The sequence below is a fragment of the Tasmannia lanceolata genome, unplaced genomic scaffold (assembly GCF_043159265.1).
Source record: "Tasmannia lanceolata isolate RefF3 unplaced genomic scaffold, GAP_Taslan_0.1 ptg000035l, whole genome shotgun sequence".
Lineage (NCBI taxonomy): Eukaryota > Viridiplantae > Streptophyta > Magnoliopsida > Canellales > Winteraceae > Tasmannia > Tasmannia lanceolata.
Genome location: NW_027518712.1, coordinates 1,901,640 through 2,045,818, shown reverse-complemented (window position 1 = coordinate 2,045,818; position 144,179 = coordinate 1,901,640). Strand labels below are relative to the sequence as shown.

General features: G+C 39.0%; 3 protein-coding genes across 6 annotated transcripts; 1 reads left to right on the top strand and 2 right to left on the bottom strand.

Moving 5' to 3' along the window:
- Positions 1–30,427: 30,427 nt before the first annotated feature.
- Positions 30,428–33,635, bottom strand: LOC143859614 (uncharacterized). Its single transcript, XM_077370273.1, has 5 exons — positions 33,327–33,635; positions 31,917–33,161; positions 31,407–31,799; positions 30,654–31,055; positions 30,428–30,436 (listed from the first exon to the last, which is right to left on the bottom strand). The coding sequence occupies exons 1-5, from the start codon at positions 33,633–33,635 to the stop codon at positions 30,428–30,430; spliced, it is 2,358 nt and encodes a 785-aa protein (XP_077226388.1).
- A 30,739-nt stretch (positions 33,636–64,374) lies between these two features.
- LOC143859625 (protein DETOXIFICATION 20-like) lies at positions 64,375–77,530 on the top strand. The gene is made up of 8 exons (XM_077370284.1): positions 64,375–64,754; positions 69,128–69,669; positions 75,452–75,538; positions 75,634–75,690; positions 75,975–76,213; positions 76,415–76,533; positions 76,627–76,713; positions 77,202–77,530. Exons 1-8 carry the CDS (start codon positions 64,503–64,505, stop codon positions 77,283–77,285), a joined length of 1,467 nt encoding a protein of 488 aa, XP_077226399.1. The 5' UTR covers positions 64,375–64,502; the 3' UTR covers positions 77,286–77,530.
- FBX2 (F-box protein 2) lies at positions 66,384–109,811 on the bottom strand. Of its 4 annotated transcripts, none has more exons than XM_077370283.1 (2): positions 107,727–109,811; positions 66,384–67,452 (listed from the first exon to the last, which is right to left on the bottom strand). In XM_077370283.1, exon 1 carries the CDS (start codon positions 109,410–109,412, stop codon positions 107,754–107,756), a length of 1,659 nt encoding a protein of 552 aa, XP_077226398.1. In that variant the 5' UTR covers positions 109,413–109,811; the 3' UTR covers positions 66,384–67,452; positions 107,727–107,753. The 4 variants fall into 4 exon arrangements, with proteins under 4 accessions (XP_077226398.1, XP_077226395.1, XP_077226397.1 ...); XM_077370280.1 differs by lacking the exon at positions 66,384–67,452 and adding an exon at positions 74,378–74,714; XM_077370282.1 differs by lacking the exon at positions 66,384–67,452 and adding an exon at positions 74,378–74,714 and having other exon boundaries at positions 107,731–109,811.
- Between the last annotated feature and the right edge of the window lie 34,368 nt (positions 109,812–144,179).

The window sequence follows — 144,179 nt, the reverse complement described above, 5'->3', positions numbered from 1 at the left end:
TTTCCATAAAATCAGCATGCTTATAATTAGTATCATGTAGAAAAGATGTTCCTTTAAAATCAAATTTATATGTATATGATCTAAATATAATAGAAGCTTTGGTTTTTCACAAATTTCATCATGTGCATGATCTGTATATATATATACTAAAGAATTGCTTCCTAGATATCAAAGCATGTGTGTGATTTGAATATGAAATAGCAACTGTTTTTCTTCCAAACAGTGTGATTTATTTGATGTAAAAAAACAATGTCCTTGAAAAATCAGCCCATAGGTGATATGCTTGATAAATCATATAATTATCTTTATTTCGGAGAAAGACCAAGTGTTTGTATAAATTGTTCGTACTTGTCTTTTTGTTAAAAACAACCCCTAACATGATTTTTACCCAAGTACATATATACATACATATATATATATATATATGATGCAAATAATTAAGAATCTGATCAGTATATGAATCACGCATAGGTATTAATACCCATGAGTATATCTTTTGGTTGTATGACACTGAAATCTTTGGGAATATAATTTAAAGAACAAAACGTAAAAAGTTATGACACTCCAACTAACCTAGGGTCAGAGTTAAAGTAAAATTTAACGGAGAACTTAGTGTGTGTGGTCTCTTACTTTCAGGTTAATCATCATCCTCCACTCATTTAGAAATTTGCAGACTCTCTCACAAAGTTAGCTTTGAATTCAAGGTAGGTGACGGTGCCCTAAACTTGTACCCTTCAGCAATGATTGATTTATATGCATGCAATGAAAATTCTTAGTAGACATAGAATTGTTTATGCTAATGAGGTAGTTAAGATGATTGTTTCTTATTAATATGCATCTTGCTCTCATGTTTGGTTATATTAATAGCATGCAAATATTGAAAAATGATGCTATGCCAGTAGCTTACAAAAGATGAATGTTATGATTCCTTATTAAAGGAAAAAAAAATGTGGGAAGCAAGAAAATTGCTCAAAATATCTTTAGGATATTGAAAAAAAAAGATATAGATGATATGCCAGTAAAACTGATAAGAAACAAAGGCATTTGGAAAATAATTTGGTGGATTGGGCGGAGGTATGAGTCGTCCGGGAATAATGAAATTCTAAGCCGGCCTTGGGTTTTAGAGCACCCATTTGGCGGTAAATGCATCCTCCTAGACCATGATGCCAAGAGGCGGAGTGGCTATTAAGCACATCGTAAAAAGTCCATGCCCACTACCTATAGATGAGGGTAGTGGAACGTATTGGAGGCAAGGTAACAAGCTATGAGGAGCTGGATTGCCTTGGGGAGTCGTCTCATGCATTAAATTAATAATAAATATAAACCTCTTAAAGGTAAAATGTTGTATGTTTTATGAGATCAGTAGATTCACACTTAATGGATATTATGGCTTGTTCTTTTATTAATATTTCATGTTTTAATTTGAAATAATTGTTATCACATGTTTACTATTGAATTAATTTGTATGCTTTTAAATTCAAGAGTTTTTTAATTGTATTTGTTTAGGTACCGAATGAATCTACATAGTTCTTTGAACTAACACCAAAAATCCCTCACAGGTTTTGCTACAATTGATGACATTGAGACGAATGCTAATGAAGAAATCAAGAATAAAAAGGGGTGTGCAAGAGCGAGGACAGAGTAATTGGTGTGGCTGTGTGGCCTTGGTGGCTATTCGTCTTATTCTTAGTTTGTTTATGTCTTTGGTAATTATGTCAAATACTCTTTAGTAAGCTTTTAAATGAGTTCGTAAAAAAAAAAATTGTTGTCTTTTGTTAACAGTCCGGGTTTAGAATTCTCTGAAAATCTGGGTCGTTACATTATCCGTGGCATCCACATTCTTATTATTGGCAAGTCTCCTTGGAAAAGGATCCTTTGGCACATATTCTTTCTTAGGTAGTGAAACTACTTGCTCTTCACTTACCTTTTCGGATTCCACAGTTGAACTTGTGTGAGGAGAACCTTTACTTACCTCTTCGGTTGTCTCTTGATGATCTTTAGAGGGTTCAAATCTGACCTCCTTCTTTTGATATCCTCGACAACTCTTTAAAGCATATACCACATTGCATTGGTTGGAGGGCTCTAGAGGCGACGAAATTGGTTGAATGGCATTCAACAGATTTGACGGTACCTGTGGATTCACATTCACATTCACATTCCTTGGATTAGGAACAGGTTGACTTGGCCTCTTCCCCTTTTCCCTTTCATGAAAAGCCATGGCGAGTTGAGAAATTTATTTATCCATGTTGTCTTGGCTTGTCATGAAAGTACTCATTAGAAGTTCAATGTTCTTTTCTAAATAAGCTATTCGGGTCGATTCCCCTTGTTTTTGAAAATCCGGTGGTTGCTGATTTGAAACATTATTTAAAAATGGGTTTTGAAAATATGGGGGTGGTGCTAGGGGTGGCCGAACGTAAGTGGGAGGGAAGGTGGGCCTAGGTTGGCCGAATTGGCCTTGGCTTGGAAATTTGATGGCCCACCTTGGTAGCTCCCTTGGCTCCAAGACAAATTTGGATGATTTCTCCATCTTGGATTGTAAGTGCTACTATATGGGTTATTTGAAAACAAAGCACTTGCATTTTCAGTAGAATTACCAAACTTTGAAAAATTTGGGCACTCTTCCATGACATGGTCAGGAGCTTGGCACCAATTGCACATTGGGACACTTTTGGGTGATTTGATTGACTTGTGCGGCTCCCTTTACAACAATCGCCTCAAGCTTTTTGATAAGACTATCCAATTGGGCCTCCTTGGCTATAGTACCCTCAATAAAGAATCCCTTACTTGATGTGGCTCTATCGCTTTCTTGAGTGGATTCCCACTCACGGGTCTTTTCGGCCAAATCAAGCAAGAATTTCCAAGCTTCATCCTCATCCATATAGGATGTGAATCTTGTAGGGCACATGGACTCTAAAAGTTGTTTGGTTTGAAAATCAATGCCCTCGTATATGATTTGGCACAAGTGCCACGAATCTAAGCCGTGGTGAGGGCATTCTTGGAGTAGATCTTTGAACATCTCCATAAATTTTGAAAAAGACTCATGAGGTTTTTGCCTAAATTGAAGAATATCATTTCTTAATTTGTTAGTTTTATGTGAAGGAAAGAACTTTTTAAGAAATGCTATTGTAAACTGATCCCAAGTGGTGATGGAGTTTGTGGGCAAACCATAAAGCCATTTTTTGGCTCCCTCCTTGAGTGAGAAGGTAATGAACCTCAATTTTACCGTATCATCCGTGCGTTGTTGTAATTTAATTAAAGCACATACTTCTTCAAACTCTCATAAAAATAAATAGGCATCTTCATAAGGAAGCCAGCGAAAGTGAGGGAGCATGGTAATAAATTACAATTTTAACTCAAAATTATTACCCTAAGCTGCTGGCAATCGAATACAAGAAGGTTGTGCTGCTCGGGCAGGGTAAAAGTGATCACGAAGGGTTTTGGGAACTTCCTCTTCTGCCATGGCAATTGGAATTAGTTGAATGTCCGTCTGTGTTTCTGATCGAATTACTCTCTCCAAACAGTTGACGGAGTTGCGCACCCAACCTACACTCATACACATAAAATAGCCAAGTTAGAAAACGAAGTAGCCAAAAACTAAAGTAAACAAACAACTAATTGAAACTAAAAGAAAAATAAAAATCACTTCGAATAATATAAGAATTAAAGTAATTGCACTCTTCCCCGGCAGCGGTGCCAAAAACTTGATTGTGATATTAAATAACTACAAGTGCACGGATCGTGTAAAGACGGGTCGAACTCAGGGAAGAGCTTATTATAATTTCTACTCTTATACTACTTAAAAAATAAACTTATGATATATTGTTGCCTGGAATGGACTCAGGATTTCCGTGGACTACAACCCCGGATCCAACAATATATTTAAATTTATAAACTAAATTGACAATGATCGAAAACAATAAAGAAATGATTACAACTTTAATTCTTATATTTAAGCAAAGTGCACCAATATGCAAAGGAATTCTATTAATTACCTATGTAATCTAATTAGACAACCAAAATCTAAAAGTCTAAATTGATTGAAAAATTGGTTGGAAAAACTACTCTAAAGTGAATTGGAAATTAATTGCAAAAGTGATTGGAAATTTAATTGAAACTTTTATTTGATTAAAAGATTACTTAGGGTTAGAATCCACCATGGGCTTGGATTGGATAAGTAATTATACCATTTTTGTATTGAATTGTATATTTGATAATTAGTCTATGGGAAATAAGATCAATGGATGTCATTGCCCATGAGTAATTGATCAAATACATGATCCAATTTTGAAAGTTATATAAGTTTTTATGTTTATTCATCAACAATTATGCATGCGAAAGGATAAAATCCAATGGCATGAATAATTGGTAATCCACAAATATAAACCCCTATATATGATTGTTATTTTATACCATTGGTTTTAATTAATCATCTTTCTCCTTCCCCATGGCTTCATCTAAACCCTAAGTAGATGGGTTTAGTTGTGGAGAAAGGGAAAGAAACAAACACAAAGAAAAATATTGCCATCTAGGACTTAGAAAAGGGAAAAGAGACAAAAATAACTTCTTCTCTAGTCTTGAATTATCAAAAAGTACATTGAATTGTAATTGTAAGAAGGAACAAAATAAGAGAAAACTTAGTCTTTTTCTTCTCCTTGCAATGGCCGAATCTTCCTCTTCCTTGATGTCACCTTGGGTTGGAGCTTGGGTGGTTGGCTCTTGAAAGGGATGAAAAAGAATGATAGAATTGAGAGTTGAGAGAGAGATCACAAGTAAAAGCATACAGAGAGAGAATTGTATGTTCTCTATATATGAGAGAGAGAGAGAGAGCTACATATGTGTTGCTAACCATAAAAAAAAATTGCACGTCATCAACTCCAAAGAAATTGCCAACTTCTCACGTATGAATAATAGAAGGGTTGTATTTACTTGCCAATAGGGGTGTCAATGGATCCACTTCGGGTCGGATCCACCTATGTCACAGTCACGATCCATTCAAATTCCTTATCGGTCGGGTCGGAGTCAGATTTTTCTTCGGATCCTACTTTCCACGTCATGATTACGATCCATTTTAATTCGGACCGTCCATCGGAGTGTCCTATAATGTCCCACTAAGCTAAGTAAACAATTAATTTTTTTAAGAGGAGATAGAATGGCACTCCACTATTAGTGTGTCTCTATCCATTTTCTTCAACTAAATTAAAAATTTATCTATGTTTAATCTAGGTGTATAATAATGCTTGTAAACAATAAAACTAATCAAAATTACAAACACAAATATAATGTATAACTATTATCAAAGAATATGATGCATAAAGAACAAAACCCCTCTCTCTTTACCTTCGTGCAAGTATGAAATGAAACAACTGAAATGAGGGAAATCGCATTCCCATCCGATTCATTAAGTGATAAGAGAGGTTTTGACCAAAATACCCTTCATAGAACGGTTAGCATTAACAAAATTTGGAGGGTATTTTTGTAAACCATTTCGGATCGTGACTATCCAATGGGCATCTGAGGCGTGCCCATACACAATCCAAAAATTTTTGGATCCCAGATTTGATGATCCGAAATATGCCCATTGATCCTATTCTTATGTTTAGATCCCGTTCATTAACGTTTGGATTCGGACGATCCATTGGACCGTCTGGATCCATTGACACCCCTACTTGCCAAGATATAGAGAATGAAGCCAAAATAGGGATAGTGACAATTGGATACAATCCAAAACATAATCCTTCTTTCCAAAAAAAAAAGACCGAACTTCTTTCTTCCTTTTTCTTCTCCATTGCATAAAATAATGCAAATAAAGATAAAGAAAAGTCTGCCAATGCCAATAAGGAAGTTCCCATTATAAGCTTCTTTCCATAAAGACAACTCAATCAATTGCCGAATATGTTCTTCCATCTTTGTATCCAAAACATCCAAGATGTGATCTCATGTTAGTAATAATAGCATGCCACATGTCTAGAGCTCAACGTTGCTAATTTGATCACCTTGCTAGAGCTAGAAGGAAAATCCCAAATGGGTGCCATTCTCAAGTTTCAGCCGAACTCCACTTTGTATAAAGGTCTTTTAATTTTCGAGAAATACACACAATGGACCCCACGTTTGTTTCTATAAAGCACAAACCTTCATCCAAGCCATACATGGCTTGCATTGCTTTCCAAAAGAAAATGCAGTACATGACATCATCCCATCTTTAATATAGAAAGAAGCTGCTGTTTTGGTTTTTCTTACTCCCATGTTCTCACAAGAAAAATAGCAAGTGGCTATATAAATATTAGAAACAAGCAATGTTGCTATTTTAGTGTGCATGCATGTCATCCATCCAATGCAAGGCAACGTATACAGACATTGGATTTTGTTACTATCAATAAGAATGCCCATAATGGCTGGAAGATAATTCATTTTTAACATGAGAGAGTTGGCACCTTGGTGTAATCCAAACCATCCATTCAAGTAAGCCACTATATCGATTAACTTGTACCCCCTAATAAGTCCCTTTAGGGTCATCCAAGCCGTCCATCCAAATGAGAATTTTGATAAAATTATTAGTGAACAAAACCACTTTATGAGACCCACTTAATCAAAACTGTTCACTTGATTGGGTCACATAAGTTGCATCACAATATATCATTTCCATTGATGGGGCCTACAATACAACTTGCCTTCCCTCTAATTTACCTCCATAGAAAGATCTAGCAAATGCCAAAATTGTCCTAAATAGAGTTCAAGAATGAAAGAAATGAACTTGAAGGAACAATTTGAACTCAAAGGCAAAAATGATGGTTAATTTTCATGGAAGCACACACATGGCTTTCACATTTGAATTTTCTATTGTGGATTTTCTTGTGGATATTAAGCGCACAAGTGAAGTGATTTGCACTTAGATAGGCTTAATCAAGAAAGATATTCAATAAAGCACAAAAAATAAAAAAAAATATGATCATTTAAGCACAATGACCAAAGATACAAACTATTAAGAACATGTACAATGATGAGTATCTATGCTCAAAATTAAAAAGATATACCATTAAGCTCAAGAAAACTAGATACAAAAAATATTCAATGAATTAAAGTATCTAGTGAGAATGTGAATGATAAAATAATTTAACCTAACCCCTAAACTAACTCATTCACTAATTAGATTAGAGGGACTCTTTTGGAACCCGAATCCCTTTGGTTCCATCCAAGTTAGTTTGTGGGAATACATTTTCTTATCCAAACAAACTTGTTAGATTTCACAATTCCGAGCTTACACTCAGAATTGTGATGCTCAACTCTACCACAATAATCATGATTAGATGAGGAGCAATTAGAATTACAAGACTTAGAAGTGTGTTTATCTTTTTCTTCTTGAGGTCTTTGATTCTTAATAGAGACTTCTTCATTCATTTGTTCTTCATTTTCACAAACATGTTTATATTTTTCAACAAATTCAATGTTTGTGATTTCAATGCGTTTAATTTCTTTCTCAAAGGCATTGCATCTTTGAAATAAGTCAACATTTTTATTTATCAAAAATATGCTCAATTGACGTAATTTTTCATTTCTTTTCAAACATTCATTGATTCCCAATTTCAAATTTTTAATTTGAATTTTTAAATCAGAAATTAAATATTTGAAAGAAGAAACTTCATTTGCAAAAGATTTTTCTGAAATATCTTTTTCTCTAGAAATTGTATCATTTGAAAAGAGAAAAATATTTTTCACAAAAGTGTTTTCTAATGAAGTCCAAATATCTTTTGCATTAATGCAATTTGAAATATTGTTAAAAATGTTTCGAGTTAAACCACAACACAATAAAATCATAGCCTTTGAGTTTAAGAAAAACAATTTCATATCACCTTCAGTGTATTTCCTTGAAAAACAAATTCCCTCTTTAATGACATAAAAAATGTCATGATCTATAGATTTGAGATAGGCTAGCATTTATGCTATCCAAGCTCTATAATTCTTTCCATCAAAGAATGGAGGAATTAGGGTGGATCAGCCTTTTTCAAAATCCATAAGGATTGTCACAGATCTTTTCTCTTGTAGATTTTTAAGATTTAAAAATCTCTTTAAGAGCCTAAGCTCTGATACCAAATGAAATATAGGTGTGGCAATCAATGAGGGGGGTGAATTGGTCAATTATAAATTTTAGGCTTTAATTAAGGGAGATAAAAAATTAATCCATTTAATTAAGCACTAATTAGTCTAACCTTTGTTCAAATAGGTATATCAATAAAATCTAGGGTTTAAACTTTCTAATCATGCACATTTAGCTAACCCTTGCCCAAATAGATATTATAATGCAATTTAGGGTTTAGACATTTAACTTAAGTGCATTCACTAACCCTTGTTCAATTAAAGCATAAACATAAGTAACGTTAGAGATTACCAATCACCACACGTGCAAGAGAAGAAAAGGAAGAGAGCGAGAGACAATGCACACCACAATGAGGACACCAAGATTTATAGTGGTTCGGTCACAACTTGACCTACTCCACTCTTCCAAGTTTGGCTCCTTGGGTACTCCACTATGGTGAGATTTCAAGCCTAATCTCGAAGCTCTTACAATAAGCTTTTCCATTCCTAAGGGCCAAAGCAAAGCCCATCTGCACGAAGCCTTCGGCGAGGGAACAAACCCTCATATGTCGTCTTCACCTTTCTTGGGCCAAAGAGGAGACCCTTGTCTTCATCTTTGTTCACGGGCCAAAGAGAAGACCCTCTTCTTCATAATTCTATTCGGGCTGAAGAGAAGACCCTCAATGAAGAACAAAAATAATAAAAACTCTAAATGCCTCTTAATAGGCGGATTACAACTTTGTAAGCTCACATTCACTCCAAGAAAATACAAATGTAAAGCCCTATGGAGTGCCTCTTGAAAGAATGTGAAAATACATGTTCAAAGAGGTTTTTGCTTTTGAAATAAAACTTGAAGGTCAAAGAGAAATGGGATTTGATCTTTCTCAAATGTTCAAAAGCTTGTAGAGATAGGTTTTAATGATGTATATATAGTGTATTTGAAAATATGACCGTTTGGGGTAAAACTGTAAATAAATGACTTGAAAAAGTCAGGCAGAAAACGCCCCAACGGCTAGTTTGCTCGACCGCGGCGGTCGCCCGTCCCTATCAGGCACCCTATTCTATTTTTAAATTTCTTACCGTCGCGGTCGACCGGCCACATGGCAGTCACCCGGCGAGGGCTAACTGTTTGCTCAAAATTTTGGCTCATAAAACTTATCCCGGTCGACCGACCCACGGCGGTCACCCGCCCTAGACCAAATTGGATTGTTCTGTTTGAAACAGAAGCGCATCTGCGGTCGCCCGGCTTAACCCGGCCGACCGGCCCTATAAAATTCGAGATGGCCTGGATTTCCAAGTTCCATCCCACGGTCGTCCGGATACCTCGGTCGACTGGCCCTGAGTGAAATTCCATTTTGACTTTAAAATCCAGTGGCTTTTGGGCAATGGTCTTTGGGCTTAAGTCCACGGTTTTCAAACACATTTTTGGGTGTGTTGATGGTCTTCAAAGATGTAAAATGTTAAATATAAAAACCATTTGAAAACCTTTTGAAAGTGCATTTAAACATAAAATCAAGAGGACTCCAAATACATTCTAAAAATAAGAACCTTGAGTCTTCTTGGAATGTCTTGGCTCCTTTGCACTTTCTTGGACTTCTTCAGCTTGGGTGAACATCTTGTCCATGTCTTGGCTCTTGTGACTTGTCCGCCAATCTTCAATGCAAGTTGAGGTACATGAGGTGTCACCATGGCATGTTCAACTCCAAGCTCCTTCTTAACACTTGCTTAGGAACTTGTGGGATCTTTATATTGAGCTACTTTACTTGAGCATCTTCAAATGAGGATGACTCCAATGTAGGTGCAGGCTCTTGGTTCCTTTGATCCTTGATCCACAAGCTATGTGTTGTGAAGAGTTGTGTAATGGCGATTATGGCATGAAAATCTTGTATACAATACAACACCTCAAAGCAACACATCAGTCTATAAATGCTAATCAATTTAGTTTGCTAGCATCAAAACAAGAAGGTAAGGTGAATGATTAACCCCGGAAAACCCTTGGGCTTACAGCTTCCCCTTGCAGCATGAATGTGACATCATTCATCTTTTCCAACACTGAGAACCCCAAGAAACTGAAGGTCTTCTCCCGACCCTTCAACCATGAATCTATTGCTAGAGGATCAATGGTCCCATTGAATGGCATCGCCATCCTCTAAAATTTTGAAAGACGATTTCCCTTCCTTGCTGGATTTGCTCTTCGTGATGGGTAACTACCCACACGAGAGTCCTTCTCATCTGACCCAAGCTAGGAGACCCTAGATGTTCCTACTGGGGATCCTGGTGAGCTCCCTTTGCAATAGGAGGAACGTTTGGCACGGGATCGCCACTCCTAACATCACAGGGCTCCTCGCGGAATGGCTCTCTATGGGGGTGGAGGGGCTGTATGGACCTAGGGTTAGCAATAAGATTCGCCACATCACCTGTATCCTCCTGGAGCCATTTCAAGATATGATCATCAATATTAATAAAACTGATAAGATTTTGCAAGGCAAATCCAAAAATCATGATGCTATATAACATCTCCATGGAGCTCATAACTGTTTGTTCATTTATACCAACATCGCTCAATCACAAGTCCAATCAGGCGTCCCCATTGCAAGTGAGTTCATCATGTGGTTCCGTTATGACACAACTTAATCATGTGCTAACCAGCTATCCCCGATGCACAAGAGTCTATCGTGTCAATCGTAGGTGATTGTAAGGAAAGCTTTAGTGTTGGATTGGTCTGTGGTAGATTGGGTAGTTTGGATATATTTGGCAACTAAGCTAGAGTTAGAAGTTAGTGTTAAAATAGAATTACAAAGTAATTATATGCGGAAGCGTACCTCCGGTCATGGTAATTTGATCACCGCTGAAAACTCTAGTGATCCGTCTTGGTGAATCTGTCGTCAATCTCCACACGTCCTCGAAGAAGAAAGAATGAGTGTTCTTATAATCTTTAAAAGACCTTAGGGCTCAATCGATGGAATCGCCGGCACAATTTTCCTCTCAGATTAGGGACACTCTTTATGGTGGAACTTTAATTATAACGTATGAGTGTTGTTCCCATCAAACGCAACACATACTTATAGATTTCAGCACATACATGTATTTGTGTCCTTCCACACCTCTAACACTCACGTGTTTTAGAGTTGTAAAACACTTGGGACCTATCCCTAAGACTACCTTTGTGAAGACAACACAAAGTGAATAGGAAAGCCAACATTTTATCTTAAAGTGGGTCCCAACAATGTGGCCCACACCATAAAACGCCAACATTCTCCCACATGGTCCACATTGGTATATCCACAAAGTAAATTAGAGTCTTAAGATAGTTTAATGTAAGTCCAAGGGTACATCCTACTAATGTTTTGATGATCAACAAACCCAAATTGATGGTAGTTGGCTAATGGCTTCTCTAGTGTTGTAATTTAGATAAGATACATCAATATCAACACTTGAAGCGAGAAGAACAAGGGCTCATCCTAGAGAAAGTCAAGACTTTGCGGTCCTCCTACAACTCTTAAAGTCCATCAAAGAATCAAGGGAACCACAAGAGCAAGAGCAAGATTGAAGACTATCTCAAGACAAGGAACGGCTCTTGCAAGCACCCAAGAAGATTAAAGTTCAAGAAGACTCAAGGTTCCTTATGTTATAGAATGCATTAGAGTCCTCATGACAATTAGTATTTGCATGATTTCATGTTTTCAAAACTCCTTGAAAATCATTTTGATAAACCCTAAAAAGTTTTTAAAAACATAAGTCTAAAGCCCAAAGACCATGGCCCAAAGCGCTATGAACAAAAGTTTTAAAATCAAGATTACAAAGCAGGGCCGGTCGACCGGGGTCACCCAGGCGACCGCGGGATGCTTGCTGGAATCCCAGCATCCACCCAACAAAAGCGGGCCGGTCAACTGAGGCTACCCGGTGTAAGCCCAATGGTTCCCACCTTGGCATTCCCATCTTATTTTGATGATTCCAATACACAAGTGATTTATATCACTAATGTGTTTGTTTGTCTAAGTTGTAGATCATGTTTGTTTAAAGACAAGATTGCTTGGATTGAGGCCAAGAAGCACTCATTTGACCACATTCGGAAGGCCAAAGTCGTCGGAAATCCAAGACTCTAGAAGACTTGAACCATTGCAAGTGAAGACCATTTTAAGTCTTTTTAGATTGTATTGATCCAATCCTAGCTTAAGTTTAAGAGGCATAAATTAAGTAAATAAACACACACCCTAAATATTTAAGTGATTGTCCTTGTGGTGTTCCAACACTTTGGAACCCTCATAACAATCCCAACTTGGTGTAAAGTTGGAAGCCAAATCAAATAAGAAACAGAATTGAAAATCTTCCTGGAAATAGGCTTCTCGGAACTCCGAGAGAATTCTCGGAGCTCCAAGCTCGGAACTCCGAGAGATTCCTCGGAGCTCCGAGATTTGGTCCAGTAGCTTTTTCCAACTTCTGTTTGTATTCCCGGAACTCCGAGATAAATTCTCGGAACTCCGAGGAATTTCTCGGAACTCCGAGAATTCTCTCGGAACTCTGAGAACACTAGAATTACGACTATGCCCCTCAAACGGTCATATTTGGTTTTTCTATATATATGGGTATTCTCTACTTCCCAATCATCAATCCTAACACTCTAAAACTCTATTTGAATGTCCCAAGAGTGAATCAAATTTGTTTATGCCTCTCATCCTCTAGAATTAGGATTTGGATCATTAGGCTCAAATTTGTAGATCTTCTTCAAAGTTTGTTGTGAACCCTTGTGAGGGATTTTTTGTTTCCTTCTTTCTTTATTCAAGACGTTTGTATTAGGCGAGTGTTCGAAGAAGCGGAGCCCACTCTCCGTGGTGAAGATTGCCACCAAGGTTAAAGGCGATTGGAATTGTAATCGGCATTGATCTTCGCCGAAGTTAAGAAGATCAAATAGTGAAGCCATCAACTGGTTTGGTTGGTGGAGTGGAGTAGGCCTCGCGTTTTGAGGACCGAACCACTTTAAATCTCGGGTGCACTCTCTCTTATCTCTTGCTCTATATTTGCATTGCACTTAGGATTTAAATTGTGTGCTTAAATTTCATTCTTGATCTCTTAATCTTCAAAATTGGGTTAGAAGTTTTCAAAAGATTAAAACTTGTTAGCAACCTAATTTTACCTCCTCATAAGTTGCCATTAGAGTAAGTACTCGGGCCTACCCTTGGAATTTCACTTGGTATCAAAGCCTATGCTCTTAAAAGATTTTCTTTTCTTAAAATCTTTTGTAAATTTTTTTAAAAATTTTAACAAGGAAAATATCATAAGATCTTTGGCAACTTTCTAATTGTGAAATGGCAAACATAAATGGAACCGGACTTCCGGAAGGCCATTCCACAACTAGACCTCCTTTCTTTGATGGGTCCAACTATGGACATTGGAAGACAAGGATGCGCATCTATCTTCTTTCGATAGATGTGGAGCTTTGGCATATTGTGGAAAATAGATACACTTTGCCTTCCAAACCATTTGAAGAATGGAATGTTGTAGAGAAAATGCATGCAAATTTAAATTACAAAGCTATAAACTCTTTGTTTTGCGCCTTATCTACGGAGGAGTTTAATAGAGTAGCTCTTTTTTATTCCGCCAAGGTTATTTGGGATACACTTGCCGTTACCCATGAGGGAACATCACAAGTTAAGAATTCCCAAATAAACTTGTTAAAGAGCAAATATGAAATGTTTAGAATGGGTCAAAATGAAAGTATTTCCGAAATGTATACCCGATTTTCTAAAATTTCAAATGAATTAGCTAATCTTGGTAAATCTTATCCTACTGATGAGCTTGTGAGTAAGTTGCTTAGGTCACTTCCTCCACATTGGGATCCAAAAGTCACCGCCAAACAAGAATCAAAGGATCTCAAGGCGCTAACTATAGAGGAGCTTGTAGGATCTCTTATCACTCATGAGATGCTCCTCACTAGCCATCAAGAAGAGAAGAAGCCAAAAGAGAAAGAAAAAGAAAGTCGATCTCTAGCTCTAAAGGCCTCCAAGACGGACTCATCATCCTCAAATGAAGCGGATAGTGATGAGGAAGAAGCGTTAAGAAAATTTAAAAGGTTATGGAGAAAGAAACATAAAAAGGATAAAAAGAAGAAGAAAGAAGAAAGTGAAGTAGAAGGAGGATTAAGGTGTTACAATTGCAAGAAGATTGGACACAAAAGACCGGAGTGTCCTCTTCTCAAGTCATCTTTCTCGAAGTACAAGGGAAAGAAGAAGGATTGGAAGAAGAACAAGGGTCTTGTAGCCGCTTGGGATGCTTTTAGCACCTCGGGAAAGAGTTCAAGCGAAGGGGAAGCTAATAAGGATGATCTTTGCTTCATGGCACTCACCCATGAAGATGAGGTAAATTCTAACCCCTCCTGTAATTCATCAAGTAGTGATAGTGGAAACATATCTTATGATGAATTGTGCATTACCTTGCATTCTCAAATTTCAAAAAATAATGTTCAAAAGAAATCTATTTCAAAATTAGAAAATGAACTTGATGTTTTGGTAAATGAATCTTCTTCTTTCAAATCTCAAGCTAAAGTACAAATTGAAAATTTTAAACTTGAGATTGAAACTCTTAAGGGTTGTTTGGATGAGAAATCTTGCCAAATTGCTAAACTCCAAAATGTGGCAAGCTCTTCCAAATCTTATGAAGATGACACTATTGATTTTCTAAATCAAATAACTCATCTTCATAATGAAAATGAAAGGTTAAGATTATGTCTCCATGGATTCCTAAATGGTGATAAAATTATTGACATAATCTTAAGGAAGGCTAATCATAGACCTAATCATGCATTTTATGATAGGACTAGTCTATCAAACCCTCATGTTAGATGCCATTATTGTGGAATCAATGGTCATTACCAATTCCAATGCGCATCTAAAATTAGGGATTGTGGTGGAACCAAGAAAGCTTGGGTTCCCAAAGCCCCCATATGATTCTCTTCATATGTGTTTAGATTAGGGGCTTGCACTTAAGAATATCTTTGTATAGTCTTTTAAAATATCCCCTTTTGTGTTGAATAAAAACTCTAAATAGGGGGAGTTTTATGTTTGTCTTTTTCCTTGAAAAAATGGGAGCTTAAAATTGTAAAATTCATCCCTTTGATTTTCTTTTACCCCAATCTTTTTTATTGATGCCAAAGGGGGAGAGAAATCTAGTGTAAGGAAATATATGTGTGCTTTTATTGGAAAATCTCTTGTGCTTGTCATCATCAAAAAGGGGGAGATTGTAAGCCCAATGGTTCCCACCTTGGCATTCCCATCTTATTTTGATGATTCCAATACACAAGTGATTTATATCACTAATGTGTTTCTTTGTCTAAGTTGTAGATCATGTTTGTTTAAAGACTAGATTGCTTGGATTGAGGCCAAGAAGCACTCATTTGACCACATTCGGAAGGCCAAAGTCGTCGGAAATCCAAGACTCTAGAAGACTTGAACCATTGCAAGTGAAGACCATTTTAAGTCTTTTTAGATTGTATTGATCCAATCCTAGCTTAAGTTTAAGAGGCATAAATTAAGTAAATAAACACACACCCTAAATGTTTAAGTGATTGTCCTTGTGGTGTTCCAACACTTTGGAACCCTCATAACAATCCCAACTTGGTGTAAAGTTGGAAGCCAAATCAAATAAGAAACAGAATTGAAAATCTGCCTGGAAATAGGCTTCTCGGAACTCCGAGAGAATTCTCGGAGCTCTGAGCTCGGAACTCCGAGAGATTCCTTGGAGCTCCGAGATTTGGTCCAGTAGCTTTTTTCCAACGTTTGTTTGTATTCCCGGAACTCCGAGATAAATTCTCGAAACTCCGAGGAATTTCTCGGAACTCCGAGAACACTATAACGGGAAGAAATTTGTGACCGTTGGGAACTTTGCCAGAATTACGACTATGCCCCTCAAAAGGTCATATTTGGTTTTTCTATATATATATGGGTATTCTCTACTTCCCAATCATCAATCCTAACACTCTAAAACTCTATTTGAATATCCCAAGAGTTAATCAAATTTGTTTATGCCTCTCATCCTCTAGAATTAGGATTTGGATCATTAGGCTCAAATTTGTAGATCTTCTTCAAAGTTTGTTGTGAATCCTTGTGAGGGATTTTTTATTTCCATCTTTCTTTATCCAAGATGTTTGTATTGGGCGAGTGCTCGGAGAAGCGGAGCCCACTCTCCGTGGTGAAGATTTCCACCAAGGTTAAAGGCGATTGGAATTGTAATCGGCATTGATCTTCGCCGAAGTTAAGAAGATCAAATAGTGAAGCCATCAACGGGTTTGGTTGGTGGAGTGGAGTAGGCCTCGCGTTTTGAGGACCGAACCACTTTAAATCTCGGGTGCACTCTCTCTTATCTCTTGCTCTATATTTGCATTGCACTTAGGATTTAACTTTTGTGCTTAAATTTCATTCTTGATCTCTTAATCTTCAAAATTGGGTTAGAAGTTCTCAAAAGATTAAAACTTGTTAGCAACCTAATTTTACCTCCTCATAAGTTACCATTAGAGTAAGTACTCGGGCCTACCCTTGGAATTTCACCCGGTCTACCGCGGATAGGCTTCTGGAAATCCAGAAGTCATCCAGGAAGGTCTTGGTGGGCGAACGCGGATGCCCCGGTCGACCGTGCATATTTTTTTAGCAAAACATTTAATCAAATAGAAAGCCCTCAGCGGGTGATCACAGCTACCCCGGTCAACCGTGGCTATTCAAATTTTGAAAAAAAAAAGCGCCCGATAAGGGCGGGCAACCGCCATACCCTGGTCAACCACCCCCGTCTAGGACTATAGTCGTTTGGGCCTGCGCTACTTACATTCTTTTGACCCATTTATTACGGTTTTGCCCCCAAATGGTCTTAAACTTACTTGGGCTATATATACCTCATAAAAGACCTTCTTTACAACCTTTTGAGACATCATTTATGAAACCCTAGAGCCATTAATCTTCAAAATCAAACTGCTTGCTATCCATTATTTCATATAATTGCTGTCTATTATTGCATATAGCAGCTACCCATTATTACCTAGTTGTTGTTCTCAGTCTCTACATTTCGTAATAGTGATTTTGTATATGTCTAAAAATACTTAACTCATAGTATAAAGCACCAATACTTTAGTTCCAAGATTTTTTTTTTAAGCAACTCAATTCCCACATTCAGACGTACCCTAGGTGAGGCAATGATAGCGCTAGCTGGAGCCTATCCATAGGGAGACATGTGTTATCTCAATAGAAAAATCAAATACTTAGGGAAATAAGCTCTGTCTCATTAGTGAGTCACACATTAGGAGACTATCCGAGTCTCACAAGTAGTTGTTGTGGACCCCGATCCGAGAGAGTCGGTGAGGGACGCGAGCCCCACGCTACAGTCTCAGGATCATCCACGTGAATGGAGAGCTCTACCAAGGAACTCTCGAAAGAAGAATGCCTCTCACAGCATGAGTGGCGATATAAAAGGTGAGATACCTCTCGATTCGGGGACTAGCCCAGATTCGAGGCGTACCTTAAACAAAGAAGAGTCGCCATCCAAGGAAAAAAAGCAAATGGGCCCTGGATCCCATACTATGCTCTGTTGCAACAGATAACCAAAGATATAAAATAAGGTTCGTGCCTGGTTACGAATTCGGAAGGTCTAAAGAGCACCTCATCCGCCCAAGTGCAAACACCTGGTCTCTTATGCCATTTACTTAATAATTTTGAAGAGTTTTGGGCAAAAATCATATGAAATGGGAACAGAAATCTTCGAGAAGACGTCTATCTAATCATGCATGTCTCGGAGGAATAATAAACACACATAAAATAAATAAAAGTGTCACCTGAGAATAACTAGGTTATGAATGTCAAACCTAAATTGGTGTCTAAGTTCTGGTGTGCAAACACATGCATGCTACAGCTAAAAGCATAAGGTCTGCGCAATAAAGTAAGAAAACACTGCAAAACATAGAAAATGACTCGATACCATACAACCCTAAGACTCTAATCTATACCTAGGCCCGAGTCTTTAGATGATCTGATGTTCATCCAAAGAAGCCTACGTATCCCCGCCTCCACGAGAATCAAGGCAATGTAGTTCTTCGCACCTATTCTAAGCTATGATGCCTAAGACATCTAGTCCTCTATCCTAGACTCGATCTAAAAGACCGGACTAGTTCTTAAAGCTTCTTGTGTGATTATTTAAATTCCAATGGATTGTAGATTTTAGGACACCCTATATGCCCTAACTAAATGCAGGTTAGCCCTAAGCTAATGCAGGTGGTTCCTATAATCTATGTGTAGCTAGGCTGTATATCCTAAGAAAAACAGTAGGATCTATCGCATCTTAGACCTAGTCATCAATTGGCGATGTGGATCGCCAACTGACCGGACGGAGGCGTAAAACTCCTAGCTAGGACTCACTCCTAACTCTAACACAAACAAATAAAACACACAACAAACAAACAACGAACGAGGGAGCAACTCCCGACTCAAAAACTCTCTAACTAAGACAACCTCCTAACTCTAGAGGAAGATCCTTTCGAAAAAAAAATATTTTGAAAGATTTTTGTAATTTTGAAAGATTTAAAATGCTTATTTTTAAAGGTTTGGCTGGACTTGGGATGTTGATCCCAAGCTGCACTACGTACCCTGTTGAAAGGGATCAAGCCAACGTAGTTCGGAGAAGAAATCCTAACTACTTTCCTAATGACTCAAGATTTTTTTGAGATTTTTGGTTTTCAGATGTTTTTGTTGTTTTTAAGTGTTTTTGACTCAAGGGGGACAAATCCTATCATCATAAGGGGAGGACAGACTCCTGAATATCCCGCAAAGGTTGGACAGCATCTTATGCTTTGCGAGGGAAAAGAACAGAAACACAGCTCTGCAACGGTTGGACAGCATCCTATACCTTGCAGGAGCGGATAGAAAAACACATGATTTGATGAGAGGTAGGATAGAATCCTAACCCCTATGATGATAGAATTTGATTCCTGAACAAAAGGATTGACTCTCTAGACTAAGGACGGATTCCTATGCTAGTGGACTATCAAACTAAGATAAAGCTCAACAAGTAATAAGGAAAAAGAGACCTTGTGCATATTTGGCAAAGGTAAAACACCCAGCCGGGCCGGACAGCTACCTAGCCCTAGGGTGCAACAAATGTGCAACCCAATACCCATAAGGGTAGGGGTATGATGCCAAGCCGAGTAGGGTGTTCTCCCAAAACCAAAAGACGCACCAAAGAGGAGGTTTAGCAAGAAAATGAGACTAGGTAAGTCTCTTAGACACAGAGGTAGGATAGAGAAAAATGCTAACAAGGAAAAAGAGACCTTGTGCATATTTGGCAAAGGTAAAACACCCAGCCGGGCCGGACAACTACCTAGCCCTAGGGTGCAACAAATGTGCAACCCAATACCCATAAGGGTAGGGGTATGATGCCAAGCCGAGTAGGGTGTTCTCCCAAAACCAAAAGACGCACAAAGAGAAGGTTTAGCAAGAAAATGAGACTAGGTAAGTCTCTTAGACATAGAGGTAGGATAGAGAAAAATGCTAACAAGACTAGGTAAGTCTCCTAGGATGTGCTTGGGCTATCACCTTCATCGCCCTACAAGAAAAGGGGATTCTAGTATCTAAAGAAAATTAACAGCAATCTATAAGACTGTGTTAGTCTATCAAATAGAGAAGAAAAGGCTACCAAATAATCGCAAATTCCACTATATTCTTATAAAAATAAATCAAGTGCTAAGCAAAGAAGAATTTTCAATAAAAAAAAATACAATCTATAGCAATCGTAAAATAATAAGCAACATTAATTAGTCCAGACCAGCCGCTGGATAGCCTAATAAAGTGAAAGAAAGCAATATCAAACACTTCTATGCCCAACCACAAACACCACCCCAATATGGGGATGAAATCAGATGATGCTAAAGTAATCATCTGATATCATAATACACATGATAATATTTCTAATCCCGCCTTGAGATCAGACAGTACTCATGTCGATAATATCGAATAGAGTAGTCATCTGATCTCCTTCTTCCTATTAACAATTTATTTAAATAAAAAGGAATGAGTATAATAAGCTTCGATATAATCTCACCTGAACAATCCATTTATCTTCAGAATCTAACTCAAAACTAAAGATAAAAGAAAAGTAATAAATTCTCAATATTTTATACAAACTTTTCCAATGATATTTCTAATCTATGCAAAGTATAAATTAAAAGAGGCATTCATTTAATATATGTAAGCAGCGAAGTATAACTAAATCTAAAAATATGATATTTGCTATTGTCAGGGTGAAATAAGGCTGTTAATATCAAAATATAAATGGCTACCACTATTAAGGTGTGAGAGGGAAAATTCTAAGACTTACTAAAGGCTGAATAAGCCTAAAAATGAAAAGGGGAGCGCTATTCAGATTATGTAAGTCCTCCAATAATGGGCTTAGGATAACTCCTTCATCGCCCTTGAAATGAGAAGGACTTTATAATGACTAAGAGCTGTCTAAAAGATTAGGAAAGTCTTCTAAAATAGAAGAGGGGAGAAATTCTAAATGAAACAGTCAACACTCAAATTTTTCATAATTTTCTAAACAAAAAGACAAGTCTAAAATTTACCTTTGCTTTCGTTATTCTGATGCTACAAGGGATTTCAAATTACGAAGAGTAATGAGGATAAATACATCAAACACTATATGCAAAATTCTTTCAAAATTTTTATAACTTTTTACAAATAATATGCATTCTTTTTATCATAATATAAACTAATTGGTTTAATAAAATTACTAGAACCCAGTGAGACATTATCATAAAGAATCAAAGCTTATGCTATAATCACATCGCAATTATACTAGCAAAATAGTTCAGTTCAATGCATTAACAGAATCGAATATTGCAATCAAAAGTATGATAATCTAATCAAACTTCACAATTATTATTGTTTGATATCAAATGACTATTTCAAAATCAGGACTAAAATCAAATGCAGTGTGACCAATAATTCTTACTCTTTATTATACTTAACCAGGTTTGTTGTTCATCATTAGAGAAATAGCACTATTAAATTTATTATCATTATGGCATAAATATCTATATAAGTAATTCTAATAACTTTTGCATCTTGTAAGAAATAAATCTTACACTACTAGTGAAATCACATTAAACAGATATTCAAACAGAACTACTCAAACACATCTGATGTCATTTCTAATATAGCATGTTATAAATATTAACTGGGTTAACTTGTCTTGCACCTTTCAGAACCGCATTATTAATATTTGTCAACAAAATCGTTAGATATGATATCTTCATCTGAACACAAATGGTATTGACCAAAATAACATTTGTAAATTATACTGGAATTGATCCTTATGCAATGTGAGAAACAATAATATTGGCAGATGAAGAAACAAAATGACAAGGCTTGCATAATTACTGAACATAACTATTCTGGTAATTTTTCTAAATATGAGTATTTCATGACTTTAGAGAGTTGAGTCTTTTTATTCTAATGAAAGCAATATCCACATAACTCCATAATAAAATTCAAATAATATATCAGAAACTCTTTGTTTGTAAAAGCTTCTTAGATCCACATCATTTAGAAAAATTCAAGTAAAATACTTTCATCGAAACCAAATAATGTATATTTCAGTCATTTCTAACCTTAACTGTTTTGTACAATCTACATAATTATTAAATCAGGGTCTGGAATTTTTCAAAAAATAAAAAAAATAAAAAAATAAAAATCATGATGGAAGAAAGAATACCCTAGATAGAATAAGCTAATAGAATCCACCATTTCAACTAGAGTCAACATGTAGGAATTTCAATGAACAAGAATAACATTGGTTTAACTAGCACACAAATATGATGCATACAAATATGATTGAGAATGTATTTAGCACACAAATAACCTACTCAATCATTAACCCTAGAGTTATAATAATTCTCACTAGGCAATCCAATTCCATTCACACACAAAAATATATTTAAGGTAAATCACTAAAAAAATACTTTGGACAGACTTTTATATTGTTTTTATGAATAGTTGAGTCTACTTCACTCCTTTGTTTAATCCATGTAATCATACAAGAAAATCATTCATCAAATACACCCTGATTTTTTTTTAATTATTTTACAGAGTAAAGTTCAAAATCTTACAAGAGAGGTACTTAAAAATGATTTCGTATATATACTAATATAAGACAGTATTCTTGCTAATAACATAAGGAAGGGCTGTTATGGACATCAAGAGTATAAGGACTGACCATAATCATAAGGGTGAGGGGCTGCAAATATAAAAAATGAAATGAGGGCTATCATGATCAAGAAAATGTGTGAGGCTATTTAAATATGATAATACAATAAAACAAATTTTATACAATTCCCTGAACCTGATAGGATAACAAAATAAGTTTTATGCTGTTACTAAAGCTACATGAAGTGCCCAGACCATGTCATCATATCTTCCTGAACGTACACATGTGAGAATAATTTATGCAAATATCCAGACCTTGTCATTATGGGTTGAAGACAAAAGAAGACCAATACTATTAGGAATATCAAAGAAGGATATCAAGTCATAAAAATCCTTAAGGTGTAAATCAGTGATTAAATGAATAAGACTCATGCCCAGATTTAAGTGTAAAAGAAAAGAAACAGAAATGAAACACCAAAAACTGCAGATCATTAGTGAAAGAAACACAAAAAAAAAAAAACTAAAAAATGCTCGAATGCTTATTATATAACCTGACATTAAACTCTTAAGCATTAAACTCAAAATTAATCAATTTTAATTAAATTAATAAGTAATACAACCTTGATCCATGAAATAGCCTTTATTAGATAACAAAATAACTATCAAATCAGCTATGTAATCCATATCTATAAGATGACATTCATCGGATGAAAAAGGACAATCATCAAATCAGCAATATAACACAAATTAATATCACAATGATCAAAAAATAAATAAATTAATTAATTAAAAAAATAATAATAATAATCACATTTCACAACAGAGTAGCAGGCAGATCATGCTAAATGACTTCCATTAAGAACTATTTATGACTTAATTAAAGAGATACAAGGCTAAATCTAGAAATAAAATAAATCAATGTAAAAATAAATACCTAATGTGAACAATTTCCCTCCTTCTCTTATCCTTCCTTTGTCTGAAGAAAGATAACTGGAAATCCTCTTCTTCTTCTTTTTTTTTTTTACTCTTCTTTCAATCTTTCTATCTTCAAATTTCGATCGGCAAAGGAGAAATGTTTGCAAGATCCGGTATAGAACGATGAGGCCACAAAGAAATCAAGCTTTGCCGGAAATTGACCGGAATCCGACCAGATCCGCTCGGAGAAGAAGGCTTTGAGGATGAAACTAAGGTTTGAATAAAGGTAGAAATGAACAGATCTAATGTCTAGTAAGAAGAAAAATGTGAATTTCGAGGAGAATCACAACAAATCGGAACTCAGGTAAGCTCACCGGAGTTAGGGTTTCATGCAATAGATTTTCCCCATTTTGAAGCTTTGCTAGGGTTTGTCATGGCTGAGAATGGAACAAGCTTGAAAAAGAAGGAAATCAGCAGAAAAAATGCTCGAAGATTGCTAATGGCCGACCGAAAAACTTTTTCCGATGAAAGAAATGTAGCCGGAGAAGATGAAGATGGATTGAGATCCGTTTTCTCTCTCTAGAAAACGCAGAGCTTCTCCCTCTAGAAAATGAATTCTTCTCTTTTTCTTTTTTCTTTTTTAAAATGAGATAACATGGTTATTTATAAGGGAAAGTAAGTGTTGATATTGCCACTCCACTTTGATGAAGCGCGCGGTTGCGCGAATTTTGATGGGCGCACGATGAATTTGTGTCCTATTCGGCTAATGCACGCACCATTCCAAGATAAATTCGCCCCCCTTTTTGGATTACACTACGATCTTCTCTCGGCTCATTCGCTAGGCAAACGTGCACGGATTGCGATGAAATTTTGCGGGGAGCTAGATGGGACCCTAAGCTAGCTCGGGGTGAAATTTGGGACCCTAGTTCAAAGATTTGATGGGGTTTTTGCACAAAATTGGATGGTTTAGGGCACGGTCAAAATGGGGTGTCTACAGATGCCCCTCTTTGGCAGAGCGTGCTTGTCACGCGAATGTCAAAGCTGAACAGACAACACATTTTGACTGGCCCAAGATTAGAGGGTTTAAAATTTTGGATTTTTGATTTTTTGAAAATGATACTCACAAAGTAGATGGGTGAAATAGCTTTTCACCGAACTCGAACTCTGTAAATGCTGGTGAGATAGTCTCTCTCCAACTCTTAACTCAGTACATATTGACGAGATATCCTCTCTTGTAAAACATTAAAGGATAGATTTGATTGTAAATGATCTTGAAATTTAGAGAGAAAATGGATTTGAATGCCGTGTAGATACGGACTTGAATGCCGTGTGAAAATGGACTTGGAATGATTTGAATGCCGTGTGAAAACGGACTTAGAATGCCATGTGAAAATGGACTTAGAATGCCATGTGAAAATGGACTTTTGAATGCCGTGTGAAAACGGACTTGAATGACTTGAATGCCGTGTGAAAACGGACTTGAATGCATGTAAAAATGGACTTTTGAATGCCTTGAATGCCGTGTGAAAACAGACTTGAATGCCATGTGAAAATGGACTTGAATGACTTGAATGCCGTGTGAAAACGGACTTGAATGCCATGTGAAAATGGACTTAGAATGACTTGAATGCCGTGTGAAAACGGACTTGAATGCCATGTGAAAATGGACTTGAATGCCGTGTGAAAACGGACTTTGAGTGCCATGTGAAAATGGACTTGAATGCCATATGAAAATGGACTTGAAATGACTTGAATGCCGTGTGAAAACGGACTTGAATGCCATGAAAGGCGAAATGAGGACGGATGCTGTAGAAAGCAAAGGTTGAATGATTAAAGAAACCAAATTGGATTCAAAATCAGAAAATGATTTTGACTGACTTAATTGGGGATTGATTGATCATCTCTTGCCGAGAGAAATAAAGAATTCGCGTTCTGTGTTGAGAACAAAATTTGAAAGACTTGAAAGGATTTTGAGTAAACCCTCCTCCATTTTCAAAAATAGAACTGCAAATTAAAGGTTATTTTGAAAATTGTTTTGAAGAAAACTAATTTTCGCAAGTGTTGACTTTACTGAAAAGCATTTGACTGAGAAACCGGATTCAAAGAATGCTCAAGCTCCTCTTGTCTTTATTTGATGAGAATAGCCATCTCAATCATCGCTATTTAATCAATGTCTTTTATGACCTGATTGCTCAGGGCATAAAAGATGCTCCTAGTATAATTTTACTTCCATGACAGATTCATAAGAGAGTAAAACACAGGGAAATGGTCAAAATTTTTCATTTCATTAAATACTTGAAGTTACAAAGCTTTCAGGTTTACAAAAGACTGTATCTGCCTAACAACTGCCTTTCATTTCTGATGATCTCTGCCATTTCATATGGGCTTGAAAGTCTACCATACGGACTTGAGAATCTACCATCTTTAGAACTTCGCTCTGCTGTGTATTACCTTTGAGGAGACACACCCTTATCATTTCTTTATCATCCCAGCCTTGGGAGGGATACTAACCACACAGGACTCTGGAGCTTAGCCTCAACTTGGCAGAGAAAAGACTCGGACTACCGACACATGAAGACTTTGATGGACACAATGACCTAAACTCGAAGAAAGACTGAATCTGCTTCTTAGTCTGATAAGTATTTTAAGACGGTATAGTCTACCACTCTTAGAATCTTTTGAAAACCGTATTTAAAGGTGTTTTATTCCTCTTTCCGGTATTTCCATCATGATTATTATTCCCTTGGATTGCTTAGTCTTAATCCCCTTAGCCTTGAGAGTGTCAGAAGAATTTCTGCTGGCGCTTACTCGGACTTTGGAGTAATGCCTCAGAAGAAATGAAAGTCCTGCTGGCTTTCAGAGGTTTTGCCCTTTATGAAGTCACTGCCATGACCAAATCGCCTTTTCAGGTTTTCGATTTGGCGGACCGCATGCCTTAATTTTTGCCTGGACTGTCTGCCCTTGCAGATTTTCCATCCAGCAGGTTCAGCACCCTAATTTTTGCCTAAGCCGCCCTTTCGGGTTTTCAGCTTAGCGGGCGAAATGACCCTAACTTTTACCTAGACCGCCCTTGCAGGTTTTCAGTCTAGCGGCTCTAAGACTCCATCATTTTTTTCTTTTTCTTTCTGTTTTTCTACAAACCTGGGTCTAAGTACACCAGAAGGACTTTTAGGTAGGTTTGGGTTCAAACAGGTTACACATTGCTAAGTATTCATGTATTTGACCGAATCTGGCCCTCCAGACTGCCTACGTATCCCCAAAGAAATGGGAATCAAGTCCGCGTAGTTCGCCCATTTGGGTTTCAAAAATTGTTTATTTTGTTCTTTCTTTCCTTCTTTTTTTTTAATGATTTGAAAGGTTTGAAGGATTTGACCGAACCCGAATTAATCAGGCTACCTACGTACCCTGTAGAGAGGGATCAAGTCATGACGTAGTTCAGGCTAAATATCTTTTATGACGCAAGTCATAAAAGATGCCCCTGGTTTAAGTTTATCAAAGAAAGAATATTTTTGTTTTTAGGCTCAAAAGGTTTGTAAATGATTTTTGACTTTGAGGTTGTTGGCTTTTAAGCTCTGATCGATCAAAGACGGCCTCCTGGTGTATTTAAGCGTAATACTTCTTTAGCTGGTTCAGGTTTGTAGGTTCTGTTAATTTTTCTCCATTTTCATTGAGAAGTCTAACGGCTTTTCCAGGCAGGACTTCATCAACAATGTAAGGACCTGACCAATTTGGCCTGAACTTCCCTCTGGGATCAAACACTGGTGCCCGGTAAGACTTTAAGACGAGATCTCCTGGCTTCAGCTCTCGGACCTTGACTTTCTTGTTGAATGCCCTTTCGATTCTTCTCTGATACCCTTGGATGTGATACAAGGCTCTCAACCTCTTTTCATCAATCATCTGTAATTCTTGATGTCTGGCTCTTGCCCACTCAGACTCTGACAGATTCGCTTCCATCATAACTCTTAGGGACGGGATTCTCACTTCAACAGGGAGGACTGCTTCCATTCCATACACTAGAGAGTATGGAGTTACACCTGTAGAGGATCTGATCGATGTCCTGTAAGCCCATAATGGAAAAGGAAGCTTGTTCGACCAGTCCTTATAAGTCTCGGTCATCTTACTAATTATGACCTTGATATTCTTATTCGCTGCCTCTACAGCCCCGTTGGTCTGCGGTCTGTAAGGAGATGACTTATGATGCTTGATTTTAAACTCTTCGCACAGGTGCACTACTTCTTTCTTGAAATGAGATCCATTGTCAGAAATCAGTTCATGAGGTATTCCATATCTGCAAATGATATTCGCACGAATGAACTTTGCAACTGTATTGGAAGTTATGGAAGCATATGAAGCAGCTTCTATCCATTTTGTGAAATAGTCAATGGCCACCAAGATGTACTCGTGTCCACTTGATGATTTAGGATAGACTTTTCCGATGATATCAATCCCCCATACTGAGAATGGCCATGGCGAGGTCATAGAATGCAGCTCTGACGGAGGCACATGAATAAGATTCGCATAGACTTGGCATTTATGACATTTCTTCACAAATGCGAAACAATCTGTTTCCATTGAGGGCCAATAGAAACCAAGTCTAAGGATTTTCCTTGATAGCATTTTAACATTCATGTGAGGACCACAAACACCTTCATGTGTTTGCTCTATGAGCTCTGCAGCCTGATCTTCATCAACACACAGAAGCTGAATACCGTCAAATGACCTTCTGTACAACTCTTCACCACAAATGATGAAGTTGGCAGCGAACTTCTGAAGAGTTTTCCTCTCTTTGCTGGAAGCTTCAGGCGGATGCCCCTTGCCTGAAATGAAATTTCTGATATCTGTATACCATGGCTTTCCGTCTGGACACCTGGCGGATATTTCAATGGCATTCACATGTGCTGGAGCCCATTGCAATCTTACAGCTAAAGGTTGAACCTCCATTGTCGCAGAAATGTCCAACATTGATGCTAGGGTAGCCAGAGCGTCAGCAAAATGATTCCTTGTTCTCGACAGATGAGTAAAGGTAACATTCTTGAACTTCTCGACCAGAGATGCAAGATAAGTGTGATATGAGATCAACCTCGCCTCCTTTGTCTTCCAATCCCCATTTATTTGACAAATGATCAGGATTGAATCTCCAAATACATCGATGTCTTGAATTCACAAAGCTAATGCTGCCTCAAGTCCTGCGATGCATGCTTCATATTCTGCCATATTGTTGGTACATTCGAATTGCAACTTGATGGATATCGGGATATATTCCTTCTTTGGAGATACCAAAACTGCCCCTATTCCTTGACCATGATTATTGACAGCTCCGTCAAAGTACATAAGCCATTTGGAACTCGGAATCTCTTCTTCAATGTCCATAATCTCTTCATCAGGAAAATCAGCCTTCAGAAAAGCATTCTCTTCAACAGGAGCATCAGCCAGCTGTTCAGCAATTACCCGTCCCTTAATTGATTTCTGAGTGACATAAGTGATGTCAAACTCAGACAACAATAGCAACCATCTAGCTGTTCTTCCTGTAAGAGCGGGTTTCTCGAACAAATATTTCAGCGGATCCATCCGTGAGAGTAAAAATATCTTGTTCGACAGAAGATAATGTCTAAGCCTTTGAGTTGCCCAAACCAATGCTAAACATGTCTTTTCCAAAACAGTATATTTGATTTCATATTCTAGCATTTTCTTACTGATATAGTAGATGGGCTTTTCTTTCTTAGACCCTGCCTCCTGCTGAGCAAGCATACAACCCATTGCTGTATCTGTGATGGACAAATACATCAACAATGGTTGACCAGGAATGACTGGGGATAGAACAAGCGGCAAAGATAAGCATTGCTTGACCTTTTCAAATGCTTCCTGACATTCTTCATTCCATTTCTTGGAAGAATTCTTTTTTAATAACTTGAAGATGGGTTCACACGTCATAGTTAAATGAGATATGAATCTTCTCAAATATTGTACTTTGCCCAGGAATCCATGAATCTGCTTTTCTGTCTTTGGTGGTTGCATTTCTTGGATAGCCTTGATCTTCTGAGGATCCACTTCAATTCCTCTCTCGCTGACCATGAATCCGAGCAACTTTCCTGATGTGACCCCAAATACACATTTATTTGGGTTCAAGCGAAGTTGAAACTTCCGGATTCGCTCGAAGAACTTTCTCAAAGCGATTGTATGCTCTGGCCGAGTCTTGCCCTTGACAATCATGTCATCTACATAGACCTCGACTTCCTTATGAATCATGTCATGAAGAAGAGTAGTCGCGGCCCTCTGATAGGTGGCACCAGCATTCTTGAGACTGAACGGCATCACTCTGTAGCAATATGTCCCCCACTGAGTAATGAATGCCGTCTTCATCATATCCTCAGGCGCCATTTTAATTTGGTTGTACCCTGAGAATCCATCCATAAAGGATAAAAGTGCATGTCCAGCGGTATTGTCAACCAGGATATCAATATTCGGAAGCGGAAAATCATCTTTTGGACTTGCCTTGTTCAGATCTCTGAAATCGACACACATCCTGACTTTTCCATCTTTCTTGGGTACCGGTACAATATTTGCAAGCCATTCAGGGTATTCGACTACTTCGATGAATTTCACTTCGAGTAGTTTCTTAACCTCATCATGAACTTTCAACTCCCATTCTGTTTTAAGTTTCCGGAGTTTTTGCTTCTTCGGCTTGATGCCAGGGATTAGAGGTAATCTGTGTTGGACAATGTCCTCGCTCAATCCCGGCATGTCGTCGTAAGACCAAGCAAAAACCTCCTTAAACTCTTTTAGCAAGGTGATTAATTCTTCGCGCTCCTCAGGAGATAAAATTTTGCCAATTCGTATTTCCCGAATTAAGGTTTCATCACCTATATTTACGGTTTCAATTTCCTCTTCAAGTGGTTTAGCTCGGTGACTCTCCTCTTGTTGAATCATATGTTTGATTTCAAGGGGAGTATCATCGGCTTCCTCTTTAGAGGGGGAGTCTTGATTGTTATTATTAGTTACTTGATCAAGTTCAGAAGCAGAATCAGCAGAAGAGACAAGTACAGGAATATAAGCAAAAGAGTCTTTTATTTCATCAGAATCAATGATTACATCAGATGACTTGCCCACATCAGGCGTTACAGACTCTAAAACAGGATGAAAAAATAAGTCGACATCAGTATCGACACAACTAGAAACATGTACAGCCAAAGAATCAATGAATACGCCCTCAGACTCGGACTCAACGCCACCAAGGATAGACTCATCACCCACTCCAGAGGTAGACACGACCTCTACAGTACCTGCATCAAAAGAAAAGTTAGAAATGACAGACTCTGGGACGGACTCAGAAACTGACACATACTTTGAAACAACTGACTCTTTTGAAGGGACTGGAATATACTGAAGGACTACATGGGGTATAACCTGTGACGTCCAGTTATCCAGAGGTCCCTCGGCTGGGGTGATATAGTCCTCTGGGTTCAGAAAAGGTGCATCTCTTCCAATCATAGCAATGACTGGTGCCTCGGTCTGAAACAAAGAATTCAAGAGTTCCGGTTCGAAGTTCTCAACCCAGTCTAAGTCTGATTCCTCTGTCACAACTGACTCTGCAATCTGCTTACTGTAAAATTCTGCTGGTAGTTCATCTGCGAAGAAGATCTCAAGACCTGGCAGCTTTACCCCATTCTCATCGTACCATGGCTCTGAAAAACCGTGATAAGGGCAATCAGCTCCCTCTTTCCGGAATCTTCCATTCATGATCATACTGAACGGTCCCATTGGAAACTCTAAACCCTTGCGGCGGCATTCAGCCCATTTGAACATATAAGATCTCATTTCTTGCACCTCTTTGCGAGTTGGCTTGTATCCCAACCCAAACAACCCGTCAGATGCTTTTAACTCTGGCCGCTCAGTCAGACCCTGCATATTCTTTCCCAAACCTGCCCCTGGGAGATATCCAAATCGGCGCATCATCTTGACTACCCGAGTATTGGTGCTAGAGAGAAACATAATTTCGTCACTCATAGCCTCTTTCATAGTGATAGCTGAAACTTCCACTGAAAATCCTGTCAGACTGATATCTCTTGTGTTTTCAGTAACAAGCTCTTGAGATATTTGTCCGACTTCTGGCTCGGGATCTCCCTTGACTGTGATCACCCGATTGTTTCGAATGAATTTTAGTTTTTGATGAAGTGTGGAAGGGATAACTCCAACCTTATGCAACCAAGGTCGACCAAGCAAGAGACAAAAGGAAGTCTTGATATCCAATACTTGGAATTCAATGTCAAAGGTTTCTCCTCCGATGACAATCTCAGTAGCCAATGTTCCAATTACATCCCTTCGGGTTCCATCATATGCTAGTATACCCTGCTCAGACGGAATGAAGTCTTCAGGCCCAAACCCCAGAGTAGTGGCAGTACTCAAAGGACATACATTCAGAGCCGACCCATTGTCTACTAACACCTCTGATACTTTCTTTCTGTTGCACAATATGGTGATTTTGAGAGGACGAGTATGGTCCTTTCCTTCTGACGGCAAATCCTCGTCTGAGAAAGACAAGGCTTTTGAAGCTTTGGTCATGGCTACCAGACCGACCAACTCATCTGGAGTAATTTCAACAGATACTTGGGACGAGTTCAGCTCACGAAGTACAACCTGTCTATGCTTCGGCGATGCCATCAGTAAACCCCAGATAGAAACATTAGCTTGGGTTTTCTTAAGCTGATTCAGCAGGTTATCTTCCTCTTCATCAAGTCTTTGCTTCTGCTTCTGACTGCCAACCCCTCTTGCAACTTCAGCGGGATTTTCAACTCTGAGCTCAGCTGGTTTGAAGACTCGTCCACCACGTGTGACGTGGCGGAGCTCATCGCATTGATCGTTCAAGAGCAACAGATCTTCATCATCTATCTTAAGGATGTATGGGGTTTGTATCTCTTTTTCCTCATCATCACTCACCCTTAAGACGTACAGAGATTCGGATTCTTTCTCTTCATCCTCACACTGGAAAACATATGACTGGTTTGATGGCCCAGCCACATCAGGCTCGTTCCAGGATAATACATATGGCCTTTCGGATTCTGCCCACTGATCTTCTTCTTCAAATTTCCAGACATAGGTCTCTTCAGATTCAATAGCGAATATGAAGGAAGCAGGATCAATGACAGACTCTTCAGCGCAAATGACATTGACTGAAGGCGGAGGCGGCATTGCATGCGTAGGAAGGGGGTTTCTGGTTACATTTGGTAACTCTATTGACAGCTCCTTCCTATCAATCATGTTCTGTATTTGGTGTTTCAAAGCTAAACACCTATCAGTAATATGGCCAGTGTTACGATGATAATCACAGAACTGATCCTCTCTCCAGGATCTCGGCAACGGGTTGGGAGGAGGCTTAATGTCAGGCAGCTTGATCTTCCTGTCTTTTAACAACTTCTTCAAAGCCACAGATAAAGAATATGGAAGGGGATCAAAATGACGAGGAGGCTTCTGCTCCATCGGCGGCCTTCTCACTTCAGTGATTACCCTGGGTGGGGGCCTGACATAATTGACATTATGTACTTCCTTCGGCGCCATCACAGGTCGCTTCCCCTCTCTGACATCAGACGATACTCTAGATCTCAGGCCTTTAGCCAATGCATCTTCTATCTGAGTCCCAGTCTTAATGAGATGATTGAAATCGAGGAAATACTGAATAGCCATATGATGATAATATTGCGGCGACAAATTTTTCACCACAATCTTGATTTGATCCTCATCTGACAGACGATGAGTCATTTGTGCTGCTTTCCTTCTCCATCTGCGGATGAAGGAAGTAAAAGTTTCATTGTGACCTTGCTTCAGCGCTTTGAGATCTCTTTTGGTCACATCGATCCCCTCCTCCATGGAGAATTGTTCGACAAACCTATTTGCAATATTCTCTAAAGTTCTGATCTCTTCAGACTTTAAACTCAAGAACCACTTTTTAGCCACTCCGACCAAAGATCGGGGAAATAAGAGAGCAACTTGCTCCGGAGATAGACCATGCTGCTGTTAAAGCGGAAGAACCGACATTAGATGGCTTCGAGGACACCCGGTCCCATCGTATTTATCCATGTCCGGAACTTTGAATCTAGGAGGCAATGTGACTCCTGGATACAACATAAAATCGGCCATGTTCAACTTTTTCGGGCCTTGAAATTTTATGTTTTCCACCTCTCGGGCCAACATATCCATTCTGTCCGCCATCGCTGTGCCCTCATTGGCTCTATCCAGATTAGGATGGCAATTCTCTTCTGCATACTGCTCATCATCAATATCGTCTTCGACATTTAAAACAGCAGGCCGGGCCATTGCAGGAGGGGGAGGAGGTAAAACAGAAGGGTGCTGAGCCACATGCTCTTTGGAGGTAGATTCTCTATCATTTTTCAGACGGGCTATCTCCTCATTCATGTTATTCATTTGCTGGAGCATAACCTTCATTATCTCACTCATCTCAGCTATAGTGTTTGCAGATTCAACCATCTGTTCAGGAGTAAATTGGACGGACGAAGGGATTTCCTGGAGATTGGAGAAAGGTAATGCAGGGGAGGTAAAAGAAATTGGTGAGGAAGAAAAACGACTCAGCCTGGAATCAGCGGACTGACGGGACCAGGTTGATTTTGAAACAAGGATTTTCTTAGGAGCAATGACTGCTCAATCAAGAATCCTGTAATGGAAATATGAACACTAGATTAAAAATTTGATAATTGAGATAAACTATTCTCATCAAATAATGACAAGAGAAACAGAAAACACACTTTCATTGATAAGAAATTTGGGATTACAATTGATGAAAACATCAGTCTTTGATTTCAATTAGATAAACAAATGGTAATTGAAGAAATCAATACGACAAAAATATGATAAGGTCTTCAAGGTCTTTCGATACGGGCTCTCTTTCCCTCGGGTTCTTCTGAAAAATCATTCCGCTCGATCTTAGACGATAGAGCAAATCTCTGACTAATAACTTTGTTTCTCCAGGCAGTTACAATAGACTGGATGAGATCAGGAGTAAGCTTCTCGCAAAGGGGAGGGGTTACGATTCTGGGAGGATATGGCTTTCCCGTAATCTGGTAAAGCAAACGCATGGGTGCGTAGAAGGTTGATTTTTCCAAACCCATAAGATATACAAAGGAATATGGGTAAGTACTAGTAATGACCTGAAGGCATGAATGACTCACCATGTGAAGTTGGTCATGGTCTACATGCTGCAACCAATGGTGCCATTCGTCAATGGATTGGGGTTGGTTGGCCATTGATTGCCATGACGAATGATCCTTAAGGGTATACTTAATGGAATTTTGTGGCTTAAGAATAGTAAGCTTTTCACAAAGCCACAAATAAAGCAGTTTAGCACACCCATAGAAACTATTTTGGACTTTTGAAGGATCAATACGATCTAGTCCTAAGATAGTTTCTGCTAACATAGTAGGAATAGGATTTCTTCCTTTGTTAATCTGGTCTACTATACCCAGCAAAGCCAATGGGGCAACACGGGGGTCGCCACGAATGACATGGCGAGCAAAAACTCCAAAGATTAAGGCACTACGCCGACAGCTTTGGAAACGGGAGTTAGTAGGGTCAGTGTTTTTAGAAAAAATTTCAATAAGGATATGGACCTCTACATGCGTGCCTTTGAAGCAAGGTAAGGCATCAACGATATCATTTTTGAATAACCCGCAAAAGAGGGAATTAGAAGAGTTTATGTTTGCAGGTTGAATCCAGAGTCCTTCAGATGTGATCTCTAGCAAGGCGCACCAATCTTCAAAGATTGGGCAAAGTTCAAAGGAACCGAATCGAAACACATGAAGAATGGGATCCCAAAGCTTTGCAACTTCCTGAAGAAATTTCCAATTTATACCAGATACGCTCAAGTAATTGAACGTGCTTATGAATCGATCGATCATGCTTCGCTCATGCTCACGCGGAAGGGTTCTGATGACTTCATTTATCCAAATCTTCAACATATTATTCGACATGATTGAACCTGACATTCAGATAAGATAGAGATTATGAAGGAACAAGAAGGACCTTGCAAATGATAAGAATAATTTGCCAATCATTTATATAGGAAGGATACGATTGGTGACAATGGATTTTTCATCTATGATCAGAATGATCAACAGATCAGAAAATAGAACACAGTCATGGAATGACAGAAGTAGGTCATAGGCTGGATCTAAGTCTGGCGATGAATACTAACTTTACGATCAAGGAGATCAAAATGATAGATCATGGTCATGAGGATAGCAAAGAAGCCATCGGCCAGATCTCAAAACGAAACAGGTAGACAACAAATATATGCACAAATTGAATCTAGGATACAACACAGGAATGGTTATCCTCCAAAAAAGATAACAAAATAGATTATGACCAACAATGACATGTATGGGTCACTGACGAAAAAACGTGAACGCAATTGATCAAATCAGAGATTCCCATTAAGAGTGAACTTTTAAGCTAACTGATACTGAAAATGGGAATCGAAACAATGCAAACTGACTCTAAAGACTAGCAGTCATGTTCAAAATGATTTGGATAAAATCCGGCAGCATAACGGCTATACAGGGAGGTCAGGGTAAAGTAAACTCATGAGGCAATGATAAGATAGGCTCATGGTTATCTAACTCTATCCACAAAAGGTTCTAGGTAAAATTTGACAGCATGACAGTGCTACAAAAGGGTATATGGGTAAAAAGAAATAGTAATGTAGCACTCTGAACAAGAATACTAATCATCTCAAAATGACAGTGTTATGAGAAGAAGGTAATTGGATAAAACTTGACCAAAGTTGAGTCTATGTGACACAGGGTCTAATCCAATAGCTGAAAGATCGAATGACAGATCATGACTATGGTAAGGCAAGTAAGAGTCATAGATTAGATCTGAAACTGGATAATGAGTGGATGTAACCCACTGAATTGAATAAGGAACTCTAATTAAAGAGAGAAAGGGAGAACCCTAATCTAAAAAACTCAATACATATATATATATATATATAGATATATATACATATATATCCTAACCAGGGGCACCAGCCCTAAATATATCCAAACAGAGTCAAGATACTTGACTCAAGACATAAGGTGAGTTACAATAATCTATACACAGGATAAGGTTCCTAAATCTAGGTTCCAACATGTGTAAGTAACACATGTTCGCTCCTATATGAATAAAATACATATATAAGTACAAGCAAGTCCTAATTGGGTTTTTACTAGGTTAGCAAATATACTCATGTACATAATATATGTAAAAGGAAAGTAGAGCTCCGGACTCAATCAGGTACTATGCATATGATCCATACTTAGTATGTATAACACAAGTGCACCGAGTGCTATACATAGTATGCTTCATTGCTCATCGGCTGCTGTAAACACAAGTGCACCGAGTGTTTACGGGTGCAGCACGAGCGCATAGCTTAGAAATAGATACAACAGCACCAACAGGGTAATGACATCCCATGTGGCACGCATTGTTTCTATCCCGTGGAGCCAATTATAATAAAATCAATAAAAGAAAATAAAGAACAAAATGATGTATGTCTCTGTGCAGTGTGTGAATCCCTTGTTTTAAACACCTATTTGGTGCCCCTGGATTCTAAGCGATTGAATTCCAATTTATAATTATTTTCGCTCAAAATTCTTCAAAATTAATAACAAATGGCATTTTAACAGAGTTAGGCAATGTTCCAAGAATTCCCCAACAGAGTCGCCAGCCTGTGGACCCCGATCCGAGAGAGTCGGTGAGGGACGCGAGCCCCACGCTACAGTCTCAGGATCATCCACGTGAATGGAGAGCTCTACCAAGGAACTCTCGAAAGAAGAATGCCTCTCACAGCATTAGTGGCGATATAAAAGGTGAGATACCTCTCGATTCGGGGACTAGCCCAGATTCGAGGCATACCTTAAACAAAGAAGAGTCGCCATCCAAGGAAAAAAAGCAAATGGGCCCTGGATCCCATACTATGCTCTGTTGCAACGGATAACCAAAGATATAAAATAAGGTTCGTGCCTGGTTACGAATTCAGAAGGTCTAAAGAGCACCTCATCCGCCCAAGTGCAAACACCTGGTCTCTTATGCCATTTACTTAATAATTTTGAAGAGTTTTGGGCAAAAATCATATGAAATGGGAACACAAATCTTCGAGAAGACGTCTATCTAATCATGCATGTCTCAGAGGAATAATAAACACACATAAAATAAATAAAAGTGTCACCTGAGAATAACTAGGTTATGAATGTCAAACCTAAATTGGTGTCTAAGTTCTGGTGTGCAAACACATGCATGCTACAGCTAAAAGCATAAGGTCTGCGCAATAAAGTAAGAAAACACTGCAAAACATAGAAAATGACTCGATACCATACAACCCTAAGACTCTAATCTATACCTAGGCCCGAGTCTTTAGATGATCTGATGTTCATCCAAAGAAGCCTACGTATCCCCACCTCCACGAGAATCAAGGCAACGTAGTTCTTCGCACCTATTCTAAGCTATGATGCCTAAGACATCTAGACATCTATCCTAGACTCGATCTAAAAGACCGGACTAGTTCTTAAAGCTTCTTGTGTGATTATTTAAATTCTAATGGATTGTAGATTTTAGGACACCCTATATGCCCTAACTAAATGCAGGTTAGCCCTAAGCTAATGCAGGTGGTTCCTATAATCTATGTGTAGCTAGGCTGTATATCCTAAGAAAAACAGTAGGATCTATCGCATCTTAGACCTAGTCATCAATTGGCGATGTGGATCGCCAACTGACCGGACGGAGGCGTAAAACTCCTAGCTAGGACTCACTCCTAACTCTAACACAAACAAATAAAACACACAACAAACAAACAACGAACGAGGGAGCAACTCCCGACTCAAAAACTCTCTAACTAGGACAACCTCCTAACTCTAGAGGAAGATCCTTTCGAAAAAAATAATATTTTGAAAGATTTTTGTAATTTTGAAAGATTTAAAATGCTTATTTTTAAAGGTTTGGCTGGACTTGGGATGTGGATCCCAAGCTGCACTACGTACCCTGTTGAAAGGGATCAAGCCAACGTAGTTCGGAGAAGAAATCCTAACTACTTTCCTAATGACTCAAGATTTTTTTGAGATTTTTGGTTTTCAGATGTTTTTGTTGTTTTTAAGTGTTTTTGACTCAAGGGGGACAAATCCTATCATCATAAGGGGAGGACAGACTCCTGAATATCCCGCAAAGGTTGGACAGCATCCTATGCTTTGCGAGGGAAAAGAACAGAAACACAGCTCTGCAAGGGTTGGACAGCATCCTATACCTTGCAGGAGCGGATAGAAAAACACATGATTTGATGAGAGGTAGGATAGAATCATAACCCCTATGATGATAGAATTTGATTCTTGAACAAGAGGATTGACTCTCTAGACTAAGGACGGATTCCTATGCTAGTGGACTATCAAACTAAGATAAAGCTCAACAAGTAATAAGGAAAAAGAGACCTTGTGCATATTTGGCAAAGGTAAAACACCCAGCCGGGCCAGACAGCTACCTAGCCCTAGGGTGCAACAAATGTGCAACCCAATACCCATAAGGGTAGGGGTATGATGCCAAGCCGAGTAGGGTGTTCTCCCAAAACCAAAAGACGCACCAAAGAGGAGGTTTAGCAAGAAAATGAGACTAGGTAAGTCTCTTAGACACAGAGGTAGGATAGAGAAAAATGCTAACAAGGAAAAAGAGACCTTGTGCATATTTGGCAAAGGTAAAACACCCAGCCGGGCCGGACAGCTACTTAGCCCTATGGTGCAACAAATGTGCAACCCAATACCCATAAGGGTAGGGGTATGATGCCAAGCCGAGTAGGGTGTTCTCCCAAAACCAAAAGACGCACAAAGAGAAGGTTTAGAAAGAAAATGAGACTGGGTAAGTCTCCTAGACATAGAGGTAGGATAGAGAAAAATGCTAACAAGACTAGGTAAGTCTCCTAGGATGTGCTTGGGCTATCACCTTCATCGCCCAACAAGAAAAGGGGATCCTAGTATCTAAAGAAAATTAATAGCAATCTATAAGACTGTGTTAGTCTATCAAAGAGAGAAGAAAAGGCTACCAAATAATCGCAAATTCCACTCTATTCTTATAAAAATAAATCAAGTGCTAAGCAAAGAAGAATTTTCAATAAAAAAAAAATACAATCTATAGCAATCGTAAAATAATAAATAACATTAATTAGTCCAGACCAGCCGCTAGATAGCCTAATAAAGTGAAAGAAAGCAATATCAAACACTTCTATGCCCAACCACAAACACCACCCCAATATGGGGATGAAATCAGATGATGCTAAAGTAATCATCTGATATCATAATACACATGATAATATTTCTAATCCCGCCTTGAGATCAGACAGTACTCATGTCGATAATATCGAATAGAGTAGTCATCTGATCTCCTTCTTCCTATTAACAATTTATTTAAATAAAAAGGAATGAGTATAATAAGCTTCGATATAATCTCACCTGAACAATCCATTTATCTTCAGAATCTAACTCAAAACTAAAGATAAAAGAAAAGTAATAAATTCTCAATATTTTATACAAACTTTTCCAATGATATTTCTAATCTATACAAAGTATAAATTAAAAGAGGCATTCATTTAATATATGTAAGCAGCGAAGTATAACTAAATCTAAAAATATGATATTTGCTATTGTCAGGGTGAAATAATGCTGTTAATATCAAAATATAAATGGCTACCACTATTAAGGTGTGAGAGGGAAAATTCTAAGACTTACTAAAGGCTGGATAAGCCTAAAAATGAAAAGGGGAGCGCTATTCAGACTATGTAGGATAACTCCTTCATCGCCCTTGAAATGAGAAGGACTTTATAATGACTAAGAGCTGTCTAAAAGATTAGGAAAGTCTTCTAAAATAGAAGAGGGGAGAAATTCTAAATGAAACAGTCAACACTCAAATTTTTTCATAATTTTCTAAACAAAAAGACAAGTCTAAAATTTACCTTTGCTTTCGTTATTCTGATGCTACAAGGGATTTCAAAATACGAAGAGTAATGAGGATAAATACATCAAACACTATATGCAAAATTCTTTCAAAATTTTTATAACTTTTTACAAATAATATGCATTCTTTTTATCATAATATAAACTAATTGGTTTAATAAAATTACTAGAACCCAGTGAGACATTATCATAAAGAATCAAAGCTTATGCTATAATCACATAGCAATTATACTAGCAAAATAGTTCAGTTCATTGCATTAACAGAATCGAATATTGCAATCAAAAGTATGATAATCTAATCAAACTTCACAATTATTATTGTTTGATATCAAATGACTATTTCAAAATCAGGACTAAAATCAAATGCAGTGTGACCAATAATTCTTACTCTTTATTATACTTAACCAGGTTTGTTGTTCATCATTAGAGAAATAGCACTATTAAATTTATTATCATGATGGCATAAATATCTATATAAGTAATTCTAATAACTTTTGCATCTTGTAAGAAATAAATCTTACACTACTAGTGAAATCACATTAAACAGATATTCAAACAGAACTACTCAAACACATCTGATGTCATTTCTAATATAGCATGTTATAAATATTAACTGGGTTAACTTGTCTTGCACCTTTCAGAACCTCATTATTAATATTTGTCAACAAAATCGTTAGATATGATATCTTCATCTGAACACAAATGGTATTGACCAAAATAACATTTGTAAATTATACTGGAATTGATCCTTATGCAATGTGAGAAACAATAATATTGGCAGATGAAGAAACAAAATGACAAGGCTTGCATAATTACTGAACATAACTATTCTGGTAATTTTTCTAAATATGAGTATTTCATGACTTTAGAGAGTTGAGTCTTTTTATTCTAATGAAAGCAATATCCACATAACTCCATAATAAAATTCAAATAATATATCAGAAACTCTTTGTTTGTAAAACCTTCTTAGATCCACATCATTTAGAAAAATTCAAGTAAAATACTTTCATCGAAACCAAATAATGTATATTTCAGTCATTTCTAACCTTAACTGTTTTGTACAATCTACATAATTATTAAATCAGGGTCTGGAATTTTTCAAAAAATAAAAAAAATAAAAAAATAAAAATCATGATGGAAGAAAGTGTACCCTAGATAGAATAAGCTAATAGAATCCACCATTTCAACTAGAGTCAACATGTAGGAATTTCAATGAACAAGAATAACATTGGTTTAACTAGCACACAAATATGATGCATACAAATATGATTGAGAATGTATTTAGCACACAAATAACCTACTCAATCATTAACCCTAGAGTTATAATAATTCTCACTAGGCAATCCAATTCCATTCACACACAAAAATATATTTAAGGTAAATCACTAAAAAAATACTTTGGACAGACTTTTATATTGTTTTTATGAATAGTTGAGTCTACTTCACTCCTTTGTTTAATCCATGTAATCATACAAGAAAATCATTCATCAAATACACCCTGATTTTTTTTTAATTATTTTACAGAGTAAAGTTCAAAATCTTACAAGAGAGGTACTTAAAAATGATTTCGTATATATACTAATATAAGACAGTATTCTTGCTAATAACATAAGGAAGGGCTGTTATGGACATCAAGAGTATAAGGACTGACCATAATCATAAGGGTGAGGGGCTGCAAATATAAAAAATGAAATGAGGGCTATCATGATCAAGAAAATGTGTGAGGCTATTTAAATATGATAATACAATAAAACAAATTTTATACAATTCCCTGAACCTGATAGGATAACAAAATAAGTTTTATGCTGTTACTAAAGCTACATGAAGTGCCCAGACCATGTCATCATATCTTCCTGAACGTACACATGTGAGAATAATTTATGCAAATATCCAGACCTTGTCATTATGGGTTGAAGACAAAAGAAGACCAATACTATTAGGAATATCAAAGAAGGATATCAAGTCATAAAAATCCTTAAGGTGTAAATCAGTGATTAAATGAATAAGACTCATGCCCAGATTTAAGTGTAAAAGAAAAGAAACAGAAATGAAACACCAAAAACTGCAGATCATTAGTGAAAGAAACACAAAAAAAAAAAAACTAAAAAATGCTCGAATGCTTATTATATAACCTGACATTAAACTCTTAAGCATTAAACTCAAAATTAATCAATTTTAATTAAATTAATAAGTAATACAACCTTGATCCATGAAATAGCCTTTATTAGATAACAAAATAACTATCAAATCAGCTATGTAATCCATATCTATAAGATGACATTCATCGGATGAAAAAGGACAATCATCAAATCAGCAATATAACACAAATTAATATCACAATGATCAAAAAATAAATAAATAAATAAATTAAAAAAATAATAATAATAATCACATTTCACAACAGAGTAGCAGGCAGATCATGCTAAATGACTTCCATTAAGAACTATTTATGACTTAATTAAAGAGATACAAGGCTAAATCTAGAAATAAAATAAATCAATGTAAAAATAAATACCTAATGTGAACAATTTCCCTCCTTCTCTTATCCTTCCTTTGTCTGAAGAAAGATAACTGGAAATCCTCTTCTTCTTCTTTTTTTTTTTTACTCTTCTTTCAATCTTTCTATCTTCAAATTTCGATCGGCAAAGGAGAAATGTTTGCAAGATCCGGTATAGAACGATGAGGCCACAAAGAAATCAAGCTTTGCCGGAAATTGACCGGAATCCGACCAGATCCGCTCGGAGAAGAAGGCTTTGAGGATGAAACTAAGGTTTGAATAAAGGTAGAAATGAACAGATCTAATGTCTAGTAAGAAGAAAAAGGTGAATTTCGAGGAGAATCACAACAAATCGGAACTCAGGTAAGCTCACCGGAGTTAGGGTTTCATGCAATAGATTTTCCCCATTTTGAAGCTTTGCTAGGGTTTGTCATGGCTGAGAATGGAACAAGCTTGAAAAAGAAGGAAATCAGCAGAAAAAATGCTCGAAGATTGCTAATGGCCGACCGGAAAACTTTTTCCGATGAAAGAAATGTAGCCGGAGAAGATGAAGATGGATTGAGATCCGTTTTCTCTCTCTAGAAAACGCAGAGCTTCTCCCTCTAGAAAATGAATTCTTCTCTTTTTTTCTTTTTTTTAAAAATGAGATAACATGGTTATTTATAAGGGAAAGTAAGTGTTGATATTGCCACTCCACTTTGATGAAGCGCTCGGTTGCGCGAATTTTGATGTGCGCACGATGAATTTGTGTCCTATTCGGCTAATGCACGCACCATTCCAAGATAAATTCGCCCCCCTTTTTGGATTACACTACGATCTTCTCTCGGCTCATTCGCTAGGCAAACGTGCACGGATTGCGATGAAATTTTGCGGGGAGCTAGATGGGACCCTAAGCTAGCTCGGGGTGAAATTTGGGACCCTAGCTCAAAGATTTTATGGGGTTTTTGCACAAAATTGGATGGTTTAGGGCACGGTCAAAATGGAGTGTCTACAGTTGTACCCTCACTAAAAGACCAATTCGGTCTATTGGTGGCTTAATCCTTTCATCATTGCAGGGGCAATGAAAGAGTCATCTAGAGCCCACCCATTTTTAAAGAGACAATCTATGTCTCAGTAAAAAATCAAATCATTCGGAGACAGGCTTTGTTTCATTAGCACCTCCTTCTTAGAATTACTAATTTCAGAGACAATCCTTAGCATAGGAATCTCTCCTTAACTAGAGAGTCAGTCCTTCAGTTTCAGGAGTCTGTCCTATCATCATAGGGGTTAGGATTCTGTCCAACCTCTCATCAAGCCATGTGATCTTATCCACTCCTGCAAGGTATAGGATGCTGTCCAACCCTTGCAGAGTTGTGATTCTGTCTTTTTCCCCGTAAAGCATAGGATGCTGTCCAACCTTTGCGGGATATCAGGAGTCTGTCCTCCCCTTATGATGATAGGATTCTGTCCTCTTGTGTCAAAAATAACAAAAATATTTCAAAAACTAAAAATCTCAAAAATTTGAGTTATTAGGAGAGTAGTTAGGAGAATCTTTTCCGAACTACGTTGGCTTGATCCTCTTTCACGAGGTACGTAGTGCAGCTTGGGATCCATATCCCAAGTCCAGCCAAACCTTTAAAAATAAACATTTCAAACCTTCCAAAAATACAAAAATTCTTCAAAAGCTTTCCAAAAAGATCTTCCTTTAGAGTTAGGAGTCTGTCCTAGGTATTTAAGGTGTCTTAGAGTTAGGAGTCTGTCCTGATTTGTATTGATATGGTGTGTCCTGTCGTGTGAGTGTCCCTAGAGTTAGGAGGCCTCGAGTTGATCGGTTAGACATTTAGTCGAACTGATGGCTAGACTAGGAAGCATATAGTCAGCCCGTGGTTTTCTTTAGGATGCACAACCTAGTTACACATAGGATGTAGGGCCTACCTGTATTAGCTTAAGGATAATCAACTTGCATTAGTTAAGGCATATAGAGAGTCCTAAAAATCGCCAATTCACATGAACTTAAACAATTGTGCAAAAAACTTTAAAAATCAGTCGAGTCTAGTGGATCGAGTCTAGGATAGCGGTTCTAGATGGTTAGGCATCGTAGTTTAGAATAGGTCATCGAACTACGTTGACTCCGATTCTTCCCGAGGCCGGGATACGTAGAGCAGCTGGGATGGACGGCCATCTTGGTCCGAGTCAAGTCCTGCATTAAAGTTTTAGGATTTGTCTTGTCCTGTCGTGTATAGAATTGATTTGTGTTTTGTGTTTTGCTATGTTTTCTTACTTTCATGTACAGATCCTATACATTTAGTTGTAGCATGCATGTGTTTGCACACCAGAACTCATACACCAATTAGGTATGACACTCATAACTTAGATATTCATAGGTGACACTTCTTTCATTTATTTTGTGTGTGTTTATTATTCATCTCTGAGACATGCATGATTAGATAGATGTCTTCTCGGAGATATTCGTTCCCATTTCAAATGACTTTCGCCCAAAACTCTTCGAAATTAATAAATAAATGGCATAAGAGACCAGGTGCTTGCACTTGGGCGGGCGAGGTGCTCTTCGGACCTTCCAAATTCGTAACCAGGCACGAACCTTTCTTTTATAATCTCTGGTTATCCGTTGCAACATAGCATAGTATGAGATCCAGGGCCTACTTCTTTAGATGGCGACTCTTCTTTGTTTAAGGTACGCCTCGAATCTGGGCTAGTCCCCGAATTGAGAGGTACCTCCCTTTGTATCGCCACTCATGTGTGAGAGGCACTTCTTTCGAGAGTTCCTTGGTAGAGCTCTCCATTCGCGTCGATGATCATGAGACTCGTGTGGGGGCTCATCCCCCCGCCTCTCTCGGATCGGAGTCCACAGCAAGATGTTGAAAAACCTCAAAATTACATGCTGTCCAGATTTATTTTTCTTAATTTTTCATAATTTTTGGTCAAATCTGAAAGGAATGGACTATATAGGGTTGTAGAGCATTCTGAGATCTTCAATTTGGCATATTATGACCCTAATTTGGCCAAAGGATGAGAGAGTTATGCTCTTTTTGAGTTTCAGCAATTCAATGTGAATGTTTTTAGTTTTTAAAAATTTATCGCGTCGAGTAACTTCTGGGCTGCTTCTGGCAGGATTCGGCCGGAGCCATAGAAGACAAAGTTGTTCGTCATGAAATTTTCTAAAACTTTGTTAATATGTGCATTTTTCCAGAAACAATGTCTGGTGTGTCAAAAATCACTTTCAAATTTTCAGTTTTTTGGTAAAACTGTGTTTGCTGTAACAGCAGATTGTCAGCCATTTTTGGGGCACTTTCGCTGGATCAGGCCGGAGCGGAATGAATAAAAAGTTGTTCCTTGAATGATTTCCTAAAACTTTGCCCTTGAGCAAATTTTTTCATAAACGATGTTTTGAGTGTCAAAACTTAGCACGAACTCTCACCAAAACACTATTGTGCTTTTTAATGGCGATGAGCCAGAAATGGCCATTTTTTGGCCACTTCCGGCCGAAACCAGACGAAGTTAACTGAGAATGTCACTCATGCTGAGATGTAAAATTTTGATTAGTAGGGTTTTTTATGGTTTTGATGTTTTAGGGGTCCCAAATTCAATGCAAAGTTGCATTTTTCACATTATATGACATAAGTATGCAATTTCTTGAAAATCATGGACAACATGAGCTCTAATCATTTTTAGTTGTCATTTTTTTATGTTTTGAGCTTGGTAGCAAGTCATGAATCGTCTTTTTAATTTTTTTTCATGATTGACTTGCCATTTTTGGGACATTTTTGTGAAAATTGCATTTTTAGTTGTCATTTTGTCTTTTATTGCTTTGAAGGCTATTTTGGGCTTAAATCACTTTTAATGCTTATAGTTGGATATGATGAGCATGCTAACAAGTTTTAAATCATAAATTGAATAATTTCAATGAATTGTTTGGCATTTTTTATCCTTTTTGGTGAAAATTGCATCTTTGGTGGAAATTTTGCCTTTTCTTCTTTTTTAAGGTTGTTTTGAGCTTAGATTAATTCAAATGGATGTTTTTTATTATGTTGAGCATGCTAGTAGATTATAAATCATATATAGAGTAATTCTTATAATTTATTTTGAATTTTTTGCATTTTTAGTGAAATTTGGATATTGTGTTGTATGCTTTCAATACATTTTCAATGCTAAGTGATTGAAATTAGTGATGTATGCAAACAAATGATTTAATCATGATCAAACCTGAATAAAACATGCTGAAAATATCTAAAAGAAGCTGAAATTAAGCATTATAAGATGCTAGGACCTTGCTAGAGATACACCACGAACAAGCTTGCTCCATTCTTCCGGTTCTTGAACTAAATAACAACTTAGCATCTAAAACTCATTGGATCACTTCTAAAACATGTTTAAACCTTCCAAATCTTACGAGTTTCATTCTTAGAGACATGTCATGTCTCATTCCGTCTTTGAGATCCATTGCTTACATCTCTTCCCTCTCGGTTATATTATCGCCCATTGATTACATCTTTTGCACACATCATCCACTGATTGCCTTACATCCTTCACTCACTTCTTCATTACATCTAATGGGACACCCTCTGCCTTAGGCTCATTCTATCTCATCAATTCCTAGAATTCTTTTCTAGCTTTGTGTGACATTTCTCCGTGAAGGAGGTTACATGTGCTTCACATGTTTGGTGATTCTTCCCATTTCATGGGATATGACATGTACTCACATGTTTGCTTTAATTTCACCCTTAAGGGGTATAATTATCATTCATTTTGATCATGTCCTCTTAAGTCTTCTCCCCTCCGTGAGGAAACCTATCATGTCAACGGCGATGAAGGCATTAGCCCAAGCCCATCATTAGGGAGACTTACTAGGATATGGTAGTACCCCCTGTCATCTTCTTCCATCTTCTTTAGGTAGTAGAGAATGTTCATTCTTTTAGATGTCTTTTTAATCTTAGATAGCCATTCCTTTTTAAGGGCAATGAAGGTGTCAACCTAAGCCCATTCTTAGGGGACTTGCTTGGTCCAAGTAGCACTCCCCACTTTTATTTAGTAGATTTTTCAAGTCTTTTAGATACCCTTAGATATTTGTTTCCCTCATTGCAAGGGCAATGAAGGTGTCAACCCAAGCTCATCTTTGGGGGACTTGTCAAGTCCTTGTAGTCCCCTCTTTCTCTTTTCTTTAGAGACTTGTTTAGCCATGTTAGAACTTTGCTTACTTGGGATCTTAGCTTTCATAGTAGGACATTAGTTTATTCATTTTGGAATCATGTTACTTTTAGTGAGTTTACTTGTTTAGGGGTTTTCCTTTTAACCTTAGGGTTTGGCCCTAGTGTGCTATTTTATTTGGTTGAAAAGCATTTTTAAAATCTAAAAAACACTTGAACATTTTAAAACTCAAAAACATCAAAAATTTGAAAATCCAAAAACATTGAAATATCAGAAATGTCAAAAGTTTTTAGGAACGTACTAGGAAAGTTTGTTTCCGAACTAGTTGGCTCAATCTTCTTCCATGAGGTACGTCGCAGCTTGGGCTTTTTATCCCAAGTCCAGTCAAACCTTTAAAAATAAACCATGTAAACCTTGTAGAAACACAAAATGCTTTAAAGCTTTTCAATAAATATGTTTTCAAAAATATCTTTCTCTAGAGTTAGGAGTTTGGTCCTAGATCTGTTGAGTGTTTTGAATGTTTTGTGTTTGTGTTTGTGTTAGAGTTAGGAGTCTGTCCTAGCTAAGAGTTTGTTACGCCTCTGTCCGGTCAATTGGCGATACTCTTCGCCGACTGATAACTAGATTAGGATGCATTAGATAGCCCATTGTTTTCCTTACGACACACAGCCTAGTTACACATATGATATAGGAATCACCTGCATTAGCTTAGGGCTAAACTTGCATACTAGTTAGGACATATAGGGTGTCGTAAAAGCCACCATCCACTTGAATTTAAATAATCGTTCAAGAAGCTTTAAAAATCAGTATAGTCTAGTTTACTGGTCTAGATATCTTAGGCATCATAGTTTAGAATAGGCACGCGAGAACTACGTGACCTTGATTCATGTAGAGGCAGTGATACGTAGGCGGCTTTTGATGAATATCAGACTATCCAAATATTCGGACCCAAAAAACGATTAGTCTTAGGATTTGTTGTCAGAGTTTTAGGGGTATGTGGTCTAATACTTGTTTGAATTTCTTATATGGTGACATGTTCGAGTGTTTTCTCTATTTAGATATATCTCTTGTGTGATTTTGGTTGTGTGGCTTGTTGCTTATGTCATGTATAGATTCATGCTAGTGTGTTCCCCTTTGACATGTTGAGTGATTACTTTCTTTAGGTGATTCACATGCTTAGCTGTAGCATTTGCATGATTATCTTATATAGCTTACTGCTAATTCCTATGCTTAGTTGTAGCTCACATGTTTAGCTGTAATATTTACCAGCTTACTCATCTTGATCACATCCTTAGTTGTCGCTCTCACATGTTTAGTTGTAGCATTTATCTATTTTGCCCATCATCGGGTCATGCATGTTTAGGTAGACATTTTTTTGAGGATCTTTGTTCCCATTTCACATGATTTTTGCCCAAAACTCTTCAAAGTTAATAATAAATGGCAAAAGAGAGCGAGTTCGCTCGGGCGAGTTGGATGCTCTCCGGACCTTCCCAACTCGTAATCAGGCATGAGCCCATATATATTTGGTTATTCATTGCAAACAGAGCATTTTTTTTGTTCCATGGCCTATCCATGGATGGAGACTCTTTCATAGTTTTAGGTACGTCTTGGTTTCGAGGCTTTCGTCTCCGGATCAAGATGTATCTCTTATATTGCCATAGGGCACTTTATTTCGAGAGTTCCTTGATAGAGCTCTCCTTCATGTGGAGATTCGAAGGACCGACGGGGACTCGTTCCTCGCCGCCTCCTCGGATCAGGGTCCACAGGCTGGCAAATCTGCTGGGGATCTTTTGAAATCGCTCAACTCCGTTAAAAATGCCATTTTAATTAATTTTGGAGAAATTTGGGCCAAGCTCAAGTTAAATGGGAACCTTATCGTTAGAATTCCAGGGGCACCAAATAGGTGCGTAATAAAACAAGGGCTCACACACCACTCTTATCCCTGCATATATTATCCTGTTTTGTGGTTACTTTTCTGCTATGGTTTGTTGTGGATGTGCTATCAGATTACTTATTTCGGTGGGGTACTATCAGCAGGAGCCACGAGAGTTGTACCCGCTCTCACTCAGACATCACCACACCCATTATACACTCAGCGCCTGGACACTACATGTGTAAAACAGACATAGTTCGTATACTAGACGACAGTCACAGTGTAGAAGTAACTATGCACCCGGCTAGGTGGACCTCGCAACCTTACCCCCTCTATATATTGCATTTGTCCTTTTGTTTGCATATAGGGACGAACATGTGTTATTTACACATGTGGAGCCTAGAGTTACGAGCCTTGTCCTATATATAGACTATGGTAGCTCACTTTATGTAGCTACAGACGCAATCCTAGTACACTCACCAGTCTGTCATGAGTCAAGATTTCATTGACTCCGCTAGATTAGACTAGGGTTGGTACCCCTGGTTAAGATATATATTTGTATATTTGTAGATATATATATATATATATATATATATATATATTGATTATTAGATTAGGGCCTTTCTTATTTAGTGAGGTTTTCTTATCTAATCCAATCAATTATATCAGTTCATCCTTAATATTTAGACCTGGTTAGTGGCTTTTACCCGCCACACTCATGGCCCCGGTTTGTCTTTTGATCCACTGGTTACATCCCACCTATATATCCATTGGCTACATTCCACCTGTAAATCCATTGGTTATATTCCACCTATATATCCATTGGTTATATTCCACATGTATATTATCCATTGGTTACATCCCACCTGTATATCCATTGGTTACATCCCACCTGTATATCCATTGGTTAGGATTTACCATTTTGTAGAGATTCTTTGTACATAAAAATCATTTGCGTGTCTATCCATCATTCAGATTTTAGATCTGGTCCTTGACCCTACTTTTATCATTCTTATGGCCATGGTCTATTATCTGAGCCGTTGATTACCATTTGATCCATGTTTACCTATCATATACTTATTACTCTTTGTATCATACCGTGATCACTACTATTAAATCTTGTCTATCTATCTCATGAGTGCATGATTATCGCTGAGATTAAAAACCTATTTAGATTATGGGTGTTTATCATTCATACTCTTTCATATCCAAATGAGATGAGTCATATCCAAAGAAGACCTAAAGGAGTGGATTGAGGATTCTCCAATACCCTTCTAGGTGTAGGTCATATTATTACAGCTTATTTTTCTTTGACCTTTATAGACAGTCTCTCTGACTTTCCAAAGTAAAATACCCATTGATATGCTTAAGATTACTCTTCTCTCTATTTGATTAGAATTTTTATCCCATGACAATTGAACTAGTGTGTGCGCTTCCAATTCAAGAGTCTGCGTTCAGCAAAAGACCATTCTTCCAAAAAACTTACCATTTTCAAACTCATTCGATCAAGGCAGTCTATTGCTTCACTGACATTATCAACATTAGCCTTTTGTTGCCTGATTTAACCTAGACCTTACGGAGTTACCTTTACTGAGATTTCTACTCCAGGATCGAACTATGTAGTCATTATTATCATGGAGGAAGGCATGCTATCTGTGAACCTTCAGTGCCAGTTTACTACTTTGAAGAAGTGTCTTGTGTTTTGAGAGTCTGTCTTTTGTTGAGTATATGCCACTTCTCATTTTTTGCAAGTCAAGTTGTTTGAATATTAGTCTTGAGTTGTTGAGTCCAATAATCCTTTTCATTGAGTCAATGTTTAGTCCTTTTGAGGCTCGTTAAAAAAATGTCATGTCAATCAGTCTTTCTCATTCAGAGTCAGTGTTTAGCTATTTGTTAAAATTCAATGTAGAGCCCATTGAGGTGCGTCAAAAATCATCAATGTACTTACATTTTTTAATTTAATAAAGCATTTGGTTTCGTATCTTTGATACTCTATGATTCACTCCTAGATCTAATGTTTAAATAACTAAAGAAACCCTTCTCGGATGAGAATGCAGACGAAATTTTCCTTGAGATCTGAAAAATGGTCAAACGAAAGGAAGGGCGTCTAGCATAGCCACTTGAAGAAGAAATCGAAGCTATCGATAGTGGTATCGAAATCCGAAACTCGGAAAAGATGGATTGGCAAAACTTTATCTCCCGAGGAGCGCGAAGAATTGATAAACTTGTTTAGAGGGGTTTGAGGTAGTCTTGCTTGATTCTATAAGGATAAACTAGGGGAATGCCCTGTTGTGATGTAAAGCAAGACTCCATCAGCTTTATACCACAAGTCGAAAAATAAAATTCAAGAGAGATGAGCACTAGACATCCAGTGGAGCTGATGAGAAGTTTAGAAGAGGACTTTCAGGAATTGAAGTCATAGGGCATGAGCCCTAAAAGAACACCTGGGCTATGAAATTTCAAGACAAAGCACTCAAAGAATAGAGACAGTTTTTATGTCCAAAAGAAAGAGCGCAACCAAAAGAAAGAAACGCATGAGACAAAGACAAAACGAAAAGGAAATGTGTCCCTAAGATAACTCCTTAGAAATATCAAAGACCTAGATGATGGAGTTAACGAAATAGATTGAATATGAGAATCGTCTTAAGCATTTGGAGACTAATAAGAGTTGTAGAGTCTTGAACATAATGTCAAGATCTTTAAGATAAGTATAAGTTTAAGTTGAACTTTGAGATTGAAGTCTTGCCTGCAAATATCGCCAGACTCCTCGACAAAAATATTCAAAGTCATTGAACCCTAACCAGTTAAGAGCTTGTACGCCAAACACACCAGAAAGCCATTCTTGAACGTTTGAGCCTTTGTAGCCAAAATCCCAACGTATGAAAAACCATTTGCAAACCCTTTGGGCCAAAAAGTCAAATCAAACCATTTCCTTTCAAACCTATTATAAACCCGGGGCATTTATGCACTCGAACTACGTGGACCTGATCCTCCCCTCTTCAGGGGTACGTAGGCAGCCTGATTGATTCAGATTCGGTCAACCTTTGGGATAAAAGCAAAATTATTCCCTGTCAATCTTTTTAAAGCTAAAAGCTAAACCATTCTTTGCTAAACCCCAAAATGACGAACTACGCGGACCTGATCCTCCGTTTTAAGGTACGTAGGCAATCTGGCTAGACCAGATCCGGTTAAAATCGTTTGAACTTTAGATATCTAACCATTTTGAACCCAAGCCCACCTAGAAAGTTCTTCTGGTGGAACAAGCAAAGGTTTAAGACGAATGAAAACAAAAACAGAAAGAAAAGAAAATAACAAGAGTCTGAAGACCCACTAGGTTGAAAACCCGAAAGGGCGACCTAGACAAAGTCATGTACTTGCTAAGTCAATAACTAAAGGGGATTGGCTTATGCAAAATTGAGAGTAGCGGTCAGATGGGTTGAAAGCTTGAGAAGACAATCTAGTCAGAGGCAAAAACTTCCCACAGTGAGTAAGCTAATGAGATTCAGAAGGAGTTCCTTAGTTGCGAAGAATTCCAAGGTTCGAGTCGAACAAGTAATCCAGGCAAAAGTTGAGACAAATGGTCTATTATACTAGAAGCATGGAAGACATTAGTTGTAACTTCTTGCCAAAAAGAGAAGTCAATGAGATAGAGAAACAGTTTCTGAACAAAGCAGGATCCTGGAATCCAAGTAGTGTCGGTGAGATTTACTTTGATATCCTTTTAAACTAGGAGCATTAAAACTGAGCAATCCGAATGGGGTAATAACCATGATGGAAATCCTGATGGAGGAAATTAGAACCTCTTGACATGGTTGTCGAGATTACTCCGAGGGTGGGTAACCTTACCATAAAAATATAACACATTTGATCAAAGGGTGAATCAAAATTGAGTCAAGTCCTTTAAATAATCTGAGACTTTTTCTAAAAGAGTCCTTAGGAATCTGTTCCTTGTCCATATTTGTTCTCTTTTAAAGTCCAAATTGTTTGGCACTGAAAAGAAGGGGTGTATACCTTCCGAAATGTGAAGAAAATTTAAAGTACATCCTGGCTTAGGAAACAAAGAAGGGCAAGAGACTTCTTATTCAGACTTGCCGAAGACATCAAACTTCAAGTAATATTCAACAAAAGAAAGAATTCCCAGATTCAGCCTTTGTGGGGATGGTTTTACCACTATACCAAAGAAAGAACCCATGCAAATTTAAAATTTTCCCACTTACCCTGGTTCTGCTTTCTTAAGACTTTGTCATGGAAGCACATCATACTAGGAACATCTTTTATGACTTGCGTCATAAAAAATATTAAACAATGATAACTGGGATATCTATTCTCAGCAAATAGAGACTAGAGAAGTTTGAACACTCTTTGAGATGAACTCCTCGGTCAATTATTTTCTCTTAGAGTCAAGTTTTCATAAAATCTTATCCTTAGTGGAGTCTAGAATCAACTCCTGCAAGCTTCAAACCTATGCAGGATGCTTTTCACCTTTGAAAAAGGGTTGATACCCAAAAATTCCTTCATGTTACTTGGGTCTGGTCTTTGACCAAGATCATATTCTCTCAGTTACTCTCTGTCGGAGATTACTGGTCAATCAATAAAATCAATAAGAGTCGATCTTTTTCTTCAATCGTTTTGAGATTTTAATAAGGTAGAAAGTTACCAGAGTCCGTGTTTCATGGCCTGGTTCTTTTTTCATCATTTTGAAAGTTATAATAAGGTCTTTTTCTTCAATCATTTTGAGTTTTAATAAGGATAGAAATTGATGCCTCCGTGTTTCACGGTTTGGTTTCTTCTTCCATCATTTTAAAAAATTTAATAAGGAAGAATTTACTATATTCCGTGTGGTTTGATCCTTTCTTCCATCTTTCGAAAAAAAAACTCTTTGAGTATTTAGTTTGTACTTATTTTGGTGAAGTCTCAATATAATAACAAAAGGACTCTTTGAGTGTTTGGTTTGTACGTGTTTTGGAAAGTTTCAGTAAAAAAAAAGTGACTCTTTGAGTGTTTGATTTATGCGTGTTTTGGTACAATTTCAGTAAAAAAAACTCTTTTAGTGTTTTTAAGAAGTAAGAAATTATCGGATTTCGTGTTTCATGGTCTGGTCTTTTCTTCCTTCGCTCCACAATGTGCCACTACCTAATGAAGTTAGGAGCCAGGCATATCTGCGAAGAGGTTCATATGGAGCTGCTTTATGCGGAACCATAGGAATCTAGATTTACATGGAGCTGGTTTATGCGGCACCATATAAATCTCGGGTGATTCGCTACTTTGAAAGAAATGAGTCAGAGTTACTCGGATAGCTAAACAGATGGATTTTCAGCAATGGTCTATATAGCTATCGCCCTAGCATTAGATGTTTGAGTTTAGCCCAAATATTCAAGTATCTTAATAATTGGCCAAGTAAACTCTCGCTTGAAAAAAAAACTCTTTGAGTGTTTGGTTTTGTGTTTGTTTTGGTATATCTGTGAATGGATCATATGGAACTGGTTTATGCGGAACCATACGAATCTAGATTCACATGGAGCTGATTTATGCGGCACCATATTTGTTTTGAAAAAAAGTTTTGCAATCTCATAAAAAAACCTTTTTGAGTGTTTGGTTTTACGCTTGTTTTGGTATATCTGTGAAGGGTTCATATGGAGCTGGTTTACGCGAAACCATACGAATCTGGATTCACATGGAGCTGGTTTATGCGTCACCATATTTGTTTTGAAAAAAGTTTTGATATCTCATATATATAAAAAAAAACTCTTTGAGTGTTTGGTTTTGTGCTTGTTTTGGTATATCTGCGAAGGGTTCATATGGAGCTGGTTTATGCGGAACCATACGAGTCTAGATGTAAAAGGAGCTGGTTTATGCGGCACCATATTTGTTTTGAAAAAAGTTTTGATATCTCATATATAAAAGAAAAACTCTTTGAGTGTTTGGTTTTGTAAATGTTTTGGTGAAGTTTTTCATACAACGATAAAAAAAAACTCTTTGAGTGTTTAGTTTTGTATTAGTTTTGGTTAAGTTTCAATATAATGGTAAGATAAAGAAAAGAAAACCCTTTGAGTGTTTTGGTTTGCATTTGTCTTGGACAGATTTTAATACATCAGTAAAAAAAATAGAGAACTCATCGAGTGTTTGGATTTATATTTGTTTTAGAAAAGTTTCAACGCCACATAATAAAAACTCTTTGAGTGATTAGTTTGTACTTATTTGAGTTCGCACTTATTTGGTTTGTGCTCTTCGAGTGATTGTTTTGTATTTGCTTTGTTAAAGCCTCGGCTTAAGAGTAGAAATGTATGTTTATGAGTGATTATTTTGTATTTACTTCGGTAAAGCCTCAGCTTAAGAATAGAAATGTATGTTTGTGTTTTGTGCTTGTATGTTTTAAGAAGAGTCCTTGTGGACTGATTTAGATAGTTGAGTTGTGAGCGTTAGAGAGAGGCTATCTCTTTGAGATGTCATAGTTGCCATGTTAAGAGTCAGTGAGAGGGTATCTCCCTATTACTTGCAGTCTTAGAGTCTAGTTGAGAGTCATCTGGCTTTAGCTTTGTGAATACCGTTTTAGAACCTTTTCAAACCTGAAAATTTATTTAATTTCATGTTCGGGTCGATCAAAATGTATTGTCTGTTCAGCTTTGGCATTCGCGCGACAAGCACCCTTTGCCAAAGAGGGCCATCTGTAGACACCCCATTTCGACCGAACCCCTTTACATCTTGTTTTGAATAAAAACCTAATAAATGAATGATTTAGAGTCCCAGGGTAGGTAAGGATCCCAAGTAGGTCCCTTTAGAATTTCATCAAAATGCTAAATAAGACAAGCTGAATTAGAATTGTAATGCAAAAGGGGAGTGAAATATCCTGTAAGCCGGCTAATTTTTACACTAGAGCAGAAAAGGGGGTGTATTATTCCTATAAATTCGCCCATGAAGAATTTTACTTGAAATTACCCATTTTTCAGTCAAAACACAAAATATACATAAAAGAGGGTTGTTTGGGGAAACTTGTGGGGGTCAGCAATTAACGCATTTTTTCTATAAATAAGATATCAATGGCCCTCATTTGGGGATCTCTCTTATAAATCTAGGGTTTGTGCTTAAGAGATAGAGCTTTCTAGAGAGAGGTTTTCTAGAGGGAGCGAGAGAGAGAGCTTTCTAGAGAGAGAAAGAGAAGATTCTAGAGTGAGTGAATTCTAGAGTGAGAAAGAGTTTTAGATAGAAAAATAAGGAGATCTAGAGAGAGAAAGAAGGATGAGAAGAAGCTTTCAAGGAGAGATCCAAGAGAAGAGCACAACGTTAGTAGATTTTGAGTTTATTTTGAATTTTCTTTGAAAATCTAGCCTAAAATTGGAAATCTAAGTGAAAAATGCTTAAACATGATTAGATCTAGCAACCTATGAAATCTACCAAAATATGTTTAAAAACATGTCTCATATAAAGATCTAAAACAATTCACCTCAGATTTTGAGTTCTAGTTGAATTTCGATGTGAAAAAAGTAAAACTAGGTGTTGTCCAGCCTCATTTTTGCCATTTTTCATCAATTTTTGGTTAAAATTTATAAAAATTTCTTAACTAAAGGTGTAGAGCTCGTTGAGATCTTCGATTTGGCATATTATAGCCCAAAATTGACTAAGAAACAAAGAAGTTATGCCAATTTTAAGATTTCAGCTGAAAATTTGGGTTAAAATGGTGAATTCTTGGATAATTTTGTGAAAAATCTTTAGATCTGATGTATTAGGCTTTGGAATTCAAAAATATGTGTTAATAAGTGTAATGTGAATATCTAGTGAAATACATGATAGATCTAAGGTTTTGATGTGAAATGCTCTTACAAGATGTTGAAAAATCTCAAAATTACATGCTGTCCAGATTTATTTTCATCATTTTTCATAATTTTGGGTCTAATCTGAAAGGAATGGACTACATAGGGTTGTAGAGCATTCTGAGATCTTCGATTTGGCATATTATGGCCCTAATTTGGCTTAAGGATGACAATTATGCTCTTTTTAAGTTTCAACTAAACACGAGGGTTGCGCTCGTTGCGGGACTTAACCCAACACCTTACGGCACGAGTTGAAGACAGCCATACACCACCTGTGTCCACGTTCCCGAAGGTGCCCCTCTTCCCCAAACGGTACTATAAGAATTCGTACTAAACATCCCCCCAGTAATAGTACAAGCGTCGAGTAACTTCTGGGCTACTTCGGCCAGATTCGACCAGAGCCATAGAAGACAAAGTTGTTCGTCATGAGATTTCCTAAAACTTTGTCAGTTTGTACATGTTTTCAGAAACAATGTCTGGTGTGTCAAAAATCACTTTCAAAATTTCAGTTTTCTGGTAAAATTATGTTTGATGTAACAGCAGATTGTCTGCCATTTTTGGGGCACTTCCGGCTGGATCTGGCCGGAGCCGAAGAATAAAAAGTTGTTCCTTGAATGATTTCCTAAAACTTTATCCTTCAGCAAAGTTTTTCATAAACGATGATTTGAGTGTCAAAACAGAGCACGAACTCTCAGCTAAAACACTAATGTGCTTTTTAATGGCGATGAGCCGGAAATGGTCGTTTTCTAGCCACTTCCGACCGGAACCAGACGAAGTGATTAACTGAGAATGTCACTCATGCTGAGATCTACAATTTTGAATAATAGGGTTTTTTATGGTTTTGATGTTTGAGGAGGTCCGAAATTCAATGCAAAGTTGCATTTTTCACATTATATGACGTAACTATGCAATTTCTTAAAAATCATAGACAACAAGAGCTCTAATATTTTTTAGTGATTTTTTTTTATGTTTTGAGCTTGGTAGCAAGTCATGAATTATCTTTTAGATATTTTACATGATTTACTTGCCATTTTTGGGACAATTTTGTAAAAATTGCATCTTTAGTTGTGATTTTACCTTTTATTGCTTTTGAAGGCTATTTTGGGCTTAAATCACTTTTAATGCTTATAGTTTGGTATAATGAGCATGCTAACAAGTTTTAAATCATATATTAAATAATTTTCATGAATTGTTTGGCATTTTTTACCCTTTTTGTGAAAATTGCATGTTTGGTGAAAATTTTGCCTTTTCTTCCTTTTTAAGGTTGTTTTCAGCTTAGATTAATTCAAATGGATGCTTTTAATTATGTTGAACATGCTAGCAGATTTTAAATCATATATAAAGTAATTCTTATGATTTATTTTGAATTTTTGTGCATTTTTAGTGAAATTTGCATGTTGTGTTGTGTGTTTTCAATATCTTTTCAATGATAAGTGATTGAAATCAATGATGTACGCAAACAAATGATTTAATCATGATCAAACCTGAATAAAATATGCTGAAAATATCTAAAAGAAGCTGAAATTAAGCATTAAAAGATGTTATGACCATGCTAGAGACACACCACGAACAAGCTTGCTCCATTCTTCTGGTTCTTAAACTAAATGACAACTTAGCATCTAAAACTCATAGGATCACTTCTAAAACATGTTTAAACCTTCCAAATCTTGCGAGTTTCATTCTTGGAGACATGTCATGTCTCATTCCGTCTTCGAGATCCATTGCTTGCATCTTTTGCCTCTCAGTTACATTATTGCCCATTGATTACATCTTTTGCACACATCATCCATTAATTGCCTTACATCCTTCACTCACTTCTTGATTACATCTAATGGGACACCCTCTGCCTTAGGGTCATCCTATCTCATCAATTCCTATAATTCTTTTCTAGCTTAGTGTGTCCTTTATCCATGAGGGAGCTTACATGTGCTTCACATGTTTGGTAATTCTTCTCATTTCATGGGATATGACATGTACTCACATGTTTGCTTTGATTCCACCCTTAGGGGGTATAGTATCCTTCATTTTGATCGTGTCCTCTTGAGTCTTCTCCCTTCAGTGAGGGAACCGATCATGTCAAGGGCGATGAAGGAGTTAGCCCAAGCCCATCATTAGGGGAACTTACTAGGATATGGTAATACCCCTGTCTTCTTCTTCCCTCTTCTTTAGGTAGAGAGTGTTCTTTCTTTTAGATGTTTTTTGAATCTTAGATAGCCATTCCTTTTTTAAGGGCAACGAAGGTGTCAACCCAAGCCCATTCTTAGGGGACTTGCTCGGTCCAAGTAGCACTCCCCTCTTTTATTTAGTAGATTTTCCAAGTCTTTTAAATACCCTTAGATATTTGTTTCCCTCATTGCATGGGCAATGAAGGTGTCAACCCAAGCCCATCTTTAGGGGACTTGTCAAGTCCTTGTAGTCCCCTCTTTCTCTTTTCTTTACAGATATGTTTAGCCATGTTAGAGCTTTGCTTACTTGGGATCTTAGCTTTCATAGTGGGACATTAGTTTTCTCATTTTGGAATCATGTCACTTTTAGTAAGTTTACTTGTTTAGGAGTTTCCCCTTTTAGGCTTGGGGTTTGGCCCTAGTGTGTTGTTTTGTTTTGTTGAAAAGCATTTTTAAAATTTTAAAAACACTTGAACATTTTAAAACTCAAAAACATCAAAAATTTGAAAATTCAAAAACATTGAAATATCATAAATGTCAAAAGGTTTTAGGAGCGTACTAGGAAAGTTTATTTCCGAACTACGTTGGCTTGATCCTCTTCCATGAGGTACGTAGGCAGCTTGGGATTTTTATCCCAAGTCCAATCAAACCTTTAAAAATAAACCATGTAAACCTTTTAGAATCACAAAAAGCTTTAAAGCTTTTCAGTAAACCTGTTTACGAAAAGATCTTCCTCTAGAGTTAGGAGTTTGGTCCTGGATATGTTGAGTGTTTTGGATGTTTTGTGTTTGTGTTAGAGTTAGGAGTCTGTCCTAGCTAGGAGTTTGTTACACCTCTATCCGGTCAGTTGGCGATACTCCTCGCCGACTGATGACTAGATTAGGATGCGTTAGATAGCCCATTGTTTTCCTTATGACGCACAGCCTAGTTACACATAGGATATAGGAGTCACCTGCATTAGCTTAGGGCTAAACTTGCATATTAGGTAGGACATATAGGGTGTTGTAAAAGTCACTATCCACTTGAATTTAAATACTCGTTCAAGAAGCTTTAAATGTCTTAGGCATCATAGTTTATAGCTTAGGTCTTTTAGGTTGAGTCTAATTTAATGGTCTAGATGTCTTAGGCATCATAGTTTATAATAGGCACGCGAGAACTACGTGGCCTTGATTCTCTTAGAGGCGGGGATACGTAGGCAGCTTTGGATGTACATCAGACTATCCAAAGATTCAGGCCCGGAAAACGATTCGAGTCTTAGGATTTGTTGTTAGAGTTTTAGGAGTTGGTGGTCTGATACTTGTTTGAATTTCTTATATGGTAACATGTTTGAGTGTTTTCTCTATTTGGATATATCTCTTATGTGATTTTGGTTGTGTGGCTTGTTGCTTATGTCATGTATAGGCTCATGCTAGTGTGTTCCCCTCTGACATGTTAAGTGATTACTTTCTTTAGGTGATTCACATGCTTAGCTGTAGCATTTGCATGATTATCTTATATAGCTTACTACATATTCCTATGCTTAGCTGTAGCTCACATGTTTAGCTGTAGTATTTACTAGCTTACTCATCTTGATCACATGCTTAGTTGTAGCTCTCACATGTTTAGCTGTAGCATTTACCTGTTTACTTATCTTGATCACATGCTTAGCTGTAGCTCATTTACTGCTTTCCAGTTTATGATATCTCATCATATCTGCTCTTTTATCACCTGCTTAGTTGTAGCTATGCATGTGTATATTTACTGCTTTCTTAGATATGATGAGTTAGGACTAGATGGGATGTATAGAGACCAGAAGCAGGGTTATCTGTTATCGGATTGACTATAGTTTTCTCCCCCTCTTTGAGAGACGGTGGATTCTAATGATCATTCTAAAGACAGATGATACTGGTTCTAGCTCTCTTTAGGCATGGATGTTAGATGTGATATGTGAAGATAGATAGCAGGGTTATTTGGTATTGGATAAATTCTAGTTTTCTCTCCCTCTTTGAGAGACGGTGAATTCTAGTGTTTATTCCAATATCAGATGATACTGATATCATTTCTCTTTAGGACTTATTTGTTTTCTTTTGCCCATCTCTGGGTCATGCATGTTTAGGTAGACGTTTTCCCGGGGATCTTTGTTCCCATTTCACATGATTTTCGCCCAAAACTCTTCAAAGTTAATAATAAATGGCATAAGAGACCGAGTTCGCTTGGACAAGTTGGAAGCTCTCCGGACCTTCCCAACTCATAATCAGGCTCGAGCCCATGTATATCTGGTTATCCATTGCAAACAGAGCATTTATTTTTTGTTTCATGGCCTATCCATGGATGGCGACTCTTTCATAGTTTTAGGTATGTCTTGGTTTCGAGGCTTTTGTCTCCGGATCAAGAGGTATCTCTTATATCACCATAGGGCACTTTTTTTTAGAGTTCCTTGGTAGTGCTCTCCTTCATGTGGATATCCAAAGGACCGACGGGGACTCGTTCATCGCCGCCTCCTCGGATCGGGGTCCACAGGCTGGCGACTCTTCTGGGGATCTTTTGAAATTGCCTAACTTTGTTAAAAATGCCATTTTAATTAATTTTGGAGAAATTTGGGCCAAAATCAAGGTAAATGGGAACCTTATCATTAGAAATACAGGAGCACCAAATAGGTACGTAATAAATCGAGAGAGCCTCGGCCGGAGCTCTCCATCGTGTGGAGATCGAGAGGCCCCCCTTCGGGTCAAGCCTCGAGGTTGCGGGCCCACACCAGCACCAGCAAACCCCATTTTTGCTGCAGAAGCGGATTTTCAAAACACTCCATTTTTTGTAGAAAGAAAGTACCCGAAACAAACAGAGACCCCATTTTTGCCGAAGGAGGCAGCAGATCAAACCCCATTTCTGCCATTCACAAGAAGTTGACCTTTTTTAAACAGATCGAACCCATTTCTTTCATAAGATCCAACCATTTTCTTCCCAACTGATCGAAGCCATTTTTGCAGAACACAACATGAAAGTATAGGATAATGAAAACCCCGAGAAAACACTCAACATAATGGTGAATAAAATCCTGCAATCGACAATCAAAATCTGCAAAACTAGATGGTTGGATCACAAGAAAAGGGATGTAAACCACAAGAAAAGGGATGTAAACCACAACTAAATTGTTGGTTCACAGTAGACAATCAAAATCTGCAAAAAAACTTTGAGATTCCTCAAATAAAAGGGATGTAAACCACAAGAAGATTAAAAAGAATACAAAAATAACATAAAACCCCAAGTCATCCAGTAGATAACCCAAATGAAAATCCCCCACTCGCAAGAGAAAACCTATTTGCAAGAGAAACCCTATTTGCAAAAAAAAAAATACCCAGACCGAAACCCTATTTTTTAGAAGAGCAAACACCACAAATCACAGCAGAGAGAGAGGGAGTATCACAGAGAGAGAGAGAGAGAGAGAGAGAGAGAGAGAGAGAGAGAGAGAGAGAGAGAGAGAGGAGGGAGGGAGAGGGAGAGAGTACCTTTGCCGGAGAGTGAATGGCAGTGAGAAGAGCTCGCCGGAGAATATTGGCCCGCCGTAGAAGAGGATCAAGGGAGGAGGGAAGAGAGGAGCTAGGGTTTTATCTTTTTGTGTTTGAGAAATAGTGAGGAGCCCGATTCCTTTTCTCGAGAAAGGAAAACCAATTTCTTACCAAAATGGCGAGAAAGCAGCGGGCTCGTTTGCGGGAAACGAAAAGAATCCACGTAATGTAATTGCATTTCCATGTCATTTTTGTAGTTTCTCGAGAAACCAACTGAACAGTGGGAAAACGCCCTTCTCTGGAAAAAAAAAGGCCACTTTCTTTTTCTTTCCAGCCATATGAAAGCAAGTGAACACAGCCTTTGTGAATGCAGTAGAAAGTGAATAGGAAAGCCAACGTTTTATCTTAAAGTGGGTCCCACCAATGTGGGCCACGCCAACAATTAGGTTTCCTGCTTATGATTATATTAATCTCTTGCCATCTTTATCTCTTATGAGTGTTTTATTTAAACACTCATTATGACTAATTGTAATCAATCTAAGAATCTCAAGATTAATTGTAATTCTAGTTTTCTACAAAGGGCATCCTATTGGACTCAGGCAACCCAACCCCAACCGCAATTTTCATTGCTTTTACAAAGGGATTTGCTAGAGACCATCGCATAAAGCCATTTCGAGGCTGGCTGTTGCATGTGAGAGCACCCACAAAGATTTTGTAGCTACTCTCACATGCAAGTGGCTGCTCTCACATGCAAAAGCCAGCCTTGAAATGCATTTATGTGATGGTCCCTAGCAAATCCTATGTCATGAATACGGATAGTTGAGCCCCTTTCATTTTTGCATACGAAAGCCATGTGGCACAGCTTTAGCTTTCTGGGTATTTGTCCTTATGTAATGAATCAGAACTAAGTAAAGACTCACACCGTTGCTAATGGAAGCAAAAATGACACGTGACAGAAATATACTGGTTGTCATATTACTCTTTTTCATATTATAGATATCCAAGAGATAATGGGAAGAGGGGTGCTTATCACATGTTGGTACGCCCCCCTAACAAATCATCACCAGCTTCAAGTCAAATCCAAAGACCATCTAACCTTCAACGTCAAACCTTTAGGTAAGTCACTGAATTCCTATTTACCACCAACCCCAACACACACCACCCCCCCCCCCCCCCCCCCCCCCCCCGAGTTGCACACCCCCTTGTAGTGTGATTTGACATAAAGTTGCTCACTTTTCACGCCAAATCAGGTTAGGGAGTGTGCACGTACTGGCAGGGGGGGGGCGGAGGTGAAAATATCATCACCCAATATATCTTTGAGAGAGATGATTTCCAAAATAGGAATTGCAGTTTTTCATGTGTTAAGTAGGTCAATGTGTTTATGAGATACACAAAAAATGGAAACGGGATCGATGGAGGATAAGCTTCTGGGGTCAAGGGAGGAGGAGGAGGGAGGGGACTTGAAGAGAAGGTTTTTTACAGAGTCGGGGAAGTTATGGAGGGTTGCAGCTCCTTCAATACTGATAAGAATTTCATCTTTTGGGATGTTGGTGGTGACTCAATCGTTTATTGGGCACAATAGTGAACTGGAGCTCGCTGCATATGCCCTCGTTCAAACCTTTCTCTTGCGATTTGCAAACGGAGTACTGGTACGTTTTTAGTTAATTTAACAAGGTATTTGCTAAGAAGGCGAGCCTTGGCGCAACTGTAAGGTTTTTCCATTGTGACATGGTGGTCTCTCTGCAAAACAGCGGTAAGGCTGCGTACATCTAGCCCTCTCCAGACCCCGCAATGGAGGGAGCCTCATGCACTGAGCCGCCCTTTTTTTAACAAGGTATTTGCTAGCGTCCATCATAAAAGGCATTTCGCGGATGGGCTGTTGCAGCAGCCACGCCGGCTCACTTTTCAGCCGATAAAGACAAAATCTGCTGAAAAGTGAGCCGGTGTGGCTAATAAAGACAAAATCTGCTGAAAAGTGAGCCGGTGTGGCTGCTCTCATACGCAACAGCCCATCCGCGAAATGCCTTCTGCAATGGACGCAAGCAAATCCCATTTAACAATTATTCCTCGGTAATCTGTTTTGAGTGAGTGAACAGTTTCATTTAGTCGGTTCAATGCAACTGGGGCAGTTCAACTATTCACTTACATACTAATTTACACTATTCAGAAGTTAATTTATTGTTATTTTAAAGTAAAGTAAAAAGTAAAAAATTTAAAAATCATCGTTATTTTAAGTCAGAAAAGTAAAAAGTAAAAACTTCAACACTTCCAACTTACCAAGTTATTAACTAATAAAAAATTAATTTCAGATGGTTGTTTCGTTAATTTCTTTCAATTCTATGTTGGATGCATGGTTTCAAATTTCAGTTTCGGAATCGAAACCGAAATTACAGCCGAAAATTTGAAATTTCGGTAGGACGAAATCTAACAAAATCCAAAAAAGTAATATTTTATCCCGTACAAAATTTCCGCTGAAATTTCGGGAAAATATTAAACAGTGAATAAAATCCAGATATTTTGGTAATCTTCCTAAATTTTGGAACCGAAATTTCGGGGAAAATGAAATTTCAACCGAAATTTTGAAATTTCAGTCAAAAATTTTTAACGTTTCGGGTTTACCCAATTTCAGTTTCAGTCGAAATTTAAAATGTTGGCCGGATGTTTATGATTTTCTTTACAAAAATTAATATGTTGTTCCATTTATTTCTTTTTTCCAAAAAATATATATATATAATTTTAGTCTTTTGTGAACAGTTTCTTAAAATATTTTATTTTTAATAATTTAATATTTAATTTATTATGAATGCTAGATAGAAGGGCGTCCTTGTAGCAATCACATGAAAGGGTGCCATCATTGGTTGAAACATCAAAAGTGCAATAAATGCTCGTTTCGGGTTTACCCAATTTCGGTTTCGGTCGAAAGTTAAAACGTTGGCCGGATGTTTATGATTTTCTTTATGAAAATTAATTTGTTCCATTTATTTCTTTTTTTCCAAAAAAATATATATATTTTTAGTCTTTTGTGAACAGTTTCTTAAAATATTTTATTTTTAATAATTTAATATTTAATTTATGATGAATGCTAGATAGAAGGGCGTCCTTGTAGCAATCGCATGAAAGGGTGCCATCATTGGTTGAAACATCAAAAGTGCAATAAATGCTCTTTGACTTATCCCTATTATCATTATAAATGCACTTTGTGACGTTTCAGTCAGTTTAGCATTCCTCTTAATCTATTAATGGCTCTGCGACCAAGATGATCAAAAGAACTTGGGAAATAAGAACAATAAAAGATGAAAATACAAACTAAGATCAAGGAAGAAGATAATAAAAAATATCCAGGCTCGCCTAGTTAACTCTAGTCTGGAAAGCCGATATGCCTCATCATAAGCCGAGCGATGGACGTGCTAAAAGAGGATCGAATTCCCCTCCACACGGTCACGAATCTCCTCAATCAACTCCACGAATCGTCATGGGTAAGGACGGCTACCATCCATCCAATTAATGATGTTAAGGAATTTCCCTCCACAATAAGCCCATCTAAAGCACTACTAGATGTTATCCCGATGCCCTTAAGAATCGCTCTTACCTCAGCCTTGCTGGAATCCTTGAGCCGACCCCCTTGATGGAAACTCTGGGATGAATAATCTTGCGGCATAAGCCATATTCGACGAGCTTTTCTTGGTCTTTGAACTCCCGGGTGTCGATTTTAAAACCCGACGAGATAGACTCGAATATCCTATTCCCCATGTCTCCTAGCTTTGGCAGAACACTTAATCTATCGGCTGAGGGTTTTCTCTTCTTATACGACTTTGCCGGAGCCAGCGGCTCACTAGCACTAGCATCATCTCTAACATCTTCAGTTGAATCAACCCTATGAGGAGACTCAGAGTTCTCCATGTGCCCTACGCTCCCAGAAGGGTTCTGCGAGTCTGAAGCATCAGATATGTTTAAGGACAGAAACACAAGAGAGGAGAGGAGAAGAACTTACAGATTTTTGTAGGAACGAAGGTACCAGATAAACCTTCGGAGGCAAGAAAAGTCCCGCTATTCTTTGCCACCACCCTTGAAGCGAAATCGACAGGTAGAAAAGACTTGGGGAAAAAGTAAACGATAAAAATGCTTATATATGGATTAAAGCCTTTGGGTGGGAAAAATCAAGGTTACCATTCAAAGAGGAACACGTGTCACACCCCTAGACATTGGCGCCTCACGTCTCCCATCATTGCGCCGAAAATAATGGCAGTTGCCATCATAACCAAAAGCGCCGTTTCCCAAGACAATAACCGTCAAAAGGAAAGTGGTCATGTGATTCGGTACCGACTCTACCCTCCTACGGGTAAGTTCCTGTCGAATAAGCCACGACTAATAAGAAAAGGGATAAAAAAGATGATTCTTGAACATGTTGACACATCAGTAACAACCCACTTTAGGATGGAAAAGCGACCCGTGCATACGCTCATATAAAGGGTACCTATCCGAATGAAATTCTAGGCAAAAGAATCGAGAGCGTGAATAACTAAAAACTACGTGGATGACAGTTACAAGCAAAGTAGATTTTCATTAATTCGATGAATTGTTTACAAGTGGGAGGCTTCGTGGCCAAAATCATGCAAAAAGAAAAAAAAAATTCCCAAAAGGTTGATGAACACCGCCCAACAAAAAGGAGCCCCCCCAGATTCTGTGAGAAGTGTAAAAAGCAATGTTCTCGTCTCCTCGACAACACGTTTGCTGATCTTACTTGTCTTCTTTGTGCACGTCATGTATCAATTGCTTTTTAAGTGGATCACTTTCCCACCTTATAACCCAAAACTATATATTACATACACATTCTCGTAATTAAGGTAGCATCCACAAGGGCTGGTCTTGACCTTTCATGGATGTTACGAACCCGAATCCGTTCACGTGATTGTTCTTCTTATAGGGAAGATCAGCCCCCACTTCGAGGAAAGGGTCAGTTCTGCTTGTGCACAAAACACAATTTTTGGGATAAAATTCTTAATTCATTTAATGCTCTATGTATATGTTACTTATAGAAAACCCCTAATCTAGATAACTCTCGTCTCCAAGACTCATACCTATACTAAACAACTAGAAAGCAAAATCTAAAAATAACAAATATCTAAACTAATTAATTTCACCCTAAGCGGTACCCATCTAATCATCTAATATTCCATAATCGTTGAAATCAACGTTCTCCTCAAGGTTAAATTATTAGAGAAAATAATTTATTCCACCGGGATCCCAAATCTTATTGGGCATAATCTTGCTGAAAAACATAATTGATATTAGCCTTTCAGGTTCTTCAAAAATAGGAGTTGCAATCATTCGAACCCCGCCTTCAAAATCCGTTGTTTTCCAAGTTGGAAAGAAATACGATTTTTCATGGAGCTGCATCGAAATGACAGAATGATCGAATAGTTGAATAAAATCAATATAGTCTTCGATAATGTGTTCATCTAATCTATCCTTGTCGCCATCAATTCTTGCACTTTTCTCTACTCGAACATCAACATCGTCAAGATTCTACTTTTCTTCATATTTGCGTATTACCTCGATCAACATGTTGATTTTGTTCAAGCCTTCCACAAACCATCGATGCCCTCCCGTCAATTCCAAAACAAGTGCTTTAATTTTTCGAAAATCATCATGTACAAAATCCAAAATCTCCCAAGATGTAGCCATGATACAAGATCGATTGCTCTGATACCAATTGTTGGGGGTTCGCAACGTGATTGATATTCTTAGAGGGAAGATCGGTCTCCTGACCCACTTTGAGGGAAGGGTCAGTCCTCTTTATGCAAAAAACACAATTTCAGGGATAAAATTCTTCATTCATTTAAGGCTATGTACATGTCATTTATAGAAAACCCCTAATCTAGATAACCCTTATCTCTAAAACCCCTACCTATACTAAACAACTAGGGAGCAAAATCTAAAAATAACAAATATCTAAAGTAATTTATTTCACCTTAAGTAGGACCTATTCACGTAACAATCTACCCATTTATTTTCTTTACAGTTGGGAATGGCGAGTGCACTTGAGACTTTGTGTGGCCAGGCATATGGAGCAAGACAATACCACATGCTGGGAATCTATCTGCAGAGGTGGTGGATTGTTTTGACAGCCACTGCGACCCTTATGCTACCCATTTACATCTTTGCAACCCCAATTCTTAAACTTCTTGGCCAGGACACAAAAATTGCAGAAGCCTCTCAAGTGATCTCCTTATGGTTGATCCCCATTATATTCTACTTTGTGTTTTACTTCACCTTGCAAATGTTTCTGCAAGCCCAACAAAAGAACACGATCATCGCATGGCTAGCGAGTACCTCATTTGCGCTGCAGATACTCCTTCAGTGGGTGGCTGTTTACAAGTTGAACTTGGGAATTTCTGGTGCCATGGGTTCAATGGTTCTTGCAAATTGGCTCATACTCATCGCAGAATTCATGTACGTTTTCGGAGGATGGTGCCCCAAAACATGGAGAGGATTCTCTAAGAGTGCATTTTATGATCTGTGGCCAGTCGTAAAGCTCTCTCTATCTTCTGGTGTCATGCTCTGGTAAACTTTGTCTCCTGAATTTCCTTTTTATGTTCACTACATTTTATATGAGCTTATCTCCAATGTAAAAGGGCTACTCTCATGGTCCTCCATATCGAGCCTCAATATGAAAGGGTTACATAGAGAAAACATACCCATCAGATGCTTCTAATGAAAAACCCATCTAGATGGAGGGAGAAGATGAGATTAGAAGTAACTTGTTCTCTTGATACCAAACACAAAGAACGAAAGCCAGGTTGTTGTACTAGTCAAAAGACTTCAAATTTCACTGAAATTGCTTGTAAAATACAAGGCCCAAAATATAGGCAACATTTCAAATATGAGATTAACACTTGTTAAGCCTACTTAGCTTTCCTAAGAAACCACTAACACACTATCAAATGTAAAACATAAATAAAGTAAATAACTTATACAATTCCAAAATAAAACACTAGTCCTAAGTAAATAAACTCCTGAAACAGTAGATTTCTTTTACGAAACCCGAATCTTGGTAACGGAATTGATCTTCTTAGAAGGGAGATCAGCCTCTTGACCCTCCCTTGTGCTCAAAGACACAATTTCTGGGATAAAATTCTTCATTAATTTCAAAAAAGACTACTTACATGTTTTTTATGAAAAACCATGTGACCACTTCCTCTAAAACTCCTACCCAAGCTAATCTAGAAACCCTAATCCTTATCTCTAAGAAACCTACCCATTGCAAAAAAAACTAAGAAAGCTAACTCCAAAGCAACACAATCTAACTTAACTTACCCACCCCGGGTGGGACCCAGTTAGGCAAGTAACAATTTTCAATAAAGCAAATTCAATGCAGCAAGCTTCCAATATAGTAGAGTCAATATACCATGTCTCAATGGAGCATACGTGGTCGATGGGAAGGTTCAGGTTCTGAATGTAGAGAAAGTCCTGCCTGAATTCAAGGTTTCAGGTGGAGAGGGAGAAAGAGACAATGAAAGTGGACGGTCTCCAGGGGCAATGACGATCAGGGAAGCCTTTAGGCGTCATCGGAACATCTTCCCGGGTGGCTCTCAATCGTCGTCCCTCTTTTGTGAATGTGGTACAAATCTCGAGCGACTGGCAGAATCTTACCTGGCATTTTAGATGGAGGCTATTCCGCCATGGAAGTCTTTGATTCCCTTGGGATCTTTAAAATCTGTTGTAGAAGATCTTTATTCTCTTTTGGGCAAGGAGTTGGTGCAGACAAAACTCCTTGGTCTCTTTAGCCCCCACCGCGTTCACATGCTGGTTCCCTGAGGAGTTTGGAAGAGTGGGGTACAAGGGGAAGAAGATTGGATTTCGGAGCTAGGAACACTCCTGGCCAAAGAGCAATAGAAGTAAATCGAAGACCAAGATCGAATGAGAGTGACTGGATGTGCATAAAATGCAGCTACAGAAACTTTGGTTCGCGCACCTCATGCAGGAAGTGTGATGAAATGTGTCACAAAGAGAACTCTAGCTTAGCCAGGAGACCCAAAAAGATCCCATCTACAGATGGTGGTGAAATCGTTCGATGTTTGGAGGTTCCAAGCTCTGTGGTGGAATATTGAAAGAAGAACCTTAAATGATGTCTTATCGGAACTTTAAATATGGTTCATGGCTTCTGGAAGAAATTTGGGCCTGGGTTAAACTTTTTTGGGGCCTCCTAGAGTTGAATAAGCCGTTTGCCATTAGTACCGTGGACATTCTATTCCGATTCGGGTCCGAATTTCAGGCCTCTTTGATCCTTCGTCGTGGAGGCAAGGCTTTTGGAGGGTATCTCTCGTCCCTCCAACCTTGGTTCCCTGCCTACAACACGGGCGCTAGAATGGTTCGGCTACGATTTTATGATATTCCTCTTCATGCGCGGGTTGCTTCCACGGTGGAGATTCTAGGATCGCATTTGGGCCAGGTTCTTGAATCACAACTTTTTGGGAATCACTCTCACTGTTTGGTGTATGCTTCTACCTTGGTCATGTCCCCTTTGTGGAAATCCATTCCTTGGTCTATCAATTTAAAGGTGGACTCCAATATTTTCTCGGTGGGAGTTAAGGTGGTTTCAGAGGACAGTATAAATTCACTGGCAATGTCGGTGGTGGGGGAGGCCAGTAATAAAGACAATATGCCTCCTTTTGAGGGATCTGTCCAAATTTCTGATGATGTAGGTCACCGACCGTAAACTTACCGAAAAAGGTGGCAGTAGTCACTAGACCGGTGCCGATGGTGGTCCCCAATTCAAATTTTGAATTCCCCACCTACCCACCTGTTCCCCCTGAGATTGTGTCACAAAGTAGGGAGGCTAGGATTAGGGGCTCTGGGGGTCTGCCAATTGCAAGGAAACCACCGTTGGTACTCCCACGTGGCAACAAAAGGAAATGGGGAAGAAAAGAAGTTGTTGACACATGTGGTAAAGGTGCTGAAATTAAAAAACAGGTTTCACATGGCAGGGAAAAGTGATGAGGTAAAAAACAATCGCTCAAGAAAAGGTAAAATCAAGAAAGGTCTTGGGAAGGACGCTTGTGTCTTGGCAACACATGGAGGGTTATCAATACTTAATAGAAAGTTGTCGCGCTTGCACAGAAAAAAGAAAATTAGAAAAAAGAAGCGTGGCTCCGAAAGTGTTCTCTATTTTCAATCCCCTCAAAAATTGCCTTCTTCAAGTATGTCTAGCAGCAATCATTTCGAGCACACAAGCAATCCAGCTATTGGGGTAATCACCTTAGTTAATGAAGACTTAGAGCTTCTAAAAAAATCTGAAGTCCAATGAAAAGTTGGCGAGGAAGAAATCGCCCACACCGGCTGAGGTTCTGCTCTCCCCTCTGAAGAAACAATGGGTTAAAGAAAGGATAGCAGGCGCTCGAAATTCGGGATCGTCCCCTTCTCGGTCCACCTTGAATAGTGAGGAGGAACTTCACACCCCCCCTTCGCAATCTACCCATCTTTAGTAAGATCCTGGATAAGGAGAGGCTAACTTGAAGGCGTCTATGGGAGGAGGAAAAGCAATCGGCTATCTCTTGCTTGGAAATTAGGAGTCAATCTTTGGACTCTGATCAGAATCGGGATCAAGAGATTCCAGTAACGGAAGATATTCAGCGAACAGGGCTGCCTAAAGCCGACACTGATGGGGGTAAAGATCTTCAATTACCATCAGCAGCTGTCGATCGTGGGCACCCTGAATTGGAGAGTTTTAATGAATTCTTAGTGATGGGAGATGCCCTTGGGATCTCTTATCAGGAGAACATAGTCAAGACCAGAGAGATGTTCTTTGGATCGCAATCCAGCGTTGTAAAGGATCGAGTCGATGGGTAGAAGGTGGATCAATTAGAACCTCACTCGTGAAGATTTAAGAGGAAAAGGAGAGAATAAGGATGGACTAGAGGAAAAGTAGGAAAAGTGTAAAGAGGATTGGGAAGTAGGAAATTGATAGGGAGGTTAGTAGAAAAGTAAAGGAACATATCTCCAGTTCAGGAAGACGTATTTGTTTTTTATGAAAGATTAGGTTGGATTTAATAGCTTGGGGAAGTGCTATGCTAATCAAAGGCGCAGCTTACACGCTTGAGAATTGGGAAATGTTTCCCTCCAGGATTTACTGAATAGAATAGACAAGCTGCATAACAAGGTTTTAGTTTTATTACAGTAGTTTGAGAGGTGGTCCCTATTCCTCTGTTTTGTCCGGCTGATCTAGCTAGTCTTTAAGGGGGGGCTAGGAGTTTGGAGGGAATGATTTCAATGGGGACAACTGCATTTATCTCCCCAGTCTTGCTACTCGATGCTCAAGCATCTAGGCCGATGGCCAGATAGTGAGTAGTGGCACAATTTCTCATATGTGGTACATATTAGGGGGTGGGAAGATGTTGTAAAGAATACAGTGTTGTGAAGTACAGGGGTGAATATAAACCACTGTCAATACCTTGTTTATCTCTTCTGGAGTGGTGCTGGAATGTCGGCCCAGTACACTTTAATATTTTCTAATGCAGGATGGGACTACTGGTCCCGATTGCTATCTTAATATTAAGGGAAAAATACACTTAGACCCCATGTAGTTTCTGACACATTCAACTTAACCCCTAATGTTTAAAAAGTTATAAGTAGACCCCCTGTGGTTTCAATTTGTGTAGGGTAGACCCCCTCAGTTGACGGTTTGTCCACAGATTGAAGGGTTAGGATGATTCCTATGGAGCTGATTCTTTTGGGCATACCCTATCTATGTCAGGGCCCATCAAATGAACGCTTTGGATCAATCAAACAAAGTGGGCCCATTGTGTTTTTGGTAGTGGACCCAAACCCCATAGCCGAATCCAAACACTACGAAAACCACAGTGGGCCCACATTGTTTAGATGATCCAAAGCGTTCATTTGATTGGCCTTGACATAGATAGGGTGTGCCCAAAAAATCAGATCCATAGGATCATCCTAACCCTTCAATTAGTGGACGAACCGTCAACTGAGGGGGGTCTACCTTACACAAATTGAAACCACAGGGGATCTATTTGTAACTTTTGAAACATTAGGTTTTAAGTTGAATGTGTCAGAAACCACAGGGGGTCTAAGTGTATTTTTCACTAATATTAATGAAATATGTCAACTTTAAAAAAAATGTACCATGTCTCAATGTAGCAAAATTCCATGGAGAGGGAGCATGGCAAACTCTATGCAAGTAGCAAGTTCGAAGATAATGAATGATCAAGTGATAAATGAAAAGAAGAAATATGACAATATGCCCCAACCCCAATAGCGTAAGCAGCCTTGAATATATAATATTATATTGATTTACAACAGTAGTAGAAGCTTCCTAAGCTACTACTCTACAGTCATGAAAGAATCATACTATTATATTACAATAAAAAAGATAATGCAAGTTAAGTTAGTCAACTAGAGAACGGAGGCATATTAGACTGTGACAAGAACAATTGGAGCTTTCAAACTCAAGTTTATATATTGATATATTTGGACTGGTAGAAACTTCATGTTGATGATGGTTTTGTGGGTTTGCATCTACCGTTTTCAGAGCCACAATAAATGGACTAACTATGACGTGGATCCAATGGTGACGCCCTTCTCCACCATTTCTACAAGGGCGCTTGTGAGTTTAGAATCCCTCCAAACATAAATAAAGTACATAACTTTTACAATTCCAAAACAAAACACTGTCATAAGTATATAAACATTTTCGATAGTAAATTTCCAATAAGCAAATTCAAAGCAGCAAGCTCCCAATGCAGTAGTCAATGAACCAGGTCTCAACGTAGTGAGTCCAAACGTAGCAGCATTCAATGGACAAGGGGCATGACAATCTCCATGCATGAAGCAAGTTCCAAGATAGCGTACGGTCAAGTGGTAAATGTAAAGAATAAATATGGTGATAGGCCTTAACCCCAAAAGGCTACGCAGTCATGTATACATAATATTAAATGCTGAAATGACAGGTGCCCTTGCAAAAAGGGTGAAAGGGCGCCCCCATCAGTCAAAATCCATTAATGATGGCAGAAAACTTACAATCATCACTATCAATAATGGATTTTGACCAATGGGGGAGCCCTTGCCCCATTTTTTGCTAAGGGCGCCTGTCATTCTAGCATATTTACAACAAATGTAGAAGCTTCCTAAGCTACTAGTCATGAAAGATTCATTCAATTATAATATAAACAATAAATAAGATCTTGCTAAGTTAGCGTTGTCAACTAGCTAATGGAGGCATATTAAACTGTGACAAGAACAATTGGAGGTTTCAAACTCAAGTTTATATATTGATATATTTGGACAGCTCGAATCTTTATGTTTATGATGGCTTTGGTGTTTGTAACAGCGTAGAGCTATGGTACAATTCGGTGTTGATCTTAGTAGTGGGGTACATGAAAAATGCTGAGGTTTCCTTATCTGCTTTCTCTATCTGGTAAGAGGAAATGACTACCCCTTTTCAACCATATTTTTCTTCAATTTCATAGGTAAAAAAACTAATAACACTATTAACTAAGCATGTATTGGCAGCCTCAGCATCACTACCTGGGAACTTATGCTCCATGTCGGCTTCCTGTCAGCTACATGGTATGCTTTTATTGACTACCTGTAGAACAGCTCTCTTTTGGGTGCCTATATCAAATTGATCCCTACTGCCTCAATTGGCTGCATATTCTTTTCAGATGTTGGCCACAAGTGTTAGAGCACTTCACCTGTTCAAAAAATAACTCCCTGCTTGGGAGGATCAAATTATGGGGAACGGTGTATACACTGAAAGTTTGGTGCATATGCCACTGCTTTCCTCGTATAATATTTGTTTATTTTTATTGTATTTTACCTCGTTTATTTGTCCTCTCATTTTGTTTTTATAGCGTGCGAGTAGCAAATGAATTGGGGAGGGGGGATGCAAAAGCTGCGAAATTTGCTATTAGTGTGGTGTCGAGCACTTCGTTAGCTATTGGTGTGGTGTTTTTCGTTTTGTTTCTCGTTTTTGGCAAAGCCATTTCTTATGTTTTCACCAGCAGTGAAGAAGTGGCTGAAGAAGTGTCAAGCCTCAGGGTTTATGTAGCATTCTCAGTTTTGCTCAACAGCATTCAACCAGTACTTTCAGGCAAGCTATGCAATTTCTTTACTATATGAATGAACTTAAAAAGAAGATGAAATAGGGTGCAGTCAATACATTGTTTCTTTTTTTTTCCTTTTTTTTTAAATGGCTGCTCTCTATAATATGTTGGGCAAGTATCAGTTTTTCGATCCCTTCTTTCAATATCAGTTTCCATAATACAAATTGACTTTGCTGTGTAACGAGCAGGGGTAGCTTTGGGGGCTGGTTGGCAAAGTATTGTGGCATATATAAACATTGGTTGCTACTATGTGATAGGGATTCCTCTAGGACTGTTGCTTGGATATCTTACCTCTCTACAAGTTAGAGTAAGACTCTCTCTCTCTCTCTCTCTCTCTCTCTCTCTCTCTCTCTCTCTCTCTCTCTCTCTCTCTCAATCCAGTTTTTTGGTTTCTATTCAGGGTATTTGGATTGGCATGATATGTGGAATCGCCGCACAGACATTTGTGCTAATTTGCATAACTCAGAGAACTGATTGGGATCTTCAGGTAAGAGAGAGAAAGCCCTTAAATCTAAAAGTGAATCTGACTATCAAGCCATCAGTTTCAAATTGTGTTCTTCCCATTTAACATCTGCAATTTGCTGATTTCAATGGAAGAGTGCCCTTGAGTTCATTATCAAGTCATCAATTTATTGGTTTTGCATGTCGAGTTTCTGAGCTTTTGAACTGTGATAGTTTCCAATAATCACTTTCACCCAAATTTTAGTGCAGTTGAATATAGTATGTTGTTTCTAGAGAAGTAAAACAATTTGTTGTAAAATTCCCACAGGATTATAGCATGGGATATTTGCACACATCTAGGGCAGGGATTCTAAAATATCTCACACCCAAACACTGAATTAATAATTCAGTGTTAAATCAAAGGTGTTTTTTAATGAAAGAAGAAAAAGGAACGAGGGAGTATTGTTTGTTTATCTGTACTTCATTCCATGTCTAAAGTATAAGATTTCAATTCAGTTTTGCTTCTTTATGCAGGTAGAAAAAGCAAAGGCACGTCTAGATAGATGGCTGTTGCCTGATACAAACGAGTCAGATGGAAACACGACGTCGCATGCTTAGTAAGTGAGTTTGCATGCAATCGGGAAAAAAAAAGGAACTCCGGAAAGAAGAGATTTGCTTCTATGTTTTGAATTGTTTTTGGGAAAGTTATAGAACTCCTCTCCAATATCCCATGAACATTTAAATGTTTGTTGAAAACTTCGATATATTTCATTGATTTGCCTGTATCAAATGTCAAACGTGTAATAACCGGCCCCATTTTGGGTTGGGGATGTAAGATTAGAAGTTTCTAATTTTGGAAGGCATTTTTTGACAATTAATTATAGGGAAATGATATCAGCAGAACTACTTTTTGTTAGGGTGGAGTTCTAGATTGTCTTTTCTTTTTTAATTAGCTTGTGAGAGTTTTTTGGGAACCGTAATGACCTTTTGACAGCTCTCTAAATACTAGAAAACAAGTTAGGTGAGCCAATATATCAAAACACAGTTGTGTTGATATCATTTCCCTTAATTGTATTAGTAAAAGTAATTCTATTTAGTTTTTCTATCCTTCTTTTGATTGGCTTAGAGAGCTTAAGATCATGAAGCATAGATGAAGAGTAGTGAGCAGCTCGGCCAGAGTTTAAGGTGACCTTTTGGACAACAAGAAGCTGAACCTCGAATCTTTTATGCCGTTCATCAGTGCCACCGTAGCCAGTGACTGGTCTAGGTTCTACACCTCCAAGACTTCATTGTTAAACCAATTGATGTGGTCTCTGAGGGATTCATTGTTTGTCTGCTTGGTCATAATTACCACAACATAGGTCTTCTGATGCCTTCAATTGTTGAAGTGACTCATGAATTGGCGACTGATATGGTCGAGCAAGATGATGGAGCTTGGGTGAAGTTTAGAGCACCATACCCGGTCAGCTTTCTTGAGTGTGGCCAGGAAGGCTCTACACATGATTGTGCCGATCATGCGTAACAACATCACGGCTTTAAAAGTCTCCAAGTGGTCGACAGGATCCATCACTGCGACTGATATGGGGCATCTTGAAGCCTCGGGGTAAGGGAGCCATTATGATCTCGTTAGTGAAGGGTGGCTCGCTTACCAGTCATATTTCGTCCGCGACGCCCTTTTCCTTCATCATTGTCCTGATTTTCTGATTCATCTCTTCAATCTTCTTGAGGATGTCGGCATTCTTTGGGATCATTTATGTTGGACGAGGCATCGTGCGCTAGGTCGAGCTGACTGGTCAGGACTCAAGACAGAGTTCGAACTGCTGTTCGTGTTCTTCCTGGAAGGCACCTGGTCATCCCGGCTCAGCCCTGAATCTTCATGTTCTGAAGGCTTTCTGTCTTCCTTTTCTGTCGGTTTTTAACTAAGTTGATTAGGGTTACAACTTGTCTAGATAACCTCTTAACCTGGCCCATTGTTTTTATGTCCTCTTGATGCTGGGCTGAATGGGAGGGTATTGGACGGCCACTGATAGGCTGAGGCGGGTTTTGTGTCAATCTGTTGCCGTTGAAAATTGGGTGGACTCCTTAAAGAGGACCCTCATTGAGTTGACTTTGGAAGGGTGACTTGCGAAAACATAACGTCGGAATGACGGATGGAGATGGATTCCAGGGAGGGGAGGAACTCTCCAATACTTAAAGTCAGACGCGGAAAAGGCAGTACGAGCTGGAGAGTGAATGAGAAAATGAAATGTAAGATGTGCACCACTAAGTTTGACCCCTTTTATATACTGGAGTAGCAAACTTCTAAGGAATTTGCCTTTCTTGGAGTTTTACCCCCTTTTATATACTGGAGTCCCAAACTTCTAAGGAATTTGCCTTTCTTGGAGTCTTGCCTGATTGGGCTTGTTTCCTGGAATATCTCGTGGAGTCTCGCCAGATTGGGCTCGTTTCATGGAATCTCTTTCTAAGTTTCTTTAAACAATTTCCAGGAAGGTTTCTTAGAATACTCGCAAATTCGGTTTATTTTCCTCGAAGTTCCAGGTAGTATAAAATATCCTTCAGGTATGCCTTTACGTCTTCACGTGCCACGTGTCAACTCCTCATTAGTTGGAGAATTTTACCCCAACACTGTCACACGAGCATGCTAGTACAGCCAAAAAAAATGGCAGAGTATGATACAAGCCGAATCAATGTTGGTAGTTGGACCTCGATAGGTCGTGCCCCAAAAATCATTTCCAAAGGATGATCATACCCCTTTCATACGTAGAGATTTCTAGTGTGCCGTCCATTTTACACATGTACAGATCAGAGAGATCATCCTATGGAGATCATTTTTGGGCCGGCACAGTCTATTTTAAGTCGGGGCTAACAAATGAATAGTTTGGATCATCAAATTGTGTAGCCCTATTATAATGTATTTTGCCATATAAAAGTTAATAAAGAATCTACCAAACGTTACGTACCTTGACTAACATAAGGAGAGCCCAACGGTAGATTATTCCATTGACAATGTTTTCAAGTTTCAAGATTACTGCCTTTGTATTACTGGGCCCCATGTTTAATGACCTCTTAACTAACCATTATGAATTGGTGTTTACACCCGCTTTGGGGCTTAATCGGTCATAGATGACCGAATTATCAAGTGCCTGTTTGTTTGGACTCATATGGCACGTCGGCATTTAATGGACGTGTGGGACAACGTGCATATGCTTAGAAGGATGGGCAGTTATTGAAGATTTTTATTAGAGCACGTTTATCTCTAAAGAACCAATCCCTCAAGTGGAACCGACTTATCGAGACACCATTTGGCTGGGCTGGTTCAAGGATGTGGCACAACTATTGCCAATCGTGGGAAGGTGGATGATAACCACCCAGATAACGAAGGACGTGAGAATAAGGGAGCCCATCATGATTAGTTACCAAAAAATTCCCGCCAAGAACGTGGGGCACTGAGGAACGGTTACCCGAATAAAGCTATATAAGAAGGCGTATATCTCCAAGGAAGAGGGCCCAAAACCAAATCCAAACATGTAATTAGCGTTTTATCTATAATTTCCAGCACTTGTACTTTCTTTTCCGTAGCTATGGCTTTTTTCCGGATTAAGGAAGCAATAAATTCATCTTTCCAAGTAAGTCTGTCTCTTTAATTCACGATCTTCTGCACTAGCGTTTCGTTTACGTCGTTTTGTCATTTAGCCTGAGTCGGATGGTCTGTCAACCCTGAGAGTCATTCACGTTATGCTCGTGTCGACGTGTCGTTCACATTCTGCATGTGTCGACATCCCTACATTTAGCGTCATGTCTGCACCTGAAAAGTCCTTTCCATCTGTGCAAAAGGCAGAGAAGCCCAAGGAAGAAGTGGCATTCCCCTCTTCTTCTCAATCGCCTAAAATTCAATCCCAAGGGATGGAAATGTTTCGGTCGTTGAACCCCTCGAGTTAAGTTTCCGATTTCTTGTCTCGAGAGGCTGGCACACCTGCACACACACCACACGCTCCACACACACGGTTGCATTAACCGAGTGCGTCGGAGCAGCATTAAGACCGAACAATTGTCTATCGTGAGGCAATCCCAACGACCATACAATTAAATCTCTTTTTCCTTGAAAATGATATTTGCACTCCCTGCACCCCTTTATTAAACCCTATTAGCCTCTCTTTTTTGTTTTTAAATTCACATTTATCATTCCAAAAAGTGCCAAATAAGGGACAAGTTGTCCCCTAACATGCTACAATAGTACCACCCCCTACATACAATAGGATTAGCTTACGTATCCGTTATACGCTACCCATCCCTATTCCCCATTACATTACCCAATAGCCTAACTTGTATCGGATCCAACAAAAGTGTCATATTTGTGGGGCCCACCAAGTCATAATCCGTGTCCGCCATGCCAAACAACTTCTCCACCTCATCCCAGTTTGCGATTTTAATTTTCAAAAATCCCGCTCAATGATCTAGAGCTATTGTGCGCCCCTAACCGTGCACTATAGCCAGTTCTTCTATCGTACGGCAGACCGCCTTTTTCGGCTGCATTTTCAGACAGAGAGAGAGAGAGAGAGACGATAGTCTTTTCCGGCAACTCTCCCCGCCGGCCACCACCTCCTCCTCCACGGTCACCACCTCCAGTCCCCCCTACATCTCTTCCACAAAAGCCATCCATCTCCACCTCTAAGGCCTAGCCACCACTACCATTGTCATCTAAACCCACATCCACCACAACCCATTTTCTTCATCCCATTCCACCATTTTTAGATATATTTTTTTTGAAAATCGACAAAGTTCATTAATATTTAGAAAGCATTCGCGACCAGAAGACCCATCCTGCAATACAAGATATTAACATGTTTTTTGCATGGGCAGACCCAAGACCAATTCAAAGATAACCAAAAAGATGAAATACAAAAGCTTTTTCAACTGTTCCATAGCATTCTCCTATCCAACTCCCCTGATGATCTTTCACAAAAATCAGCTACATCTTGGAAAAGAATTAGATCTCCTAACAAGAGCCTCTAAAACCAAAGGAGGATAACTTCATCGGACAAAGCAAACCTGTGATCTGAATTGTAAAACTTCTAATTCAGAAGAAGACTCCCAAATGTCAAGCATATGGAATAACATCCAATCCCAAAACCATCCTTATCCCTAATTCCTTTATAATATCCTCAAAAAGTCTCTAAGGTATATCTGATCATTAAGACATCCCAGAGGGACAAGCTAGGCTGAGAACTTCTTTCATTCCAGAATAAGTCCCACCAACTCAGATACGAATACCTCCTCATCCAGATTCAAAATGGAGAGTTCCTCCTCCGTAGGGATGTATTCTTCTGATGCTTTCTTCCTAGAAATCATCTCTTCTAACTTATGAATTCCTGTCTTCTAGTCCTCCTCCCAGGCTCCCAGCGAAGACGCCTAGAAGCTTGTTCCTCCTCCAGCTTTTTAATGAAAAAGGGGTGTTTATGCAAATGGGAGTCGGATTCCTTAATGGACCACTTGCTACTCAACCTAAAGATTGCTTCCGGCGTATTGCTAGCTTCTTTTAAAATCTTCAATTGTTGTTTAGAAAAGTCCTTAGCAATTTCCTTTGGTGTTGGAGAGTGACTGGATGTATATTCCTCTCGGTAAGCCAGCCTTTCCGAAACTGTTAAGGAAGTTTCCATTTCAAACAAGTCTACCGGCAACTTTCTCTTTCTACCCCGACGTGAAGAGGAAGGGCAAGGGGGAGGAGATACCAAAACTCTTTAATCTTCCATTGAAATCCAAATTCCCAAGCCCAAAGGAGAAGAGAATAGATCACCCAAAAAACAATGTATCAGCACAGAATGAATACAGAGCCGAAGCCAGTAACCCAACTTTAAGGATAGACTCCCGCTATCAAAAGACGACATTAAATGCGCCGAAATGGCGCTCCCCAGTTTCATCATTAATTCTTCCTTCATAACGAAGGTTATCCCTGCAATACGAAAGCTATCATCCAATCAGGTGAGATCGATGTCCATCATGATTCTCAACGTGCGAACCCCATTGCAGTTGAAATGATGCACTACCATAACCACCTAAACCCAAAAACACAACAAACCCCTGACTTCCCACGTCAGGAAACTTCTGGTAATTCCAGGATTTGACACGTCTTTACAATCTTCGAAGGCTTTTCTCTTTTTTCTTTTTCTATGTTTCTTTTTATTTTTTCTTTGTTTTTTTTTCTTTTCTGCTATTTTCTCGACAGTCGCACAGAGGGAGGCGCCAGAATCAGCCAAAAAATCAAACTGTCAGGAAGAAGGACAAAACAAGACAACTCTTACCATGAGCATGCCACATGTGAGGGCCCACCCTTTTCTAGAAAACGATCATTATTTCCAGAATCCAGATTCATCTTGGATAAAGCTAGATTGCCACACTGGATATTCTGAGCTGGAACGGGGTCTTGATCTCGCGCCCCTGAAAGGAGACTCAGATGTCCTTTCAGACCAGACTCAGGAAGCGAGCCTTGTACAATTCCAAGTCTAACCCTTGAAGATTTGAAATTTGAATCCTGATGAGGTGGTTTCGGAGTGCCAGCTGGCCGCCTGGCCTGGATCTCCAAATGGTGCACCAACCGCCTGGCCTGGAACTCCAGGGCGCGCACCAACTCCCTGTTATCCGGTAGGGCAAGATTCAATTGGGTGCCTCTGGGTTCCTGGATGGAGATTCCGACCATGTAAAAATGATTGGAAATCCATAGCTTCACAAAGGGGTGAAATTTCCAACGAGGGGCATGAATTTTGGCTGATACAAAACGCATACATTGGTTATGGAGGCCCTCCATTTTAGTTTCCATCACCCGCCTAAAGAGATTTCTCAAGGCTTCAACCGTCGAGGAGGCCCACACATGAAGTGGGATATCGTAAAAATTGACCTAAAGAGTCTCAGATCCTTGGATATAATCTGGGGACCAATGGGAGAGGGAAGATAAGGGTTCTCCCCCGTTTTCGAGTCCCTGATCCAAAATCCTAGAAGCCATCTCTTCAAAATCAAAGATAAAGAGGACCTCGTCATTGGAGAGTAAACACGGGCAAGCGAGAGAGGGAGAGTTCCAGGACTTTTTGGCCCACTCCAAAAGATCTTGGAGGGATCCAGATAACTCATTTCTTCTTGAGGTCGAAATTACCTCAGAATCTGGCCAAGGTTCAGATTCTAGAGCTATCAGGCCTCCAGCCCCTAAAGTGGTGGAGGTTGAATATGAAGGCAGTTGTTTACGGTCCAGATGACAGCAGCGACATTTACTCCATCGTTTAAAGTTAAGATAATAACAAGACAAGCAGGACCAATCCCCCTGCCTCCATCCCTGATTATGTCGTCTATTTCCATCCTGATCCAGAGCCACTGGACGATAAAATGAGGGTGGTGACCTCTTCCTCCTCCTAGGGCACCATCGACACCTAGTCCTCCATTTGAAATTATAGTAAGCACAGGATGGGCAAAACCAGCCCCTAGTATCTGGTTTTTCTTCATCCACCCTTTTTTTTTTCCTTCTGCAAGTGAAGTTCACCATTTTCAGATAATTAACCCATCTTCACCACCCGATCTCCGGCAGACTTCATCTTGCACCACCACCAAAGCCCCAGCGAACCCCGATTAAGTCCAGCCTCAATGGCCTCCCGACAACCTCTACGGCCTCCAGATCCGGCATCCCACGGCCTCCTGATCTAGTCTCCACGACCTCCCACGACCTTCTAGATCCGGCAAAAAAGGGTCTAATGACGGCCTCCACGGCCAGATCCAGTCTCTATGGCCTACTCCCGACCTCCACAAACCAGATCCGGCCTCCCGACCAAAAACAAAGTGCTCTTGTGATTCTTCAGAGCTCAGAACCGGAGCGGAGATGGTGGAGGCAACAACAATCTTGCCTTGACAAGATGGTGTTCTCCCTAACACAAACATAGGGGAGTAAACAAAAGGGAAGAAAACTCGTAGATGGTGACCGGGCGAACGGCCGAACAACGTCCGCCGGAGAACGGAAACGCTTGTGGAGAAACCAAAGCGACCAAGAAGTTAATCAAAATTACCCTTTTAGCCTCTTTTTAGGTTTTTGAGAATTGTAACACCCTCATCTTTCGCCTGTTTCAGTATAAATACTCAAATTCAGTAACACGAGAACTACGTAAAACTAAGATTGTTATCAGAACCTGAACAGACAGTTGAGAGTTGAAACTAAGATTGCATCAGATTGGGAACTAGACATTTGAGATTGTGTCCAACCACATTGACTTTGGCCCCAACTTTAGCAATTTGAATCATGTCAGCCCATAATTCAAAATTCAAGCATTTTAACCTTGTCTTCAAATGCATAATTTAGACACTGAATCTGGATCACTGAATGTTAATGTTTGGCACTATGTTTTTCTCTGAAACTTGATACTTGATCATACCAATTTCTGGTTGACATCACCTTTTTTTAGAACAGTAACTTTTATTGATTCCGCTTGCTGCAACAAACGGAAGACATTGTCGCCCGACAAGGTTACAGTGTATCTCAAAATATGCAGTCCTGCTGCACCGAACTGGTCGTCACAGTAGTCTATCACTTCCATTTCCGATTTGTCCATCCCCCCCCCCCCCCCCCCTCCTCCTCCTCCTTGGCAAGTTTGTCCGCTTCCTCATTTGCCGATCAGAGTTTATGAGAGAACTGAGGGATAATCATCCTACACAAGTCTCTGATCTCAGCAATAATGCTGGATATCTTCCGTGGACCTGGGGCTGTTTTATTTGCCCATCCTAGTACATTGGAGGAGTCCCCCTCCACTATTAAGGGGAGAGATAGATGTTCTGCAAACCACTTTAGACCCCACAAAAGAGCCCTAGCCTCTGCCTCGTTAGATTCACATATCCCTATAGGCCCATAGAAAGACATCAAGGATCAACCATTTAAGTCACAAATCAAACAACCAATCCCCACAAGACCAGGTTTACCTTTGGTGCTGCCATATGCTAGATCTCTATTTGAACGTATCTTGATGCTTCTCTCCCATGTGATAGATGTCCAGTTGTGAAGGATGTCCACCGATGAGGAAGAGCATTGAGCTTCCTTCACTTTTGCCCATGCAATCAAATCAACTTTGATGTCTGACAATAATTTGCCGAAGCTCTACTCCGATTCATCAAAAAATCTTCTATTTCTTTCTTGCCAAATGTGTCGTACGATGGCATAGGGAAAAAGGTTCCAAAGAGAGCGACCCCTAGTTTTCATAAGGGACTATTGCACCAATGAAGGACTGTTTTCCTGATAGATTTGTGAACACCTCAAGTGAATACGAAGCTCCTTACAATGGCCCCAAGGGAAAAATAATAAGACATGATCGATTGATTCCTCCACCGACTTACATAAAATGCACCTACCCAGCATGACATTGAACCTTTTGCGCCTATTACAGGTGCTGATTCTCCTGTTTACTACTGTCCTAGCAAAAGCCACTACCCTTGGGGAGAGGAAGTGATCGCCAAATACACCAGAATTCCTTTCCAAATCCGTCACTTATCACTAACCTTTGGAAGAAAGAGCATGCCGAGAAACTTCCTTCGGACGCCCAAACTCTATGAAGGGAGAACAGTATTGAGACTAAAGAAAGTACAGAAGGTGGCATAGGCTAACAATCTCCTGGTCCTTTAGATTTCTCCTGAGCTTAATTATCCAATCTGACTTTTCACCCTCTGTTCTTTCCATATAGTCACAAACTCTAGCCTCTCGATTAAAGGCTAGAAGAAATAAATCTGGGAAAGCGATAAAGTCTGACTCCCCTAACCAGAGGTCATGCCAGAAACAAAGTCCATCCTCCTTACCAATAGAGTATGTTACGCATGGAAGAAATAAAGGTCTCATAGCCATAGTTGTCAACCCGTGACTTGACTCATGACTCGATTTCTTAATTTTATGCCTCGTGACTAGACTCGACTCGTGACTCGTATGAGTTTTTGATGAGAACAAAAACTTAGTTGAAAAAATATATATATAATTATATATCAAATGATGAAGCATGTAAAAAATGTAACCCAATAGCAAATAGATAAAGCACTAAACCAAAAATATAAATAATTATATGCTCGTAACTTACCGACGAAACCAAAGCCGGAGTAAAGGCTAAGTTAGAGTTATGGAGAACTACTTTGGAATCCAAAGGTTTTAGACTAAGTAAGACTAAGACAGAGTATATGGAGTGCAACTTTAGTAATGTAAGAAGGCGGGACGAGATTGTAGTAAATATGACTGGACAGGAGGTACCTAAGAGGGATATCTTTCGCTATCTTGGTTCAATTTTACATAAGGAATGAGAGATTGAAGAGGATGTTAACCATAAAATAAGAGCAGGTTGGTTGAAGTGGAAGCTTGCCTCAAGAGTTCTGTGCGACCGTAAAATGCCTCAGGAGTTCTGTGCGACCGTAAAATCCCTACCAAGTTGAAGGGAAAGTTTTAAAAGACAGTTGTGATGCCAGCCATGTTGTACGGCTCAGAATGCTGGGCCACCAAGAAGCAACATGTGCATGAGATGAGTGTAGCGGAGATGCAAATGCTTAGATGGATGTGTGGCCACACAAGGTTAGATAAAATTAAAAATGAAGACATTCGTAGAAAGGTGGGAGTGGCACCAATTGATGAGAAGATGAGAGAGCACCGCTTCAGATGGTTGGACATATCTAACGTAGGCCTTTGGATACTCCGGTGAGCAGGCGACTCATGCCAAATTGATAGAGTAAAAAGAGGTAGGGGCAGACCAAAAACAACTTGGGTAGAAACAGTGAGGAAAGACTTAATAGCTAGGAACATAACAGAGAACATTACCTCGGATAGGATAGAATGGAAGAAAATGATCCACGTAGAAGAACCCAACTAGAGCCGGGATTAGAGCCGGGTAGATTCCTTTCACCTTCTTCATGAAATTTTTCTAAAGGATTCATTTTAGCCAACCCCAACTAGTTTGGGACAAAGGGTTTGTTGAGTTGAGTTGAGTATATGCTTGTAACTTGCATGCACAGAAATAATTAAGTTCCGGTCGGAAGTTAATCATTGGTGAAAACCCTTTCTTGCTTTAGATTTATACCCGCCCATGATTTATGGTATGGTTGGAGGGAGATTTGTGGTGGTTCAGGAGGGAGATTTGTGGTGGTTCAGGCTAGGAAACCAAGATTGTCTAAGACAAGGAGCCTCCCGCACATGGTTTTTTTAAGCTAAACTTTGACGAGTCTAGCATAGGGAACCTTGGTCCTGCCAGAATTGGGGCAGTCTTGAGGGATGAATTTGGAGCGCTATGAAATGGGCTTTTGCGGATCACATTGAAGTGGTAGACACTAATGAAGCCGAAGTGCATGCTATCTACCAAGGAATAAGGTATCTTGAGTAGTGGCTCTCATTCCTTCCCTTGGAGATTCGCCTCTTTCTTCAATGAGATCCAAGACAATGTGGGGGGCGCATCGAATTCTTTCCATCATGTCAGCTGGTCAGGGAATGGTGTGGCGGACAGTTTAGCTAGAGATGGTGTCTATAGGGAAAGAGTGGAGCTATTTGACTCTATTCCACCTTGACCCTTGCAGTGGGGCTTGTTCATGTCTTTCTTTTTCTGTCTCTTTATTTGTATAGACCTCCACGATCTTTTTTTCTCATTTAATACAATTGCCTACCATTCAAAAATAATAATAATAATTAAGTTCTAAGTTCCAACTTCCAAGTTTTCAACCATCAAAACAAGAAAGCCCAAGCCCAGTGACTCGACTTGACTCGTAAGGGTCTTAGTTTTCGACTCGACTCGGAGCGACTCGTAAGTCACCAGATGACTCGTAAGAGTCTTCAACAGAGGCGAGTCGCCCATGCGACTCGACTCGACTCGAGAGTTGACTCGTACGACTCGTAAGAGTTTGACAACTATGCACGTAGCACATATACTCGAGTTGACATCACCTTAGATGGTTTAAGCAATTCATGTGGTAGACAATGATTGAACAACGACATTTATGTGGTAGACTTCACCTTTGGTTGTTTAATGTACAAAAAATTGTTATGATTGGGTAACTCTTAACCATCGAACTAAGATCTAAAAAACCTAGAAGAAAATATTAGTACTCAGCAATCCAGATTCAATGGCCAAAAAAAAAGCTCAAACTAGATGCATTGTAATACCATGTTTCCTAGTTTGTATGGTACGTATGGGGATGACCATGATTGATATAAGTCATTCATATAGTAGACCTCAATTTAGAAGGTTCAATGCCCAGAAATTTTTATGATTCAGTGATACTAACTATCCGATAAGTATTCTTAAAAAAGAAGATACAAAAATATGGTACGTATGGGGATGACCATGATTGATATAAGCCATTCATATGCTAGACACAACTTAGAAGGTTCAATGCCCCAAAATTATTATGATTGGGTGATCCTAACTATCCAAAAAAGATTCATAAAAAATTAACAAAAACATAACTATATAACGGTCCAGAGATTCAGTAACCAATAAAAGCCCTTAAGACAGGGTGAAAATGATTTGTTTTGGGTAATAGGCAATCTACATGAATGGTTCATCCTGTCAAGATATGTCCCATGTACAAGCATGGCAATACAATGCGTCTCGGAAGGATATGTACATGATAGGACTAGGAAGCATGGAAATATGATACATCAAGGAAGCATTGGATCATATTCCTCAAGCTTGAACTCTCAGTAAGTAGATAAACATTTTAAGGGGCGTTAAGAAAACAGATTAAATAACGATGAAAATACGAAGAGTTCTCGAGCAGGGAAGCTTCACATTTTACTCTCCTTTCCAAGTTTGGTGAAACTGATTATATACGAAATTAGAGGTTTTTCGAGCTACCAAAGGAGACAACCGAAAGCCCATCCACATACATTACTCATTCCCTCATGTCTTCCCCTCTGCTCCCCCCCTCTTGAATCCTCTCCCTCCAAGAAGAAATCGATAGTCATCTCCTCCGTTGTGGCTCCTAACTTGCAAAAACGGACTTGCCCCCTCTTTCTGGTCTATGATCGCCATTCACAGCATGCTGAAAAAGAAGCCTCCCCCTCCAAGATGAAATTAGTAGTCATGTCCTAGCTCCTAACTTGCAAAAAATGAAATCTTCATAGAACACGGTGAAAACCCCTTCCCGCAATAAAACGGTCCCCTATCTTTAAAATTGCTAACAAACCATGGGTGCTCAAGTGTTTCCTCAGAAGGGTTTTGTTTCTTTGCCAATTTGTCATACCAATTTCCTTATATTTCCTTTCCTTTTCGACTTCCGGTACTATATTCCTTGTTTGATGCCTCGAACACCAGAGTTGCTATTTTAGATTATCTCAAACCAGATATCAACCTTGAGGCATTTACAGAGGAAAAAAATATGCGTACATAAAAATCATTGGGTGCATTTGAGATTTATACTTTTCTTTTTTAGATAGCAAACACCATCTCTCATTTACAAGCACTGATAATGGCATGCAGAGTTCTGAAACACCAATTTAAAGATGTAACTGGCAGAAGCAACTCCCCACAGCTCATAAATCTTTAATCTCCTCTTAATACATATCTTTCAGATCTTAAGCTTCTAATTGATCAACTGCTTTGAAACATCCAAAAACTCTATCCGCGATATAAAGAGTACACTAGAAAAATCTTTACTTTCTATTTCACATAATGCTTTGCAGAAACTGCAATCAAATTTTCATAGGAACCACACCTCCCAAATTAAAAAAAACAAATAGCATAAAATTGTCTCCTTGCGTTCTACAGCTATAGAAATATTTCTAATACGCTCCCAAAGAAATACTTTCTCAATACGCCTTTTTGTAAAATATTTTTCCTTGAGACACTAAGGATTCAACAAATTTCCCTCCCCTCTCCTCTTTGAGCATTTCAAGTCTAATTTGGTGTGATTATTGCAGAGCATTTGTCTGCAACTATTTCACCTGGTTTGTAACACATGTCCCGATAATACGCCAAAAGAAGATAACAAACCAGTATGAAAGATACTTGGTTCGTTGGCCAAATTTGACTTATGACTTCCATATTTCCAGCTCCAATTGACAAACCATATATTTCACCTTTCACTTTTGAGTATGTACTCACCTCCCTTAGGACTTGAATGGTTTCCCTAAAAACGACCAAAGATACAGAGGAGGACGCCAAACTAGCTAATAGAAGTGAACCAAAGAAACCAACCCCTAACAAACCAGGTTCCTAGAGAAATTTGCGAACCATAAATTGAAAACTCAAACCCAAATCAAGCAAACCAATGAACCGGGTAACATGGGTCTGCAACAGTTTTTTCTATGAATGGCAACAATTTTATTAAAAAGAATAAAAAAGTAGAGATCGAAGTGGTCAAATACAAGCCAAACGAAAAGTTAAATAAGAGAAAAGATATGAAACGAATAAAGGCAAACAAGTCCAAAGAGAGTCTATCAACAGTTTTTCCCTATTAAGAAAACAGCCACAAGTGAGGAAACTGCTGCTGACTAGGTTCTCAAGGATAAAGAGATCAATTTCCCTTTTTTCCCTTCTCCATTGTGGAGGTTAAGATCATGGTGGCTGGAGAGGAGACGGAAATGGGTGGTAGGAATGTCCTAGCTGGGGTGTGCATAGGGTGTGAAAACGGGCCGCCATGTTGAATGCCTTTTCAATAGCACTCACACTTCCACTTGGACCACTAGTCTTCCTCATCTTTATATCAAAACTTGGAGGGACAAACATACTACTCATGCAACCCAATGATCCACTACTTGATGATGGAGGCAATGGCACTCTCTTAGGAGCATTTTGCTTCATAAGCTCCTTGCATTCTTCCTCCAACCATTGCATTGCAAGTAGATCACTTGCTTTCACTTTTGGACATGTTCTGATTCCTTGTCCCGTCACTTTTGGACATGTTCTGATTCCTTGTCCCGCTATCTTCAACAAGTGCGCCCTAACCCTTGTGTAGGAGCTATTGAAACTCTTATGACAATAATTGTATTGCCTCCTCACAGTCCCTCTGCCCTTAGGATCTTTATCAAATCTAGAGACATGCCTCCATAAGGGCTTTGAGATATCTTCATCACTAGAAGGTGCATGTGCGGCTTGGGCATTCTTCATCACTACTAGCCCTGGATGAAGACATTCTAAAATCTATTAAAGAACAAAAACAATTTTAGTACGCAACGTTGCAAGTTGCAACCCAATAAAACAAGGCAACTATTGAAACCTAAATAAGATTTGGGTTTGGCCCTTTTGGGCTCCCAATCTATTGTCACAATCTCAAACAAACAAGGCCTAAATTGTGAGCCCCAACCCAATTATTGGACTCTAGTTTGAATCCAATAATCAGTTTTGGGCTCTCAATTGGTAGCCACAATCTCAAACAAACAAGGCACAAACAAACAAGTAACAACTGAACAAGGGAACAAAATTACATAAAGCCATTTTGTAGCTCACTTTTTCACGAGAGAACAGCCAACTAGCAGCAGATTTTGTCCTATTCATTTAATTTATCTGAGGTCTCTCCTGGAAAAAATGAGCCGCGAAATGGTTTTTTGCAAAATTGCCTAGCAAATCCCATATACAGCAGTAAGGGAAACCCCATATAGAGCAGATTTTGTCCTTTTCTTTTAATTTATCTGAGGTGCCATCTAGGGTTTAAGGCCCTGTTCGTTTCAGATTTTGACAACCGATTGTGCTCCAAAAACCTATTATGGGACTAAAGTTTACAAACCTAATTTGAGTAGAATAATAGGTTTGAGGCTGATAATCAGTTGCCACAATCTCAAACGAACAGGGCCTAAGTTTGGAGATTATGACAGCTGATTGTCAGCCTTAAACCTATTATTGGACTCAAAATAAGTTTGGGGAACACAATCAGTTGCCATAATCTCAGGAAAAAAGAAAAAAATGGGAGAGACGGGAGCAGTAGAGAGAGGGTGAGAGAGAGATAAACACCTTTGAGAGAGAGGGAGGGAGAGCCAGAGAGCAGGAGAGTCCATCGGGAGAGGGAGAGGGAGAGGAAGAGGGAGAGAGAGAGAGAGAGAGAGAGAGTTGCGTTAGGGTGAGGGGGAGAGAAAACCTAATTCTTTCTTTTTAAGTGTTTTTTAAGCCCCCCGCTCCCCACCTATACTACTCCACACAACCCACCCCATTGCATTAGTATGTATCTTTTAACCCCCCACTTTTACCCCACACCCCCCGCCCCCAGCTAAATTTAAAAAAAAAACAACTAAAACGTGTAAGGTGCATCGGGATGCGCACCCGACATGCACCCAATTCTCAAAACCTTGTTTTTTTTTTAAATCGAAATTTGGATGTGTACCCGGTACATACCCGGAACGTACCCGAGCGTACCCGTACCGAATACGCACCCGACACGGGTACGAGGGGTTTTTTTAAGTACATGTGCTTCCTAGGTAACAGATTAGTAGAGCGAACAGGTTGGAGACGTTCACACAGTCTCCACAGGTAATCACAAAATCTACTCATGATGAGTGGATTCTAGATTTAGGGTGTTCTATTCATGTATGCTAGAAAGGAAACTTTTGATACGTTCAAGGAGACAGGGCAGGTGTAGCGTCCTCGGGTGACGAGTCTACTTGTGACGTCATCAGAGTTGGAACGGTGAAGATCAAGATGTTCGATCGAGTTGTTCATACTTTGGGTGGTGTGGCGTATGTCCTAAAGATGCAAAAGAATCTCGTATCACTTGGCCGATTGGACTCTAGGGGTTGCACGTATTCGGCTGCAGGTGGAGCCATGAAAATCACATGCAACTGTATAGATCCGATGAAAGGAGGAAAGTGTGATGGATTATATCGTCTGGTCAAGGGCACAATGACTATTGTACCTAAGATCTCGATGGCTAGTTAGAAATAGAATGATGGCGCATGCACGCGTAGGGTCTCTTTCCCAGTTGGTGCAGAGACAGGTTTCCAAGTTGCAGACGATGGTGAGAAGGTGACAGTACTTGCGTTGGGGAGGATGGATCAAGATCCATCTCCACGATTGAATTGGTGAGTCAACAAGTTGGCAGGTATATATGTGCATTGGCCGTGTTGATCAAATCGGGAGGAGTCAAAATCAGGGTGATTCGAATGTGTGTAGTTGGTACTTCGAAAGGCTAATGGTGGTTTACAACGACAGCTTACCGGTGCGACATCGACGAAAAATCTTCATGTGGCTGGGAAACAAGCCAAGGTAAAGATTGTTGGGAAAGTTGTCTTGTTTCCCACCACCAATAGTTACCTAATATAATTAGGTTTTCTATTTGTAGTGGGGGAAGGCAAAAGGCAAAAGTTTAGTTTTATTTTATTTTATTTTTGGTTTTGTAAAACATAGGATATAGAGGTAAGAGAAAAGCAGTTTTCTCTTGTCAAGGAGGCACTTTGTGTGGTGGCTACAAAGAGGAGGCAAGAGAGAGAAGAGAAGGAAGAGAGAGAAAGAAAGAGAAAAGAGTACTTCTTCTCAGGTTTTTCTCATGTGTTTCTTCTTGGGTTTCTCTCAGGATTCTCTTGTGTACGATCTTGGGCTTAGATATAAATTCCGTTCCGTTCCGGCCGGAACGGACCGGAATTCCAGTTCCGGACCGGATTCCGGAACGGAATGGGCATATTTTCCGTTCCGGTCGGAATTCCGGTCCGTTCCGGTCGTTCCGGCCGGAATTCCGGTTTCCGGCGGAATTCCGGCCGGAATGGCCGGAATTCACTATTCCGGCCGGAAATGCTGAAAATTTCAAAAAAATTCGAAAAAATTCAAAAAAAATTCAAAAAAATTACAAAAATGCCATTAAGGCCGTTGGAGAGTGTATTTTACAGATTTACCCCCGTTTTATGACCGTTTCATAGTTGTTGGGAGGGCATTTTTCGTCTTTTTCCAAAAAATTCGAAATAAAATAGTAAAAAAATCCAAAAAATTACAGAAATGCCATTATAGCTGTTGGGACTGTTTTTTTACAGATTTGCCCTCGTTTTATGACCGTTTTATAGTTGTTGGGAGGGCATTTTTCGTCTTTTTCCAAAAAATTCGAAATAAAATATAAAAAAAATCCAAAAAATTACATAAATTCATTTATGGTTGTTGGGGAGTGTATTTTACATAATGGAAAGTTTCGACCGGAACGCCGAACGAAACGGCCGGAATACCGGAACGTTCCGTTCCGGTAGCCAAAACGGAACGGCGACCGGAACGGAATTTATAACTAAGATCTTGGGTGAGGACAAGTAGGGGTGTTCATTATTCGGTTATAACCGAATAACCGAACCGAACCGAATTGGTTTAATCGGTTTGGTTTGGTTTTTTTCCTTTTCGGTTCGGTTTTGGTTATTTTGTTTTTGGAAATTCGGTTATTCGGGTTCAGTTTCGGTTATCTAAAAAAAAATTCGGTTAACCGAATAACCGAAATTATGATAAAAACCATTATTTTTTCAAAAACAAATGCTATATGGGCACTCCGTAGGATGATCAAAACCGTCCATTTGATTGATCACAACTTAATTAGGTTGCGCTCAAAAAATCATTTCGATAGGATGATCCTACCACTCCGATCCAAACTGAGATTTTGCTTTTTTCCCTCTTTTTCTCCCACTATTCGGTTATTCGGTTATAACTGAATAACCGAATTTTTAATCGGTTCGGTTTTTAGAAATTTCGGTTCTGTTTCGGTTATCGAAATTTGATAACCGAAATAATTTCGGTTATCCGGTTATCAAATTTCGGTCTATTCGGTTCGGTTATAACCGAACGAACACAGCTAAGGACAAGGAAAGGGTTGTGGGTGAGAATGCAACGATAGGCCCAAGTATGATGGTGGCAACCCAAGAAGGGGGGTGCATTGAGTGTCAAAAACTTTTACCCTTTTTAAAACAAGAATCAATTTTAGCCCAAATTGAAGTTAGAAGATCAATTGAAAAGTTAAACCAAGAAAGATAAATCTAAGAGCAAGAGATATAAAGAGAGAGTTAGAAGAAGTGCACCAAAGATTTAAAGTGGTTCGGTCCTCAAACCCACGAGGCCTACTCCACTCCACCAACAAAATAGGTTGATGGCTTCACTATTTGATCTTCTTAACTTCGGCGAAGATCAGTGCCAAATTTACAATCCGAGCGCTTTAACCTTGATGGCGAACTCCACCACGGATAGAGGGCTCCGCTTCTCCGGACACTCTGAAGTATAATCAAAAGAAAATGAAAATACAAATGTCTCTTCAAAGGCAAGATCAATCTCTCAAGTACTCACAAAACAACTCTCAAAGAAATACAATGAAGTCATATGCCCAGTCCTTCACAAATGACCAAGTAGAGGCTCAAGGAGGGTTCTCCACACTTATATATGTTCCATTGGGGTTTCGAGTGTTAGAATCTTGTTTAGAAAGGTTAGAGGCCTTTATATAGGCATGGGAGACCAAAACTAGCCGTTATAAGGCTCCCAACGGCTAGTACGGAAGCTACAGACGGAGTTCCGAGCTAGCCGTTATGGCTTTTTTATTTTGGAACAGAAGCCTCCACGGAATTTCGTGACATCCCACGGAATTCCAAGCCGTGGGATTCTACGGAATTCCGTAACTGGTTTTCCAGATTACAGCAGCTAACTTGTAAAATTCATATCTCCTTCGTTTCTTATCGGATATCGACGTTCTTGTGCTCTACGGACATTAGAAGAAGGAGATCTATCTGTTAAAAATATTTTTAAAAATATTTAAAAATGTTTAAGATCAATTATTATCAAATTAAGGTATGTGGTCACTAAGTGAACTACTAAGCAAGTGCCAATGATGTCTATCTTTTGGGTGTGTTCTCTAAGGCTTGTCGCAAGATATTTCTCATGTTTTAGGACCCATAATAGATTATGTTTAAGCTTTGTTAATTGCTCCTTGGTCCTCTCATGGGTCCTAAGAAATACAATGAAGTCATATGCCCAGTCCTTCACAAATGACCAAGTAGAGGCGCAAGGAGGGTTCTCCACACTTATATATGTTCCATTGGGGTTTCGAGTGTTAGAATCTTGTTTAGAAAGGTTAGAGGCCTTTATATAGGCATGCGAGACCAAAACTAGCCGTTATAAGGCACCCAACGGCTAGTACGGAAGCTACAGACGGAGTTCCGAGCTAGCCGTTATGGCTTTTTTATTATGGAACAGAAGCCTCCACGGAATTTCGTGAAATCCCACGGAATTCCAAGCCGTGGGATTTTACGGAATTCCGTAACTGGTTTTCCAGATTACAGCAGCTAACTTGTAAAATTCATATCTCCTTCGTTTCTTATCGGATTTCGACGTTCTTGTGCTCTACGGACATTAGAAGAAGGAGATCTATCTGTTAAAAATATTTTCAAAAATATTTAAAAATGTTTAAGATCAATTATTATCAAATTAAGGTATGTGGTCACTAAGTGAACTACTAAGCAAGTGCCAATGATGTCTATCTTTTGGGTGTGTTCTCTAAGGCTTGTCGCAAGATATTTCTCATGTTTTAGGACCCATAATAGATTATGTTTAAGCTTTGTTAATTGCTCCTTGGTCCTCTCATGGGTCCTAAGCTAAGGATTGGGCTTAACATTCTAAAGACTTGAGACACACTTAAAAATTCAACAATGATCTTCCTCTTCAAGTCTTCATTTTCACCATGGATCATCTTTTCTAATACGTGCACTTTGAAACATCAAACACATTAGATAAAGAACACAAATCAACTTATGTTTGGAATCATCAAAACATAGAAGATTGCCAAGGTGGGAACAAATGGGCTTACAGTGTGCGTTTCGGGTTGATCCTATTATAGTCCTTCCATATTGTTTTCTGATAGTGGAAGATTGTGTTTTCGCTAGTGGACGTAGGCATCTTGGTTGAACCACATAAAATCTCAGTGTTCATCTTGTCGCTTGTATTTGTTTCTACTTTTTCGTTTGTTTATGCACGATGGGATCGGATTTGCTCAGTGGTTTCTCTCAACAGGGTGAGAGGCTGCCAACAGCCAGCTGCCTCCGTTGGTATCTGCCTCCTTTGGTATCTGGAAAGACCTCCTTAGTTTCTATATAAAATCAAGGGCAATGAAATCCACATGCATTTCGAATATCTCGAAGTAGCCCTAACGGAGCATTCCTCATAAAACAACCACTAATCCTCAAATGGTAATATTCTAAAGGAAATTTCTCATAATTTACTGACAATTGTTAAAAGTAAATGCATGTTTGAGGTAGCAAAGATATTACTTATATATATATATATATATATATATATATATATAGAGAGAGAGAGAGAGAGTTAAGTGAAGCTACACATACGTGTAGCTAACTTAGCTACACCGACGGCTTAAAATACAGTGGGCCCACATTATTTGGGTGATCCAAACCATTCATCTGATAGGCCCTCACATTGATAGGGTGTGCCTAAAAAATCAGCTCCATAGGATCATCCCAACCCTTGAAACTGTGAAGGCAAAAATTGATAGATTTGTGAAGGTTTTTACACATCCAATTTTGCCTCCACAAATCGTAGGGTTGGGATGATCCTATGGAGCTGATTTTTTGGGCACACCCTATCTATGTGAGGGCCCATCAAATGAATGGTTTGCATCACCCAAACAATGTGGGGCCCACTGTATTTTAAGCCGTTGGTGTAGCTAAGTTAGCTACACGTATGTGTAGCTACACTTTTCTCATATATATATATATATATTTGTTCTTATTGAGTCATTCACACCATTTACCCAAGATAGGAAAACAATGAGTATCATCTTAAAGAGGTTATACAAAACAGCTACCAGAAGAAAAAGGCCATATGAATTTTATTTTTATTTTTATTTTTTTTTAAAATAAAGTGACTGTATTAATTAGAACAGCCATACAAAGGCCATATGAAAATAACTTTGATAAATAGAAATAATTCATTACGGGTACTAGCATGGTATCTCCCTGCTCATTGGCTGTGTTTTAAGGGATCTCGGGCTTATGGTGTCCTCTTAGCATCACTTACCATCAAATATATCAAAGAAAATATATAGAAGGAAAACATAAGGAGAAGATCTCTTTTTTGGGTATAAGAAAAGAAAATCTCCACTTTCAAATTGATTTGTAGTTATTTAATCATGAATTTTCCATTTTTTTTAAAACAATTGACAAATATATTCATACCAGCAAAATTACAATGGGGACCAGTAGTCTCACTAGATTTACATAGTATGAATTGCCCAGAAGCATTCTCCTTGGCCCAAAAGAAAAACCCATTACCCCTTACATTACCCAATAGCCTCAATTGAATCGAATAAAGCAAAAAGTGCCATATTTGTGGAACCCCCAAGTCAAGATCGTCTGCCACGTCACACCGATTTCTCCACTGCAATCTGCTGGCAAATTCGATTTTCAAAAATCCCACTTGAATGCCCAGGAGCTATTGTGCACTCCTAACCGTGCACGATAGCCAACCACCCAACACATCATCCGATCTCTGGCGGCCTCCACCTCGAAGCACCACCAAACACCGATGGCTCCCCACTAAAAATATATCAAATTCTTCCACCATATTCTCCAAATCCTACTTCCACTAACCCAAAAATCATCCCATCCAAAAGTATACTCCTAGCCCTAACCCTAAACCGTAACCCTAAAGACTATACTACTCCCCCACATCCTTCCCCAATCAACCCTAACCCTAACAACCCTAAAACTCCCCTCCTCTTCCTCCTCCTTCAAACCTTAACCCTACAAGGTTCATTGTCGTTATCCACAAACTCCCTCAGCTCCATATCCAACCTCCTCCTTTTCCCCTGAATCCAAACACCCTTTTCCTTACATCGGCCCCTTCCACAGCCTCCAACAACTCCCCCATCCATTTTCTCCATCAACCCTAACTAGATCCAGCCCTTTCACCATTAAATCCGGCCTTCTCGAGCCCAGCTCCGGCCATTCCGCCCTACATATGGCCCCCGGCTTTCCATAACCCCGGGATCCGATAATCTACGGCCTCGCACCGCATATACCTTGCTTTCCACGGCTCCAGGTCTAGCACCCCACGGCCTTTCACCGCCACCGGCAACATTCACGATTTTCCCCGGCTCCAGATCCAGCTTCACAGCCTCCATGGCTTCAGATCCGGCCTCCACAGCTCCCAATCTAGCCTCCACGGCCCCAGATCTTGAATCCACATCCCTAGATCTAGCCACCACGGAAAAGCCATGTTCCAGATCTGGCCTCCACGGTTCCTGATTCGGCCTCCGCGGCTCATCTTTTACCAACCATGGGAGAGACGGTAAAAAGAGGGTTAGCAATGGGGAGAGAGAGAGAGAGAGAGAGGGAGACGAGAGAGAAAGATGTGGCAGAGAGAGGGGACGAGAGAGAGGAAGACGAGAGGGAGAAACCGCCTCCCTCCCTAGGCCGACGCCCTAGGGAAAGAGCTTTTTTAAGCCCCTTTTTTTTGCCCTCTTAAAAGCTATCTAAAAAACCTCATGAATTTTCCATTTTAAAAGTTGAGAAACTATTAATAGCAGGGAATTTGGTTGTGCTAAAATACAAATAAAGTTAGATTTTACGCCCTATTAGTCTTGCCTTGTGGTGTATACTTTAGCTGGTTACTTTCATCTTAAATTTAGGTAGGCATAATTATGGGTAGAGATCTTAGAAGCAAGAATCTTGATTCCTCACATATGCCACTCCCGCACTAGAACTGCAATCAGCACTCCTTAGGAAGGAAACCGCGCCCATGACGTTCCCGAAGAGACCAAACCCGCTCCCATGGCGCTCCCAACCTACTCCTATTACTCCCTCAGTCCCACCATGACCTACTTTCTTGCACCAAACTCCTCCAACTCTTCAAAGTACTTCATTAGAGCAAAAGCACAAGGGCCTTCAGAAGGCACGAGAAAAGAGGGCACGAAAATGAAGATTATTAGAAATTATTACTTTTTGATGTACATAAATTTTGAAAGATATATGTGAAGAAAGATATTACTATTTTATGTACTCAGATATTGAAAAACATATAAAGAAAATATTACATAAACACTCACGGGGCGCTCCCAACCTTGGACTCTTCTAGACCCACGCTTCCCCACCTCACACTGGCTTAGTGCTTCTAAGGTAGAGATGAAGTTCTTTGATTTCCATCTATTTGAATCTTTGAAGATTCTGTAAAATCTCTACATGTGTTTAGTCCCATTGTCATTTTGAAACACAAATAAATGACGCTATTGAAAAAAATGACGTAAATAAAGTGCAAATAAGGTGACCTAATAAATGTTTTAAGACAATATTATCAAATATTAAAGTTAAAAAGAAAATTACAGGCATATGCATGCGTGTGTGATATAGTCTTAGTAAATGTGTGCCAGATGGACAAGTCAGAAGGAAAATTTCAAAATTAAGGAGATATTTGTAGCAACGGACGGTAAATAAATATTAGAGGGATCTAATATCTTCTTTCCAAAAAAGGGAAACAATATATGGGTGATGGCACCATGGAATGGTAAAGGTAAAACATTGTGGCAAGTATCCTTTCTAGCTACGATATGGGTGCTTGGGAAAGAAAGGAATGCAAGGATTTTCAAAGCGCTCTCTAAGGGAAGTCACTTCATGCTTAATAAAGTAATTGCTCTAACTATTTCTTGGGTAAAAACTTTGCCAGAGTTCAGATTTGTATCAGCATATGATTTATGGCATGGGTGGAGAGAAATATGTGAAGAGGTCAGCATAAGGCCTAAAGTCGCCCAATCATGGTCGCCTCCCTCTCAAGGGATCCTAAAGTTAAATTTTGACGGATCAAGTATGGGGAATCCTTGGCCCTCTACCATAAGAGGTCTGTTGAGAAATGAATGGGGAATTCGTTTCCAAACCCGTCACTTATCACTAACCCTTGGAAGAAAGAGCATGCCGAGAAACTTCCTGAAACATTGGATGCTCAAACTCTGGAGGGAGAACAGTATTGAAACTAAAGAAAGTACAAAAGGTGGCATAGGCTAACGATCTCCTGGTCCTTTAGATTTCTCTTGAGATTAATTATCCAATCTGACTTTTCACCCTCTGTTCTTTCCATATAGTCACAAACTCTAGCCTCTCGATTAAAGGCTAGAAGAAATAAATCTGGGAAAGCGATAAAGTCCGACTCCCCTAACCAGAGGTCATGCCAGAAACAAAGTCCATCCCCCTTAACCACAGAGTATGTTATGCATGGAAGAAATAAAGGTCTCGTAGCCATAGTTGTCAACCCGTGACTTGACTCATGACTCGATTTCTTAATTTTATGACTCGTGACTAGACTCGACTCGTGACTTGTATGAGTTTCTGACAAGAACAAAAATTTAGTTGAAAAAAAATATATAATAATATATCAAATGATGAAGCATTTAAAAAATGTAACCCAATAGCACATAGATAAAGCACTAAACCATAAATAACTATATGCTTGTAACTTATCGACGAAACCAAAGAAGTAAATGCTATGTTAGAGTTATGGAGAACTACTTTGGAATCCAAGGGTTTTAGACTGAGTAGGACTAAGACAGAGTATATGGAGTGCAACTTTAGTAATGTAAGGAGGTGGGACGAGATTGTAGTAAATAAGACTGGAGATGAGGTACCTAAGAGGGATATCTTTCGTTATCTTGGTTCAATTCTACATAATGAAAGAGAGATTTAAGAGGATGTTAACCATAGAATAAGAGCGGGTTGGTTAAAGTGGAAGCTTGCCTCAGGAGTTCTGTGCGACCGTAAAATCCCTAACAAGTTGAAGGGAAAGTTTTATAAGACAGCTGTAAGGCCAGCCATGTTGTACGGCTCAGAATGTTGAGCCACCAAGAAGCAGCATGTGCATAAGATGAATGTGCGGAGATGCGAATGCTTAGATGTATGCGTGGCCACACAAGGTTAGATAGAATTAAAAATGAAGACATTCGTAAAAAGGTGGGGGTGGCACCAATTGAGGAGAAGATGAGAGAGCACCGCGTAAGATGGCTTGGATATATCCAATGTAGGCCTTTGGATGCTCCGGTGAGAAGAGGTGACTCGTGCCAAATTGATAGAGTAAAAAGAGTTAGGGGTAGACCGAAAACAACTTGCGTAGAAACAGTGAGGAAAGACTTGATAGCTAGGAACATAACAGAGAACATGACCTTGGATAGGAAGACAATGATCCACGTAGAAGAACCCAACTAGAGCCAGGTAGCTTCCTTTCACCTTCTTCATGAAATTTTTCTAAAGGATTCATTTTAGCCGACCCCAACTAGTTTGGGACAAAGGCTTGGTTGACTTGAGTTGAGTATATGCTTGTAACTTGCACGCACAAAAAAAATTAAGTTATGGTCGAAAGTTACTCATGGGTGAAAACCCTTTCTTGCTTTAGATTTGTATCTGCCCATGATTTATGGTATGGTTGAAGGGAGATTTGGGGTGGTTCAGGCCAGGAAACCAAGATTGTCTAAGACAGAGAGCCTCCCGCATGGGTGAAAACCCTTTCTTGCTTTAGATTTGTATCTGCCCATGATTTATGGTATGGTTGAAGGGAGATTTGGGGTGGTTCAGGCCAGGAAACCAAGATTGTCTAAGACAGAGAGCCTCCCGCACATGGTTTTTTTAAGCTAAACTTTAATGGGTCTAGCATAGGGAACCCTGGTCCTACCAGAATTGGGGCAGTCTTGAGGGATGAATTTAAAGCAATGAAATGGGCTTTTGCGGATCACATTGAAGTCGTAGACACTAATGAAGCCGAAGTGCATGCTATCTACCAAGGAATAAGGTGTCTTGAGTAGTGGCTCTCATTCCGTCCCTTGGAGATTCGGCTCTTTCTTCGATGAGATCCAAGACAAGGTGGGGGGCGCATCGAATTCTTTCCATCATGTCAAGCGGTCAGCGAATGGTGTGGCCGACAGTTTAGCTAAAGATAGTGTCTATAGGGAGAGAGTTGAGCTATTTGACTCTATTCCTCCTTAACCCTTGCAGTGCGGCTTGTTCATGTCTTTCTTTTTCTATCTCTTTATTTGTATAGACCTCCACGATCTTTTTTTCTCATTTAATACAATTGCCTCCTCGATCTTTTTCTGTCTCTTTTTTTCTCTTTTTTTCTCTTTATTTGTATAGTCCAAGTTTTCAGCCATCAAAACAAGAAAGCCCAAGCCCAGTGACCCGACTTGACTCGTAAGAGTCTTAGTTTTTCGACTCGACTCGGACTGACTCGTAAGAGTCTTCAACAGAGACGAGTCGTCCATGCAACTCGACTCGACTCGAGTGTTGACTCGTACGACTCGTAAGAGTCTGACAATTATGGATGCAAATAAGGCGGAAGTAAAAGTTGTGTACCATGGAATAAAGCTTCTCCAGAATGTGGACCTCAATAAGGTGGTTGTGGAAGGGGTCTCATTGAATGTCATCAGATGGTTGAAAAGCTTCAAAGCAGTACCGTGATGATTTGCCTCCCTATTGGATGAAATTCAGGATAGAATTGGTCCGGCATCCATGTCTTTCTGCCATGTGAGGCGATCAACAAATGTTGAGGCACACAGGCTAGCTAGAGAGAGGGTGTCAAAAGAGAGTTTTGAGCATTTTGATTTCCTCCCCCCTTAGCCATTTCATTGATATTTTTTTTGAACCTCATTAGCCATTTCATTGATGTACTTTGATTTTGTTTCTTTTTTTGTTCTTGTACTGTTTTCTCAGGGTCTCTAAGACCCTCTCGGTCCCTGCTCTTTTTAATGAAATTTATTTGCCATTCAAAAAAAGGGACCTAATTTCTTCTTATTCAGCCATAACAAACCGGCTTAGTAGAGAAGTTGTGAACCATAAATTGCAAACTCAAACCCGGATAAAGCAAACCAATGAAACAGGTAGCATTGGCCTGCAACAGTTTTTTCTATGAATGGCAACAATTTTATGAAAAAGAATCGAAAGCATAGATCGAGGTGGACAAATACAAGCCAAACAAAAAGTAAAGGAAGAGAAAGATACAAAAAGAATAAAGGGGGAAGACAGTCAAACAACTCCAACGAGAGTCTATCAATAGTTTTTCCCTATTAAGAGAACAGGCAAAATTAAGGAAACTGCCAACCAGGCTGAAATACAGGTGTGACAATCCAAGAGGGAGTGTGAATTGGTCAATTAGAAATTTTAGGCTTAATTAAGGGAGATTAAAAATTAATCCATTTAATTAAGCACTAATTAGTTTAACCCTTGTTCAAATAGGTATATCAATAAAATTTAGGGATTAAACTTTCTAATCATGCACATTTAGCTAACCCTTGTTCAAATAGATATTATAATGCAATTTAGGGTTTAGACATTTAACTTAAGTGCGTTCACTAACCCTTGTTCAATTAAAGCATAAACATAAGTAAGGTTAGAGATTACCAATCACCACACGTGCGACAGAGAGAGAGAGAGAGAAGAGCAAGCATCCACAAGGCAAGAGATTTATAGTGGTTCGGTCACAACTTGACCTACTCCACTCTTCCAAGCTTACCTCCTTAGGATCTCCACTAAAATGATGAAGCCGTACACCCGACTCATTCATCTCCAAAGGGAACAAACCCTTGCTTTTCCATTCTCAAGGGCCAAAGCGAAGCCCATCGCACGAAGCCTTCGGCGAGGGGACAAACCCTCATATGTTGTCTTCACCTTTCTTGGGCCGAAGAGGAGACCCTCGTCTTCACCTTTGTTCACGGGCCGAAGAGAAGACTCTCTTCTTCACAATTATTACCGGGCCGAAGAGAAGACCCTCAATGAAGAACAAATAAAATGAAAAACACTCAATGCCTCTTAATAGGCGGATTACAACTTTGTAAGCTCACAATCACTCCCAAGAAATAGCAAAAGAAAAGCCCTATAGAGTGCCTCTTGATAACATGTAGAAATGGAAGATCAAAGAGGTTTTTAGCTTTTGAAATAAAAATGTTGAAGCTCAAAGAGAAATGGAATTTGATCTTTCTCAAATGTTCAAAAGCTTGTGGAGATAGGTTTTAATCATGTATATATAGAGTATTTGAAAATATGACCGTTTGGGGTAAAACTGTAAATAAATGGCTTGAAAAAGTCAAGCAGAAAACGCTCCAACAGCTAGTTTGGTCGACCGGGCGGTCGACCGGGCTACATCAGTCGTCCGCCCCTATCGGGCGCCCTATTCTATTTTCAAATTTCTTACCGTCGCGGTCGACCAGCCCAATGGAAGCCGCCCGGCGAGGGCTAACTGTTTGCTCAAAATTTGGCTCATAAAATCTATCTCGGTCGACCGACCCACGGCGGTCGCCCGCCCTAGACCAAATTGGATTGTTCTGTTTGAAACAGAAGCGCATCCTCGGTCGCCCGGCTTAACCCTGTCGACCGGCCGGCCGATCCTGAGTGAAATTCCATTTTAACTTTAAAATTCAGGGGCTTTTGGGCTATGGTCTTTGGGCTAAAGTCCAAGGTTTTCAAACACATTTTTAGGTGTGTTGATGGTTTTCAAAGATGTAAAATGTTAAGTATAAAAACCATTTGAAAGCTTTTTAAAAGTGCATTTAAACATAAAATCAAGAGGACTCCAATACATTCTAAAAATAAGAACCTTGAGTCTTCTTGGAATGCCTTGGCTCCTTTGCACTTTCTTGGACTTCTTCGACTTGGGTGAACATCTTGGCCTTGTCTTGGCTCTTATGACATCCTCCAATTTTCACTGCATGTAGTGAGGTGTATGAGGTGTCACCAATGGTATGTTCAGCTCCAAGCTCATTCTGGACACTTGCTTAGGAACTTGTGGGATCTTCATGATGAGCTTCTTTACTTGAGCATCTTCAAATGAGGATGACTCCAATGTAGGTACAAGCTCTTGGTTCCTTTGATCCTTAATCCAAAAGTAATGTGTTGTGAAGAGTTGTGTAATGGCGATTATGACATGAAAATCCTGTATACAACACAACACCTCAAAGCAACACATCAGTCCATAAATGCTAATCAATTTGGTTTGCTAGCATCAAAACAAGAAGGTAAGATGAATGATTAACCCATGGGAACCCTTGGGCATACACAGGCTCTTCAAGGATAAGGAGATTGAGATCAATCTCCCTATTTTTCTTCTCGATTGTGCAGGATGAGGTCATGGTGGCTAGAGAGGAGATGGGAATGGGGAGGCAGAAATGTACAAGTTGGCGTGCGCATAGGTTGACAGGCTGCCAGCTACTTCCTCTGGTAGCTAGTAAGACCTCTTTGGTTTCTGTAAATAATCAAGGGATGTGAAACCCAAATGCATGGAAATGAAGATCTCGAAGTAGCCCTATGGGAGGATTCCTCATATAACGACAACTAATCCTCAGATTATATATTCTAAAGGAAATTTTTCATATAACTATTTTCGCATTGTTTGCTTAATCTTTAGCTATTTTATGATGAATTTTCCATTTTAAAAGTTGAGAAACTCTGAATAGAAAGGGTCTTCTTTTTTTTTGAGAAGGGAATAGAATAGAAGGGGTCTTGGTTGTGCTAAAATAGACTTGAACTTTGATTTTACTCCCTTTTGCCTTGCCCTGTGGTGTATACTTTAGATTGGTGTTTTTATCTTAAATTATGGTAAGCAGATTTACTGGTAGAGATGCAGGTCTTTGATTTCCATCTATTTGAATCTTTGGAGATCTGTAAAATTTCTACATGTGTTTAGTCCCATTATGTCATTTGGAACACAAATAAAGCGCACTCGGAAAAAAAACATAAATAAAGTGCAAATTAAGTGACCTGATACATGTTTTACAACAATGTTATCAAATATTAAAGTTTCAAAAGAAAATTACATTTATATGCGTGGGTATGTGTGATATATATAGTCTTAGTAAATGAGTGTCAGTTGGAATAATCTGAAGGAAAAAAATTCAGAATTTAGGAGATATTTGTATCTACAGACAGTAAATACATATTAGAGTTAGCTAATACGCTCTTATTCAGCAATATATCGAAGACAGTAAAAAGTATGTACCATCTTAATCAGGTCAAAAGAGAACAGCTCATATAAGAAAATGCTAATACCAAGTGACTTTCACAACATGTATTGAGATCCAAATGTTGATGGAGAAAGTACTCATACACTAACAATATTCTTGTTAAACAATAGAGGTGGCTTATTCTACAAGATTACTGAAGAGGAGTACCTACAATCAAAGCTTTGATTAAGCAGTCTATCCATACACCTTTAGCTTGCCGCTCACACTGCGCCTGTTATGCCAGATGACATTTCTGTCACTATTCACCTGATTCCTTTTGGCTTCAACAGAACACTGATCAGTTCGCCTACCCTTACTGTTCATCTCTATTTGGACTTTTCGCCTCCTCATCCGATTCTCTAATCGTATGCCTCTTAAGGCACGAATCCTCCTATCAATTTCCAGTGCTTGCGAGAAGTTCCAGATCCTAACAGAACCTTGCTCCCCCGGACATATGATTCTATCAGCACCAATGTCTACAGAGAACAAATTGCACCCAGATCCATGTAACATCCTTTGAGGAGCCTCCACATTGTTTGGAGTGGAACGTTTAACCCGAGAACGCTGACTTGGCAAAGAACGCAGGTTTGAGCTCAACAGTTTTCTCACATCAATCAGCGCAAGCTTTCCATCATTAGAAGATGACACGAGCCAAGGGAACTCAAATGCAAGTGAATAAACAGGACCTGTATGAGGAATCCAAGTTGCAACAGGCTTAAAGTCATCATCAACACAATCCCTTAAAACCTCAAACATATGAATGGCTCCATCTTCTCCCCCAGTGAACAGAAGGTCTCCTGAATAACTCCTAGCCAAAGAAACTACATTGCCAACATGAGCATTTTGGATGATGCCAATACGGTTACCATTTTTAACGTCCCAAATGTACACTTCTCTGCCAGCTACACTTGCAACAGTTGAACCACAAGGAACAAGATCAGAAACCCAATCCCCATGTCTCAAAACTTTCACACATTTCATCAGCATTCGATCCCAGACACGGACACTCATGTCCCACGATCCACTATAAATGCTAGTAGAATCTAATGCGAGGCAAGTGACAGGACCTTCATGCCCCCACAAGCGAAACTCGGGATTCTGATTTAGGAAAAACAAATGTGGAAGTCCTTCAACTGCCTTCCAGCAAAGAAGGAAATCACCAGTGCCTCCCACAACTAAAAGCTTGGTGTCAGCAACGATTGCCCGAATTGTACATCCGAGGGGCCGAGACGATATAATCGATAACCCCTCTTCCATATCCCACATCCGAACAACTGAATCATACCCTCCAGTAAATATAAGCTTCACAGCTACCAGAAGAAAAATGGAGCGAACTGGTTCAGTGTGACCATAGAGAATGTCTATACTATAACGTCCCATGAATGTCTTGCTCCTAAACTCCCTCTCTACAAAAAGATCCTTCCACGATCTATCATCAGAACAACCAGCACCAGACAGCGTTAAAAACAAAGGTAAGCCCCATCTCTCACAATAGAACTCCTTCCACCCACGATGATCAGAAGCTAGCTTTTGAAAGAGAGTTGAGACACATGAAATTATCCCAAGGTCTTTTGCATCTAGACAATGGAGAATTTCGGAAACCAAGGCTGGGGGAAGATCAGTGATTGATCGACGAAAATTACAAGACAAATCATTAACCAAAGAAACTTTTGAGTTACTTGCAATATCGAGTTTCGGTTTGATAGATTTCTGGGTTTCTTTCTTGGAATCAAAGCCAGAAATAGCACAAGGAATATAAGATCTGAATTGGGTTGGTGAATTTTCTTCTTCCCAAGGATTATCGAGAGAATTCTTTAACGACGAATCCAGTGTTTCTTGGCATTCAAATGCCATAAAAAAAAAGAACACAAATACTAGAGCTCTAAAATACCCTAACCCTAACAAATACTAAAATCTAAGAAACACACAAATCAATCAACTGTATATCAAAACAGTAAATTAAACCTCAAAGGAAAATATGATGGAAATGGAGGAAAATCTGCTCGTAGGAAGCCCTAGAATGAGAAAAAAAAAACAAGAAACAGAAAACTTATGAATGGAAACGATCTTTTTTTATAGATCTTGAAGAAACCAAAGGGGATTTTCTTTCTCAAGCGTACCTCACAACTTTTTGACGATCTCCGAGCAGAATTCCAACGTAAGAAATTACGAAAGGGCAAAAAAAACCCTAGAGAAAGGGGAGGAAAAACAGAAATTTAGGAAAAACAAATAAAGAATAAAAAAGTTGAGAGGGAATGAAGCTGAATATAGTGGCCGTGGCTACGACTTATGTTCTTTTGTGAACACCAGCCATTCAATTCAACGGTTGCGAGAGTAGCTTATGCTTTATTTTGAACCGTTGATTAAATCTTTACGTTTTACAAATTTACTGATTTAACCTCTCCCAAGAGATCAAAATAGAACGAACCCACCGACGAACGGTAAGCATGATTTTTTTGGTAGTTGTACATAACTGATCAGGACCGTTGATTTGATGGAACCGTGTGCAGAGGTGAGAACAGTGGCCTACTAGATCAACGGACTTGATCGAACTACAAGTGTGCTTAGGTTTGGAATGAGCAGTGATAAAATTCACCCCCTTCTATCTCTGTCTTCCTCCTCCAGTAGGAACCTTTGGTGGGGCCCAACAATTGATTTGTTTAAATCTTAGAACAAGTTAGGCCCCACCAATATTTATCCTCACAAGATGTACAGTCTAGTATTTTTTAAAATGGACTGTGGCCCACACCATGGGAAGATCCGAACCGTCCATTTGATGGGCCACAACATAAATAGGTTATACCCCAAAAAATCATTTCCATAGGGTGCTCCTAGTCCTCCAATCTACGAGAAACTCCATAATGTGGAAACCTCTATTGATCAGTGGGTTGGGATCATACTATGGAAATGATTTTTTGGGGCACAACCTATTTATGTTGTGCCCATCAAATGGAGGACAGTTTGGATCATCCTATGGTGTGTGTGCCATATAGTCCATTTTGAAAGAAAAAAAAAAACCTTGACTACAGTCTTACACTAAATAAAAACTCTATTTTTACAACCAGTACTCTCTCAACTATCTTTGAACATATGTTCTTGGCGATAAGGACTGTTTATCTAACAATCAGAGGGGGACCCATTATGTTAAGTATGATTGGAACAGAGATCTCATTCGCAAGATTTGAGGCTTACAAAAATCAACTGCTTGAGAACATCTTTAGGGTGTTATTTCCAAAGTGGTATGATCAAAGTTATGTAGGCAAACCACTAAAGTAAGATCAAAGAGTAATAGGCCGGACTTGTGATGCCCAACAATATTCATGGATCCGATCAAGGGAGTGTATCCATCCTGTACATTACCCTTTTCTTTAGGGATTTTTGCCAACAAGGTCCTACTTTCCCAAATTATTGCTTAATAGTCCTTGAAAATTTCATATTTGCCAATGGGGATTTGCTAGCGTCCATTGCAGAAGGAATTTCACGGATGGTCTGCTGCATCTGAAGCAGCCACAGAGGCTCACATTTCAGCAGATTTTGTCTTCATTCACGAGGTGGCTGCTGTCAGATGCAACATACCATCCATGAAATGCCTTTTGCGATGGACGCTAGCAAATCTCTTGCAGATTAATGCTAGGGAAACCGAGAGTACCACCAGGGACCCAACAAATGGGTTCTCGCCACAATATCACAAGTGACGCGTGCGTGTCAGCCCTTAAATTTAGGAAAATCAACAAAAGCAGACTTTTTTGTATACACGTCACATCCTCATTGCAGGTCCCTTGATCGGTGGTACTCGCGGTCTCCATATCATTTTCCTATCGAAAACAATCCTTCCCAAAACAAGCGGCAGTTACTTTCTACCATTTATTTAAAAATGACAAAATTACCCTCAACATTCTCTCACACGACTATCACACACACTCTCTCCACTCTTTAATGTGAGCATTTGGTGGGGCCAGCAATTGAATGGTAGGGGAAGTGACATATTTGACCCCTTTTCTTCCTTGGGCCACCCCCTCTTTTGTGTTCATGACTACACGCTTTTTACCATAAAAAAGGGTGGCCCATGAAAGAAAAGGGGGCTAATATATCATTTTGCTTGTTTAGATCTTTGAACAACAAGCCCATTGTATTAATAAAAAAATGCCCTATCAACGAACATCATATAATGTATATTTAAAGAAAAAGGCACTTGGGCCCACTTTATTCGAAGATCCAAACCGTTCATTTGGTGGGCCCCAATGTAGATAGGCCTTGTCCCAAAAATCATCTCCACAGGGCGATCCTATCCCTTTCAATAGGTAGAGAATTATAGATGGTGTCGTCCGTCAACAAATTGGAGGGCTAGGATCATCCAATAGAGATGATTTTTGGGACATAGCATATTTACATTGAGGCCGAACAAATGAATGGTTTAGATCTTCTAACAAAGGATCACAAATGCCATATAATATCTCCTGTTTTATGCAATATAATATGTGGTCCCCACCTTGTTCGAAGGCCTTCTAGCAGCAACAAAAAAAATATCCGCATATAAGCACAAACGGTAGATATAGTGGGGCACCACCTTGTTCGATGGCCTTTCCGCCACCAAAAAAATATGCACATATGTTCATATTCCATTGTAAACACCTAAAATCATAAAATAATTTGTTTATTTAAATAACTGATTTTAAAGTCTTGCATTTATATATTCTATTCTAAGGGGAATGATATCCCCCCGCCCCCGCCCCCGCCCCCCCCCTCTTTCGACGAATAAAATCCCCCCCTTTAGGGCCCATTTGGATTGGGGGAATGGAAAGAAAGAATCGAAGTCTGATTCTTGCCGCGCCAAATCGGATATTTGGTTCCCCAACACCAGCGGGAAAGGAAAGGGAAGGCGGTAACATCACGGGAATATAGATGGGATTAGGGCTGCAACAGGGTCGGGTTTTTCAAAACCCTAGCCCAACCCTGGAACCCATTATCTCGGCCCTGACCCTGAGTCAGGGCCGAAAACCTCAACCCATTGCCCGCCCTACAGGGCTCAGGGCTGGCCCTGGCCCGCCCTGATTGGGCAGGGCTCGGCCGAGCCAGCCCTAATTGACCCTAGTGCAAATACCTGTTAAGAGTGCAAAAAATAAAGTAACCACTTATCATATAGAACAAAATGATCAATAAACAGAGAAAGGGAACAAAATAAGACAATATGAATTCAACAACATGACGGGCAACAGAGACAATTAATAATAATAATCTAAAGAAACATCAATCCAAGATAATAGAAAACATTAGCAAAAGAAACATGCACAGATGGTTCAATTCTATAATAGAAAACTTAGGGTCGGGCCGGGTCAGGGTACCTGAGGCATTAACCCAGAACCCGACCCGACCTGAGTCAGGGTCTAAAAAAATGAACTTTGACCCGCCCTCATGGTTGGAAAATCCAGCCCTGACCCTGTTCAGGCTCAGGGCGGGTCAGGGCTGACAGGGCCAAACTTGCACCCCTAGATGGGATATTGTTTCCCTACAAAATAGGTGGTATTGTGATTCCCAGAATCGGAGATAAGCTACGCGCTTTCTCACGCCAACCATGTTTCCACAAAAAAAGACGCGACTTTCCACCCTTCTTCTCATTCCTCAATTTCTTGCTTCCATGTTAACAAAAAAATTGATCTTTCTTCTGCTATTTTGGGTTAGTTCTCAAGAGAAGATTGATTTTGCCCTAGAAATAAAAACCCCTCCTACATTGGCAATAGAAATCCATCCGAACAACTTCTATCTCTCTGCATCTCACAAAACAAGGTATCTCTCTCTCTCTCTATATATATATATCTATATACTATATCTATATACTATATAGCAGAAGAGAAATTAGAGAATTGTTTCCATTTTTCTGACAATTCTGTGGATTTAACACATCACCCCAAACAGGTAAATACCTCTTATGCCCTCAAATTCCAACACATCTAATTGAAAAATACCTCCAATGCCCTCAAATTCCCACGACATGTCTCTCTGCTCACGTCTTCTTCTTCTCTCCTCCACGCATCGGTGTCCACCGTCTCTCTCTGTCTCTCTGTGCTACAGCTGTTGGTCTCCACGAGTTCCTCTCTATTACTCTTCAGAACTCTCTTCCTCCTTCAAAAGGGCAACATATTTACCATTATCGGATATTTTTTCCCTCCTCTTTCTCACTCTCCCTGTCTCCATATGTACTCTGTCTTCCTTCCTCTCATTCCTCCTCTGTTTACAACCATTTTGGGATTTGGTTTATCATGTAGAAAGATAGAGAAATGTTCCAGGGGATACACGTCATCTCACTAAATTATTCTATGGGATTTAAGGGCTTCTCTGTAACATGCTCCAGGGGATTTAGGCATTTTGTAAAAAAATTTGGAACCCTACTTCTCCAATGATAATAGCATTCTCAGCAGTAAAAATTTCTTGAACCCTACAATACTTCCCAGAAGATGAAGACGTTGAACATGGGTTGCTTCGGATATGTTTTTTGCTTTTTTTGTTATGTATTTTTCTTTTTCTTTTCCACTTCTGGTTGTTTATTTCTTTCTCGAGGTGGGAATCTTGGAAGCTGATGGGGAAGATGGGTTCTAACCCCGTCTTCTCAAACTCCCCAAAGAAAGGCTTTTTAGCTGATGTGCACTGTAATGGATCGATCTCTATTTTTGTATCTTTGCATTTGCACACCATATGATTGATGAAATGCGTGAAAAAGTGATGGTCTCACTGAACAGCAGCTGTGATGGTCTTTTGTCAACATATAGTTTTCATGAAAACATCAATTCGAATCAGTTGCAAGAGGGCATTTCAGAATATAAGACTTCTTTTTTTAGTTTTGACTATTGCCGATTAATATATTTGTCAAAATTTCTTCTAACCAAAACCCTCAAAATCAGTTCCTCAGGCGCAGTGTTAGAAGGGTTCAAACAATAGACAATGTCGCCTCTAGGGTATGTGACCGTTTTCTCCCTCTTGTTCTGTATTCATTTCTCTGTTTTTTTCCACTCCAAATGCATTTTTTGTTTATGCTATTATGGAGTGTGTGGTCATCTTCATTTCTATCTTTGTGGAAGCTCTACCATTTTCGACGTATTTATTTGAGCCGTTTTCTTCCTCGATTCAAGTCTTTTTTTCCCCATTTTGGACGGAGGTGGAAATCGGTTTGGGTTTGGCTTGCAAGGCCTTGCATCAGTTCTCTCTACCAACACCCCTCTTTCCTGTTCCTTATTTTTTCATTTTTCTTAGTGCCCTTTTGTTTTTTCTCTCCCTGTTTCAAATAAGAACTTAATTTTGGTTTCAAGGAACCATGAAGCAGATTTTTCAAAATCAAATCAAATCTAGAATTTTCTTTTCCTCTGTACAAAATTAATTTTTCTTCTTCTGTTCATATGTGCAAATTTAATTTTAGATGCCTTAGCTTTCGACTGCATAAATTGAGATTTGACTACAGTCAACTTCATTCAACTTAATGTTATTGCTATTGACTTTGTTTTCCTTTTTGAATTATCTGATGTGGTCCGTACAGTTCTTTGTCGGCCCGTGCATTGCACGGGGTATTTTACTAGTATATATATATATATCTTCTATCTCTCTGCATATTAGAAAACAAGGTATTTGTCTCTATCTATCTATCTATGGTGCTATTTAGGCAATGTCTGGCAACGAGATTTTTGTTTCAACATATTGTAGTTGCTGCAAGTGGTGAGAGAGAATAGGGTTTGTGAGCTCTCTCTCTATACTGCGATTAGGCCATGTCGGTAACCAGAATTATTTTTTTTCATGATTAATTAGTTGCTGCAAGTGGTAAGAGGGTGAAGGATTTGTGCGATTTAGGCCATGTCTGGCAACCAAAATTTTATTCCGTAATAAATTAGTCTCTACAAGTGGTGAGGGAGGGTAGGTGTTTGGAGGATGAGATTTGATATATCCTCACTCATTACTATGTCCCTTTCCCACCCTGCATCAGATTTGGGTATGCTAATATTCTAGGGTTAAAATATTATTAGCCAAATGTACCATCGTGGCAATCGTTCTGTTGTTTTCTTGCAATTGACACTTGATATTTGAGGCATAAATCTGATTTCTGTTAAATGTATGGGAGAGAATGTACAGCTACATATTCTCTTTAGTATGCATCTGATTCTCATGTTTTTCTTTGATCATGTAACAAGTCATTAAAAACTGATGGTTAGCTTCAATGAGAATGTATGGTTCCATATTTTTAAGGTAGTTGTGTGTTTGGCATCAGAAAACTAAAGGTTAACCCTCCTAATTCTAACCAGATTTTCCTTTATGATTGTGTGTTTTACTATGATGATCCTAAACCACAATTATTGACAATACATTCTATTGATCCACTATTCTTTCTCTCGTATTTCCATTCCGCTTCAGCATTTTTTGCTTTAGTAAAGTCATCTCCAGTTTTTAATTAGTACTTCTGCAATTTTCTTATAGATATGGCTCCTACAAAGTGAGATATAGACGAGTTAATTGTTGTGGAGGTGATGTACATGGGAATGCTTTGGATGTATTTCATTCTTCTTATGTTAATCTATGCCTCTATAAAGAGGCATAAACAAAAGTATCCTCGCCGGAAGAGACTTGTTGTTAAGAGAGCTTACATACAATATAGTAATCTTAACCGATTAATACATATGAGCGACAGGGCATGCATTGACCAGCTTCGGATGGATAGACATACCTTTACCTAATTATGTTCCTTACTAAAATCAACTGGGCGGTTAAAAGGTACTAGGAACATCCAAATAGAAGAACAAGTTGCGATGTTTTTGCATATTCTTACACATCATAAGAAGAATCGAGCAATAAGATTTCAGTTTATACGGTCTGGGGAGACGGTTAGTAGGCATTTCAATGCAGTCTTGACTGCGGTCATAAGATTGCATGGTATCCTACTCAAATCTCCTGAGCCTATAGCCGAGCATTCAACGGACGAGAGATGGAAATGGTCCAAGGTATAAAACAATGTATTTTAGCTGTTAATATATTATTATGAAAATTAAAGTTTATTATGTTAACAAATCAAATCGTAACAGAATTGTCTAGGTGCACTAGATGGAACTTATATTATGGTAACTGTACCGGAGATCGACAAGCCCAGATACCGATCAAGGAAGAATGAAATTGCTACTAATGTGTTGGGAGTTTGTTCACAAGATATGCAATTTATTTATGTCTTGCCGGGTTGGAAGGGGTCAGCTGCTGATTCTCGAGTTCTTCGAGATGCTGTGAGTAGGCGGAATGGATTAAAAATTCCACGTGGTAAACTACTTCATAATTTAAAAACTTATTTCATTAAGTATATGTATCTTTGTTCTAATAATTTTTTTACTTCAATTCTTCAGGTTATTATTATCTTGTTGATGCTGGGTATACAAATGGTCGAGGGTTTCTTGCTGCTTATAGAGCGCAACGATATCACCTCAATCTATGGAAAGATGGAGCTACACCAAATAATCATGAAGAATTTTTCAATATGAAGCATTCGTGTGCTCGGAATGTAATCGAGAGATGTTTCAGACTGCTAAAAAAATGATGGGCAATCTTGAGAAGTCCATCTTTCTACCGAATAAAGACTCAGTGTCGAATCATTATGGCTTGTTGTCTGCTTCATAATTTGATACGAAGGGAGATGCTTATAGAACATGCATTGTTAGCAGAGGTGGATGCAGAGCTTGCAGAACACGGAGATCGAATAACTAGTATTGAAACATCAAATGAGTGGATTGTATGGAGGGAGAACTTAGCAATGCAAATGTACAATGAGTGGAGGGGGAGTATGAATCAAGAATGAAGTAGTTGGCAAATGATGTGTTTGTATGAGTTTTTTTAGTGTGTTTGCCTTCTTGGGGACCTTCTATTATTATGTGTGGATGAAAATGAAGAACTTGCATTATTTTTCTATTGTGTATGATGGACTATGGAATCTAAGTTTCCAGGGTATGTTTTAAAGGCAACTCCACACATTGAGTCACGACTGAAGACCTTGAAGAAGCAATATAATGCCATAAGTGACATGCTTAAGACAAGTAGTTTTGGGTGGAATGATAACTTGAAGTGTGCCGTGTGTGAGAAAGATGACATATGGAATGATTGGTTGAAGGTAAAACTATACTTCTATCTGTTAAATATGATAAATATATTATTGTTCAAGTATATTTAATTATTTTTTATGATGTTGCAGAGTCATCTAGATGCAAAGGGACTAAGGAACAAGTCATTTCCCCACTATGAAGAACTTACTCGTGTTTTTGGAAAAGATAGAGCTAACGACGAGGGATCTCAGGCCCCAGAAAATATGATAGAAGCCATGGACAACAGAGATGAAAATAATGAGGATGTCAATATGCAGGATGGAGTAGACGATATTGATGTACTTATGTCTCAAGCACTTGGAGATACACCTACTGGATCAAAAGGTTCCAAGCAACCTCGTCGAAAGAGAAGCAGAGACACTGATAATTTACATGCAGGCTTTATGGAATCGACAAAAACATTTGGGAATTTATGTGCAGAAACAAATATGAGGATTGATAAGCTGGCTAGTCGCCTCGGTCATGAGCACGACTCATCACAAAGGAGAGAAAGTATCTATGGTGAGTTGACCAAGATACCCAATCTTAATCTGAGAGATCAACTTTGAGCCGCAGCTATGATTGCCAGTGATCTGAAAAAGACTGACGTCTTTTTTGGTCTCCCAGATGTTGTGAAAGTAGAGTGGCTTTTCTGGTTTTTCCCCAAATCTGAGAGAGAAACGAGAGAGAAAAATAAATCCGATCCAAACTCTTCCCTCACTTCATCTTCTCCGATCGGACCCCCCATGTCGGCCGGATCTAGTTTCGATTCTTAGCTACCCCTAACATCTCCTTTCGCTCCCTATCTCTTTGATCTCCATCTCTTGCAAACCTCTGACCGAATCATCTTCTCCGGATCCGGTCAGATTCCGGCCAATTTCCGGTTAGTCATGATCTCATTTCTATCAGAAAATCAAACATAGAGAGAGAGAGAAAAAGGGGAGAGCTGAGAAGAGAAAGGGGAAAATAAGGATTTATTAGGGCTTCTCCTCAAATTCGTCTTCTCAGGCAAGACTCCTGTCAAGCTCCGATTGAGCTCTAACCAGGTTTCTTTTCTTGAAATGCTACATTTTATACATAGATTCTTTCTTTCATAGGTGTTTTCTCATTTGTGCTTATCTAGATCAAGCTTTATCTTCTTTTCAAATCTCAGATTTTAAACCCTAGCAAGCTTCTCAAATCTAGATCAAGCTTTATAACTCTGTTTTCAATTTCAGAGTTATAGAAGGTTTTTTTCTTTTAAAAATCCTTTTACTTCTTTTTTGTGAACCTTAAATTTGATCTATTTCGGTGAAGATCTCGAGCATCTGATTTGTTTCTTAATGTGAAAAATCTGATTTTCCTTGGTAAACCTGATGATCTGTATTCTTTTGGATCGAATTGGCCTTTTATTCTCATTTTGATCGAAAATTTTAAGGAAAAGTGAGAGATCGATGAAAAATTGAGAAATAAAAAAAAAATCAAGAGAAGAGCCGATCCTAGTTGTTTCAAAAGAGAAATGCATCATTTGAGGGATCGAGTTCAAAGCTTTTAATTTCCTTGAAGTTTTTTTTTTTTTTTTTGCAATTTTTGGATGAAATCTAGATAGCTATTCAATCAGTGATGTGATTATCTATCAATTTTTCTTGTGATCAATAGAAAACAAATGGAAGAAGAGGTAATTTCCTTTATTTTGAGCATCCTGTTTTATATTTCTATTAGATCATATGATGTTTATTGTATACACTAATTGCTCTATACATATGTAGTGAATTTTGTTTCTGTTGTCTCTTTTCCTTTTGAAAAATCTTGTTAAATTAAAAGAAGATTCAAATCTAGCTTTTATTGCCTCTGAATTGTTTATTTTCTCTATAAAACTTGATCTGGTCTGTGCATTGCCAAGTGCCTTAGAATTTTGCATGTTTGTTGATTTCTGTAGATCGATTAGACTTTGCTTATGTTAATGTACATATTTTTTAGATTAATTTTCAACTTAAGTGTTGTTTCCAGTTAGCATTTCATCTCTTAATTCATGCTCAATTCTCGGATATGCCTCAGGTATTACTTTGGATATAAGATAAAATGATTACTCAGGTTATTCTGTTAAGAGTTTCATTCTAAATTAAAATCACCAGTTAATTGTCGGTATACTAGCTCCTTATTGAAATTTAAAGATCAAATGCATGTCATGTTTCAGAATGTATTTTCCATTATCTCATTCTTGTACAAGTACTATAATTTTCATATGTTGGCTGATTGTATCTGTGTTCATCGATTTGTTGTCAAAGCTTCAAACAATTTGGTTTTAGAGTGGAAATTTGTATAAATAGACATAATGGCAAATTTTTAGTAACATGGTGTATGTATATGTCTATGAATGTGCATATATGTGCTTTTCTCCCTTCATTGCGGGGGCAATGAAGGCGCTAGCCCAAGCCCATTTTTTTTAGAGGGACATACCTTGTCATGGTAGTACCCCCTATTTTCTTTCTCATTCTTTGGATAGAAGCTTCTTAGCTTTTTTTTAGACACCCTTTGAACCTTTACCCTTTCTCATCATTGATAGGGCGATGAAGGCGCTAGCCCAAGCCCATTTTTTTTTAGAGGGACATACCTTGTCATGGTAGTACCCCCTGTTTTCTTTCTCATTCTTTGGATAGAAGCTTCTTAGCTTTTTTTTAGACACCCTTTGAACCTTTACCCTTTCTCATCATTGAAAGGGCGATGAAGGCGCTAGCCCAAGCCCATCATTAGGGGACTCGCTTAGTCCAAGTAGCACTCCCCTCATTTATTTTAAGACTTGCCCAGTCTTTTGTATCCCTTAAAACATAAGGTCCTTCTCATTGCCAGGGCGATGAAAGAGTCATCTATAGCCCCTGTTTAGGGAGACAAGCTATGTCTCAGCAGATATCATACACTCTTTAGAGACAGGCTTTGTCTCATTAGTGAGTCACCCATAGGAGACTATCCACGTCTCAAATAGAACACCTCCTTTAGGTTAAAGACCGACTTGGTCTGTTAAAAACCGTACCCATCTTGTCTTTGCAAGGGCAATGGAGCCCATCTCTGTGTTTAGGAGACTAGCCTAGTCTCACTAGTACCCTTCTTTTCTCCTCTTCTTTTAGGAGACTAGCCTAGTCTCATTGGCACTTCCTTCTTAGGGTTGTGCACTAGGAGTCAGTCCTTTCATATAGGAGTCAGTCCTTTAGCTAGAGAGTCTGTCTTTAGTTAGAGAGTCAATCTTTCAGGAGTCTTTCCTATCATCATAGGGGTTAGATTTCCGTCCAACCTCTCATCAAATCATATGATTTTATCCAGTTCCTTGCAAGGTATAGGATGCCGTCCAACCCTTGCAGAACTGTGATTCTGTTCTTTTCCCCCGCAAAGCATAGGATCTTGTCCAACCTTTGCGGGATATCAGGAGTCTGTCCTCCCCTTATGATGATAGGATTCTGTCCTCTTGTGTCAAAAACATCAAAAACATCTAAAAAACCAAAAATCTCAAAAATCTTGAGTCCTTAGGAGTGTAATTAGGAAAATCTGTTTCCGAACTACGTTGGCTTGATCCCTTTCAACAGGGTACATAGTGCAGCTTGGGATTCATATCCCAAGTCCAGCCAAACCTTTAAAAAAATAATAAACATTTCAAATCTTCAAAAAATGCAAAAATTCTTCAAAACCTTTTCAAAAAAATCTTCCCCTAGAGTTAGGAATCTGTCCTAGATATTTGGGATGTTTTAGAGTTAGGAGGCTGTCCTGATTTGTTTGATATGGTGTGTCCTGTCGTGTGAGTGTCCCTAGAGTTAGGAGGCTTCGAGTCGATCGGTTAGACACTTAGTCGAACCAATGGCTAGACTAGGAAGCATATAGTAAGCCCATGGTTTTCATTAGGTTGCACAGCCTAGATACATATAGGATGTAGGGCCCACCTGCATTAGCTTAAGGCTAATCAACTTGCATTAGTTAGGGCATATAGAGAGTCCTAAAAATTACAATTCACTTGAATTTAAGCAATCGTATAAAAAGCTTTAAAAATCAGTCTAATCTAGTGGATCGAGTCTAGGATAGCGGTTCTAGATGGTTAGGCATCGTAGTTAGAATAGGTCATCGAACTACGTTGACTCCGATTCTTCCCGAGGCCGAGATACGTAGAGCAGCTGGGATGGACGGCCATCTTGGTCCGAGTCAAGTCCTGCATTAGAGTTTTAGGATTTGTCTTGTCCAGTCATATATGTAATTGATTTGTGTTGTGTATTTTGCTGTGTTTTCTTACTTTCACGTACAGATCCTATACCTTTAGCTGTAGCATGCATGTGTTTGCACACCAGAACTTAGACACCAAGTAGGTATGACATTCATAACCTAGCTATTATTAGGCGACACTTCTTTCATTTCTTTTATGTGTGCTTATTATACATCTCCGAGACATGCATGATTAGATAGACGTCTTCTCAGAGATATTCGTTCCCATTTCATATGACTTTCGCCCAAAACTCTTCAAAATTATTAAGTAAATGGCATAAGAGACCAGGTGTTTGCACTTGGGCGGATGAGGTGTTCTTTGGACCTTCCGAATTCGTAACCAGGCACGAACCTTTTTTTATATCTCTGGTTATCCGTTGCAACAGAGCATAGTATGGGATCCTTGGCCCACTTCCGTGGACGACGACTCTTCTTTGTTTAAGGTACGCCTCGAATCTGGGCTAGTCCCCGAATCGAGAGGTATCTCACCTGTTATCGCCACACATGCTGTGAGGGGCACTTCTTTCGAGAGTTCCTTGGTAGAGCTCTCCATTCACGTGGATGATCCTGAGACTCAGCGTGTGGGCCCCGTCCCCCGCCGCCTCTCTCGGATCGGGGTTCACAGGCTGGCGACTCTGCTGGGCATGATACTCTTTCGAGATATTGCCTAACTCTGTTAAAATGCCATTTATTATTAACTTTGAAGAATTTTGGGCTAAAATCATTATAAATGAGAATTAAATCGCTTAGAATCTGTGGACCCCGATCCGAGGACGGTGCCGAGGGACGCGAGATCCTAACACCCTCTGGATCATCCACAACGTGAAGGAGAGCTCTGCCAAGGAACTCTCGAAACGGATGCCACCCTCACAGCATAGCGCGAGTGGCGATATGAAAAGAAAGAGATATGTCTTGATCCGGAACCAAGACATAAATATTGCTAGGTTATGAGTGACATACCTAACTGGTGTCTAAGTTCTGGTGGACAAACGCATGCATGCTACAGCTAAAGGTATAGGGTCTGCACAAGAAAGTAGGAAAACACAACAAAAGACACAATATAACAACACAACAAATCCTAAGACTCTAAACGATTTAGCCCGAATCTTCGGATGGTCTGATATTCTTCCAAAGAAGCCTACGTATCCCCGCCTCCACAAGAATCAAGGCAATGTAGTTCTTCGCGCCTATTCTAAACTAGGATGCCTAAGACACCTAAACCTCTATCCTAGACTCGATCTAAAAGACCGGACTAGTTCTTAAAGCTTTTAAAGCTTCTTGTACGATTATTTAAATTCCAGTGAATTGTAGATTTTAGGACACCCTATATGCCCTAACTGAATGCAGGTTAGCCCTAAGCTAATGCAGGTGGTTCCTACAACCTATGTGTAACTAGGCTGTGCGTCATAAGGAAAACAATGGGATCACTAACGCATCTTAGACCTAGTCATCAGTCGGCGATGTGAATCGCCAATTGACCGGACGGAGGCGCTCCTATAACTCTAGGACAGACCCCTAACTCTAACACAAACACACAACAAGCACACAACAAAAGACAAACTCCTAACTCTGAAACTCTTTATCTAGGACAAAGTCCTAACTCTAAGGGAAGAATTTTTTTGAAAAAACAATGTTTTGGAAGATTTTTGGTATTTTTTAAAAGGGTTAAATGATTTATTTACAAATGTTTGGCTGGACCTGGGATAAAAATCCCAAGCTGCACTACGTACCTCGTGAAAGAGGATCAAGCCAACGTAGTTCGAAATGAATTTTCTAATTACGCTACTAAAAACGCTCAACACTTTAGATTTTTTTTAAAGGTTTTTTATGCTTTCAAATGTTTTTGATGTTTTAAATTTCTAATGTTTTTGAGTTTTCAAATATTCCAATACTTTTGGACCTTAAAATGTTTTCACTCTTAAAAGGAACACGCAAGTAACACCACAAACTAGGGCAAAGCCCTAAATCTAAAGGGGAAACCCCGAACAAACAACAAGCAATTAGCGTCTCAAAGAGACAGACCACAACAAGTAAACAAATGTCCCAAGAACAGAGAAAATAATCTAAGATCCCAAGCAGGGAAGGCTCTATATGACTGAGTTAGTCTCTAATGGAAAAACCCCTAACTAATAACACTAGGGAGGGAATACAAATGAGTCAGAGACTCTCTAATAACACTACCGAGTCAAAGACTCGCTCTAAAAGAGGAGGCCACTCTAACATGAGGCTAGGTAAGCCTCCTAAAGGGGAAACTCTCTATATCAGACAAGGCTTGTCTCTGAGACACAAATGACGTAAACAAGGGATGAGACTGGACAAGTCTCCTATATACAAAGGAGAGGTATGCTATTTGGACTAAGCAAGTCCCCTAAGGATGGGTTTGGGCTAGCGCCTTCATCGCCCTTTTTCAAGAGAAAGGGCCATCTAAGATTTAAAGGTACCTGAAAGGAGAAGAAGATACTACCACAACCAGGTAAGTCCCTCTAATGATGGGCTTGGGCTAACGCCTTCATCGCCCTCGCAATACAAGCCCTTGTAAAAAGCTGAATGATTTTCAAGATAATTCTAATACTGCTAGTGAAAAGGTTAAGGCATAAGAAAATGAAAGAATCCAATACATTCTAGATTTTCCTAAGGCCATTACTCATATAAGAAAGCATCTCCCCTAATTATCTATCTGTCGCAACCTGAAAGACTCTACTGATTTCCACTAATGATATTTTCAATGAAAAGAAGGAAATGCCACTAAGAAAATTATATCAAAGCTATATGATGACCACAAAATAAGAACACGTTATGATTTGCATAATCTTTCCACCTCAAGGTTCATAATCAACACAGGATTAGGACCAAGGACAGAATTTCGCCCCTTATTTATTTCAACCATGAGGCACAGTTATCAAAACAAATTGCATTTCATGCAAGTATCAACATCAGATGCTGATAATTCATATGAAGAGCTCACACACAGAGAGATCATCACAAAGACATAAGAACATTCTCAATCAACAAGTAATAAAACGTAAAAATTATACCAACAGAAAGCAAACGAGCATAAGGAAGAATACCTTCTTTGGACAGCGCTATGATCTCCAAATTGGGTAAAACTAACGGTCGGGCCCCTAGCTCCAATTCTCGAAATTAGCCAGCCTTTGAATTTTTCTCCTTCTCTGATTTTCTTAAAGCTCCAAATCCCCAAAATGAGAAAAGGGGTTTATAGATGGGGTGAATGGGAGGAAAATGGATGAAGAATGTGGGCGAGAAGTGGAGCCGGAGGTGGCTGGCCGGACTCCGGTGAAGAACCCACCGGAGAAGATGGGTAGAGGGGATGGGATTCTCCTCTCCCCCTCTCCCTCTCTCTCTCCCCCTCTCTCTCTCTCTCTCTGTTTTTTTCCAAAAAATGGGTTTGATGGGGTCTGCCGGAGAAGGAGTGGCCGATGATGGTGAAGATGAAGGTGGGTTTTATGGGTTATTCAGATCTGAGAAACGGTGATCGGAAAAAATGGAAGATGGGCATGGATGCTCAGATCTGATTGTAGAGGAAAGAAAGTGAAGTGGGTTTGAGGCGGAGATGGCGGCTGCAATGGTGATTGGATTCCGGTCAGAGTTGGTGGTCGGAGGTGGAAGATGGAAGAAGATGGTGGTGAATGGTCGGATTTAATGGAGGAGGGTAATGGAGGTGGCTCGGATTTGTAGAGGGATGGTGGCGGTGCCGGATTCCGGTGGGCGGATTCCGGTGGCCGAGGTTGGAAAAGGGGTTGGACGGAGATGGTTTCAAGGGAGGTGGCTGTGGGGATAGAAATGGTGGTGCCTGGCCGGTGGGGACGGATTCCGGTGATGGTGGTGGTGGTGCAGATGAAACGAAGAAGAAGAAGAAGAAGAACAAGAAGAGGAAGGTCGCGGCCGATCGGAGCTCCGGCTAGAGGTGGTGCCGGAGAAGAAAGCTCCCCAAAAATCCCTTTCTCTCTTTCTGTGATTCCCTCGTCTCTGCGATTTTTTTTTCTTACGAGAATGGGTTTGGGTGGAGAAGATGAGTTGAAATGGTGGTGTCTTGCCGGAATTAATGGGGGGAGGGTTTACCGAGGTGGTGGAAAATGGGTATGGAGGTGGCTGAGATGAGAAGAGGGTGGAATGGAGTTGATGAAAATGGGTTTCAAGGTGGATGGGGTTGTGACCGGAGTTAGGGTGGTGGTCGGAATAAATGGGGGTTGATGGTGGTGGAGATTGGAGACACAAAGATGGTAATGGAGGTAGAGAAGAATAAAAATGGAAAAAGAAGAATAAGAAGAAGAAGAAATGGAGGTGTTGTTCGGCTGTGGGGAGATGGGGTTCGCCGGATTTGGGTGAGATGCCCGGAGAAGATAGGAACGGTTGGATCTCCGGCGGGACAGCCGGAGAAGATGACCAGAGTTGGGTTTGGGTCTTGCTAGGCGTGGGTGAGATGGGTGATGGGGTTGGAGATGATAGTGGTGGAGAGGATGGAAATGGTGATGAGGACGGCCGAATGGTGGTGGCGATCGGAAAGGAGGTGGAGTTCAAACTCTCTCTTTCTCTCTGCCGATTTTCTTCTCTTGGCTGCCCCCCAAAATGAGATCCCCCCTTAAACCCTAACCGGTTGGGTTTTTATAAATGGAAATGCCAAAATTCTACCCCCTTCCTAGTTCTATGGACAACCCCCATTATGCTACTTCACACCCCTCTGCTCATAGAAAGATGCTATTAGAACTACAATATTTTGATATTCGCACTCTTTCCCTGGATAATCTACCCTCCTTTTATATAAGAAATGAAACATTGGAGCCCATTTTCTCTTCGGGACAGCCACCTTTTAGTAGTGTATATGAAACCCACATTTGTAAGAGAGTGGCTCCGGCAAGAAAGGGGCCACTATAAAAATGAAATGCTTTCCCAACTCCTTTTTCTACTAACAGATTCCCTCCATACAGTAGGTGGTGGGCCCACGAAAATGAGAAGCACTGAAGAACAAGAGTTGGTCCACCATTCACTGCTCCTTATTATTATCCATGCATGGCCGAATAGATGCCAGCTCCTTCAATAGTTTAGAACTTCACAAGGGAAACCAATACCGACACTTGACACTACCATGCTTCAATAATGCACCACCCTTTTCTTTACTTGACACTTGTGACCTTATATACATGCTTCAATTAACACACTCACTCGCCCTGACCATTTCCATCAATTTTTCTGAAATTTTTCGAAACTTTACCCGGGATCTTAAACTACTCTAGCGCATAGATTGGGACTCTAGATCACTACCCTGGTAGGGTTTTTATTCAAACCGAGCCGATTAGGGTATGGTCAAAATGGGGTGTCTACAGAATCCAGGGGCACCAAGTAGGTGTTTAAAACAAGGGATTCGCACACTGCACAGCATACATCATTATTTTGTTTTATTTTGTTTTATTGATTTTATTATTATTGGCTCCATGGGATAGATACAGTACATGCCAGCTGGGATGTCATTACTTGGATGGGATTGTTGTATCTATTACCAAGCTATGCGCCGGTGCTGCAGCCGTAAACACTAGGCGTACTTGTGTTTACAGCAGCCGATTAGCAGTGAAGCATACTATGTATAACACTAGGCGTACTTGTGTTATACATTTTAAGTATGGATGATAAGCATAGTACCCGATATATTGAGTCCGGAGCTCTATTTTCATTTTAGATATATTATGTACATGGATATATTTGTTGACTTAGTAAAACCCAATTAGGAGTTGCATGTGCTTATATATATATTGCATTCATATAAGGACGAACATGTGTTGCTTACACTTGTTGCAGCCTAGATTTAGGAGCCATGTCCTATCCATAGATTATTGTAGTTCACCTTATGTGGCTATAGCGCAGTCCTAGTACACTCACATGTCTGTTTTGAGTCAAGTGTCTTGACTCTGCGAAATTAAATTTAGGGCTGGTGCCCCTGGTTAGGATATATATGTATATATATGTATATATTGATTATTAGATTATGGCTTACTCCTTTGTAATGTTTCCTATCTAATCCAATCGGTCATATTCTTTGAGATTTAGATTTGGTCGATGATTCTACTTGTCATCGTTATGACCATGGTCTTTTTTCTGATCTTTTGATCATAGATCTGATTTATATCTTGTATCATTGATCTATATCTTATACATTGATATTTAGATTAGGGCCTACCTCTTAGTTAGGTTCTTCTTCCTAATCTATCAATTCTTTCTATTTATCCATTCTGTGGATACTCATTAGATTATTGACTCTTTATCCATAATCTATCTCGTGATCTATTGTTCATAAAATTGAACCATTTTTTCTATCGTGTATTTACATTATTAGATTAGGGTTTACTTCTTAGTTAGGTTTTCCTTCCTAATCTAATCAATTATCAGTATCCATTCATTTTTTGGAATATGATAAGATCGATAGCTTTTCGTCACCATTCTTATTGTCATGATCTATCCTTCAGCCTTTTTGTCACAAATCCGACCCATGGTCAAGCGTCGTCATTCATGGTCAGTTCCTCACATCTCTCTGATGACCATATTCCGTCTGCCGCTCATGAGCCCGTCTTGCCACTATCATTTGAGTGCAAGTATCCTTGCTGGGAGTCCTATACTACCGAGTTTATCCATATACCCTTATGATGACTTGTGGGGTCCCTTTGTGTGGCCGTCATGCTGCCGAATTTTACCCAACACATTTTCAGTGTGATTGCTATCGTTAGGGTTATTGATAAATCATGTGTTTATCTTACCATAACCCTTCTTACAATTGTTATGCTGTTGGTTCTTACCCCAAGGAGAGATGTGTTTGTAGTATCTCTTGTTTCAACTTGTGTGTAACATTTCCATGAGATTGCCTCATACTAAAATTGGTGTTTGTCTTTTCCATGACAGGAGTCTTAGCCATTCGCTTGCAGTTCACGCCAAAAGAGCCTTATTTCTGAACCTATTGGATCTTGTTAACCTTTGAGGATAAGTCACCACTTTATTTCATTTGTTTCCCCTCAACCTAGATGGCCGAGCTAACTTCAAACAAAAAGCTATCCGTGGCTGAAATGTGGAAAATAATACATTCTTGGAATAAAGAAATAACTCCTATGAAAGACGAAGCTAAGGAAAAACCTATAACTTCTGAGGACTCTGTAGTCCAAAATCATCCTCCTGTGACCTTTGATCCTATCAAGGCCATGATAACACATATTGGTGATTCTGAAGAAGAACAACTTATTAAAGAGAAGTGTTTTACACCTCCTACTGTCGTAGGACAGGAGAAAGAATTTGCTGACGAGGTTGAGAAGCTGTCTCCTATGATCCCTATTCCTGTCTCGGTCCCAGTATCACATATTGATAATTCCAAGGGCAAGCAACATGTCGAAGAGAAGTGTCTCTCATCTCTCATTTCAGTAGGAAAGGTGAAGGAGCGTGTTAAAGAAATTGAAGAATTGACCATTGATCACCAAAGTGTGAAGAATCCAAGGAACGATAGCAAATCAGTTGTCGATTATAAGAAGATCAATATTATTGAGTCATCTCATCAAGCACCTCAACCTGTCATGCAGAGGTCTGGGCCAGGAGATGAGAACCCAGCAAAGAAGCCTAAGAAGAAGTTCACTCCATTACCGAAACCTCCAGCGGTCATTCTTCGAAAACTTGTTAAGGATGGACAGTTAAAACTCATGGCTCAGAAGCCACCTCCTAAGGTTCTTCCAAGGTTTTACAACAAGGATGAATACTGTGAATATCACCAAGGCCCTGGTCACATCACCAATCGTTGTCGCTCCCTCAGATTTGCAATTCAGGACCTCATAGATAGGGACCGTTCCATTTGGCCTGGGTTTAATGCTAACCAGAATCCTTCACCTAGACGTGTTGATATTCCTCTAACTATTGCTCAAGCTAACTCGATGGTTGAGCCTTTTAAAGATCCAATTATCATCACCCATCCCACTTTTGAGTCAGAGAATTCTTCATCTTCAAACTTGGGAGTGTTAGAGCTTGAAATGTCAGGAGGTGGTTATATGCCAAGAAAAATATTGTCGATGCTAGTTATTGAAGATCAGCTGAAGCCGGGTCAACAAGACCTACACCAGGGTTGAACCCCTAGTTATGGACATCATGGAGGAAGGAGTGCCACCCATAACCGTTCAGTGCCAGTGCATTACTGACAAAGAAGTACCCTGTTTTGTTAGGTTTATCTTTCGTTGAGTGTACACCAACTTTCTTCTCTCAAAGTTGGTAAGTCTTATTGTGTCGATAAAAAAAAGAAAAGAGAAAAGAGTGTCATGTTTGCCAGTCTTGTTCATTCAAGAGTTTGTTGTTTCCGTTCTTTGTCAAGTCTAATGTAGAGCACATTGAGGCGAGTCAAAAAAGAAAAGAAAGAGAAAAAGAGTGTTACCGTTGTACATACAGTTTTCAATTCAACAAAGTTGTTGATTTCATATCGTTGATATTTTATGATTCACTCTTAGATCTAATGTTTAAAATAAAACTAAAGACACCCTTCTCGGATGAGAATGCAGACGAAATTTCCCTCGAGATCTGAAAGATGGTCAAACGAGAGGAAGAGCGTCGAGCATAGCCACTCAAAGAAGAAATCAAACCTGTTGATAGTGGTATTGAAGTTCTAAACTCGGGAAAGATGGATTGGCAAAACTTTATCTCCCGAGGAGAGCGAGGAATTGATAAACCTGTTTATAGGGGTTTGAGGTAGTCTTCCTTGATCCTATAAGGATAAACCAAGTGAACGTCCTGTTGTAATGAAAAGCAAGACTCCATCAGCTTTAAATATCAGTCGAAAAGCAAAATTCAAGAGAGTGAAGCATCAGACATCCAGTTGAGCTGATGAGAAGTTTAGAGAAGACTTTCAGAAAATGAAGTCATCAATTCAAGCCCGAAAAGAGCACTTGAGCTACATATTTTCAATGAGATTCTGAGGTGGAATACTTCAAGAGTAAGGACATTCCTAATGTCTAAAAGCAAAAAAAAAAAAAGAATAGAAGGAGAAGGGAATGTGTCCCTAAGACAACTCCTTAGAAAAATCAAAGACCCAAGTGATGGAGTCTATGAGATAGATTGAATATCAGAATTGTCTTCAACATTTGGAGACTATCGAGAGCTGTATAACCTTGAGTATAAATTCAAGATATTCGAGAAGCGCACAAGTTTAAGTGGAGCACCGTGGTTGAAGTCTTGCTTACAAATACCGGCAGACTCTCGAAAAAAAAAAAATTTCAAAGTCTTGAACCTTATTCCTCAAAAGCTTTTACATCAAAACACCAGGAGGCCATCCTAAGACGTTTGAGCCTTTATAGCCAAAATCCCAACGTTTAAAAAAAATCTTTTTGTGAGCCCTTTGAGCCAACATTTTAAAACCAAACAATTCTTTCAACTACATTATAAACCAGGGGCATTTTATGCACCTGAACTACGTCATGACCTGATCCCCAACTCTTCGGGGGTACGTAGGCAACCTGATCAACTCAGGTTCGGTCAAAACCTTGGGGATAAAAGTTAAATCATCCCCCTTTCAAAATTTTGAAGCAAAAAAGCTAAACCATTCTTTGTTAAACCCCAAAGCGAACTACGCAGATCTGATCCTCCATTTTTGGGGTACGTAGGTAGTCTGGCAAGACCAGATTCGGTCCAAATCGTTTGAATTTTTGATATCTAACCCTTTTGAACCCGAGCCTACCTATAAAGTTCTTCTGGTGAAACGAGCAAAGGTTCAAGGCAATTGAAAATAAAAACAGAAAGAAAAGAAAAGAACGAGAGTCTGAAGACCCACTAGGTTGAAAACCCGAAAGGGCAGCCTAGAATCATGCGTTTGTTAAGTCGATAACCAAATGAGCTGGCTTATGCAAAGTGAAGGTAGCGGTCTACTGGATTGAAAACTTGAAGAGGCAATTCAGTCAGGGGCGAAGACTTCCCAAAAAGTGAGCTGGTAAGACATGGAATGAGTTCCTCGATTATGGAGAACTCTAAAGTTTGAATAGTATGAGAATTCCAGGCAAAAGCTGAGGCAAATGGTTTGCTAGACCAGAAACCTGGAATGCAATAATCATGAGTTCCCACCAGAGGAGACTCGAAGAGATGAAGAAACAATCACTACACATGACAGGATCTTGGAATCCAAGTAGTGTCAATGAGATTTACTTTGACACCTTTTTAAACTAGGGGCATTGAAACTGAGCAATCCAAAGGGGTAATAACCATGACAAAAATCCTGATGGAGGAAATTAGTGCCTTTTGACATGGTTTTCGAAATTATTCTGAAAGCGGCTAGCCTTACCATTTAAAAATACACATCAGGTCTAAAGGTGAATCAAAAGTGAGTCAAGTCCCTTGAATAGTGTACATCTTCTTTGATAGAGTCTTGGAAGTCTGTTCCTCATTCTTATCCATTTTCCTTTCAAGGTCCAAAGTTGTCTGGCACTGGAAGAATGGGTGTATACCTTCTAAAGTAAAACAACAAGTGAATAGACCCTGGTTTAGGTATCAGAGAAAGGCAAGAAATATCATGTTCTGACATGATGAAGATGACGAATTTTAAGCAGTAGGTGGTGGAAAGAGTGAACCTCAAATAGTGGTCAATGAAAGGAGAAGTCTTTGAGCTTAGCCATTATCCCATCTTTATTCCAAAGAAAGAACCTATGCAAACCCAAATTTTCCTACCTATCATGGTTCTACTTTCCTTGGAACTCTTGTCATGGAAGTATAATACACTAGGGGCATCTTTTATGACTTGCGTCATAAAAGATATTGAACGCACAAAGGCAATCAGTGCCAATGTTTATAACAAGTTGAGATAAGAGAGATGCTTTTCACTTGTCAAAGAAGGGCCAATATCCAAATCCATACAACTTATCTGAGTCCAATTCTCAGCAAGGAACTCGTACTCTCAATTTTTTCGGCAAGAGATAATCAATCTAAAAAAAAAAAATCAAAAAAATTCTCATTCAAAATCAATCAATTCTCAGCAATACCCGTTGGTTTCTAAGGCTCTTCGTGGTCTACTATTCAGGTATACCATGTCCCCTTGCTTCCTGAGTGGCTCTTCGTGATCTATCTTCTACGATGTATCAGGGACCCACTATCCTTGTCCTTTCTTGGCTCTTCATGGTCTACCATTCAGGTACACTATGGACCCTTGCTTCCTGAGTGGCTCTTCGTGATGTGTCCTTTCAGATATATCATGGACCCACTATTCATAGTCATTCCATTCATATCTTTTACATGTCATTATTTCTGCATGCTGGGCTCTTCGTGGCTGCCATGGACCCCAGATTCAATGCTTGGCTCTTCACGGAGTATTGCCGTGGACCCTTGATTCCTTTCTGCTGGGCTCTTCATGGTTTACTGCCATGGACCCTAGATTCATTGCGTGGCTCTTCACGGCTTGTCACCGTGGACCCTCGATTACTTCTTGGCTCTTCATAGCTTATGGCTATGGACCCTTGATTCCCAATTTTCTAACCCACCAACCATCTCATGTCTTTCTAGCGAGGCTCTTCGTGGCTTGTCACCATGGACCCTCGATTTCTGTTTGCTTGGCTCTTCACGGTTTGTCGCCGTGGACCCTTGAATATTTCTTGGCTCTTCGTAGCTTATAGCTATGGACCCTCGATTCCTGCTTGCGAGGCTCTTCGTGGTTTATTACCATGGACCCTCGATTCCTGTTTACCTGGCTCTTCACGGTTTACCACCGTGGACCCTCGTTCTTTGCAAGGCTCTTCGTGGTTTATTACCATGGACTCTTGATCAAAATTTTCATTCAACTGTTGTTCTTTCTTGTCTAAATTGGTGAAAAGCTGGACCGCAGCTCTATCTAGTTATTTTGTTGCTATTAATGAAAAGTCAAGTCAGGGTCCGTCTTTCCACAGTGTGCCGTCACCCAAGTGCGGAGTCAGGAATACCTGTGTGATCGATGTGTTACTCGAGTTATATGTTGTGGACCCCGATCCGAGGACGGCGAGTGAGGGAACGAGTCCCTACATCCTCTGGATCTCCACAACGTGAAGGAGAGCTCTGCCAAGGAACTCTCGAAACAGGTGCCACCCTCACAGCATAGCATGAGTGGCGATATAAAAAGAAAGAGATACATCCTGATCCGGAGCCAGGGCTCGAAACCAAGATATATCTAAAAATAACTCAGAGTCGCCATCTATGGATACGCCATGGAACTAAAAAAATAAATGCTCTGCTTGCAACAGATAACCAGAGATACAGAAGGTCCGTGCCTGGTGACGAATGGAGAAGGTCCGAAGAGCGCCCCCAATTCGTCCAAGTGCGAACACTTGGTCTCTTATGCCATTTTCATTAACTCCAAAGAAGTTTGGGTAAAAATCGTGTGAAATGGGAACAAATATCCCCGAGTGAACGTCTACCTAATCATGCATGACTCGGGGATGAAATAATAAGCACACATAAAGTAAGATAAAAGATGTGTCACCTAATGACAACTAGGTCATGAGTGACATGCCTAACTGGTGTCTAAGTTCTGGTGAACAAACACATACATGCTACAGCTAAAGGTATAGGTCTGCACAAAAAAGTAAGAAAACACAACAAAACATACAATAACAACACAACAAATCCTAAGACTCTAAACCATTTAGCCCGAGTCCTTGGATGGTCTGATGTTCATCCAAAGAAGCCTATGTATCCCCGCCTCCACGAGAATCAAGGCAACGTAGTTCTTCGCACCTATTCTAAACTATGATGCCTAAGACACCTAGACCTCTATCTTAGACTCGATCTAAAAGACCGGACTAGCTCTTAAAGCTTCTTGAACGATTATTTAAATTCCAGTGAATTGTAGATTTTAGGACACCCTATATGCCCTAACTAAATGCAGGTTAGCCATAAGCTAATGCAGGTGGTTCCTACAACCTATGTGTAACTAGGCTGTATTTCCTAAGAAAAATAATGGGATCACTAGCGCATTCTAGACCTAGTCATCAGTCGGCGATGTGAATCGCCAACTGACCGGACAGAGCCGCTCCTATAACTCTATGACAAACCCCTAACTCTAAAACAAACACAAACAAGCACACAACAAATCAAAGACGAACTCCTAACTCTAAAACTCTCTATCTAGGACAAACTCCTAACTCTAGAGGAAGATCTTGTTGAAAACAAGATTTTGAAGAAAAAGGGGTAAAGCATTTATTTACAAAGTTTGGCTGGACTTGGGATGAAGATCCCAAGCCGCACTACGTACCTCGTGGAAGAGGATCAAGCCAACATAGTTCGAAAAGAAACTTTCCTACTATGCTCCTAAAACTCAACACTTTAGATTTTTTTAAGGGTTTTTGACGTTTTCAAATGTTTTTTATGTTTTAAAATTTTTGGTGATTAAAAGTGTGTTAACACCCTTTCGGCTAAAGGGGATCCGATAGAAGAGCCTCTTTACCCACCATATCGCGGTAGAGTAATTTAGAGGGAAACGGGATCCCTAAAGCCTAAGGGGAAAGAAGACAAACGAGGGAACTAAAATTTCGTAGGAGAAAAATAATCTCAAAGAGATGACCAAAAGCCGACGAGGCTTAGTCAGTATCCAAAAGAGACGAGCTCTAACCTGCGAGGGAAAACCCTAAATAAACGAGAGATGAAAAAACTCTAACCCAAAGGGTAAACTTCTAAACAAAAGGGGACAGATAAAAACTCTACAAGAAGATCTACTAAACGATCAGCCACTTAGGAATGGTCCTAACTGGCTAAACACTCTAAGAAGAGAGAATCCCTTAACCTGCGAAAACTCTAAGGCAGGAAGGGAAGAGACTGGCTCAAGAAAACGTTCCATCGTTACCAAACCCAAGAGAAGTGTTCCCAAAATCGATGGACTCCCGAAACTCGAAAAGGATCCCGAGGAACGTGCAAAGAATAGCCCCGAAAACGAAAGAAAACCCCTCAAACCCTGTGAAGATCCTACGATGGAGAAAGTGATAGGAAGGGCAAGGGGCTGGCTCAAGAAACATTCCGTCATCGCCCAAACCCGACAAGATGTGCTCCCAAGATCGATGGGATCTTAAACTTCGAAAGCGATTCCGAGGGACATCCGAAGAATGATCGGAGAAAGGGAGAACCCCTAAACACCATAAGCAGAAATGACCCTGAAGAAGATGGAATCTCTGAACCTTCTAGAAAAAGGAGGAATCTCTAAACCTCATGAGAAATTCAAGTATGAGAAGGACGAGAAGAGTAAAGGGGTGCCAAGTAGTCCTTACCCTTCCCTAAAATTTCTCGCAAGCCGAAAAAGCGTAGTCGAATAAAACATGGCTATGGTAATATCACTTCTCAAAGAAACAGACAAAGGGATTTTCCTTATCATCTATGGGATTTAGGAATTTGGATTAGGGGCATAACCAGTCCCCTGAATTCCCCGACTTACTTAACATCCGGTTGCTGAGAAATTGAAGCAAAAAATGGCAAAGCAATATAAAACCAGAGACTAGCAAGACGGGCATGATTTTCATTAATTTTTAGCAAGGTCCTTGCTATTGAAAAGCATTTCCTCGATCAAAACATCAGTGACAAAATCCAAAATGTAGAATTTGAAGTTCAAAAACCAAAATTAGCATACAATGAAACAACAACATTGGTTTTGGAAAATCAAACAACTCGATTAAAAGAAAGGGAATTAATAGGGTGATGAGAAAATTACCTTAGAAATGATATGGTCCGCCTCCTAAAATGAGGTGCTGCCTTATACAATAACAAACAGTGAAGTCCCCCCTCCGAAATGGGACTCTATTCAAGACTTTATCCATCAACTTTTCCCAAGCAAGGAGTGCAATACCAGGGGGGTTTAAACTTGAACATCACATATGAGATTCTAATATGATTTGTTTAAAAGAAAACAAACATGACACTCATAAGTCATAACATTCCCAGCCAATACATCCATATCCCACGATTCATTTTGAAGAAACACATTCAATAAGGAGATGGGAATCACCAGTTTCACACCACATTAATAGATTGTCACATTGAACTGAAGATGGAGTAAATATCTAAAAAGAAATATTACCTGAATTGAGCGGATTTAATCCTGTTGGTAGCGAAGATCCGAATCTCGGGATAACAGAAATGACGCTCGGGGAAGATGTGATCGGCACCAGCAAGATTTCTGGGAGGGGAACCCGAACCTTTCTCTCTGATTCGATGGATGGGGATGGGTTTGTAATGGTACTGGAAGGTGAGAAATGGAGTGGACTGATGTAGATGGGAATAGATCTGGGTGGGTTATTAAAAGGGGTTTGGGACATGGGAGTGGAGAGAATGGGCTTGAGAAAGTGATTTGGGTGGCTGCTGGGGTGTGGGTTTGAACTAGATGAAAATGGGTTTGATAGAGATGGGTAGAAGCAGGGGATGCTGAGCGTGGTGGTGGAGATGGATGATGGAGGTGCAGATGGGTTAGAGTGGGCGGTGGTGGTGGAAGATAGTGGTGGTGGTGGCTGAAAATGGAGATGGTGGCTGCGACGGGAATGGGTTTCGGAGGTGGGTGTGGGAAGAAATAAATGAAGAGGAAGATGATGGTGGTGTTGATTGGTAGTGATGGTGGAGGCTATCGGTGATGACCGGCCGGAGAAAAGGGCCGGAGATGGCGGTTTCCTCTCTCTCTGCAAGTCTCTCTCTCTGCAAGTCTCTCTCTCTCTCTCTCTGCAATTTCTCAAGCGAGAAGGGAAATCCACCTTTACTATTTCGAAAATGGGGGAGTTTGGTGGCTGGCCTGAGGAGTTGATGGGCAGAGATCCAGCGGATCTGCCGGAGAAGGCAAACCCTTCCCTCCCTCTGTTACGAAAAATGAGATCCCTCTGTGTATTTTACTAAACGAAAATGGGGAAGGGTTTGGTGGGGGTTGATTTGGGTATGTGGGAGAAGAAGATGGTGGTGATAATGGTGGGTGTGGGTTTTGAGAAAAAAATAAAAGAAGAAGAAAAAGGAGATGGGTTTAATGGAGGTGGATTTATGGGGGGGTGGTAGCTGAAATGGTGTTGCCGGATTCCGGCCGGTGGGTGGTCGGAGGTAGAAGATGATGGTGCCGGATTGTGGGTTCGATGGTGGCTCAAGGTGGTCGGATTCTGGCTAGGGTGGCCGAGGAAGATGAAGTGCTCGGCAAAAATGGTGGTTGGCCTGAGAAGATGGGGCGACGGTGGCTTGGATGGGTGGGGCCCAAGCTCTGCAAGTTCTCCCTCCCTCTATCTGCTATTTCTCTTCCTCCCTCTCCTTTTCTAGAGAAAAAAATGAGGCGCCTCTCCATCCATTGCCCTAATTCGGTCTTGTCTTTTTATAACAAGAGGTGTGCTGATGTTAGCACACCCATGACTTGGTAATTGCACCCCATTGGGTTAGATGTACATTGGGATCGGTACGGTCACCCTCTTGCTATGATAAGCCACCCTCCTTTGAAATGATAGATTTAGGCTCCCTTTCTTCCTTTAGACAGCTCCCCTTTTTCTAGGAAACAAAGAGAGTGAATAAAAAGGCAATGATGTATTTGTTCATCTTTTTCTTACCCCGGACAGCCCTACCTATTGCATGGTGACTACTCTTTTGCCGGATAGGTGATTACATGGTAATGGCACAAACTCAGCTTGTCCTTTTGACTACCTGTAGACACCCCATTTTGACCGATCCCCAATTAGGTGGTTTAATTAAAAATCTTTCCAAATTAATGATCTAGAGTCCCAAATCTTACACTAGAGTAGATTAGGATCCTAGGAAGGTTCCTTTAAAATTTCGTTTAAATCCGTCGCAGTTTGCCTAGCAAACGAGCGAGGTAGGTGATGTAGTGTGTATGTTGTAGAAATAAGGGGAGTGATTTATCTGGTTCCGGGGGGTGGTCTAGTTAGTGTATTTTGTAGGGGGGGTCTGTCCCAGGCAGCTAATAGAGCTCGAATTTGTTCTCCTAATTTTCATTTAGCTTTTTTTCCATGGGCCACCCTGTGCAACCAAAGCCAATGTTAAATATACATAGAAGGGGGTTGTACCAAGACAACTTATGGGGGGTAAAAATTATGAAGGATTTCTATAAATAGAGGCTAGCTCTCTCATTTGCAGAAAAAAAGAAAAAGAAAAGAGGAGGGTTTATTAGATATTTTTAGAGAGAGGAAGAGTGAGGATTCAAGTGAGAGAAACTAGATCTAGAAACCCTAGCTCCGTTTGCCATTCTTTCCGATCATCTTCTCCAATGGATCTCACTAGATTCCGATCATTTTCCGGTCATTTCTCTTTTGATTCAAGCCTTTCATCTTCCTTTCCTATTTCTACTCTCATCATGGAACCTGTTTTTAGAGCCTGAAACCCTAACTTCCTAGCATTTTCTTCTCCGATCTGAAGGTCTCTTTTCCGGCAAGACTCTGATTTACTCCGGTGAGCTCATCTGAGCTCCGATCTAGCTTTCACTCTAATGAAAGCCTGAGTAAATTTCACAAGTTACAAGCATTTTTATCCTCAAAAGGCCTTTTAGGAAGTTTCAGCTCAAATTCAGAGTAGGACAAACCAGATCTGTTCAAGAATTAAAAAAAAAAGTAGCTCGACAAGCTTACAAGGTGCTATCAACAGTTTCTTCATCTCAATTGCAGGTAAGTGATAGCAAATTCTGTTTTTTTTATCTATTGTAGGAGTACATTCATACGGATGATTTTATTATTTATTTTTTTACTTCATAGCTGAGTTACTTTCATAATTTTTTTTTATTGATCCAGGCGTATGATGCCTATGAGTTATTTCAAATAGATCTTTATGCTCAATTAGTAATATATGTAAATCATTCGTATTTAGAATAGCGTTAGGCTTGGCAGATATTCCTAGATTAAGTTGTTAAATGGAGATTGTGTGGATTTTGATTTGCACGATGAACTGTTATTCAGATAATGATGAAAATTGTCTGAGATTTGTCCATTTAAAATTGTATGCGTTAGGAATATGAAATGTCTGGATAATTTAGCTTTGAAAAATCCTATTCTCAGAAATTTACTGAGTATTTGATATTGTGCATTTGATCTAAAATATTATCATCAATAGTTTAATTGATATGATTGTCAGGATTTGTTGTTCTCTGTTTACATGCATTGTTTAATTCATGTATCTTTTGTTATGAAAATTAGATTCTAATGCTATTACTTAAAATATATAAATGCATATTCATTGTGTTGAGTCAAGTATTATCTAATTTACCTTGGAATATAGAGTCATGTGGCATAGAAGTTGGGATGAGGTAGTACTGCTGTAAAAAAAATGAGGACATATGTCTGTTTGCATGAATGGCAACAGGTTTTAATAGTTTGTCTAATGTTTTTTTTTATTTTTTTTTAGAAAAAAATATAGCTTGCCTGTTTGATAGAAGAGATGACTAATTGCTTAGCTCACGACAAGTTGTGCTGTGCTCGAGGTTTAGTAATTGCATGATAGCTTGTGTATTGTTAGGCACATTTTTTTTTTTTAAAAAAAAGAAAAGAAAAGAAGAAGAAGAAGAAGAATAATAAAATTTGATCCTTGGTAATAGTTTTGTGTGAAGATAAGATCAGACTCTCTGAAGGATTTCTTGATCACTCTTCAGTAGAGGGTGAATTTTATGTTTTTGGTTCTCAAAGTGAATACTTTTATGTCACTTCCTGTAAAGGTGCAATTCCCGCTATAAACTTCTGGACGGTCTTTTATGCCACGTTTTGGGCTAGTAAATGACAGAGTTAGGGAAAATGGTTAACTATGAAGTTCTAGGTCTTTTCGATATCTGTCCAACAAGTACTCGTGGTCAAAATTTGGAGCTATGGTTAAAACGTTATGACTATTTTGGTAGACTGTGTCTGCTAATCCTAGCCTATTTCTTTCCTTTGAGTTTTCTACTTGTGTTTCTATTGGTTGATAGTTTCTGATATTTGTGCTGATTTTGTATGCATTTGGAACTTTGACATGATAAAAAAAAAAGTTCTATTTTGTGCCTGTTTTAGTTTGATGATTTAATTTACTTATGTTTAAAATATATATATATATATATATATATATATATTAAGTTGATAGTTGTAGAATATAATGTTATGACTCAGTTATCAACTTTATTTTGATAGTTGTCATGTATGTTGTGTTTATTTGAAGTTGTATGAACTGGCCTAATTGTTTCATTTTTTTTACCTCTTTGGGATCATCTAAAATTCAGCCTCATGATGTTTGAGTAACAATTGACAATTTTCTTGCATACCAAATGACTTGAAAAATCCCTAAAGCTTTATTGATTGGATGATTTACAAAATGAATTTAGATATAAAAGTCCTGATTTCCATGTATCTTTGAGATTATCCCCCTGATATCCATTTTGACTTCACCCAGGTTCATGTTTTTTTAGACTAATGTACATGGGATTATATGTCTTAACAATCTCGTCAATATTTCAATTGGTATATCTGTTTCCTTTTAGTGTATAACTGGTGAATTAGTTTATTTGGTAAATAATCTGAAATAATCATCTGTAAATAAGAGTGATGTTTGATGTGAAAAATTTTCTCATAACCTCAGTTCTCTTGTTAATGGAGGCAGAATTTGGAGCATCATGGAATAGCCATTATAAGACAGTAGCATTAGTGTTGTATAGCTTTCATTTGGAAAGCATGGAATCTTTCAAGGTTAGAACAGTTAATGTTTATAAAGAAAGGTCTAAGTTACGTTGAAAGGGAAAATTTACACCCTGTACATTTCAATTGTTAGTATAATTATTGTTTTGCTTTAATTGCACAAAGGCTGAATCTATTTCCATTATTCTAGCTAAACATTTGTAATTGTTGGGTTGTCCCTAGAACCTTATATTCATGCAACATGTTCATAAAGTTAAAAGTTCATTTGTATGGCTGTAGAAGATTTTTTTTTTTTTTTTTGAAGTCGGATCTTAAAATAAGTTCATGAGTATATCATTACTGGTGATTTGTGACAATTATATTCTTATTTGTTTCTTGTGATTCCTCTATCTTATGTCAAAATTTATTTATTTATTTATTTTGGTTAAATTTTATAAATAGCAACAGAGGTATAGATCAGTATAGTGAATAGCTTAGGAATCCTAATAAAGTTTATGTTTCAAAATAGTACATTTTTTTTTATTCTTAACTTTAATTTGTTAAATAGCTTGATGCTCATAAGGATTGATATCAGCACTATCATGATTTGTTTGTGACATTCTTTTTGTTTTCCTGTCTTTCTGTAATCAGCTTTACATCTAAATAGATAATTTCAAATGCACAACATATCTCCAATCTATCTAGTATCCAAATTGATGGGATATGGCATGGTAGCAGTCTATAATCAAATAGAAGATGGGCATTATGTCTTTTGCTTTGTTTTTTTTTTATGCTTCATATATATATATATATATATATATATATATATATATATTTGATATAGTTCTACTCAGAGCACTTAAGGAATTGTGATAATTTCTTGTTTATATACCCTGTCATTTAATTTAAAACTGTTACAAATTCTCTCCTTCAATTCACTCTTAGTGCTCGTTATTTTATTTATTTATTTTTTCTTTTTAACCTCTCTTTCATGCTATTTTGCTTTGGTTTGGGAGTCAAGTTACGAATCTGTTTTGCTCGTAGATTTAATCTATTTGATTAAATATGGCTGAGAGCTAAATAAGGAGTTGCATTAGTTTTTCATTTGATGTCTTAGTTGTGCTGATTATGTATTGAAACCCAATCTTTTGAAACCACAATACATTGGTTCATGACAGCCAATACATGAACAGAATGTTGATTTTCTCTTATTGAAGATAGTGGGTCTATTGATTAATTAGATTAAGTTTTGAGGAGTGTTCTTGGGTGGAACAGTGTATTGATTACAAGATTTTTTTATTTTTTAATTTTTTTTTTTTTTTTTTTTTAAACCAATTTTTTTTAGTATAAGGTTACCTTCTACATTATAAGTAGCTGGCCCAAGTATGAAAATAGGATTAGTTTATCAAATCTCTATTTTAGTGTGATTAATGCATTTGACTTTAAATATTTTGGCCTGATATTACCTTTGATTGATTTGGACAATATGTCAAATTTGCTATTTACTTATATTCTAATTTACTTTATGAATTTAAAAGATCTTTAGATTTTTCAGCTGTTTGTTATTTTGAAACCTGTACTCAAAATTGGATTTGAACATTTGTTCTCTGTAGGCTTGACACAGATATTTTTTTTAGTAAGGGGAAAATGTGAATAATGTGTCCATCTGTATATGACATTGATGTAAATCATTTGAGTGTATTAAGATTATATAGGGCCCAAAGGAAGAATTCTGATTGCTGAATTTTGTTCATGTTGTTTTTTTCAACTCTAGGTTTATTCATTAGTTTTGTCTTTTACATTGGTTATACATCATTAGTTGTAGGAAGGAAAAGAAGGAATTCATTGAATATGCAAAATTTGTTTCTTCATTTATGGAAGAGGAAACACTCTCGGTAATATAGAGATAAGTCAGTTGGTAAATAATTTTTATTAATATAGTATTTCCTGTTGAATAATTTGATATGTAAGGGATATTTTCAAGGCCATTTGAGGAATCTTAATATTGAAGTATTTGATGACACGCACAGACCTTGGAAAATTTTTGCATCCATCACATTTGATTTCAGTAGATTACGATTAGTTTGGTATTTGGATAATTTTAGTGCCTGTTGTAGTATGTTTTAAATTCTTTGCTTATGATCATTATTTGAGCAAGTTTTTTTTAGAAGGCAGATAAGAAGTCTTCTATTTATTTGAACCTAAAAATATAACATTTCTCATCATTATAGAAGTGTTGGTTTGAGTATAAAAGGTTGTGGGGGAGTTGGTTGTTACTTGTTTGAGTATATAATGTTTGTGCATAGTGTCTAAAGCTTGCCATTTTGTCTGTACGTTTCCCGTATGGGTTTGAATTCATGATTAGTCTCATAAGAAGCTTAAATAATGTGATTTTACTGTTGGGTACACATGAAGATGATTTATTTATTTTTATTAGTATTTAATATAGAATAAAAATTTTCTCGACCAAAAGGATAATCATAATGAGTAGGTGTCATTGTCAAAATATTATAGTGTAAGTACCAAAAGCTTCACTTTACTTTGTATTTTCTTATTTGTATACATTTTGGTTAGCATATCCCATCTAAATGTTATAAGATTTCATCGCAAGGGCGATGAAGGCGTTAGCCCAAGCCCATCCTTAGGGGACTCGCTTAGTCCAAGTAGTTTTTCCCTCTTTCATTTAGTAGGCTAGCCCAGCCTTTTAAGTGCGTTTGGGCGTTGGCATTAGTAGTCCAAACCCA

Excerpts from the sequence above, each read along its gene's own strand:
- FBX2 (XM_077370283.1), bottom strand. The coding sequence starts at position 109,412 with ATGGCATTTGAATGCCAAGAAACACTGGATTCGTCGTTAAAGAATTCT.
- LOC143859625 (XM_077370284.1), top strand. The coding sequence starts at position 64,503 with ATGGAAACGGGATCGATGGAGGATAAGCTTCTGGGGTCAAGGGAGGAG. Across the intron at positions 64,755-69,127 it reads GATTTGCAAACGGAGTACTG|TTGGGAATGGCGAGTGCACT; the intron begins GTACGTTTTTAG and ends TTTTCTTTACAG. Across the intron at positions 69,670-75,451 it reads TCTTCTGGTGTCATGCTCTG|CGTAGAGCTATGGTACAATT; the intron begins GTAAACTTTGTC and ends TGTTTGTAACAG.
- LOC143859614 (XM_077370273.1), bottom strand. The coding sequence starts at position 33,635 with ATGGTTGAATCTGCAAACACTATAGCTGAGATGAGTGAGATAATGAAG. Across the intron at positions 33,162-33,326 it reads TGGATATGTTGGCCCGAGAG|CAGCATGGTCTATCTCCGGA; the intron begins GTGGAAAACATA and ends CCGCTTTAACAG. Across the intron at positions 31,800-31,916 it reads CCGCTGAAGTTGCAAGAGGG|CATAGACAGGTTGTACTTCG; the intron begins GTTGGCAGTCAG and ends GCATCGCCGAAG.